The sequence below is a fragment of the Aotus nancymaae genome, unplaced genomic scaffold, assembly GCF_030222135.1.
Source record: "Aotus nancymaae isolate 86718 unplaced genomic scaffold, 86718_ANA_hifiasm-v0.15.2.pri h1tg000010l, whole genome shotgun sequence".
In the NCBI taxonomy this organism is placed as follows: domain Eukaryota; kingdom Metazoa; phylum Chordata; class Mammalia; order Primates; family Aotidae; genus Aotus; species Aotus nancymaae.
Genome location: NW_026988421.1, coordinates 75,380,469 through 75,521,569, shown reverse-complemented (window position 1 = coordinate 75,521,569; position 141,101 = coordinate 75,380,469). Strand labels below are relative to the sequence as shown.

Here is a 141,101-nt window from a genome sequence, read left to right as displayed (position 1 = left end):
ATCAGATATATGATTTGCAAATATCGTCCCCATCCTGCGGGTTGTCTTTTCACTTTTTTGATGGTGTCCTTTGAAGCCCCTGAAAATTTAATTTTGAGGAAATGAGAAAATCCAATTATCATTTTTTTTTCTTTTGTCACTTTTGCATTAGATGTCATATCTAAGAAACCATTGCTTAATTCAAGGCTGGGTGCAGTGACTCATGCCTTTAATCCCAGCACTTTGGGAGGCCGAGGCAGACGGATGGCTTGAGGTCAGAAGTTCGACACCCACCTGGCCAGCATGGTGAAACTCTGTCTCTACTAAAAATACAAAAATTAGCCGAGCATGCTGGCTACTCAGGATGATAGGTGGAGGTTGCAGTGAGCTGAGATCGAGCCACTGCACCACTCCAGCCTGGGCAACAGAGCAAGACTCCGTCTCAAAAAAAAAAAAGAAAAAGAAACCATTGTCTAATTCAGGGTTATGATTTACTCCCATGTTTTTTTAAGAAAGAGTTTTATAGGCTGGGCGCAATGCTCATGCCTGTAATCACAGCACTTTGGGAGCCTGAGGTAGGTGGATTACCTGAGATTGGGAGTTTGAGACCAGCCTGACCAACACGGTGAAACTCTGTCTCTACTAAAAATACAAAAAAAAAAAAAAAAAAAAAAGCTGGGCGTGGTGTTGCATGCTTGTAATCCCAGCTACTCAGGAGGCTGAGGCAGGAGAATTGCTTGAATCCAGGAGGTGAAGGCTGCAGTGAGCCAAGGTCACACCATTGTACTCCAGCCTGGGCAACAAGAGCAAAACTGTGTCTCAAAAAAAAAAAAAGAAAGAAAGAAAGAAAGAAAAAAAGGAAAAGAAAAAAGAGTTTTATAGTTGTAGCAATTACAATTAAGTTTGTGATCCATTTTGAGTTAATTTTTGTTTATGGTTGATGTGAGGGAGGGATCTAAAATGTTACTTTTTCCTCACTGAATTATGTTGGCACCCTTGTAGAAAATCTATTGACTATAAATGTAAGCACTTATTTCTGTGCTCTCAATTCTATTCCATTGAAATACTGTCTTAATCCTCATGCCAATATCACAGTGTTTTGATTATTGTACCAGATATAACCAAATGTAGCAAGTTTTGAAAACAAGAAATGTGAGTTCTCTAACTTTGTTCTTTTTGTTCAAGACTGTTTTGGCTTTTCTGAGTCCCTTGTATTTTCATGTGAATTTTAAGATCAGATCAGCAAAAAAGTAAAAACAAAGTATAAGAATGAAAAAGAAAATCTCATTTCTTTTTAGGACATCAAATCTGTAGATTAATTTGGAGAGTACTGTCATCTAAGAAATATTAAATCTTCCAATTCATAAATATGGGATGCCTTCCCATTTATTTAGATGCTCTCTAATTTCTTCCAGAAATGCTTTGTAGTTTTCAGTGAACAAGTCTTGCAAATCATTTGTTAAATGTTTAATGCTCTTATAAATGGATTTTTTTCTTTTCTTTTTCCTTCCTTCCTTTCTTCCTTCCTTTTTCTTCTTTTCTTCTTTTTTCTTTCTTTTGACAGAGTCTCATTCTGTTGCCCAGGCTGCAGTGCAGTGGTATGATCATAGTAGTCTTGATTTCCTAAGCTCAAGTGATCCTCCCACCTCAGCCTCCTGAATAGCTGGGACAACAGACAGGAACCACCATGTCTGGCTTTTTTTTTTTTTTTTTGGTAGAAACCACAGGGTCTCTCTATGTTACCCAAGCTGGTCTTGAACTCCTGGGCTCAAGTGATCTTCCTGTTTTGGCCTGTCAAAGTGCTAGTATTGCAGGCATAAGCCACTGGCTGGCCTTTAATTTCATTTTCAAATTGTTCATTGAAAGTGTTGACATTCTATGAATTTTTCTTTAATGATATTGTATCCCACAACCTTGTTGAATGCCTGTATTAGCTCTAATAGTTTTCCTATGGATTCCTTAGGATCTCTGTATACAAGATTATGTCATCTGTAGAGAAAGTTTTACTTCTACCTTTGCAATCTGCATGCCTTTTATATTACCTTGGCTAGAAACTCCAGTTTAGTGTTAAATAGAAGTGGTGAAAGCAGACATCTTTGTCTTCTTCCTTATCTTAGTGGGAAAGTATTCAGTCTTTTACTATGTTATGGTGTTAGCTTTGGGTTTTTCACAGATGCCCTTTAGAAGGTTAAATAAATTCTCTTATATTTTTAGTTTGCTGAGTTTCTTTCTTTTTTTTTTTAAACAGAAAAAGGTGTTGTATTTTGTCAGATGCTTTTTTTGGTCTATCAAAGTAATTATGTGGTTTCTCTCTTTTTATTCTATTTTTCTATTTAATATGATGTTTCACAATGATTTATATTTGGTTGTTATGCCAACCTTGAATTCCTGGATAAATCCACTTGCTTATGATATATAATCCTTTTTATATGTGGTTTGATTTGGTTTGCTAGTATTTTTGTGTCTATATTAATATAAGATATTGTCCCTGATGAATATTGATGCAAAATTCCTCAATAAAATACTGGCAAACTGAATCCAGCAGCACATCAAAAAGCTTATCAACCACAATCAAGTTGGCTTCATCCCCTGGATGCAAGACTAGTTTAATATATGCAAATCAATAAACATAATTCATCACATAAGCAAAACTAAAGACAAAAAACACATGATTATCTCAATAGACACAGGAAAGCCTTTGATAAAATTCATCATCCCTTCATGTTAAAAATTATCAATAAATGAAGTATTGATGAGATATACCTCAAAATAATAAGAGCCATTTATGACAAACCCACAGCCAATATCACACTGAATGGGCAAAAGCTGAAAGCATTCCCTTGAAAACTGGCACAAGACAAGGATGCCCTCTCTCACCATTTTCATTCAACATAATGTTGGAAGTTCTGACCAGGGTAATCAGGCAAGATAAAGAAATAAAGGTATTCAAGTAGGAAGAGGGGAAGTCAAACTGTGTCTGTTTGGAGTTGACCTGATCCCATGTCTAGAAAATCCCATTGTCTCAGCCAAAAGCTTCTTAAGCTGATAAGTAACTTTAGCAAAGTCTCAGGATACAAAATAAACATGCAAAAATAACAAGCATTCCTGTACTCCAGCAATAGACAAGCAGAGAGCTAAATCGTGAATGAACTTCCATTCACAATTACTACAAAGAGAATAAAATAGCTAGGAATACAGCTAGCAAGGGAAATGAAGGATCTCTTCAAGGAGAACTACAAACCACTGCTCAGGGAAATCAGAGAGGACACAAATGAATGGAAAAGCACTTCATGCTCATGGATAGTAAGAATCAACATTGTTAAAATGGCATACTGCCCAAAGTAATTTATAGACTCAGTGATATTCCCATTAAACTACCAGTGACAGTCTTCACAGAATTAGAAAAAAAAAACTACTTTAAAATTCATATGGAACCAAAAAAGAGCCCATGTAGCCAAGACAATTCTAAGCAAAAAGAACAAACATCTAGGCATTATACTACCCAATTTCAAACTATACTACAAGGCTATAGTAATCAAAACAGCATGGTACTGGTAAAAAAACAAACACAAAGGCCAATGGAACAGAATAGAGACCTCAGAAACAAGACTGCATATCTACAACCATCTGATATTTGACAAGCCTGGCAAAAACAAGCAATGAGAAAAGGATTCCCTGTTTAATAAATCATTTTGGGAAAACTGGCTAGCCATATGCAGAAAATTGAGACTGGACCCCTTCCTTATACCTTATACAAAAATTAACTTGAGATGGATTAAAGACTTCAGTGTAAAATCCAAAACTATAAAAACCCTAGAAGAAAATCTAGGCCCATTCAGGACACAGATACAGGCAAAGATTTCATGAAGAAAATGTCAAAAGCAATTGCAACAAAAGCAAAAATTGACAAATGGGATCTAAAAGAAAAATGAACTAACAGCAAAAGAAACTATCATCAGAATGAACAGACAACCTACAGAATGGGAGAAAAATTTTGCAATCTATCTATATGGCAAAGGTCCTTCTAGGAACTGGGCTGTGGACTGGTCTGAAGCCTGTTAGGAACTGGGCTGCACAGCAGGAGGTGAGCAGTGGGTGAGTGAGCATTACTGCCTGAAGTCCACCTCCTGTCAGATCAGCAGTGGCATTAGATTCCCATAGAAGTGTGAAGCCTATTGTGAACGGCACGTGCAAGAGATCTAGCTTGCACAGTCCTTATGAAAATCTAATGCCTGATGATCTGAGGTGGAACAGTTTCATTCCGAAACCATCCTCCTCAACCCCTGGTCCATGGAAAAATTGGCTTCCACAAAACCAGTTTCTGGTGCCATAAAGTTGGGTACTGCTGATCTAAATACACCATTAAAAGACAGAGATTTTCAGAGTGGATTAAACAAGAAGAATGAACACCTATTTTTTTTGGTTTTTTTTTTTGCAAGAAATCCTTTAAATATTAAGACTCTGATAAGTTAAAAGCAAAGGAATAGAGAAAATATACCATGCTAACACTAATTGAAAGAAAACTAAAGCAGTTATATTAATTTCAGACAAAGTAGATTTCAGAACAAGGAAACTTATCAGGGATAAATAAGAGCACTATGTAATAATAATTGGCTCAATTCTCTAAGAAGACATAACAATATTAAACTTATATGCACCTAAATAAATATATATGCAAAAATTAATAGAACTTAAAGGAAAAATAGGCACATCCACTAATATAGTTGGAGACTTCAGCACCTGTCTCTCAGTAACTGACTGGTAAAGCAGGTATAAAATAAAGACTGAAGTTAACCTGAATAGCAATATCAGTAAATTTGATCTAATTGACATTTATAGAAGACTCTATCCAACAACAGCAAAATACAGGTTCCCCTCGGGCTTGTGTGGAATAGTCAACAAGATACATCAAATTCTGGTGCCATAAAACACACCTTAACAAATTTAAAATAGTAGATATTATATAAAGTATGTTCTCAGATCACAGTTGAAATAAACTAGAAATCAATAATGGAAAGATAGCTGGAAAATCCCCTAAGTATTTAATATGGAAATTAAACAAGACACTTCTAAATAACACATGAGTCAAACAAGAATTTAAAGAGAAATTTATGCCAGGTGTGGTGACATGCACCTGTAGTCCCAGCACTTTGGGATGCTGAGGAAGGAGAATTGCTTGAGCCCAGAAGGTTAAGGCTTCAGTGAGCTGTGATCACACCACTGCACTCCAGCCTGTAGAGTGACAAAGTAAGACCCTATCTCAAAAAAAAAAAAAAAAAAAAAAAATTAAATATTTTGAATTGAAGGAAAATAAACTAATAAACTATAATTTATTAAAATTTGTGGGATGCAGTGAGAGGAGAGGTAAAGCAGAAAGTTATAGCATTAAATGTGTATATTAGAAATTTAAAGCTGGGCACGGTGGCTCACACCTGTAATTCCAGCACTTTGGGAGGCCAAGGAGGGCAGAGCACTTGAGGTCAGAAGTTTGAGACCAGCCTGGCCAACATGGCAAAACCCTATCTCTACTAAAATTACAAAAGAAATTACCTGGGCATGGTGATACATGCCTGTAGTCACAACTATTAGGGAAGCTGAGACACAGAATTGCTTAAACCCAGGAAGCGGAGGTTGCAGTGAGCTGAGATCGCACCACTGCACTCCAGCCTGGGTGAAAGAGTGAGACTGTCTTGAAAAAAAAAAATTAAAAATGTGTAAAATTAATAACTTAAGATTTTACCTTAGGAAACTAGAATAAAGAGGAACAATTTAAGCCTGAATCAAGAGGGAAAAGTGAAATAATAAAAAGTAAAACATAAATCAATGAAATTGACAAGATGAAAACAACAAAATTGTCTTTTATAGAAAAGACCAATAAAATTTATAGACCACTAGTCAGGTGAGAGAAAAGACACAAATTACCAATATCAGAAATGAAAGAGGGGTTACCACTAGTGATCCCACAGACATTTAAATGATCATAAAGGAATACTATACACATCTCTATGACCACAAATTTGATGACATTATGAAATGAACCAATGCCTTGAAAGACACAAGCAACTAGAGAAGCAGAAATAGATAATCGGAATAGGCCTATATCTGTTTAAGAAATTGAATCAATAGTTAATAACATTCCAAAAATACAAGAACCAGTGAATTCTATCAAACACTTGAGATATGAATAAAAGTAGGACTATTTCCTCACTCATTCTATGAGGTCATCATTACTCTAATTCAAAAAAAAAAAAGAAAATATTATAGGTAAAACACAGGCCAGAAATTCACATGAATATAGATTTAAAAATACTCAACCAAATATTGGTAAATATATCCATTAAAAATAGGTTCTGGTTGGGCATGGTGACTCATGCCTATAATCCCAACACTTACAGAGGCAGAAGTGGGAGTATAACTTGAGTCCAGGAGTTTGAGGCCTGCCTGGGCAATATAGCAAGATCCTGTTCTCCACAAAATGGAAAAAAAAGGTAAAAAAAAATTGATTCTGTGGGACAACAGGTTAGTGGAAAAAAAAGAAAGAAAATGGTAAGTTGGACTTTTTTTTTTAATTAAAAAATTCTGCTTTCCTAAAAGACACTTAAGAAAATGAAATGACAAACCACAGACTGGAAGAAAACCTCTGCAGAACATCTATCAGATAAATTGCCTGCCTACAAAATATGCAAAACAACTCTTAAAACTTAACAATCAAACCCAGTTAAAGAATGGTTAGATGATATTAACAGGCATCTCACTAAAGAAGACACACAGATTATAAAATAGCATATGAAAGGATGTTTACCTTCATATGTCATTACAAAATTGCAAATTAAAACAACAAAGAGATATTAATACACCCCTATTAGAATACCTAAAATCTAAAAAATGAACAATCCTAATGTTGGTGAAAATAGAGAGCAACAGGAGCTCACGTTCACTGAGGTTGAAAATGCAAAGTGGGCCAGTCACTTTGGAAGATAGTTTGGCACTTCTTACAAAGTTCAACACAGGATTACCATACAACCCAGCAACCACACTCCTAGGTATTTACCCAACTGACTGAAAACTTAGGTCCACAAAAAATCTGTGTGAATGTTTATGAAGTTTTATTCACAATTGTCAAAAACTGAAAGCAAACAAGATGACTTTAACAAGAGAATGGATAAACCAACTATGTTATATCCATGCAATAAAATGTTATTCGGCAATAAAAAAAGAACCATCAAGTCATGAAAAGACATGAATGAATCTTTAATAAATGTATGTCATTAGTTTGGACATGTAATTCCAATGATGTATTCTGAAAAACGGCAACACTGTAGAGATGGTAAACAGATTGGCAAGTGCCAGGGGATTGGGAGTGGGGCATTGAACAAGTGAAGCACAGGAGATAGCTTAAGTTAGTGAAACTGTTCTGTATGATTTTGTGAAGTTGAATACAAGATATTAAACAAGATATGTCAAAATATATAGAACTTTGACACAATGCATGTACATTTTTAAAATGTAGGATGTTTGAGATGCCAGGATGGAATGCAGAATCTGACAAAATAATGTAACTGCATTACAAATGTATGAAATAATCTCATTCGAAGAGGGTGGGAGAAACGGTGCTGAGTTAGGTAATTTTGGGAATGAGTGGAGTTTTGTAAGACTACAGACAAAGAATGGCACATAAGCACTGTATTATTTTTGGTAAAGTTGTTCCCGACAGAAGTATGGGTTAACAATTCTGAAACCACTATACATGTGGATCAGACAATTAGGTAAGTGTCTGGTGGATGGTGGGAGCCGGTGTCTCGCTGTTTGAGTGGGAGGTTACAGAGGAAGCAAGGGTGCAGGAAGGGGAGAATGATCCATGCAATAGTGGATTAGAGGGGAAGGCATCATGTGGACTAACATTTAGCATAATACAATATGGAGACAGAGACATAGATATGTGTTATATTAGAGTTCTCCAGGGAAAGCTAATTGTGCGTGTGTGTGTGTGTGTGTGTGTGTTTGTGTGTGTACATGCACATAAAGAGACAGAAAGATTTTAAGGATCTGACTTCTATCGTGATTGTGGGACCTGGTAAATCTGAAATACGTAGAGCAAGCCGGCTGGCTGGAAATTAAGAGAAGAATGGATGTTTCAGTTTTAAGTCTGAAATTTGCAGGCTGGAAACTCAGGTTTCTAGCACCATAGCCTAGCTAAGCTGATATACAAAATTAACCATCACATGGATACACACATGGGTGAGCATCCACGCAGATTTCCTTGCTCTGTCCACTAAGAGGGCCTAGAAGCAAAAATGCCCAGTAGCAATGAGCATCCCCAGCACCCATCCCCAGCTCCCCACTCCCAAAGTGGGGAGTTGTGCTTCATGATTTCCTTCCAAAGAGTGCAGTGTGGAAGAGTAACTATGGCAGAGACATCTGACAAGCACTGCCCCAGCCGGGGGGTCAAGGTCAGCATCCACAGTGATAAGCCACAGTGCCATTCTCAGTAGCAAACGTGGAATCAACTTACGTGCCTATCAATGGTGGATTGCATAAATAAAGTGTGGTTCATATGCACCATGGAATACTATGCAGCCGTAAAAAAAGAGTAAAATCAAGTCTTGGGCAGCAACATGGATACAGCTAGAGGTCATTATCTTAAGTGAATTAATACAGGAACAGAAAGCCAAATACCACATGTTCTCACTTATAAGTGGGAGTTAAGCAATGGGCATACACAGATATAAAGATGGAAAGATGGAAACAATAGACACTGGGGGCTCCAAAAGGGGAGAGAGGGGACAGGAGTTGAAAAACTCCGTGTTGTGTTCTGTGTTCACTATTTGGGTGACGGGTTCAGTAGAAGCCCAAACTTCAGCGTTATGCAGCATATCCACGTAACAAACCTGCACGAGTCTCCCCTGGATCTAAAATTTAAAACAACAGTGACAAATTATGTCAGCAGCAAACACCCTTGATGTGACATGATGAGAGATCTTCCTCTCCAAGACACACTCTCTTCATCTTATCATGAGACAGACATCGGCCAAATCCCAGTTAAAAGGCATTCTACAAAGCACCTGGCCAGCAGTCTTCAGAACTCTCAAGGTCACTGAAAACAAGGAACATCTGAGAAACAGCCACAGCCAACAGGAGCCCAAGAGACATGACGATCAAATGTCATGTGATGTCCTGGAGCTAGAAAAGGACGTTAGGTCAAAACTAAAAGCATCGGAATAAAGCACGCAATTTCGTTAATAGTAACACATCAACATTGTTCATTAGTTGTGACAAATGCACCTTACTAATGTAAGATGTTAGTAACAGGGGAATTGGGGTGGTGTGTGTCAGAGCTCTCTGTGCCATCTTCACAATAGTTCTGTAAATCTAAAGCTCTTCTAAAACAAAAAGCTTATTTTTAAAAAAATGGATTGGAAGCTTTGTGTAGGGAGATGTGATGGATGAGCCAGCATTTTAATTAAAGTTCCCCTTCACTGTCTTTTCTCTGGGTCTCTTCAGTTTCCCTGGAGAAAAGTCCTCCCACTTCTGTCCTGAGGAGCCCAGGTTGGCTGCTGGTATCTGGGCTGGTGCCTCCTGGGGAACCGGAGGGTCTGTGTCTTTGCTTCCCAGGCAAACGTTCAGTCTCCTGCCCCGTTTCAACCAGGTGCCTCCCTTTTCTTGGTATGCACCTGCTGTGCCTGCAGGACCTCTCTGGCTCACCCTCTCTTGGGAGTGAGCCTGCACCTCCCACAGGCTGGGCTTGAGGGTCTGCGTTCCAGCTCTGGGGACTCAGTCACTTTGCTTCTGCTCCAGTTCCCTCTGTAGGATCCGAGGGCCTTTCCTTGAAACCATCTGCCCTCCAGGCCCACAGGGTGTGCTGTCAGTCATTCTACAGCATCTCCTCCAAGGCTTTGACTGATTCATTGTTCATTTGCTTGTGTTTTTCTTCGTAGGTTTTGGAATTCTCTATTTACTAATGATCATTTTGGTAGGATTTTGGGAGAGAGTGAAAATCTATGAAGTGTTTAATCTGCCAAGTTTAGCTGGAAGTTTCACTGAGCCTTCCACCATGCTCAAATGTCTGCAGTAAATCCAGGGCACAGTTTTTCCTGCCCTAACGTCCTGGGGGCTTAGCACGGTCCTGAGGCTCTTGACAGACATAAACTCATCAGAAAATGTGTAGGAAAAACACGAGAGCTGATCAAAGTCAGTCAAAGATCAAAGTCAGAATCCCAGTCTCCTCAGAGCCCTGGATTCCGCTGGAAACCCATGGCCCCATTACCTGGAAGGAGGGATGAGGACACATGGGAGTGGCTCTGAGCATCAATTGGTCCAGGCAGGAGTCGGCTCCCCAACCCCCATGTCTGAACTTTTCAGGGCCTAAGGGAGCCTCATTACCCTTTCACCATTGAGAAGTGGCCAGCGCTCCTCCTGTTCCCATTGCCCCTGATGGACCCCTGGAGCTCTGGGGGAGGCTTGCCAGGGTCACCCAGACAGTCCCTGACCCACTTTATCCTGACATATGAGGCTTCACCCCTAGAAGAAATAGGAAAAGAAAGTCAGTCCCATGGGTTTCTCCTCACACAGAGAAAGCTAAATGCTGTCACTCAGGCTCAGTGTCCTGAACATGGGCTTGGAGCCTTTGAAGAAAAGCTTCCAAAGCCACGATGCCTCCTGGAGTCTTTGCTGCTCAGGGCTCTGTCCTTCCCTGGGGCCTGAAGCACTCTGTGTAGAATTCTGCTGTCTGCTGCTGGTGGGCCATGGCTGCCACTTCACTTTACGCAGAGAGACAACCTGGCCAAGCGAGGCTGGCCTGGGACACACCCACTGTTCAGGAGCCTGTGGGAGGCAGGGTGGCCCCCTGGGGCAGAGCTGGGCACCAGTCTGAAAGGCTTATCTTCCAGCAATGACACCATCTTGTACTGTCAAACATACAGAAAAACAGGGATCCTCTAACAACCTTGCAGCTGGGTAGCTCCGCTGTCTCCTTTAGCCCCATGGGGTCCTGGGAGGTGGGCATGAACCACGCGGCTCTGCACCCTTGCTGGGTGGGGCAGCAGGCACAGATGTGGGCAGACTACCAGGAGGTGCAGGGTACTGATGGCACCACGTAGAGACCCCTGCAGGGCTGGGGTGCCCTGGGCGGTCTCTCCAGGGGCCCAGGGAGCCTGCTCAGGTCCTGACCTGCTCCTGAGAGACCATCAGAGCCTCCGCCTGAGAGGACCCTCTCCATGGAGTCCACTTGCCCTTCAGTGCCCAGCCCTCTGCCGGCCACTCTGTGCCCAAAGCCTGACAGTGACAGCATCAGGGGCTCCAGTGCCCAGGTGGTCCCTCAGTTCATCCAGGGTGGTGTGCTTGGGGAGAGGAGGTGTTCCTGGCTCCTGTTGGATGGTCACCTCCCCTGTGTCAGGTAAGCCACCCCTGCCCCCACTGCCCTGGTGGAGCTGCTGCTGCCACAGCCTCGCTGTTGACCCCTTGGAGCCTGCCTCCCCTGCGGGGCCCCACTACACTCCTGAAGGGCACTGCACATTCCTCCTCTGTCACTGTGTTCCTGCACTGATATCAGCCCTCCGGTGTCGGTAAGGCACTGCCCATTCTGGGAAGGGACATGGAGGTGCTCCTGGAGGGCAGAAGGCCCTGAGTGGCAGGCCTGGGGGCTCCGGAAGGAGGACTGTGAGTCCATGAGAGAAGGTCACAGCTGGGTGTCAGGGCCAGTGGCTGCACCAGCACCAGCTCCCCACTCACCTCCCCACAAAGTCCAGGCCTGGTGCAAGTTGGAGAGGGGTCTCAGAGTGCCCAGCAGCCAGCTCTCTTTAGAAGAGGCTCTGTCTTCTTGGCTTTCTGGTGGCCTCCCTTGTCTTTTGTCAACCTGTGTTATCTGTTTGTCAATAACATTAATGACACAAATCTCAAGCCAGGGGCTGAACTGCAGCATCTGCTAGGAAACCCGTCTTTCTGATGCCTGCCCCTTCAATGAACTCTGTCTAAAAGGAAGGCGTGCAGGAGCCTGAGAACTCAGAGGGCCGTGGCACTGCCTCCTATGGGGTCCTTCTCGTCTGCACCCCCAAGTGGATTGCGGGGATGCCTGGCTGAGAGGGTGCCCCACAGGTGTGCTCACACAAAGGGATCCCTGCTCACAGAGCACTGGAAGGATGAGGGCTCAATGGCTTGGGAGGCCTGGGCTGGCTGAGGGACCCAGGCCCTGATGCCTCCACCAACCCCAAACCAGCCCCCACCGCCCCTGGCTCTGTGGTGCAATCTTGGCTGGCTTGGGGATGTATTGGAGATGTACTGGGCTGGGCAGCCTGGACCCAGACTCCCCCTAGAATCTAGACCAAAGAGGGGTGGGGCACTGAAGTATTGCCCCGTGGAGGGGCTGGGGTGCTCCTAGGTGAGGCCCTGAGGCTATAGAGCCTAGGCAGGGGCTCTCAGGAGAGGGCATGTGGTCAGTCTGAGATGGGCCAGGCCACTGGTCCTGGAATGGATTCTGGGGAGTGCTGCACATGTCTGGGAACCCCGCAGGTGGAGCAAAATCCCAGGCCCTGGGTCTCCCAGGGACTACCCTGCCCTGGACTGTGGTGAGTCCCGCATGTCTCCCGGAGACACCAGCTCCCATCTGGGTGGCCAGGTGTGCTCACAGGCATGGGCCAGCACAGGGTGTGGCAGAGAGGTCAGCGGGGAGAGAATTGGGGACTACAGGTCTTGATGTCTGCTGACCTCCACCCCTCTGAAGGGAGCCTGACTCGGGGCTTCTGGACTCAAAGGAGGGCAGGCAGCACCCCCAGGATGTCCTGGGCCTGTGTGAAAGACCCCCTGGAGCTCCTAGGGGTCACCAGTGTAAGGCTGGTTGCATCACCGGGAGCTCATGCACACCGCACCCCCCTCACCGGGAGCTTGGACGCTCCCCCCTCACGGAGAGCTTGGACACACCCCCCTTCCTCTTGGGAAGCTCAGACGTTCCCCCCTTCCTCGTGGAGAGCTCGGGGACACCTCCTTCCCTCTCGGGAGCTCACACGCTCCCCCCTCCCTGGCGGAGAGCTCGGACACACCTCCTTCCCTTGCCGGGAGCTCGGACACACCCCCGCCCTGCCCGGGAAAAAAGCCCCGCTGGGACCTACCTGATAGCATTTTGTCCCATCCAGGCCCCACTCCCTGCCTACCATTTTATCCTATCTGGGCCCCACTCCCCACCATTTTGTACCATCCGGGCCCCACTCCCCACCATTTTGTCCCACTCACCTTGGGCACAACCAATCAAACACCTCCACTCCCTATAAAACCCCACGTCTGAGAGGAGTCCGCGCGACTTCTCCGGCCCATCCTGTCGGGCCGCAGAAACTCGTCCGGGAGCCTGAATAAATTCCTTCACATCAGATCTTCCTGTGCTGGCCTCAGTTTCTTCACTTTAAACGTGGTGAGAACAGACCTTACAACCAGTGCTCAGCCGGGCGAGTGGCACACTGTGGCAGCTCCAGGGAGAAAGGTGCACTGGACCATGAGGCTAGGCAGCAGTGCTGCGATCAGCAGGAGGGCGGGAGAGCTGAGGGACTCAGAGGTGGACATCCTATGTGGTTTGGCTTGCAGGACCTGGGGACCCCTCTGACACTAGAGGACATGCTGGGGCTGTGGACAAGGATCATGGATTGGGCAGCCCTCTTAGGCGTCTGAGGCATGCTGTTGACATGACCGACATTGGGGGCTGACAGTGCAAAGCAGCCACAGCCCAGCGGCCAGCTCTTGGGCAGCTGTCACAGACAAGCACAGAGGTCCTGGCTGGGGTCCTGAGAAGCTCCCAAGAATGGTTTCTGTGGGTCCTGGCAGCCGGGCTGTGTCTCACAGCACAGATGCAGGCCCTGGATCCCTCCTGGGCGACCCGGGAGAGGCTGGGCACAAGTGGGAACTGCAGAGGCACTAAGGCTTCAAGGCCAGGGTCTCACAGGCTGCATCATCTGTATCCCCAGGGTTCCCACTTTCAAGAGACACGCCTGCTGGGCCAGGAGCCTCTCGGCATGTGGTCCTGGGCTCTGGGCTCTTCAGCTACAGGCCAAGCATGGGGCCAGTTGTCTATGGCCAGGACTGGCACAAATCTGGTCCTTTCGTGGAGGTCAGAGTTCCAGCTGCTCTGCTACCAGGTAATGCTTATCTGGTATGCTGTGTCTGGCACCGTGCTGGGCTCTTTACACCCGAGAGGAGACTGCTCTCACAGCACTGTTTTACTGCGGGGAGACTGAGGCTCACTGAGGGTTTGTGGCATGACCCAGGCTGCAGCACCTTGAGTGTCTGAGTCAGATTTACAACCCACTGGCTGGATCGACAGCTCAGGGGGCCTCTCTCCACAGTGACGTAGACTGCAGGGTCACTCCCTCGGCCCACGGCTGTGGACCTCACGGCCCCCTCAAGTGCTGACTGAGGAAGTATGATCATCCCGTGCCCCCATAAGGGGCCCTGCCTGGAAGCACAGGGAGCACAGGTGCTTCCCGGGTGCAGTGGCCCCGAGTCACGCCACACTCTCAGGCTCTGCATTAGTTAAGGTTTTCTAGAGAAACAGAAGCGATAGGATGCATGTGTATTTATTAAAGGAGATGGATGGTAAGGAATTGCTTCATGAAATAGTGGAGGCTGAGAAGTCCTTAGATCTGCAGCTGGCCAGCTGGAGCCCCAGGAGTGCTGATGGAGTTTGTCCCAGTCTGAAGGCCAGGGGCTTGAGACCCATAAAGGGCCTGTACTTTGGTTCAGGTCTGAAGCCTGGAAAAGACCAAGCTCCCAGCTCAAGGCAGCCAGGCAGAATAAATTATCTCCCACTTGGCCTTTGTGTTCAGTTTAAGTCTGTGATGGATTGGATGGGTCCACCTACTCTGGGGAGGGCCATCTGCTTTGCAGTCCATGAATTCAAGTGTTAACCTCACCCACAGCTGCCCCCACACACACACCCGGCATAATGTCTGGACAAACATCTAGGCCCCCTGTGTGCCAGTCAAGCTGAAACATGAAATTAACCACCGTGGGCTCTGAGATACCAGGCCCGGGAGACCCACATCCTCCAGCTTCTGCTGATGTGCCCTGGGGTCCCTGGGGACAGGCTCTGGTTTGGTGGCTGGAGCTGCAGCCTGAATGGGGATGGGGCCACTCAGCGTTATGTCCCCTGAGCATGTCCTTCACATCCGGAGCCACCCTCCTCCTCTGTAAGTGGGCTGTATTGCCTTAACTGATGACCCCTGTAGTGGCTTGGACAACTGGCCCCATTGGAAGTGACATGAAGACCCCAACCAGGTGTGTCCATGTTATCTATGACCAGATGAGGATGCTGGGGCTGGGCAGGATCAGCTGACTACCCAGGATCCTGTGGCCAGTGAGAGGCACTGCTGGGATCTAAACCCATGTGGTCTGGCTCCAGAGGCCACACTCCTACCCCCAGGCCATCCCACCACTAGCTCCTTATGGCTGTTTCTGAAGGTGGTAGAGGGACCCACCAGCCCAGGTCCCCAGGACAGTCTGGGCTTTGTAGCAGGAAGCTGGGGAACAGCAGGGGCCTCCGGGTGGGAAGAATGACCGTCTCCTAGCAAGACAGAACCCCGTCTCTCACTAGAGCCCAGCTGGGGTTAAGCTTGGGGTAGGGTGCCCAGGACATGCGATCAAAGGAAAGCTGGAAAGCCCTGAAGGGGGAAGGATCCCTACACATGGAGAATCCCTCATACAGAGACCCCAGACTCAGTATAAGATCCCAGACAGAATGGCCTTCACACACACACTGCCTGGCTCCTTCCAAAATCAATACAGGCTCTTAAAATGCTGAAATAGTTCTGGTGCATGTTGAAATTTGTTGGACTGAGTTTAAAATCCTAGGGTGTGTGTGTGTGTGTGTGTGTGTGTGTGTGTGTGTGTGTGTGTGTGTGTTGCTGAGGGTACTGGTGAGCTTGGAGAGGCTCCAGTCTTAAACAGGAGCCTGGCTTGGAGATGCCACCTGACCACCAAGAACAGCCCATGTAATTCTGGAGGGTGGTTTTGGGATTCCTGTTCCCATGCCCCTTAGGGCTCCTGAGGGTTCAGGACTGAGGGGAAGAAGCTGCTGGGATGAAAAAGGTGCATCCCTGGCAGGGAAAGGCCAGGCCTGGGTGGGCTTCTGCTGAGACCAGCTCCACACACAGTTCATACTGCCTGTGCCTCAGGGATGAGCATATCTACCTCCTGTCATCCAGTTGAGGCCTCAGGGCTCCCAGGGAAATGAGCAGGGTCCCCCCAGGCCCGGGACACCAGGACCAGCCAGGCTCTGGCCCCACCCCTCCTTATGCATTTCTGCCCTCCCAGGCTTCCCAGCGGCTTCGTTACCATCTCCTAGAAACCAGCTCACTGTTGACCCAGCCTTGTCCTCAGCAACCATGGCCTGGAAACCATATTGCATGTGCTGGAGTTTTCCCTCTGGACACACAGGCTCTGTAAAGATGGTTTAGGCAGTTCCCAACTTCGCGATCACAGCAGGTCCTGGCAGCCCTCCCTGGACCATCCCTAGCCTGGGTTAGGGGTGGATGCCAGTCTGAAAGACCCCACCCTTGGGAAGGTGGGTCAGAGCTGTCCTCCTGGAGCCAGGCTGGAGTGGGCCCTGCAGCCTCCAGGCAAGTGCCTTTTCCTTTACAAAGCTGGTAATGTGCTCTGGGTCACTCACCCTCGGAGGCTTCTCTGCTTCGTCATCTAGGAGTCGCCGTCTCCAGCAGATTCTCTGTGTCTTTAAGTCTAGTTTGGGGATTGGCCCAGCCACACCAGCTTTCTTCCCATCCGTGTTTACACTCTATGACCTTCCACACCCTCTTGCCTTCTATCTTTCTGCACTTCACTGTGACCTTTGCAAGCAACGTCTGACACAAGATTTTGCTTTTATGTCCAATCTGACAGTCTCTGTTCGGTACATTTATGGTTACCATTTTTACTGGATCTAGAAGAATTTATTTCCAACACTTATTTTTTTTGTCTGGGCTTCTAGATTTCCATTTTCTCTCTCCTTTCCTAACTTTTATTAGAAAGACTCAATTTTCTGTATTCCTTTTCCTCCTCCCAATGGCTCAGAAGTTATGGTAGGCGGATTATGGCTCCTGCAGATACACGCATGTCTAATCTGCAACCTGTATGGCAAAATACGTGGTCAAGTGAGGGACCCTGAGAGGAGGAGCACGTCTTGGGCCATCCAGGGCCCTAAATGCCATGTATCCTATAAAAGAGAAGCAGAGGGAGTTTTGACCCAAACCTGCGCAGGGGCCAAGGCCCTGTGAAGATGGAGCAGGCCTTGGAGAGATGCGACCCAGCCCAGGAATGATGGCAGCTGTCAGAAGCTGGAAGAAGCCAGGAAGGCTCCTCCCCTTGAGCCTCAGAGGGAGCACGAACCTGCCTCCTCCACACCTTGATTTCTGTCTTCTGGCCTCCAGGATTGCAAGAGAATACATTTTTGTTGTTATAAACTACCAGACTTGCGGTAACTTCTTATAGCGGTCACAGGAAGCTAACACAGAGATCACATTTTCTATTTCTTTTACTTTAATAAATTGTCCTAAAGTTTTAACACGTGTGCTAGAACAGGCATGCTCCTTGCGTAGACACAGCCAGCGTCTCCCCCTGCTCCTCACCCAGCACTTGGCATGCTGGGCTTTGCTGTTGGGAGTGTTAGCCTCACCCTGTTTGTATGGCCATGAATTGATTATTACTTGTATTTGAATTGTTAAGACTTTATTGGATCTATCTGCAGATTTACCAACTTTGCTCACCATTGTTTCTTTAAAAAGCTGTTCTTATTTTAGCAAAAGACATACAACACAAAAATGCCATTTTAACCATTTTAAGTGTATAATTCACATTAATTACCTTCACAATGTTGTGCAACCATCACTGATATCTACTTCTGAACATCATCCCAAACAGACAATCTGTACCCATTAAGCAATAACTCCCCATGCTCCACCCCTAACCCTTGGTAACCTATAATCTACTTTGTCTCTGTAAATTTGCCTGTTTTAGGTCTGGAATCCTACATATTTGTCCTTTTGTGTCTGGCTCGTTCTACTCAGCATAATGTTAAGGTTCATCTTTGTTGTGTGTGTCAGAACTTTGTTCCTTTGGATGGATGGATCATATTCCACTGTGTGGCTAGAGCACATTTGATTTATCCGTTCATCTGTTGGTGGACATTTGGGTTGTTTTCATCTTCTGGCTTTTGTAAATGATGCTGCTATAAACTTTGGGACACAAGTGTTTTTTGAGCTCCTGTTTTCAATTCTTTTGAGTATATACCTAGGAATGGAATTATTGGGTCACAATTCCATGGTAACTCTACACTTAGCTTTTTGACGAATGACCACACTACCTTACACAATTATACCGCTTTCCATTTCCATCAGCAATGCACAAGAGGTCTACCTTCTCCACATCCTTGCCAGCAGTTGCTACTTTTCGTTTATCTGATTGTAGCCATGCCAACAGGTGAAGTGATGGTGGCTTTAATTTACATTTCTCTGAAGATTAGTGATGTTGAGCATCTTTTCATGTGCTTATTGGCATTTGTGTATCTTCTTCAGAGAAACATCTATTCAAATCTTTTGCCCATTTTTTAAAAATTTTATTTTTATTTATTTTTTGAGACAGCGTCTCACTCTGTCTCCCAGGCTGGAATGCAGTGGCATGATCTCACTGCAGCCTCTACTTCTTAGCCTTAAGTGATTCTCCAGCCTTAGCCTCTAGAGTAGCTGGGATTACAGGCATGAGCCGCTATGCCTGGCTAATTTTTGTATTTTTTGTAGAGCTGGGGTGTTACTATGTTGCTTAGGCTGGTCTTGAACTCCTGAGCTCGAACGGCTCTGCCTGCCTTGGCATCCCAAAGTGCTGGGATTACAGGCGTAAACTACATGCCCAGCCTGCTTATTTTTAAATGTGGTTGTTCTGTCTTTTTGCTATAGAGCTTTAGAAGTTGCTTATATATTCTGGATATTAAACTGTTATTGGATATATAATTCACAAGTGTTTTCCCCCATTCTGTTGTTGTCTTTTCACTTTCTTGATAACGTTGTTTGATGCACAAAAGTTTTAAATTTGAAGCCTAATTTATCTGTTTCTTGTTGTTGTTGTTACTGTCATTCTTGCTTGTGATTTTGATATAGTATCTAAGAATCCATTGCCATGTCCAAGGTCATGAATATCTACCACTATGCTTTCTTCTAAGAGTTTTATGGCTTTTGTTCTTATGTTTAGGGTATTGATCCAGTTTGAGTTAATTTTTGCCTATGGTGTGACGTAGGGGTCCAGTTTCATCTTTGCATGCAGAAATCGAGTTGTCCCAGCACCATTTGTGGAAAAGACTGTACTTTCCTTATTGAATGGACTTGGCATCCTTGACAAAAATTAACTGACTTTGAATGACTCTGATGTTATACTGTTGATATATATGTCTACCCCTATGTCGGCTCCACCCTGTTTTGACAGTTGAGCTTTGTAGTAAATTTGAAATTAGAAAGTGTGACTCCTCTGACTTCATTCTTCTTTTTGAAGGTTGTTTTTGCTACTTGAGGCCCCTTGCAATTCCGCATTGATCTTATTCACCCACTTGGGTGGCCCGGTTGTGGTTGCCTGCAGTACTGTGTTGAGAGAGATCCTGAGGACGTATCTGAATTTGGAAGGGCAGGGGCTGCCGGTGACTTCCAAGGCCTGTCACAGGTGGAAGGCAGGGTCCTGTGGGGTAAGGACCAGCTTTGCCGTCCACCCCATGTACACAGAGTGGGGAGATGGAGGTGCAGGGAGAAGGACAGGGCCTGCAGGCTCTGCCTCCCAATGCAGGCCACTTCTAGGTAGCAGCAGATTCCGGATTCTGTGGTGGGGGCTCCATCCACCCTGAGAGTATGGGTTAATGTGGTGTTACATATTGCATAAGGCTGCCTGCTGATGAAGCACACTGGCAAATCTTGCTTACAGGCAACCTCCTCTGAACTCAATGCCCAGAGGAGCCCATCAGCTGGGCTCAGCAGGTTGATAGGCACCTGGGAAGGTCTGGGGGCGTTGGCGCAGGCTGAGGCTGCACTGCCACCCTGAAGTCTTTGTGGGAGTTTAGCTCAGAGGCACGGCCTTGTCTGAGACCACCTTGGCCACCTGTTCTGGGAAGCAAAGAACAGCTGTGTCCTGGGCAGCAGTCCAGGGCCAGGCACGGTTGGGGCCTCACAGCCCCCACCGTGCCTGGACCTACATCCCCTCTGGTGTCTCCTGCTAGCCTGGGTCTGGCTGCCCCAATCACCCACTGAGCCTCACCTTGCCTGAGTGAGCTCAGATAACGTGCACAGGACCCTCCTAGGGGTGGCCGACATGCTGACACTTGGGACTGGTCTTACCTGGGTGGGAGGAGAGTTGGATAGGTATGTCAGCCTGCAGGCTTTGTTTCATCCAGAACTAGCCAGATGGGCCTCTGTGACCCCCAGAGCAGCACTAGCTCTCATGCGCCCAGACTGGCCACATTTCCCAGGGTGTAATTGCATTTTTCCTGGACCTGTTTGGCTGAAGGGACAGATGCAGGCTTATTGGGTGGTGCCATGGGCAGTTCTCGGGTCCCTGTCCATCTCGTGTCCCCCAGGCCTGCCCTCTGTCAGCTCCTTGGAGTGGCCCCAAGGTGATGTCCCCAGGGGCACACCCCATACAGGCTGGTGAGATGTCTGCAGGGCGGCAAAACAGACCCATGGTGGGGACGCCCCATCTTCCGCTTGTAGATGCTCCACCATGCACCAGGTCTGGGCTGGCTAGTGTGAGGGGTGACAGGCTGGAGCCTGGCAGACAACATGGCCAGGAATGGGGTCTCCTTCTTCCTCTTGGATTTGTGACTCTAACTCAGGTTCTACTGAGACTTCAGTTTTGGGGTTCATCTATTAGGTGGGGGTCTCTGAGCTGCTAGTGCAGAGGAAGTGAGGTTGGCCTCTGAATCCTGTGAGGCTGGCCCTGGGGCACAGAGCACACAACGTGTGAGCTGGAGATGCAGAGAGAAAGCCTGCAGCTTGGCAAGGCCAGTCTCGTGCTGCGGGTGGCAGGAGGCAGCTCCTCCGAGGGCTGAGTGGCACCCACAGCCTCTGCCCCACAGTTCTGGGCAGCTGCTCCCCGTTACCTAGCATAGCCCCTGCCTTCTCCACCTCTCAGCTTGGTCTGAGCCTTCGTGCAGGGTGCAGCCCACTGCTCTGTCACGGGCCTGTGCCCAACACAGGGGCCTGTGGGCCTCCTGCCTCAGATTGCCTGGAATCACGAGACCCAGCGGCAGCCTCTGCCCTGCCCTGCCCCTCCCTCCCAGCATCATGAAATGAGTGCACATCGGTGGACATAACCATGCAGGCTTTTCTCAGAGGGTGCCCTGGGGCTTCGTGAAAGCAGATACCAGCCCTGGACTGGCCATCACGTTCCCCAGGCTCCAGATAGGATCATAGCCAATAAAAATGTTGCCATATTTCACTAAAATGAATTACAGAGGCCATCTGGCTGGAGGCTGCAAAATGAGACACGAACCTTCCCCATGAGGCCTCCGGCCCTGAGAGTAGAGCCTGGCCTGGTGAGAAGGGGGACCCTGGGACAAAGAACGAGGGCTCCACAGGGCAGATGCCACAGCATGGAATCTGGCTGCAACCCTCATGCCCTGGCTGTGAGGTTGACCTCTGGGGAGGGGCTTGCTCAAGCTGGTGGCAAGGCTGGGGCCAGGCTGAGGACCCGAGTTAGGCCAGCCATCTCTTTGCTGCCTGGCCTGGGATTCACTCCTGGTCGGAGACCTGGTCAGGGTGGCACCTTCATCAGGGATGAGTGTGTGTGTCACAGGGCTGTGAGTGCCTGTAAGCAGGCAGGGAATCTCTCCAGCTCCTTGGGCCTACAGACAGTGGGAGGCGAGGTATAGCTGGTCCCCTGAGGCTGGACTGAACACCCCAGCCCTGCGCAGGCCACGAGAAGACCAGGTTTTATTCTGGAAGCTGCTATTAGCCAGTACTTTGAGGGGCAATGACAATGCTCGGGCCTTAGGAAAGCACTCTGGGCCCTTCCCCACAGCTGTGTGGGCAGCGCTCAGCACAGAGCGGCAGCAAGTCAGGGCTGGTGGGGCTCAGAGAGGACTTCATCCCTCCCCAGTGTGCCCCACATCCCCCCATACAGGAGGGTTCTAAGATTGGTGTCTGGAGTGTAGGCCCACCGCGGAATCCTCCCTAGACCTCCCACCCCTGTCTCCTTCCTCTGGGCCCAGATCTGAGGCTTCCATCTTCCCCTGGCTGCCTCCCCTCCCAGCCCCTGTGCTAATGGGAAAAGCATGCATTAAGGCTGATGACAGGAACCTCTGAGGAGACACCTTTTGATCTCGGGGCAGCAGGAAGCAGAGGGGTAAGGAAAGGGGCAACCTTTTCTGACACTGGCACTGAGGAGCTCCGAGTCTCCCGGCCCGGGGTGGCAGGCAGGGTCAGGCTCCTGGACTTGCATGGGGCTGTCTGCAGGGGAGGGTGCCCCAAGGGTGCTCAGCAGGCCCCAGTATGCCCTGGCCAGTCACAAGGAAAGGTGCCACTCATTTTCCAGAGTCCCCCCCTGGAATTCTTGCTGCCCCTGCAACAGATATGTCTTCGAAAGACCGCCTTGGTGAACAGGCTGCACGAGTTAGAGGCCATAAACTTGGGCTGCCCTGCCTGCGGGATCCCTGCGGGTTCCTCAGAGGCTCCCCGCTCAGCTTCTTTCTCATGAAAGTCGAGGCCCTGCCCCTTGTCTGAGGCCTGCATGCCCTCCTGAGGCAGCTCGTGTTGGAGGTGGCCCTCAAGGTGGCCTGGAGGAGCTTGAGGACCCAGACTCCAGGCTGCAGGGCCCGGAGGCATGGACCCCAAGATCCCAGGGTGTTCCTTTTCCTGAGGGCGCAGTGCCACATGCAAGCCTCCCTCCCTATTCTCTCACCGAGGCTCTGTATGAGTGTGATGACAGCACTTTGCCCCGCTGGACAGCGGCTGGATGGAGGGGGTGGCAGCCTGCAGCCCTCTGATGGTCCCTGTCACTCCTCCACTTACCTGACCTGTCCCAGCCAGTGGCAGCCAGGAGCGGGTTGGAGCAACATGGGGAAGGGATGCTGTGAGGTGGGGCACCCTTGGAGTCCTCTGGTGTCCCTGAAATCATGGCCAGCACAGTGGCTCCCTCCTCCCCACCGCCACCCCCAAGGTGAGGTTCACAGTAGGGTGACCAGGAAGACCTACAGGGCCAGGAGGGACTGCTGTGCACCTGCTCTGAGAGGAGCTTGCCCACAGCCCCGGACTGCCCTCATGCCCATGGAGGAGTGAGTGTTCTCAGGGGAAGCCTTCCCCAAGTTGCCAGGCAGGGCCCAGCACCTGGACCTCCTGAGACCTGGGCATGAGCCTCACCCACCCTGGTCCAGGGAATGCTGGACACGAGTGGTCATGGGGGTGGCCAGACGGACAACCAGAACATCAGGATCAGCAGAGAAAGATAAGAAGATGAAGAGAAAGGGAAAACAGAAGCCAGCAGAGAAGAAACAAAGAAACCGACAGAGAAGGAGGCAAAGACAAGAAGAACAAGGCAGAGAGGAGGAGGTATGAGGCAGGAGCCACGGCGAGAGAGGCACGTGGAGTGAGCCTGCATCCAGTGCAGAGCCGTGGCTGGGTGCAGGGCAGATGACGTGGACTGGTGGGTGGACACTACCATGGCCACTTCCTAGCCTGTCAGAGACCCTGTTCCTGTTAGGCGCTGAGCATTTCTGAGGGGCTGGCATGTGACCTGGGGTCTGTGGTTTGGGATCTCTGACCCTGTTCTGCTGCTAGGCATAAAGCCAGGGCTGTAGGGGCCTCAGAGGCCAAGGCCAGAGCTCATTTCACAAAGGCAGCCATGGTGACTAGTGGGGAAGGGGGTTTGGGACCCTGCCCCAGGCCAGGTGCACAGCCACAGGCTCACAGTGACTGGCAGGTTGGGCCCAGGGTGGATAGGAAATCTCCAAAGGCAAAGCCATCTTGCTGAATGCCAGGGCTGGTGGGTGCTCCGGCTGACCCTGATGACTCCCTGGCCTCCTTGGGTGTCTAGATGAGGCCCCTTTAGGGAGAGTCCACAGAATCTGTAGCAGCGGGTCCAGCTTGCTACATGGTGGGTGATGCTAGCTGCGACACACATATTCGAGGAGGAAAGTGCTCAGCCATCAGCTGGAAGGCTGGCCCCAGCCCCCAGTGTCTGGGTGACCCTGCAAGGTGGAGTGGGAATGCCCATTTGGTAGGGTCTTTGGGAGGGTGAACAAGAGGGTGCGCACCGAGTGCCCCAGCTCCTGCTCCAGGAAAAGCAGAGTGACCAAGGGTCTCTAGGGCGGGCCTGAGCCTGGGGTGCTAGGCCCAGAGTGGCTGCAGAACCCCCGCCAAGAGTATCTGGCTGGTGCACTCCTGAGTCGATACCCTGGACTCCAGGAAAAGGAGGATCAGCAAAACCGGGCAGCTCGGTCCCTGCAGAGAGGCAGAAGCAGCATCCCAGGAGGAAGCACACGGCCATAAACGGAGAGAAGAGAGTCCGGCAAGACCAACTAATGGTCCTTCAGTGGGAGAGGCAGTCAGCTGGAATTCACAGGCCGGCTTCCAGATCGATACTTGTGTGCTGATTTGCTGAAGAGGCTTTTATGAAGTTTAAGCAGAGTTCATTGTTAAATACTCTTATGTACAAAGGATGTGGGCAGCCGTATTAATTCCTTTTCTTTTACAGATCAATAATTACATTGCTGATTTGCTTAAAAGGCTCAGGTTGAGGCAGGGGCGAGGGCAGCCCATCTCACTGCTTCAGGGAGCTGAAGCCTCACATGACAGAGGCTGGGTGACAGGGGACAATGGTTGGCATGTGGCAGGCATGTGGCTGGTCCTCTGTGGCAGCCATGTAGGGTCTCCTCCAGCCCCAGGGCTTGCCTCTGAACTCCGTCCCCTGTCCTTGAAACTCTTCTCTCTGAGCTGAGTAGACACTCACGTGATCTCAGGGAGCTCTCCTGGCCGCCTCTGCTCTTCTCTACATGTCCAGCCTGCAGTTCTGCTCAGAGGAGCTGGGAGAGGAGACCCTGCAGGAGCTCCAAGCAAAAGATCTGCTAGAGGAGAAGGGAGTGGAGAGGTCCAGATGGCTCAAGGCTGGTGCCAATGCTGCTCTCAAGACAAGAACAGAGAAGCTGGGACTCTGTACTCCAAGCAGGTGTCACCATTGGGCCAGTGATCAGCCACCTCACAGGGCCCAAGGCAGCAGTTGTGCACAGCTCTTTTTGGCTGTGGCTGTCAGCCTTGATGCTTCCTCTTTGATGCTGTGACAGGATGGAGCATGACTGGTGTATGGGTGCATGGTGGATCAGGCAGGGCCCCAGGTTTTCCCATGATTGCCTGTGTGTTGCTGCCTGCCAGAAACCCCTGGCTTTGTCCAGCAAAGTGTTTTCATGCCCAGGAGCTTGGGAGGCTGACACAATAGCCCTGCAAGATGGGAGCTTGGCAGGCTTGGGGTGCTCACTCCTGCCTCTGGAGTAGGGTCATAGGCTGTGCCCACTGAAACAGCCTGCAGGATTCTCTGCTTGTCACCTCATATTACCCCTGCTCAGAGGCCACAGTACACATAAAAAAAAAAGAAGAAGAAGAAATGACAGTGTGGCCAGCAGCATCAATTAATACCTTTCATCTGGATGGTCAGGAGGTTCCCTTGCCCCAGCCAGGACATGTATCATGTATGATGGTCGTGGAGGGAGCTGGATCTGAGTTCAGTGGTGAAGAGTGCAGTAATTGATTAATAATGTCTGTCACAGACAGGGCAAGGGCAGTGGTGGCTCATGAGTCATATATTTTCAGCCTCACGTGGACCATAGAGTATGTTTGGCACTAAAAGCCCCATATGGATTGAGATTTGCAGAATCTCTTGGAAAGAAAAGATGCATCCTGGCTGAGTGACTCCTAGGGTCTCTTGCCTGACCCTACACAAGTACACAGGTGCACAGATGCTGCCTGGAGGCCATTATGAATTCTATTTCATCTAATAGCCTGGTCAGGAAATGGAAGGGTATATTACAGATCATTAAGCGGGTGAAGGAATTTGACAACCTTTGATCCAAGTCGGTAAAATAGATGGCATGAATTAATTCCCTGGCTTGTGGAGAGAAGAAAAGTCATTCTTCAATGGTAGTGACAAGCAAGGAGTTCACCCCTTGTGGGACAGATTCTGGGGAAGGCATGCAGTAGACTCCCTGGGAGTGAAGGGCTAGGATCCACGAAGTTGAAGGCAGGTGTCTGAGCCCCAGGCTGCCCCTCCAAGCCCCTGCTCCAGTCAAGGTATCATAAGAGGCACTGATGTATCCCTCACTTCCCCTTGGCCAGGGGACAGCTCTCAGGAAATGTTCACCAAGGCCAGGGAACAGCCCTTGAGGGAAACATAGGCACCAGGTACCCCTGAGGGCCAGGCCTGTGTCCCTAGGACTGACCCCTGGGCTCATGCCTCACTGACCCTGCAAGAGGGCCAGGGACGGGGGTCAGGGCAAGAATGTCAGGTCAGGCTCACAATGTCCAGTTACAAACATGCCCACCTAGACATCCAGCAGGTATTCAAAAGGCACTTGCCCTCATCTCCCTCCACATACACCTGCCCCCACCCCACTCCAGCTGATGGCAGCTCTGTCCTCCAAGTTTCTCAGGCCACAGGTCCTGGCATCTCCCTGGGTACTGGCTTCTCTCATCTCCTGCACCCCATGCACCAGCGGGTTCTGTGGCCCCAGAATCTGACCCCCTTACCTCCTGCCCACCTGCAGCATCTCTGCAGTGGCCCATTCTGCGCTTTTATGTCCACTAGCACTGCAGCCTGTCCTCCTGTCCTCTGCTTGAGACAACGGGATCCTCTTGAGATGTAAGTCAGAACCCGCTGTGCCACCATACTGGCCATGTGCTGCTTTCTTGAGCACCTCACTGATTAGCCAGGGACCTCTAGCCAGGGCCTTGACACTGGTGCCCCCTACGCCTGGCATGCTCTCCCCCAGGTGTCTGCATGGTTCAGAATCACCTTGGCAAGTTCTGTCCTCAGTGAATGTACAGGCCCTCGGGGACAAGGGTTTTGTCTTGTTGTCACTGCTGTGTCCCAGTGCCCACTTTAGGCTGATTATCTGTGCCCCCCATTCACATGTGAAAGCCCAAACCCCAGCGTGCTGGCAGGGAGTGAGAGGACTATGGGAGGGAACAAGGTCGTGAGCCTGGAGACCCCACAAATGGGATTAGTGCACCTATAAGGAGGAATCTGAGGGGGATAATCTCACTCCACCATGGGAAGATGTCATTGTTAAAATGTGCGCTCTGAATGAAGAGACCCCCAAACAGGCTTTGTGTGAACAACATGGCTGTTTATTCATCCGGGTGAGGGTAGGCTGAGTCCAAAAATGGAGTCAGTGAAGGGCGGTAGGTTAGAAGTTGGTTTTATAGGTTGTGGGGAAGGCAGTGGAAAGTTACAGTTAGGGCAGTTTTTTGCAAGCTGGGAGGGGGTTGTAGGGTGTGGAGGCACGAGGTTGGCCAAGCTGGGAGGAGGTTGTAGCATATGGAGTCACAAGATTGGCCAAGCTGGTTACAAAGTCCAATGGCCTAGTCAATTGAGGCTGGAATAAGAAACAACAGAGAATGTCTCAAAGTTAAATAGGCGCCACAGGGGTTGATCATTTCTTCCTCTTTTCATGATCTTCCAGCTACTTCGGGTTTTCTAATTCTGGAAGGCCCTCCAGAGGTGTACGTTCAGGTCATGGGGGTCATCATGCCATCCACAGTGTGGTCAGACCTTACCTTTGTGAGAGGACAGCTGGATGAAAGCCAGGAAGAGAGGCCTCATCAGTGCCGACCCCGCTGGCACCCAGTCCAGGGCTGCTGGCCTCCAGAACTGTTAGAAATGACTGCTTAATCCAGCGTACCCTATCTTGTTATAGCAGCCCGCGACAGGGCCTGACAGGCAGTGGGACCTCAACTGGTATGTGCTGAATGAATGAAGAAGGCTGGGCAGTCCAGGCGGTGTGAGCCCACAGGCTGCCGGAGGCTGTACTCTCTCTGGCCTTAGAGAAGCCCCTTGCTCAGATGAGGAGCACACCCAGGAGCAGGACCTTTCATGGAATGTGGCAGGTGCTATGGCAGGCCCAGACCCAGGGAGTGGCATGACGAGGAAGAGGTTCTTGGGCAGAATCTTCCTGAATGGGTGAGTGATGTCACCTGGATAGGACACAGGGGTGAGGAGGAACCATTCCCCTGGGGGGTGGCACTTGCCAAGGCTAAGTGTGAAGCCCCCGGGCTGGAACAGGATGCTGCAGGGGGTTCACTGTGGCTGGGCCAGGGCTGTCTGCTGAGGGAGGTTGGCCAGGAGATGGGTCCAAAGCAGTGGGGGCTAGTCCTGGCAGCGCGTGCAAATGTGCTGGCATCCCGGAGCCCCACTGTCTCCTGAAGGCCTTGGAAACACAGTGAAGCATTTGTGGGAAGGTGTGGCGTCATCGTTTTTGCATATAAATTGTTTTGCATGCAATAGTTATGTTGGTGGTGGGTGCAGTACCATAAGCAGGCAGGAAGTGGTAAACTGAGTCAGCAGAGGGTGAGCAGAAGTCAGGGAGCATGTGAACAATGTTCTGAGGGTTTCCAGCTCCTCTTCACCAGGTGTGTGGATATGAACATGCTCTGTTTTTCTCTTATTCTCAGTGTCTTCACCTGTAAGGTGGACTGATAATGGGAATGGCTCCAGGTCAGACTGATGTTAGACCAGGTGGGTGTACAGAGCACCTGCTGGAGCCCGAGATTCCCAGGCAGACCCTCTGCTCTGTCCACCTGTGTCCAAAGGAGCCCAGTAAAAGTGCATCTATGAGTCTGTGCCTCGCCTCAAGCTCACGTCCTCAGCCTGCCTGCTAATAGCTCAGTGAGGGCAGAGCCTTGATGGGGAACAAGACCTTTCTCGAAAAACACCCTGTGCTTGGCTGAAATGTGCCCTTAGTATGCAAGGATGCTGGGTCCATTAGCGTCAAGAGTGCACCGTCATACCGCTGGAGCGATTGTTTCTCAAATAGAATTACTTCCTCCAATTATCCTCTAAAGAGACAGGCCCGGGGATATGTGTGTGAGGTGCCAGGAGGCCAGAGCCAAATCCAATCAGTGACCTGGCTCTTGGGAGATGGGTCTGCACTGGGGTTCATGTGGTGTGTAAGTGGGGACCCTTGGGACCCTGAACAAGGCCACTTCTGTTGCTCCCCCAGCCCCCACTCCACAGAGATCCCAAGTCCCAGTCAAGAAAAGGGTGGGCCAGGCAGAGCACAGAGATCTTGAGTGAGGGAAGATGGCAGGCAGACTCTCCGGGAACCTCTGTCTCAGCGCCCTGGATACATTCTGCTCCAAGCAGAGCTGGGTGTCCATGGCCTTACGGCCCTGCGTCATCTGCCCTCCCTGATGGCATCGTCCCAGGCAGATTACACAGCTCCCCATGAGTGGAGTAAAGAACCATCACACCCAGCATGTCCTGAAGACCTGGTGCATCCCACACCTGAGCCCTGGGAATGGGCGCGATGATCCCGTCTTACAGATGAGCAGGCTGAGGCTCAGAGGGCCGTCTGGCTGGCATGGCTGGGCACTGGGCACCTTGGAGGCCCTGCTGTAGGCATGGGGTGTGTAATGGTGGATGAGACCAAGTGGAGCAGCTGGTGTCGGGCGAGGGGAGATGGACCAAGGGCATGTATGCAAGCATGCGAGTCGGCTCAGGGTTAGCGTGTTACAGAGAGGAGCTCTAGGCAGGAGTTGCTGCAGCCAGGCCAGAGGGAGGGCCCCAGGGACAAGATCTGCATGGAGGGAGGAAGGTGACCCATGGGAATGCAGGATAAAGGCTTCCAAATAGAAGGCATAAGGCGTGCAGAGGCCTGCCATCTTCCCTCACTCGCGGTCTCTGTGCTTTGCCTGGTCCACCCCTTTGTTGACTGGGACTGGGGACATGGGGTGAATGTGAGGAACCTGGTGAAGCGGCAAAGGCTGCATGTGGGAAGCGTCTGACAGGTGAGACAGGAGATGAGACTGGAGGGTAAGCAGGGGCCTGCTGGGGTTGTGTAGAGGAGGGAGACAGCAGATTTGGCGTGGCTGCCATGGTGGATACTAGTGAGACCAAGCTGGCAAGCATGGACCCAAAGCACACTCCAGAAAGTTCTGCTGCTGTGGGAAGGGGCAGGGTAGGGTTGGGAGACTTGGGGGAAGTCATCTCCAGAGAACTACGGAGGATGACAGCTGAGGGTATGGTGCCAGGGAGGGAGCCAGGTGAGAAGGTGCCCGGGTGAGGAAGGGTCAGGTGGGGGTGCATCCAGGTGAGGGAAGAATGCAGGTGAGGGTTGCCCAAAGTCTGAAGATGGGCAATAGGGCATCCTTGCATTAGGTGGGGGGTGAAAAAGCAAAGGTAGAGGGTCTCAAATGGTTTTATTTACTTATTTAGAGAAAAGGTCTTGCTTTCTTGCCCATGCTGGAGTGCAGTGGCATGACCTTGGCTCACTGCAGCCTTGACCTCCTGGGCTCAGGCAATCCTCCTGCCTCAGTCTCCCAAACAGCTAGGACTACCATTATGCCTGTCTAATTATTTTTTAGCTTTTATGGAGATGAGGTCTCACTTTGTTGCACAGACTGACCTCAAACTCCTGAGCTCAAGTGATCCTCCCGCCTCAGCCTCCTGAGTAGCTGGGATTATAGGCGTGAGCCACCATGCCTGGCTCATTTTTCAGGGTTTTTTTTGATAGAGATGATGTCTTGCCATATTGCCTCAAGTAGTCTCCACTTTCTGGGCTTAAGCGATCCTCCTACTTTGGCCTCCCGAAGTGCTGGGATTACAGGTGTGAGCCACCACGCCCAGCTCTCAAAGGGTTTTAGACCCAAGCAGCAGGAATGAGCAAGTGTAAACAGGGAGGAGATCTGGGTTTTGTCTTGGAACATTTCTGGCCCCCAGGTACCAGGTGCCACAGGCGTCAAGCAGGCTTGGAGTGTGTCGTTGGTGTGTGGGTTGAGGGTGTCGCTGTCATCGACCCATGGTGGCACTGGCTGTGCAGGGGCAAGATGACAGTACATAAGGGGCACAGGACAGAGTTGGGATGCCCCGACTTTCCTGGTGAGGCAGATGGGAGGCATCTGCAGAGGAGTGGGTGGGAAGGCTCTGGGCTGGGCCGTCTGCAGCAGGCGCTGGTCAGGGCCTGGCTCCCCACAGCTTGGCTGGGCCTGGGGTTTCCTCCAGGCAGCTGCACACACCTCCCTGCCTTTCCCTGCCCAGGGGACTCAAGGACATACGTCCTCTTAGCCTTCTGACCCCACCAGGGAGAGGCCCTGTGCCTGCTGTCAGACCAGAACATTCTGGACTCTGTCTCATTTGTCTCTGGGTCCCCTAGCACTTAGCAAATCATGGGTGCTGGGAGTGACGGTTGCATTAAATTGAATCACCCAGGGCATGTTTTTATCTCGCTCCTGCTCAGAGCAGGCTTGGCTCCTGTCGCATCTGAACCTGTAATTCAGTGAGCCGTGTTCTGTGGGGCTGAGAGGCCCAGCTATCAGATTAGGATCACAGTCAATATCTGTTTTATTGTCCTTCCACACCAGCACCGGCCACATGATCGATCGTCCTCCCCACAGCTGATAAGGAGGCTCTCTGAGGTCAGACGGGCCCTCAGGCGCCCTAGCAGAAGCACCCAGCCTCCTTGCTCCAGAAGCTGCGCCTCCTCCAGCTTGCTGCCTCCAAGCTGCCCAGTGACTCTCAGGAGGGGAGGAGCCGACGTTCCTGCACCCGTGGTGAGTAACGCTGGTGGAGACACTGATCTGGGGGCCTGTATGGGAATGAGGTGGCCCTGGTTACATGGCACAGAACACCAGAGCATGACACTGTCTACTGTCTGCCACCCCCAGGGGCTTCCCAAGCAGAGCTGAGTGAAAGGCATCTGGTGCCTCTTGCTCTCATGTGTCCCTTGTCACCTTTGGGCTCACACCTCAGCACACTGCCCAGAATGGCCCAGCCTCCACCCACAGGTCATCTTTCCTGAGCACTGTGGGGCCAAAACCTGGCTGTCCTGGGGTGCCCCCAAAGGTGTGTCCTGCCCTGGCAGGGTGAGGAAAGGTGGGTGAGCCCAGGGTGAAGGGGTCAGCAGGGTGAGCCATCATGTCCCTGCTGCACATGGCGCTGTGGCTCAAATGACCCGGCCGCAGCATTGGCAACCGGGGGTCACTGCAGCCCACTATGCTGCAGTGCAAGGACACACAAGTGCACCCTGTTCCACATTTCTACTTCACTCGAGTTCGGTTTTCTGCTTCACCCTACACCCAACCCGCTCCTGGCTGGTCAGACCTGCTCTCCTCCCCGGAGCAGGAGCTGCGCCCTCTGCTGTTTGTCCTGCTCTTTCAGAGCCAACACTTGCCCTGTGGCCCCTGTAGCCCTGGGTGCAGGTGGCAGCTGACTGGACAGGGCCCCTGCCCCCCACAGCTCCTCAGGGCATACCACCAGCAGAGCCGCAGAGGACGCTGGACCCGCCACTCGGTTTTCGTTAGTCCTCAGAGTGACTCTGAGAGAAGGACACTTTCATTCCCATTTCACAGATGAGAAAATCAAGACTCAAAATGTCCCGGTCCTTTTCTACAAGGCCTCACCTTGTTCACTCCCACAAAGGGCTAACCTCTTCAGGAGGACCTGGCCCTATGGTCAGAGCAGTGGGTGAATATTGGCTGTGGGGCACCCAGAGCAGGTCCTGTCATCTGCTCTGTCCAGCCTGGGAGCTCTGGAAGGACCCTGTAGCCTGCTCAACTCCCGAGCTAGCTCCTTTCCAGACCAGCATCCTGGCCCCTGGGCATTCCAACAGACATTTAGCACACAAAAGCAGATGACATGCGGGTGTCCCTTTCCTGGCCCCTGTGTGGGAGGGGAGGTGAGGGGCATTTACCTGAAGTTTACCCGAGGCCCGCCTTAGCCTCTGCTTAGCTGCCCTGCTCAGAGGTGAGGCCCCTGCACGCTCCAGGGTGAGTGGCTGCTGAGTCTCACCCTCTGCTTTGTACTGGACCTTTGAATTTGGATGGCACTGGCCATCCTTCACCCAGGCACTTAAAAGACACAACTGGGTTGCCCAGCCAGGGAGTGTGGACTCTTCCAGCCACAGGGATGGCAGCAAAGAGGCAAGACCTCCCTGGAGCTCACAGAGAGGCCTGGCCTTTCCACCTCTCAGCTCCGTCCCCCTGCAGAGGCCCCTCTTCCCACTCCTGTCCCCTCCTCATGCTGCTTCTCACACTGGAACAATCATGTCCATTAGTTGTCATAGCAACTGAGACAGGGCAAAGTCATCCTCTAGAAGGGGCCCTGTGCAAATTATGGCATTACACCAACTTATTGCCAATCTTTTTAATTAAAACATTTTGCTTTCAACTTGGCTAATGGCAGAGATCAGTAAACAGGGGAGATTGAATTACTGATATTGAAGCTCCCCCAGCTCTTAAAAGGCTTAATTACTGGTGGGACCACAGAGAGGCAAGGAGGGGCTGCCAGCGAGTAGGTGGGCCTGACCCACCAGAGCTGCGTGAAGGTGATCAAATGGAGCTCCAACACTGGAAGGAAACACATTAAAATTTTTTAAACTCGAAGGACAGAATGAGCTACTGGAGTTATGGCTACAGTTCTGTTTCCAGAAACTATGATGTCACGTTGCTGGCTGCTGAATTTCTGTTTAATAATTAAATTGCCTGTTTGACACCTGGAGCCAGAACTGAGTGTCCATGGTGTGGCTGACCTATAAGCAGGGACCCCACTTGCCCAGAGACCCAGCCCCTTACCCAGGAGGGGAGGAGGGGAGGGAATGCTGCCCCCACCCAGGCAGTTCACACCCTCCTGACAGGAGCCCAGGATGGCTTCCCCTCAGGGTATCTGGCAGCTTCACAGCAGGAGGTACCCTCTGGTGAGCCCCATTTAGGGAGGAAAACAAAGGCCCCTAAGAGCTGAGTCTCCCTCCGCCAGGGTTACATAGGGACTAGAAACCAGCCCTCGCCAAGGCTCCTTTGAGAATCATGAATTTCGCTAATTACAGTCCTCTTTCCTCTCTTCCAGGTTACCTGATGCTCAGGTAGGAACTGCAGCTATTTTTAAAGTGAGATTTTCTACAAAGTAAAATTGCTTTGAGTATGTGTGAGTGCGTGGATGTGATTGTATGTGTAGTTGAGTGTTTATGGGTGCATATTTGTGTATTCGTGAGTGTATATGTGTGAAAGCATGTTGTGTGTATAAGTATGCATGCATGTGATATATGTCATGTGTATGTGTTCATATGTATGTATATTGTGTGTGTGCATGCATGAGTGTATAAGTGCATGTGCATGAGTGTGCAAGTGTATATGTATGAATGCATGTTGTGTGTATAAATATGTATATGTATGAGTGTGTGAGTGCATGTCATATATGTGTTTTTTGTGTGTATTGTGGTATAAGTGTAATATACGAGTATATATGTGTTTGTGGGTGTGTATATGTGAGTGTGAATGTATATCATTTGTACACATGTGAGTGTGTAAATATATATGTGAGTGTATGTGTAAGAATTGTGTGAGGTGTATATTACATGGACATGAGCATACATACTTCTAGGCTCTTTGTTTCTGAGGATTTGGGACCAGCTAGGGTCCCTGTAACAGAGCAGAATTTGATTTCTCATGAATGAAATTGACATCACAGATGCACCTAAAACCAGATTAATATAGCAAAAGGCAAAGGAATGAAAAACATACCCAGAAAATATGAGACCAAAACATTAGAAAAGTTACAATAGGATTACTAATGATGAACGCAACAGAATGCAAGTCAGGAAGCAGTAACGAGGATGAAGAGGGACCCCGCAGTGCATTCACCAGCAGGACTCACTAACCATGAACTTGTGTGCACTTAACAACATAATCTTGCTGCAAAGAGAAACTGATAAATTTGCCACCTCGGTGTAAGCTTTAAAACATTTTCTTATCAGAAATGGATAGCTCAGGGCCGGGTGTGGTGGCTCATGTCTGTAATCCTAGCACTTTGGGAGGCTGACGCGGGGGGAATCACTTGAAGTCAGGAGTCCAAGACCAGCCTGACCAACATGGTGAAACCCTGTCTCTACCAAAAATACAAAATTAGCCTGGTGTGGTGGCGCGCGCCTATAATCCCAGCTACTTGAGAGGCTGAGGCAGAAGAATCACTTAAACCCGGGAGGCAGAGGTTGCAGTGAGCCAAGATTGCGTCACTGCACTCCAGCCTGGGTGACAAGAGCGAAACGCCATCTGAGGGAAAAAAAAAAAAAAAAGAAATGGATAGTTCAATGAGATAAAAATTAGGAAGTAAAAGGAAAGGAAGTCTCATGAAATTTTAAAAAATGATATCACATAATCCACACTCTCTGACCATGTAACAAATTGAAAATCAACAATTAAGAAGTACTTACATAAAAGTATGCTTGGAAATTTACACATGTCTTTCCAAATGACTGAAATCAAGATGGAAATTTCAAATCCTTCAGCACTGTAGGAAAGGAAATTACAGCAAAACATGTGGAACGTGGCTACAGCAGTATTTAGAGGAAAATGTATCGTCTTTCAACATATACATTAATTGAACAGCAAGAAAGATTTAAGTGTATTTAAATTGAAAAGCAAAAAGCAGGTAAAGAAATACTAAAGAGTAGACATTGATAAAAAATTTTTAAAAGAAACAGGAGCATAAATAAGCCCCAGGCCTATGTCTCTTTTTTTAATGCAAATAAAATAGGTAAGTAAAACAGGACTCTGCTCAGAGAATGGGAACATCCCCATCTCCCTTCCTCGGCTAGACCTGCCTCTGACCATGTGGCCAGGTACTCCCCTCTGGTGCTTATGGCACCTGGATGCTCTCTACAGCCCTTGCAGTTGGGCAGCCTGTGCTCTGTACAACAGTGACAGCAATCCCGCTTGCCTGTGCCCAGCATTCCTCAGGGATACGGGACAAGCAAGGAGAGTGAAGGATGACGAGTGCTTAATCAACCACGAAGCTCTGCCAGATGTACAAGATTCAATACACAGTGGCATGGGAGAAGTTCAGCGAAGTCCGGTGCCAGTGAGCACTTGCTCAGCTGTCTATTCGCTTAGGATGAGTGAGCACCTACCATGTGCTGTGCCAGGAAAGGGAAGAGGAAGATGGAAGCTGGGTTTGGCAGTTCTGCCCTCTCAAATGTGCAGAAGAATCCTCGTGGTGGGAGAGTGTTCTGCCCCACAAGATAAAGGGCTCTGTGAGTGCAGAGGCTCTTTGGACACATGGCTCAAGTGTCCCACTGTGGCCCCCAATCATATCACTCCCTTTCCTGACCCCAGAGCCCACTTGGGTGCTCTGACTCTGGGGATCTGCTCAGCCACCTGCCCTGTGGGGTCTTCTGAGGAGCAGAGCCCAACGCCCGCGGCCACAGCACTCCTTCCCTCAGGCCACCTAAGCACCAGTGCATCCTCTCTGTGCCACCTGCTGCAAGCTCCTCACCACCCTGTTCTCAGGCGTGTGGGTTTTCTCTTCACACACCATCACCCCCGTCTCATGGACAAAGGTGAAGACTCAGAGAGGATAAATAACATAGATGGAGTCAGAGTTTGACCTGGGCATTCTGATGCCAACCTCCACCCCAGGCACCACCCTTGCCTGCCCTGGCTGTCCCCCAACCCAGACAGAAAGGCAGCCCCCTTGGTGGGGGTCAGGCAAGTTTAAATAAAAGGCTTAAGGTCACATAGCCTTAAACAACAGAGAGCGCCTCTGGTCTCAAGTTTCCCTGCAGACTCAGCCCCCTCCTGAAGCCCAGCCTGGCTGAGTGCTGACCTGGTCTTCTCAGCCACACAGGGCTGAGGCCAGAGGAGCCCTTGAGCCCGGGAGTTCGAGACTAGCCTGGGCAAAATAGTGAGATCCTGTCTGTATTTGACAACCAAAAAAAAAGTACAGACCCAGGAGGAAGCTCATATCCATCCCAGTCTCAGCCTCCAGCCATGTCAGGTATTATCAGGCCATTTTACAGACGCAGCAGCTGAGGTCAGGCAAGTTTAAATAAAAGGCTTAAGGTCACACAGCCTTAAACAACAGAGAGCGCCTCTGGTCTCAAGTTTCCCTGCAGACTCAGCCCCCTCCTGAAGCCCAGCCTGGCTGAGTGCTGACCTGGTCTTCTCAGCCACACAGGGCTGTGGGCTGCCTGGAGCAAGCTGACGTTTCCTGTGACAATTTCTTCCCAGGTGAACACCACTCTGCCAGCCAGGACGCTGCTGCTCGGCTGGGGCCCCTATGCCATCCTGTATCTATATGCAGTCATCGCAGACGTGACTTCCATCTCCCCCAAACTGCAGATGGTATAGATACTTCTCGAACCCAGAACTAGACCCCTTCAGGAGGGGGCTGAGTCTGCAGGGAAACTTGAGACCAGAGGCGCTCTCTGTTGTTTAAGGCTATGTGACCTTAAGCCTTTTATTTAAACTTGCCTGACCTCAGCTGCTGCGTCTGTAAAATGGCCTGATAATACCTGACATGGCTGGAGGCTGAGACTGGGATGGATATGAGCTTCCTCCTGGGTCTGTACTTTTTTTTTGGTTGTCAAATACAGACAGGATCTCACTATTTTGCCCAGGCTAGTCTCGAACTCCCGGGCTCAAGGGCTCCTCTGGCCACAGCCCTGTGTGGCTGAGAAGACCAGGTCAGCACTCAGCCAGGCTGGGCTTCAGGAGGGGGCTGAGTCTGCAGGGAAACTTGAGACCAGAGGCGCTCTCTGTTGTTTAAGGCTATGTGACCTTAAGCCTTTTATTTAAACTTGCCTGACCTCAGCTGCTGCGTCTGTAAAATGGCCTGATAATACCTGACATGGCTGGAGGCTGAGACTGGGATGGATATGAGCTTCCTCCTGGGTCTGTACTTTTTTTTTGGTTGTCAAATACAGACAGGATCTCACTATTTTGCCCAGGCTAGTCTCGAACTCCCGGGCTCAAGGGCTCCTCTGGCCTCAGCCTCCCCACTGCTGTGATACACTGAAAGCCCAGACTTCACCAGTAGGCAATCTATCCATGTAACAAAACTGCCCTGTACTCCCTTAAGTTTATTATTATTTTTAAAAAGGAGTGACTTTCCTGAGGCCTCTCAGCCTTGGGTGTACAGGGCTACGACTGACACTCAGGTCCATCTGGCTCTTTCCGTGCAGCCTGGTGTCTTTCTGAATCCTTGTGTCCAGCCTAGGGCCAGGCTCCAGGGGGCCACTGAGGATGGTGGGAGAATGTCTGGGCTTGGCCGTTTAGGCTGCTGGGCAGGACTTCTCGGGCAGCCTCCTGGCCTGGGGCTCAGTCCAGGGTGGCAGCCTCACTTGGCTCGGTCCTTCTCGCTCTTCTGCAGTGAGAGGCACTGCCAGATTCCCCTGCAGACCATCTCATTGCCCAGGGCATAATTGATGGCGTTGATCGTGGGCACCATTTTGGCAATTAGGGCGGGCACCTGTTGTGGCAGAAAAATCCAGGAAAGAAGCTTCAAAGCCACCGCACCTCTCTCTGTTCCCACCTGGTGACCCCAGTCACCCTCCCCCTGCAGCTGCCAATCCTTTGGTTCTGCAGGCTTGGAGCCCTCCCTGACTAGCTGGCGGAGATGCAGGGCTCACGGAGCCCCATGCAGCCACACTCCTGTCCAGGCCCACCTGCTTCCCACCTGGGCACCAATCTCAACCCCTGTTCACAGAGTCTTTATGTGCACCATCTGGCTGGCTGTCCCTGTCATCTCACATGAGATTTGGGCAATGTCAAACAGCAGCCTGGTCTAACTCAGGAACGAGGTGGGGGATTAGGGGGCGAACTAATGCTGTATGTATTGTGAGTATCCAAAGGAAGAAACGGAGAGGAAGAGACTGACACAGAGGCCATAAATCCAGAAAGAGACATGAGGTGAGACAGACACAAAGACGAGGGGGGTCTAGTTCTGGGTTCAAGAAGTATCTATACCATCTGCAGTTTGGGGGAGATGGAAGTCACGTCTGCGATGACTGCATATAGATACAGGATGGCATAGGGGCCCCAGCCGAGCAGCAGCGTCCTGGCTGGCAGAGTGGTGTTCACCTGGGAAGAAATTGTCACAGGAAACGTCAGCTTGCTCCAGGCAGCCCACAGCCCTGTGTGGCTGAGAAGACCAGGTCAGCACTCAGCCAGGCTGGGCTTCAGGAGGGGGCTGAGTCTGCAGGGAAACTTGAGACCAGAGGCACTCTCTGTTGTTTAAGGCTATGTGACCTTAAGCCTTTTATTTAAACTTGCCTGACCTCAGCTGCTGCGTCTGTAAAATGGCCTGATAATACCTGACATGGCTGGAGGCTGAGACTGGGATGGATATGAGCTTCCTCCTGGGTCTGTACTCTTTTTTTGGTTGTCAAATACAGACAGGATCTCACTATTTTGCCCAGGCTAGTCTCGAACTCCCGGGCTCAAGGGGTCCTCTGGCCTCAGCCTCCCCACTGCTGTGATTACAGGCATGAGCCACTGTGCCTGGCCCAGGTCTGTGCTCTTTAAGAGGAATCCTGGGCTCTGTGACTACGTGTATAAGGAGCTCCAGGCTGAGCTGCCCTCAGGCCTCAGTCCTAGAACCAACTTACCATCCGCAGCTACAGCCACCAGGCGAGACCACCCAGTCTCGGCTCCCAACGTGAAATACAACCAGTGGGGAAGGGGCTTGTCCGGAGAGAGGGAGATGCTGAGGTGCCGCCTGGGGCCACGAGGGGGCGAAAGACTCAAGCTTAACTTCGGCGGGAGCTGCCAGGTTCCTGCCCCGCACAGACACGCAGATGTGCAAATTCTGACGCTAAAGTTCGTGGCCGTTTTCTCCCAAAATGACTTTCTTTAACAAAGAGGGTAATTAAGTTGGAAGAGAACATATTTTCTTCTATCTTGGATTTTTAAAATATGTTGACCAAGAGACATTTTTTTTCCCCTAATTGTCCCTTTTTTGGGAAAAAAAAAAAAAAAAAGAGAAAAACAAGGGAGCGCAGCACTGCCAGGCACTCCCGGGGGCTGAGGCCGAGAGACGTGGACTCCCCTGGGGAGGCTGCTCCATCCCGGGAAGCCGGGATGGGGTCCCTGCGGGTGACCTTGTTGATGCCACCAGAGACAATGGTTTAAAGTCAACCCAGAAAAATGAGGAGATCATGGTGGCAGCCATGTTTCCCGCTTGACTGAGCCTCCAATAAATGTGGACTTTGCGCCTCCAGACAGGGCTTTGGGGTGGGCATCGTGGAGGATAGCCTGGAGCCGGCACCTATGCCAGCGACCAGCTGGGAGCCAGGGGAACGGATTCTGGTCCCAGCAAAGCCCTTGCTCTCCTTCTGTGACCTCTGGGTCCAACTAAAATAGATTTGCACAGTCCCTTTCCAATTCACAATAAATAAATAAAGTGGCAGATGCAGTGACTTAAAAAGAGAGTGTTTCTTTTATGTGCTGTGTTTGACTACATGGGTGGTGGAGTCTGAGACCTAGGTTTGAATCCAGGTGTGTGGCTTTTGGTGAGTTGCTTAGTTAACCCCCTTCTCAGCCTTAACTTTTTAGTCTGTGACACAGGGATAAGAAAATCTCCTTTTGGCTGGGTGTGGTGGCTGAAGCCTGTAATCCCAGCACTTTGGGAGCCTGAGGCAGGTGGATCACCTGAAGTCAGGAGTTCAAGACCAGGCTGACCAACATGGTGAAACCCTGTCTCTACTAAAAATACAAAACAAAGCGAGGCGTGGTGCCAGTGCCTGTAATCCCAGCTACTAGGGAGGTTGAGGCAGGAGAATCGCTTGAACCCCGGAGGTGGAGGTTGCAGTGAGGGGAGATCGCACCACTGCACTCCAGCCAGGGACAAAAAAAAAAAAGAAACAAGAAAAGAAAACCTCCTTCATCATAGAGTGGTTGCAAAGGTGAAATAATACTAGTATCTGAATTTTTTCTAATCTTTGTTGCTTGTTATGACTCCTTTGCTAGAGATCATCCAGGTGACCAAGTTAAAATAAAACCTTGGCAAGGGAATAGTAATGCAGAAATTAAAAAATGACCAGAAGGGCTTATTTTAAAGTATTGTATTTCTTGGACAAATGTGCTTGTAGGCTTGATTTTTATCTTGTGGGCACCAGCCTGAGACTGTGAGTAAATTAAACATCTCAAAGTAGTTTAAAAGTCGCATTTAAAAAGCCTGTAATTTTGTGCCAAACCTGAGATCCTCGGGAAGAATTAAGTGGAATAGCATGGATGGTGTCGGGCAGTGAGCCCTGGTTCCAGAGTTACCTGGTCTGGGTGAATCTGAGCAGTCCTGATCCTTGCTCCCCAGACCTTGGCGAGCTGAGCAAAGGGAGAGTGGCTTCCAGTTCTAACATCTTATACTGCGTACAAGCTGGATTGTCTCTTGATCATTGAAAAATGCAGGAAACCCCCGGTTGCTGAATGTCACATTGTTCATACTCCCTGGTGTCCCTGAGAGGAACCGAAAAATTGCTGCTGCTCTTGAGGCAGGAGAATAGCAAAGGGAATTGGAGGTTAAAGGTGGAATGAGTAGAAGCAGAAGCAAGGTGAAGAGGCGGTGAACAAGAAGCAAGACAAGAAACAGAAGTTGAGCAGCCAAAACAAAAATGAGAGTAAAAAGTGAGTAAGAAGCCCCCATGGCCGTCTAGATCCAGACCAAACCTGTTAGAGGCAGCTCCTCAGAAATGGGCATGTGCATTGGAGAGGAAAAGTATCCTTAAAATGACCCTGTATGATAATAAGCTCATTAAAGCTCATGCATATGCACTGCATATCATGCATGTACTTAAGATTATGGGATGGAGGTGACAGGCAAGGGCACAAGGACCAAAGTAACTAAGCAACCCACCTATCAATCAAACGGCAGACTCGCTAGAGATTAGGTAGCTTTGGGAACCTTAAATACACCAAACTGGTGCTGACCTCATTTATCAGAGATCAGTCCACTCTCCCCTCTCCGAGAGTGTAATACTGTGCTGAATAAACTTTTGCTGCCTTGCTTTGCTGCAAAAGCAATAAATGTTAGCTTTGCTATTTGTGTGTGTCACATCCAGTTCTTTGTTCGGGACACCAAAAGCCTGGAGCTGCACAGCACCATCTGATAACACTCCGGGAGGGGGCTTCTTACCTGAAGATGACCACTTTTCCTCAGTTTCTGCTCCATGAGCCGGTAGGATGTGATGGTGATGAAGAGGGGCATGGCAAAGTTGAAGAAGGACATGGTGAAGAGGAAGCTGGTGAAGTTTCTGCAGGCAGAGCGGGTAGAGGATTGGGGTCAGCTCCCAGGGATGGCCAGCTACCCTCAAGGACCCACCAGCTCTGCTCTAGATAATCAGATGTGGGGAAATGCCCCATTCAGACAAGCACTTAGTGTGGTTGCTCCCGGGTCCCAGGTGAACTCCCTTTAGGAGCCAGGGAGCTACGAGTTTCCCCTAGAACTTGCCTTTAGAAGCCAGGGAGCTGCAAGGAGGAAGAGGTCTCTGTCTTGTTCAAGTGCTCAGACCTGCTTTCCTCTTTGTCCCCCAAGCATAAAGAATGGGAAATTTTAGTTTGGGAAACATGTTCACCCAGTGTTGGGGATGTCAGTGGACCAAGAGGAACATTCAAGGAGCGTTCTAGACCCAAGGGTTTTAAAAGGATACTGTGGATAACAAGAAGATTGGATATTATGTCACTGAAGAAACGGTTGAAGGGACCACAGAAGAGCCTGGGGTCCAGATAGTGGTCATGGGGAGGTGAAAGGGCTGACTGGGAATGGTGGGAGTCCCAGGGAGGCAGATTCCCATTTCCTGAGGGAAGACTATGTCACCTTGGAGCTGTCCACCAGGCAGGGGCAGCTGGAAGGACTGGACCCTGTTGGGGAGTGCCATGGAGGGACACTTGGACCAGGCCCAGCATTCTCAAGAGAGCATCACCTGGAAAGCCTGTCATCCAGTGCAGATGCCTCATGATTAAACACCATGGGTAAAGCAGATGAATGCAACATGGCTCTGGTGGAAGCAAGAGGGGCTGGAGCCCATGTGACTACTCCCCAAGGCAGTTCCTAAAGGATCCTCCAAAGCTCTTGTCTCCCTAGAGCAGCCTGATGGGGCAGTACCAGAACACAAGCCCCATGAGGGTGGACACCCTCATGCATTCAGTCCTATCTCTCCAGGGATTGCCTCATAGCATATGCTCAGGCCATTTCCTCCCAATGCAAGGACCTTAATGTTCTTTGAATCTATTGTACCAAGGGATAGCTCCCTCTAGAAATTGATGAGGTCAGAGCCATGATGGCCAACTGTGCTGGGACAGTTGGTGGTGTAACTTGGTGACTGCTTTCACTGACACAAGCCAATGGCTTATTGTATGATGTCTTTTTTTGGGTTCAACTCTGGGCCCTAATTTTCATAACATTCCCATCACCTGGCCAGTTTTCAGAACAGGCTTTTTCGAGTCCCACTGTCCACCTGCAGGTGAGTATCATGACTAAGGAGTTGAGATTTTCTGGCACACGTTGCCATTTTCCCATTTGGATTTTCATCTCTGGCACCCTTGGCATAGGATTTCAAAGCTAAGATTCCCATGGAGTCTCGAAAATGATCCTCCCACCTCACCTGTCCCCCTTGGAGTAGTCCAGGGTGCAGCATGTCCCCAGTGGCTCATAGTCATAGTGGCCCCAACCCAGGAGGGGAAATGCTGCCCAGAAGGTGGAAGACAGCCACACGAAGAGCACCAGAGAGATGGCCGAGTTCCATGCCAGTTGGCTGCCTGCACAGGACAGAGGAGGAAGAGAAGTTTGTAAGGAGCAGATGGCATGGTAGAGTGAGAAAGAATGCACTTCCCAATCTCGAAGAGTGTCCCTGAATCCCAGCCTGATGCTTAATAGCGAAGGGCTTCTCTGAACCTCAGTATTCTCGCCCACAATGGGAATGATAATCCTTGCCTCAGAGGATTGTTACGAAGAATAAAATAGATAATGGATGGTGAAAGTCTCCAGATAGACTAACTATACCATCTTCTTCAGAGGACAGAGAGAAGAAGGGAGTGGCAAAGAACAGATGTGTTTTCAAAGCCAAGGTTCAGAAGGAAGCATGGGCAGAGGTTCGGGTGAGGGTCGTAGAGGATGGAGGCAGAAGTCTGGACTTACCACCACCCTCAGCACTTGCTCAGCATCAGGCCACTGCCCCTGCTTCCAGGACACCCTCTGAGAATGCTTGACTTGGGGGTTGGGGCTCAATCTCCGTGCCAATGTCAGAGGCTGGGTCCCGGCGGCATCTTTTGATGTGAATCAACCATGCTAATCTGACCTCCTCTGGTCCCCGCCCTGAAGCCCTCCTCTCTGTTGCAGTGTCATTGAGTCTTTCCCATCCAGTGGTTCCTCCTGAATCTGGCTTCAGGATGCACTTCTCAGGTGCCCTTCTCTGTCTACTGTTCATTTGTTATACTCTTTTGTATATAAGATCCCAGGGCAGCAGACAAGTCTCCAGGTGGGGTCTGGCTGGGAGAGAAGAGCATATCTACAACCTCCCTCATCTGACACTTTGCTTCTACTGATATTGCCCCAGATGCAATTTACCTGGATGTGCCCTTCTGATATGAACCTAATGTTTGTGTCTCCTCAAACTTGTATGTGAAGCCCTAATCCCCAATGTGATGGCATTTGGAGGTGGGGCCTTTGGGAGATAACTAGGCCAAAAGGGTGGAGCCCCTATGATGCGATTAGTGCCGTTATAAGAAGAGACACAATTAGCTGGGCATGGTGCATATGCCTGTAGTCCCAGCTACTCAGGAGGCTGAGGCAGAGAATCACTTGAACCTGGAAGGCAGAGGTTGCAGTGAACTGAGATTGTGTCACTATATTCTAGCCTGGGCGATAGAGTGAGACTCTGTTTCAAAAAAATAAAGGAAGGAACACAGGACTGACAATATCTCTCTTTTTATGTGAGGACATGGCAAGAAGGTGAACATATAAACCAAGAAGCAAGCCCTCACTGAACCTGACCATGCTGGCACCTTGAACTTGGACTTCCCATCCCACGTAATTGTGAGAAATTTCTGTTGTTCAAACCACTCAGTCCATGGCATTCTATTATAGGAGCCTGGGCAGACTAAGACAACTCCCACCCTAACTGTGGGCAAAATAATCATGTGCATGAATAAGAAGACTCAATATAGTTGAGATGTCAGTTCTTTCTATCTTTTTGTGAAGTTTTTTTGAGACAGTCTCACTCTGTCGCCCAGGCTGGAGTGCAGTGGTGTGATCTTGGCTCACTGCAACCTCTGCCTCCTGGGTTCAAGCAATTCTCCTTTCTCAGCCTCTCAAGTAGCTGGAATTACAGGTTCATGCCACCATGCCTGACTAATTTTGGTATTTTTAGTAGAGATTGGGTTTTCACCATTTTGGTCAGGCTGGTCTTGAACTCCTGACCTCAAGTAATCTGCCTACCTCGGTCTCCCAAAGTGTTGGAATTACAGGCATGAGCCACTGTCCCTGGCTTCTCCCTCTCTCCCTCCCTCCCTCTTTCTTTCTCTTTTTCTTTCTTTCTTTCTTTCTTCCTTCCTTTCTTTCTTTCAGACTCTCATTCTGTTGCCTGGGCTGGAATGCACAGTGGTGCCATCTCAGCTCACTGCATCCTCTGCCTCCCAGGTACAAGTGATTCTCTGTGGGCACAATAATTAATACCTACCTGGACCCTTAGTGCTGCCTCAGACTTTCAGCTTTAGAAACAGATGCCTACAACCACCCAGTGATGGAGTACATGAATTCATACTTCCTTCTTCCCCTTTTCACTCTGCTCTGCCATAACCTCAGTATTGAAAGGGCTTTGATCTAAGGACCCTGGCACAGAGATTAACTGTTCTATATTGAGGCAGAAAAGCCTGTTGCTGTCTGAGAAGGTGGGGTGTGTGTGTGTGTGTGTTTGTGTGTGTGTGTGTGTGTAAGATGGTCCAAAGGAGCATTAGGGGTGGGGACTGGGATAGAAGTAGTGGGAGAAGTGCTCCGAAGTCAGGTGTACAGGAGGGGCTCACCTATCACCATTTTGACTGAAGGCAGCATTTTGGCCTGGAGAGAGGCATATGATAGGAGAGACCCATGAGGGGCAGCGACTTTGCAGAGAAGGGGCTGTACATGTGACTGTGGCAAGGGAAGTTCTATGGATTCCAAAGAGGCCATGCCATAGCTTGAGGCTGTGCTGGCCATAGACCTCACAGCAGCCTCTGTGCTGGGCAAATTCATAGCTCAGGACTTGGAAGTACAAGGTCATGACCAACGGCAGCTCTACCCTTAGTAGCTGTGTGACCCTAGGAAAGCTGCTTAACTTCTCTGTGCCTTTGCTTCCGAGGCTGTGAGCTGAGGGTTTGCTAGGAGGGTGAGCTGAGCCACAGCTCCCCAAAGCATATTTATGTATCCCTGGTGGTGAACAGGGTTCTAGATGGTCTCTGGGTGAGCATGTTTTCATTTTAATGTGTATTAAAATTATAAGTACATTAAACCTGTGATTTCCCAGATATTGTTTAGAATGAGCTTGAAGCAAGTGTTTACATTTTAAAAAGTGAGTCACTTTTAAGAAAAAAAAATCAGGCCAGGCGCAGTGGCTCACACCTGTAATCCCAGCACTTTGGGAGACAGAGGCGGGTAGATCACGAGGCCAGGAGTTCCAGACCAGCCTGACCAACATGGTGAAACACTGTCTCTACTAAAAATACAAAACTGAGTCAGGCGTGGTGGCATGTGTCTGTAATCCCAGCTACTAGGGAGGCTGAGGCAGGAGAATTGCTTGAACTTGGGAGGCAGAGGTTGCAATGAGCTGAGATCGCACCACTGCACTCCAGCCTGAACAACACAGTGAGACTGTCTCAAAAAAAAAAGAAAAGAAAAAAAGTCAAGGAAAAACAGAGCTGTTTGTACACTGATATGGCCAATTATGAAGATGGCAACTGACGATGCAGCTTGACAAATCTAGAGCTGGAACAGTTTTCATGAAGTCTCATGGAAGGGTGAGGTGCCAGGGCACATGCCCAGCTACGCACACATACACACAGCCTCTCTGTGCCTCAGTAGTGCCTGTCTGCAAGGGCATTTTCTGTATCGCTGATCTCATTTGATTTTCAAAATAAAACTGAGGTTGGTTATTAAAATCATCTCGCAGAGGAGGAGACTAAGGTTCAGAGAGGATCCTTGACTTGACCAAGGTTGCAGTCATGGCAAGAGAGCCTCAGCAGGTCTCCTGCACACTCTCCCACCCTCCCTCCTTTCCTGAAATGAGTGCCCACACATGATAGGCATGCATACTCACAGCCACCCACACTTCCCTGTACTGGGAAACACGGAGCAGCAGCTAGTTCTGACTGTCCCTCCCTGCCTCTTATCCTTTCCACACTGCATCGGTGTCCCTCCACTCCAGGAGCCCAGATACATACGGGTGCAGTAGTGGTGATAGCGCCCCCAGGCGATGGCTGCACTGCCGCAGATGCTGGCCAACGCTGTCACAAAGCCCTGGAAGCCGTGAACCTGGCAGCCATCCGAGCCGTAGGGCCAGCGCCTGTGGGAGACACTGGGCACCAGTGACCCCTCCCCTCCGACCCTTTCCACCTCCCACACCTGCCAAGTACAGCTTGGAGTGTGTGTTCCTGAATGTTGCCCTGTATCTCTGAAGAGGCCCTTGATATCGCTGTCTTTGCTATGAGGCCTTAGAGCTTAAGTCACTGGGCTGAAGGGGTGGAGCCCAGTGCGCACTCTCCAGGCTGGGCGACTTTGACTGCACTGTGGTTGGGCCATAGGCTCTCTCTGCGTGATCAGATGCCTCTGTCACAGGAGAGCTCACGCCTGTATTAGATAGGTGGGGAAACTGAGGGTCAAAGAGGCAGATACCGAAGCCAAGGTTACAGAGATGAAGGGAAAGTCAGAGGGGAGACCCTAGGCCTCCCCATTCCCAAAGGCCAAGCAAAGTTGGGAGCTTCTGTTCATTGTGGGAGGAAGAATTCTCACTGATGCAGACCCCCAGACTGGTCAGCCCTGAGCATGTACATCCAGGTGGGCTCCAGCCTCCACCTGTAGTGACCAAAAGCAGAATGAGAATGTCCAGTCTGCTTCAGAAAACAGTCTTATAAACACTTCCTGAAGCTGTGATGGAAGGCCCTGGTTTGTGTATAAGGAGGTATTAGACACTAGCCAAAACCCCGTTTGCTTTCACAAACACTTACTTAGAGTTCCTAGGTGTCAAGCATTATTTTAAGTTATTTACACATAATAGAAATAAATACTTCCAACCACCCATCTGAGTTAGGAAATAATATCCAGTTTATGGAAGAAGCCTGGAACTAGAAATGCTGAAGCCAGAATGCAAACCTAGGTTGCTTGGTTACAGAACCCACACCATTGATGTCTATAGCCTGCCATCTCTTTCATCAGGTTTCAGCAACCCCTGCATTCCAGAAATCAGCTGCCGTTCTTCAGAAATAATCTGGAATTTAGGCCATTTTATCCTTCCCACCCTTAGCCCTTGGCCAATTTTCTGTAAGTACTAAAAATGCCTTTGGCCTGGCTGCCCAGGGTCCAGAGGTCAGGCCCCAGGCAGGATCCCAGAGCCTGTGGATTGGGGAGGGGGCTGGTACCGGAGGAGGCTGGATGTGGCTGCAACGAGGGTATTCAGGCTGATCCCACTGTCTGCAAGAGCCAAGCTCAGCACCAGCAGGTGGCAGGGAGTCCGCAGCTCCGGGGTCTTGCAGAAAGAGAAGATGGTCAGGCTATTGAGGCTGAGACCGGAGAGAGCTGAAAGGAAGGGTGGGGGCTGGTATTGGTGCTGCTGAAGCCCAGCTGGGGTCACAACAGGGTGCGTGGGGTGGATGGAGCATCAGCAACCTCCCGGACAGACAAGACAATCAATATAGCATGTTTCATGCTATAACAATCATAATCACTGACACCTGCAGGGCACTTATCACACACCAGACACCAGGATAAGCACCTTACATGAGTCATTTCGTTCAGTCTTCACTTGGACTCTCTCCTCCATTTATAGCTGGGAAATAGGCTCAGAGACTGTAGCTAACTTGCCCTAAGTACATAGCTAGTAAGTGGTAGAGCTGGAACTTGAATTCCATTATGTCTTTTTGGATTTCAAATTCCTTTTGGATTTCAAAATGCCTACTCTAAGGGCTGTAGAGCAAAGTCAGAGAGCCTCCAAAGGGAAGAGTCGACCTTAGAGCTGAGAGCTGCCCAGGACACCAGGCAGGGAAGTGAACATGAAATGGGTGTTCTCTGGCAGCAGAGAGACCCGACCTTGAATTTTGGCTTGGCCGCCTCACTTGCTGCTCCTGAAGCTCTCTGAACCTCAGCTTACCCCATCTAAAGTGAGGAACAGGAAAAACTCCTGCCTTCAAAACTATAAGAAGCACTTACCGGGCTGGGCGCGGTGGCTCACGCCTATAATCCCAGCACTTTGGGAGGCTGAGACGGGTGGATCATGAGGTCAAGAGATCGAGACCATCCTGGTCAACATGGTGAAACCCTGTCTCTACTAAAAATACAAAAATTAGCTGGGCATGGTGGCGCACACCTGTAGTCCCAGCTACTCGGGAGGCTGAGGCAGGAGAATTGCTTGAACCCAGGAGACGGAGGTTGCGGTGAGCCGAGATCGCGCCATTGCACACTCCAGCCTGGGCAACAAGAGCAAAACTCCGTCTAAAAAAAAAAAAAAAAAAAAAAAGAAGGACTTACCTGCAGGACAGTGCATGGAAAAGTATTCCAGGAGGGAATAGCATATGCAAAGACATAAAATGGTACAATGAGATACCACCTTACTCTTACAAGAATGGTCATCATTAAAAAGTCAAAAAACAATAGATCAATGGCATGGATATGGTAAAAGGGGAATGCTTATACACTGCTAGTGGGAATGTAAATTAGTACAACCTCTATGGAAAACAGTATAAAGATTCCTTAAATAGCTAAAAGTAGATCTGCCATTTAATCCAGCCAAAAAGACACATCCACATCTATGTTTATTTTGGCACAATTCACAATTGCAAATATACAGAATCAGTGTAAGTGCCCACTGACCAATTAGTGGATAAAGAAAATGTGGTATATATACATCATGGAATAATACTCAGCCTTAAAAAGGAATGAAATAATATCTTATGCAGTAACTCGGATGGAGCTGGAGGCCATTATTTTGAGGGAAGTAACTCAGGAATGGAAACCAAATACCGTTTGTTCTCACTTACAAGTGGGAGCTAAACCGTGAGTATGCAAAGGCATACAGAGTGGTGTAATGGACTCTGGAGACTCAGAAGGGAAAGGGTGAAAGAGGGGGTAGAATTTTAAAAACCTACATATTAGGTACAACCTAATATGGGTTGATGGGTGCACTGAAATCTCAGAATTTGCCACGATGTAATTCGTCTATGTAATCAAACATCACTTGTATCCCCGAAGCTATTAAAAATTTAAAAATATTTAAAAAATAAAATAAAGACCAAAGCATTCCATATATCATGATATTTCTAATCATCAAGCATGAAATAAAAATGTAAATTTAAATACCTTCCAAAAAATAAAGTGGTAAACTTTTACGGCATGTTTGAGGACCTGGAGGGATGCTAGATTGTAGGGTCCTCAGGAAAGGGAGACACGGGCTGGGGCCACCAGACAGTTGTGTCTAGGGCCTTCAGGACCAATCCAATGACTGTCACTTCCTCTCCATTGTCAGTTCTCATTAGGTGAGAAAATGTGCTGATGTTTTCTCTGGGTCTGCTTTGAACCAAAGCTGCATTCTCCATCAACCCTGCTTGGGCTGGCCCAGATCAGGATTGACACTGTCTCTAGCTCTGGCCTCAACAAGCATCTTAGGGATTCTGGGTTAGGGTAGGTACCTGGCGGACTCAGGTGGCCTCCAGAGGGGAAGTGCTTAGGCTCATGGGAGTAGACACAGTGAAAATAGTGGTGAGGCTGGAGAGGATGGGAGTGAATGAACTTAAATACCCTGGAGTCTATTTAGGCTAGCACTTTGTGCCCATTATCCCATTTAATCTTCACAATCAACCATTCGGAATGTCAAGGCATTGAGGGCAGAGAGCTGAAGGGACTTGGTTACAGTCACTCAAGAGCAGGTGGCAGAGTTGTCTGTCCTCAGAGCTTTTTGGGGGACTGATCTTATGTGGGATTCTTAGCAGGATTTCCAAGCAGTGGATTAAATTTTCTCCCAGCTGGAGGGACATGAAAAGTCCTAAAGCCTGGCTCTTGATCATCTCCTGGGCAGATGTCCCCTCTTAAAGTCTCTCCCTCCCTGGCCCTTGCCTGGCTTACTCTCTGCTCCCACAGGTTCAGCTGTCAGAACAACCCCTGAGTCCAGGTACAGAGGGGAGGCAGCCAAAGGGACCTGACACCCAGCTGGCTTTGGGGACCTCTCCTCTCCTTGCTAGCTCCACATTGGTGGCCTGGGTCCTCAGTACCCACTGGGGCCCTGCTGTACCCCAGGTTCTGCCTGGCTCACCTTCCACCAGCAGCACCATCCCCACAGCCAGCACCTCGAGCTCCCCGAAGCCAGTGGGCAGGGTACTGGACTCTGCCATTCTTGCTCTCCCTTCGTCAGTGACCCAGCTGTCTCTGACTTCCCACAGCCAGGCCCTCCCTTTTAAAGGGCCATCCCACATGCATGCAGGCACATGCAGGTTATTATACTGAACCTTGGGCTTTTTCTGGATGCCTCCCTTCTGTAAATGGGTCCCCTTGGCACAAGCAGAAGGAACCCATTCACGAGTTGGACAATGCAGCCTTTGTGAAGCCAGAATGGAGCCCTGTCTCATTCATTTCAGCCCCATTGCACAGGATTAAGGTCAGGGAATCCAACTGTTGTATGTGGCTGACAGCCTAATTGGAAAAGAGTTGCATAACCAGGGGAGGGGAGCAAGTGGAGGAATTTGAGCCGCAGCTGTTCCCGACAAGCCCGGTGTCTGTGCGCGTGTGTCCTCAGGCTCACATGCATGTGCTCCATAGCTGTGGGGAAAGGATGAGGTTTGGGAAGTTACCTGCTGTCAGAGGAAGAACCCCAACTGGGACCAGAGAATGGGGTTCTGGTTCCAAATCTGCCACTAAGTAGTTATGTGCCCTGGAGTGGGACCACTGGACTCTTCCGTTTACTTTTCTGCAATGCCAGTGTCTTTTGTCCCTGGCGTCTGTGTAAGTCCTGGTTAGACATCGTGAATATAAACCTCAGGGCTGCACTTCCTGTCTCTCATAGAGCACTTAAGCCCTACAAGCATAAAACATTTCCTAGGACCCTGTCTTAGAACAGAGGGACTGCTATCTTGTCAGTTCCTCCCTGCACCCGCCCCCCTCCCCACTAACAGCTTTGGTTGCTACAAATGACTTCTTGGTACACTGGCTCTTTATGCATTGTTATGCGCTTGCTCGTGGTAAAATTTGTACCAGAAAACACTGATCTAGGGCACCTTAACTCATTTTCAGATTAAGAAACCAAGCCCCAGGGCACTGTCGGCAAAATAGCTAATATTGAATGAGGTCAGGCACTGTGCTAAGGGATCTTCTGATGAGTCCTACAAACAACTCCATGAATTAGATACCATTATCCTTTCCATTTCAGATGAGGAAACTGTGGCTGAAAGCTGTTAAGAATCTTCCTGAGGCCACATAGTAATTTATGGATGGAGCTGAAACAAAAGCTGGATCTCCTATTCCCCAGGCTCAGGCACTTTTCAATGGCATCTTCTGATGCACTCTGGTAGAGCAACCCATTCTGTTCCATCAACATCCACTTCCCAGGCCTTTCCTCTCATGGGTCCTCACTTATCTCCAAGCCAAATCCCTCCTCAGGGCCGAGCTTATGATTGCACCCTCCAGAGCTTCCCTTGTTCTTTCTCAATTTCTACCTTATGATGTTGGTTATTACCTGTGTCCGTCCTTTTTTCATGCCTTCAAGATCACAAAATGCTTCATGAGAAGAGAAAGGAGGGCAAGGCCAAGATTAAAGGGTAAAGTTCATTTAGGAAAAAGATAGAAGAGAAAGAAGCAGAGATGTGGGAGCAGGCAAGCTGGTGGCTGGGTTTGGGGAGGAGAAAGTATAGCTGGGAAGCCCTGAGAAAACCCTGCTGGCTGCATTGGAAAGAAGGACGGAATGAGAAGCCAATATTGTCAAAACAGATCTGGCCCAGAGTTAAGCAGATATGTGTGCACTGGGGCCCCAGATATCTTTGCAGGCCATAACTCACTGGTCTAGGCCTGGCTGGACCCACAGGCCTGAAGGACTGGGGAACCTTCTAGAAAAGCCAAAGAACTTAGGTAGGGCATGTTGGACCAGAGAACAATGCCTTGGGGTCAAATGTGAGGAATGAATGAGTGAGTTGGCTGAGTGTCTACTACTGGGAACCATCCCTGGTCAGTCCTCACTGGCCTATTGAGTAGATATGGTAGGGCGAGATAGGATTAGGAGATAATAGGTAAAAATTGAAATTGAGCTGGGTGCAGTGGCTCAGGCCTGTAATCCCAGCACTTTGGGAGACTGAGGCAGGAGGATCACTTGAGGCCAGGAGTTTGAGACCGGCCTGGGCAACATACCAAGGCCTGGACTGAGAATTTCCAAAGGCTCTTATTAGAGGCTGGAGTTTTGTCTCCAAAATAAAACCTGAAAGTGCCTTCTCTAAGAACTCTTTGAGCTACTCCTTTGGGACCCTTCTTAGAGTATGATCCCTTGAGGAGAGGGGTGCCCTTGTCCCTCATTGTTGAGCCATCCCCAACTTTGGCATTCGTAGCAATTCCCAGAAGGGCTCAGCTGAAATAGCAGTGCTCTGAGTCCCATATCCATGGGGCACTCAAGGCAGGCAGCTTTTTGCCAGGCAGTCTGGGACAGTTTGTGGGCTCATGAGAGACACCTCTGACATCTCCTCAAAATGTCTGAACCTGTCCAGTTCCTATGTAACCAGGGACTTGTAAGTACCAGTGAAATTGGGTACTTATGACTTGTGAGAGAGCTTCCATTCTCACAAGCTGTCAAGGCTTTGGCATTTGAGTTTAATTTTCATAAACACCCTGCATAAAATAACTTTATTTCTCTTTGTCAGATAAGGACACCGAGGCCAAGAGATAATGTAACTCACCCAAGGTCACAGCCCATTAATGGAACAGCTGGGATTTGAACCCAGGAAGCCTCAGTCTGGAGCTTGGGCTCCTTCTAATGCCTTTCACACCGTAAGGAAGAGTTGCTTCATTTCACTGCTCTTTTTGCTATGAGACAACATCACAGGAAAGAATTTCCAGGCCTTATTAGAAACTGGGGTTCTGTCTCCATCTTCACTGGCACTCCAGTGGAGTCTGTGTTGTCTGTGGCCTGGTTGGGAGGGGGTGCTTTGCAGATGACAGTCCCATGGCTGCTTGCCTCTGGGAAGCTGCCTACTTGTCTTGTTTTGCTGTGCCCTGGCCTCTCTGGGCCTGTGACTGTTGCTACAGAAGGGGGTCCCCCACCCCCACCCTCAGGACTGAGTGATTCAGACCGCAATAAGCTGCTGAGTGCTGCGGCTGGGACTCCCCTCCCTAATCCTCAGCCTGTCCGTGTTTATCCGATGGCCTCAGGAGGGGGTGTAAGGGGCTGGCGAGCAAGTGGGCAGCTGCTGGGCTTTCTGGGCTTTTTGGGCTGGTGGGACTGAGCAGTCCAGGGACAGGCCCCTGCCTGGGCCAGAGAGGAGCCAGGAGCCATGAGGGTGGCAGTGGGCATGCTCTGGCTCTTGGCCCTTGGGTGGCCTCCCCAGGCCCAGGGCTCCTGCCCCTCTCAGTGCAGCTGCAGCCTCCACATCCTGGGTGATGGCAGCAAGGCCAGGTATGGTACCGGGTGTGTGGGATGGACAGCCCAGCCTGCACTGCTCTGCCAGCTAGGCTGGGTTGGGAGGAGTTGGAGCCGGGGCCCTGAGACCAAGACTGGGTGAGATCTTCATCTCCCCTAGCCCTTGAGGCCCAGGGATTCTATAGGGAGGTCTGTGCTGCATTATTTTCCAGCAAGCAAGGGGATGACTCTGTCCAAGAGGTACCAGGTACCTTTGCATATGGGCTCAAGGGTGAGGCACAAGTGTGCCAGTTTTAGAAAGTCCTTTCTGAATCCTCCTCCAGGCTCCTGGTGGAGAAGAGCCCTCCTTAAAGGCTCTGGAAGTCTCCTCCCTTACTGCTTTCTTTTTATCTCCTTGCTTTTTTCTATTCCCTCTTCTTTTCTATATTTCCCCAGCTCCTTCTTTCCCAGGCCTCTTGCACTCTCTTGCCTGACCTCTCTACAACGCCCAGTCATATCCCAGGGATTTCCTACAACCCCACCCACGATGGGACCACTTGCCTCTCATTCTTCCTCCTTTGGATCTTGGATCTTCTCTGATCCCAGAGAAGAAGAGATCCCAGAAGCCTCAGCCTCAATTCCTTTTATGGGTATTTCAAAAAGCCAGGAGTACTCATCCCATGAGAAGCATGCTTCCTTCCATCCTCAGACTTTTCTTTGATTTTCCCCACCCTCTGTCTGATCCCTCAGAGCACCTCCATCCTCTCCTTCTCTCCTCCCATGGGACATTTCCATACCATTGCGGCTTGTGGACCCTTGCTCTTCCACTACTGCTCATTTTCTACTTTTCTTTAGCAATCTTTACCCCATCTTTCCTCCAACTTCTTCAGCTTACCCATTAGCGACCACTGAATGGTTTCTGAGCCACTTATGGCTTCTGATCCTGGATGCAATGTTATTGGAGCTACCCTTTTAATAATCTTGGGAATGAATGTCAAGTGGATTGGGGGATGAGAGAAGGCAGAGAAAAGAAGAAGAACCACCGAGAAAAGACACCCTGCATGACTTGAGAAACAGAATGAGCTCCACTGTAGCCCAAGTGTCCAATGCATCAACTCATACGGAGGGTAGGGATCCTCTCCCCAAGAGAAGCCAGGCTGAGCCCTGAACAGGCTGGAAATATCCCATGTCCAAGGACAGTGTCACTGGAGTGACAAAAACCCTCCCCACCACCCATAGAAAGCATAGAGCTGAAATCCATGCAGCATCACTGACGAAACCAGTCCTGGAACCCAGGAATTCCAGTTTAGTTTTTAGAAACTTTATCTGGTGATGCCACTATGGGCAGGGACCAGGGATGAATTACAGGCAGCAGAGCTAGCCTTAAGATGGAAAATGAGTTTCGAGGGCCACTAATGTAAGTCAGTGGGCATTCCCTCTTCTGAAGCCAGAGGTCTTGGTTCTACCTGCCTGACCATCCCATGGCTAATATGCACCAGCCCCTCTGCATGGAGGGTCCTCTGAGGCCATAAAGGCTGTAGCAGGCCCTGAGGTCCCCTGTGGCTCTGGGCACAGACTATGCAGTTAGACCGAAGCTCCTCCTGCATCTCAGAAGCCTTCCTCAGATCCCTCTCTAACCTGGGCCTCTCGGAGAACTTAGCCTTTATGTCTGAGCTGCTGTATCATGAAGTGTGTACCTGTGAGCACTAGGGTTGCCTGGGAGGACCTGGGCTGTGCACCTGAATGGATTTGTGCCCATGCTGTTTGTTCCAGTTTGCCCCTGGTTTTACCCCACCAGGAGTTGTGCTGTAGGTTTGAGCTATGATGTAGGCTTTGGGTTCTTATGGTTTCCTTTTATTCCCCTTTTGACCATTTTCTCCCCGCTCCAAGATAAGTTTTTTTCCAATCACCTGTCTTCTCTCACCTACATCCAGACCTTCCTCCTTGCAATACCCAAACATGTAATTGAGACACAGTCTTGCTCTGTCACCCAGTCTGGAGTGCAGTGGCACAATCATAGCTCAATGCATCTTCCAACTCCTGGGCTCAAGCTACCCTCCCAACTTATTCTTCTGAGTAGCTGGGACTATAGGCATGAGCCATCACACTTGGCCAAACCTATTTTATTATCTGGAAGTATTATTGCTGTAAATGCTTTCTTCCTGAGCTAGATAATACACTGTATGGGGACAGGGGCTATGAGGTTGATTCTCTTCTGAATTGCCTATCACTTAGTAGGAGTTCCATGTGTATTTGCTCAAAAGGAGGAAGAATATCTGTACTGTTTGTGGGCACTGTTTACAAGAAAAAACAAGCCCAGTCCGGCTGCCTTTAAGTGGAGTATATGAGTTACACCAAGGGATGCTGGTGATATGTGTGCACTTCCAGGAAAGACTGATATGACCAGTATGTTAAGCTATTACAAGAGGTTATGCTATTACAACCTCCCTTAGATGGGTCTGTTCCATGGTTGGGGGGCTTAGAATTTTATTTTCAGTTTATGTAGTATAAAACATAGCGCTGAAATGTAGGCTCCTTGAAGGCAAGGACTGCCTCCCGTTTTCTCTCTATCCTCTGCTTTAGTCTCAAACTTAATAGAATAAGGTTTAAGAAGTTGTGGTTTGGGTAGAAGAGCTGATAAGACTGACCCGATCTACTGTCAGTGCTGAGATGCAAACATTTATGACAGTGATCCATATCCTTGAATTAATGCAAGGTGGCAGGCAGCGTGCTGGGCTTCTACATGCATTATCTCATTTAAACCCCATAACCACCTTATGGAGTCTATTTGATGGCAAAACTGAGGAAAATAGAGGTTACGGAATGTACTCAAGGACTCACAGCCGACAAGTTAAGAGCCCAGGTGTGAATCCAGCTGTGGGGCTGCCAAGTCCTGGCTCTTAAACACCTTGATCATTACCTGACCCCCTAGAATTGGGAGAGACTTGAGGCACTTTCATTTTTGATATCCTTGGTATATTTTTTTGTGGAATGATAAACCAAAGCAGTTACAAAAATTGAGGTATAATTTAACAAACAAACACTTCTTTTTTTTTTCGAGACGGAGTCTTGCTCTGTTGCCCAGGTTGGAGTGCAGTGGGATGATCCCGGCTCATGGCAACCTCCACCTCCCGGCTTCAAGCGACCTCCTGCCTGAGATTACAGGCACGTGCCACCACGCCCAGCTAATTTTTGCGTTTTTAGTAGCGAGGAGGTTTCGACATGTTGGCCAGGTTGGTCTCGAACTCCTGGCCTCAAGTGTTCTATCCCCCTGGCCTCCCAAAGTGCTGGGATGACAGGCATGAGCCACCGCGCCCGGTCACACTTTTAACATATATTTGCAAAGCAACAGTGCACAAATTAATACTGTTCATTCTTAGTGCACTGCGGGTGCTGCGGGCTGTTATGGGTCATAAAAGTGTAAGTGTGAAGTCTTGCAGGACAATGAAGACCAGATGACCTTTCTGGGACCCTTGTGAGAAGCCCTGAGAGCAAACCTCTGCAAAGGGAAAAGTGGGGCTGCTTGCTCTGGGCCCCTCTCCAGGTCCTCGCCATAGCTTGGACTCTAGTGTGGGTGTCTTGTGATACAAGCAGAACCAGGAGCCTCATGGAGGGAGGTAGTGGTGGGAGATTCCAGACCCAGCAGGATCCTTGCACACAACTATCCCCTATTTCTGCGACCAGGACGGTGGTGTGCAACGACCCTGACATGACCCTTCCCCCGGCGTCCATCCCCCCGGACACCTCCAGACTGCGCCTGGAGCGGACGGCCATACGCAGGGTGCCTGGCGAGGCCTTCAGGCCCCTGGGCCGCCTGGAGCAGCTGTGGCTGCCTTACAACGCCCTCAGCGAGCTCAGTGCCCTCATGCTGCGGGGCCTGCGACGCCTGCGGGAGCTGCGGCTGCCCGGGAACCGCCTGGCCGCCTTCCCCTGGGCCGCGCTCAGGGACGCCCCCCAGCTGCGGCTGCTGGACCTGCAGGCCAATCGCCTCTCGGCTGTGCCCCCTGAGGCCGCGCGCTTCCTGGAGAACCTCACCTTCCTCGACCTCTCCAGCAACCAGCTGCTGAGGCTCCCGCAGGAGCTGATCGTCTCCTGGGCTCACCTGAAGACCGGTCTCTTCCCTCCCGGCCACCACCCCAGGCTGGTCCTAGGTAAGAGGCGGCATCCTTCACCTGGGGTCTTAGGCAAGTTACGCTTCTCTGAGTTTTAATTCTTTATTTGGAAAATTGAAATGATACCTGCCTTTCAGGTTTAAGCAAAAACAATGAGATCCACAAGAGCGGCGAGTTTATAAGCTCAAGCCCCAAGTCAGACTGTGGCAGTTCAAATCCCAGTCATAAAAGAGGTCTTTCCAGGTCACACAACCAGGAGAAGGCCCCTGAGACTCAATTTCCCAACTCAGAGCTGAATGGGTTAGTACACTACACCAGCTGGACCTGCTATTTCTTCGGTTCCTTCCTGTTCCCAACAAACCAACGGCTTACCATGGGAACTAGATCTCCTTTCCTGCCCAAGGCACCTGCCTGGCCCTCAAAATGACAGAAGGAGCATAATTCATTCTGGAAACTTGATCTGAATTCTACAACTCATACATGAATAAATACAGATGTTTAAAATATCGCAGAAGAGGCTAAAGACCCTTTTGTCCTCTCTCCCTATTCCAACCCCTTCTCAAAAGTAGTTACTATTATCATATTTATATTCAAGCTCCTTATCTGTTCAGATACATTTCATATGCATATGTATATATGTGTATACACATACCTACATGCATGCAGAAAAGTTATGTGTGTGTTCTACATAAAATTTTGTCATATTATACGTACTAACCAACACTAACTTTTTGACCCAACGTTGTATCTTGTAGATATTTCTAAATTATTACAAATGGGTCAAGTTCATTTAAAAAACTACTGCACAATATTCTATAGTATACTATGTCTGCACTATGTTATAAACATAATTATACTATAGTTTATTTAGTCATTCCCCCTTTAATGGACTTTTTAAATTGTTTCTATTATTTTGTTAACACCTATGATGCAACAGAGAACATTCTTGACACATTCTTGTACACATAAATGTTTCTCTAGGATAGGAACTGCGAGGTAGAATTATTAGGTCACAGAGTGTGCATATTAGACATTTAAAAATCAATCTGAGCCAGGTACAGTGGCTCATGTCTGTAATCCCAGCACTTTAGTAGGCCGAGGCAGGTGGATCACTTGAGGTCAAGAGTTCGAGATCAGCCTGGCCAATATGGTGAAACCTTGTCTCTACTAAAAATACAAAAATTACCCAGATGTGGTGGTGGTCACCTGTAATCCCAGTTTCTTGGGAGGCTGAGGCAGGAGAATCGCTTGAACCTAGAAGGTGGAGGTTGCAGTGAGCTGAGATCGCTCACTGCACTCCAGCCTGGGCAATGAGTGAGACTCCGTATTTTTGAATGCCTTCCAATTCTAGGTGCTGGGAATACAGCAGAGAACAAAAGAGATGACAGTCTATTCACTCAAGGAGCTAACAACTAAAATTGCCAAAATGTTTAACTTTTGCCAGTCTGGCAAGTGAAAGTCTCACTGTTGTTTAACTTTGCCTTTTATATTCAGTCTTTCTGGCCCTATTGTGATAAAGCAAAAGCCAGGTAGCTCACCACTGGAGACAGGCATTGATGAATCTTGGATTGCAGATGTATCACTTAGTGCATTTAACCAGCGATGTAAGGCAGCAACCACTGGTGAGATGGGGTGAGGGTGAAGTAGGAAAAGGAACTGGCACCCTTGGGTTCTGCTCAAAGACACCTGAGAGACATGAATATACAGTCACATCTGAATGTACCCACCCTAACCCTTTGACGCCCCCCTTTCCAAATGTATTAAATGTATCTATATGAATGTGTAAGTTGTCATTGATTATTAGATATACTATCAAATAAATCTTTGGGGACTAAAGGGACGTCGTATCAAGTGCATTTATCTTGCATTTCAGTAATTCAACCCTATAAGAAGGAATTGTGCCTTAGAATTGAGGGCACGTGGTACTCCTCATTTATATGCACATGGTACCCCACTATCTCTGTAATGTTCTTTGACACAGTGGGTACAGTGACCTGCTTTCAGCTCTATAAGAATGTTCAGTTTTAGAGTAAAGACAGCAAGGGATAGATCCTGGGATTTGATTTTCTGGCCCTTTCACCCTGCTGTTTATGCCCATTTGAGTCTATGTCAAAGGGACCGTGGATCAGAGCAGACACCTTCATTGCTGGGATGATGCTGAAAATACCATTTTTACTGGGAGAACTGGCATCAAGGATCAGGGGTCAGTGATGCATGTCTAGAAATGGGATTTTGTCATATTGCAATTATTGTGGAAGCACTACCTGGCCAGCGGCCTGAAAGAATCAGTCCAAGAATGGCAAGGGTAATTGCCAGTTTTGTCAGTATGCTATATAACTACCCAGTACTTAATATGATTTATTTTTGTTTATGTTTAAAGCAACCCTGAAAAGAAAGTAATGCTATTATTTAACACAAAGAATCAAATTTCAGGTCATACAACTAGCAAGGCAAGGAGCTGGGCCCAGAGGCCAGTTCTGCTGACTCTGAATGAGGGCCTGCCTGTCCTCCCAAAGGAGAAGGGGTGCTGGGCCTGAGGACCTTGAAAATCTATCTGTATATCTTATCTTCTGTTTTACCCCTGCAGGGCTACAGGACAACCCCTGGGTATGTGACTGCCAACTCTATGACCTGGTCCATCTTTTGGATGGCTGGGCCCCAAACTTGGCCTTCATTGAGACTGAATTGAGATGTGCCAGCCCACGCAGCCTGGCCAGAGTGGCCTTCAACCAGCTTGAACTGAGAAAGTGCCAGGGCCCAGAGCTCCATCCAGGAGTGGCCAGCATCATGTCCCCTTTGGGTGGCACAGCATTGCTACGCTGTGGAGCTACTGGAGTCCCTGGGCCTGAGATGAGCTGGAGGAGGGCCAATGGCAGGCCCCTTAATGGTACAGGTATGTGAGCTACCGGGAGGCTTCACTGAGACCCCAGACTGGGGAGGACAAAGCAGTGCCCCAAATGGGGAGTTGGCAGGGCCAGAGGGCAGTTGTCTAAGCAGGGCTGGGCTTCCATCTGCCTGCATTGAGTTTGACAGGGGCTTCCCAGAGGCAAGTCATGGTGACAATAGATTCAACAATGACAACAGCTCTTGACCTGTCCTATCATATCCCACCAGTCACTCTGTAGAGACTCGGGGCCCACCCTGAGAGAACAAAAAGCTGACTTTTTGGTGGAAGTCTCTCTTTTAGTGTATTATTATTTATAAGTTTCCGAGTTGTAAATATTAAACCAGAATTACCTGGAGTAATTAACGATGTGAGCTACCATCTACTGAGCTCTTCATGTGGGTCTAGTACAATGCTAAGTGTATTATGCACATAATAACATTGAACTTCAAAGAGCATTTCCTTCTTATTTTGCATATAAGAAAACTGAGACTCTGAGAGGCAAAATGCTACATCACACAGCTTGTAAAAGGAAGAGCTGGGGTTCCAGTAAAATCTGTCTGTTTACCTTTGTAAAATTCCATTGCCCTTAAGAACAGGGTGAGTTAACTGGGCATGGTGGCTCATGCCTAAATCTCAGCACTTGGGAGGCTGAGGCAGGAGGATCGCCGGAGTCTAGGAGTTATCAGCCTGGGCACCATAGTGAGATCTTGTGGCAAAAAAAAAAAAAATGCTGGACATCGTGGCACGCTGAGGTGGGAAGATCACTTGAGCCTGGGAGTTACAGGCTGCAGTGAGCCATAATCACACCACTGCACTCCAGCCTGGAGTGACAGAGCAAGACACTATCTGAATAAAGCAGACAAAAAACCCATAGTGTGAACTTGTCAGATTTAGAAGGCATCATTCTTAGGCTCTGCCACAACCTGGGGCTCCAGAGGCTCCCTACATTTGAGCCCAAGGTAATATTGATCCCCTTGGCTAGTCTAAGAAAAGTTGAATGACTGCCAGTGTTCTCAGGACGACACCTGAGTGTATACCACCTAGAAGCTGTGAACTTGCCCTTGAACGGCAGCTTGGGGCAAATGGGTCCATTCATTCTCTCACTTATGCCTGTTTTCCTCCTAGTGCACCAGGAAGTATCCAGTGACGGCACGAGCTGGACTCTGCTGGGCCTGCCTGCAGTGTCCCACCTTGACTCCGGAGACTACATCTGCCAAGCCAAGAACTTTCTGGGAGCCTCTGAGACTGTTATCTCCCTGGTCGTCACTGAGCCGCAGACTTCCACAGAACACAGTGGGAGCCCAGGGGCACTATGGGCAAGGACAGGTGGAGCGGGGGAGGCCGCGGCTTACAACAACAAGCTGGTGGCCAGGCATGTCCCCCAGATTCCCAAACCTGCTGTCCTGGCCACTGGACCCTCTGTGCCCAGCACGAAAGAGGAACTGACCCTCCAGCACTTCCAGATGGATGTCCTGGGAGAGCTCTCTGACGGGCGGGCGGGACCCTCAGAGGCACAAATGGTGAGATCTGTGAAGGTAGTGGGGGACACTTACCACAGTGTGTCCTTGGTGTGGAAGGCACCCCAGGCTAAGAACACAACTGCCTTCAATGTCCTCTATGCAGTCTTTGGGCAGCACAGCATGCGGCGGGTGATTGTGCCGCCTGGGGAGACCAGAGTGACCATCACTGGGCTGTTGCCCAAGACCAAGTACGTGGCGTGTGTCTGCGTGCAGGGCCTGGTGCCCCAGAAGGAACAGTGTGTTATCTTCTCCACCAATGAAGTGGTGGATGCGGAGAACACCCAGCAGCTCATCAATGTGGTGGTGATTAGTGTGGCTGCCGTCATTGCCCTGCCTCTCACACTGCTTGTCTGCTGCGGTGCTCTTCAGAGGCGCTGCCGCAAGTGCCACACCAGGGACTCCACTGAGGCCACAGTTACCTACGTCAACCTGGAGAGACTGGGCCATAGCGAGGATGGCTCAGAGGAGCTGTCCCGGCACAGCCTCAGTGAGGCTGACTGGCTTCTCTCAGCTCGTTCCAGTGTGGACTTTCAGGCCTTTGGAGTCAAAGGGGGCAGGAGAATCAATGAGTACTTCTGCTGAGGGATGTGCCTCCACCACTCACACACCTGCTCCGTCTGCTCTCCTTCTTTAACTCTGACACTTGAGTACATGATCACCCACTCTTACCTGCTTGGGTACCTCCTTACTCAGACAGAACAGCAACAGCAGAAGCTACTGCAACAACTGCTAACACTCGTTAAGCACTTACTACATGCCAGAAAGTGTTCTAAGTGCTAAATTCTTATAACAATCATTTGCAGCAGGCACCACTATTCTCTCCATTTCCCTCAGGTGGGAGGTTAAGAAATTTGCCTGTATCAGTCAGTTTTTGCTGCATAACAAATGAAAGCAAAATCCCAGTGATATACAGCAGTGAACACTTATTTTCACACTCATAGGTCTGTGGGTTGATTAGGGTGGCTCTGCTCTGTGTGTTTCATTTGGAGCCTGGGCTGGAGAATAGCAGTGGGTACCTGGGGCAGGTTTCTCTCATGGTGAGGTTGAATGACAATAGAGGAATGATTTTTCATGCAATGCCTGTTAAGTTCTTAGTTCAGAATCCGCATACTGCCACTTCTGTCCATATTTTATCTGCCAAAGCAAGTCTCATGGCCAAACCCAACTTTAACGGGGCAAATATGGACACTTCTTCCATGGAGGTGATGGTGGAGGAGGAAATATGTGCTGAACAGTGATCCAATCTACATTTCCCAGGATTACCCAGCTAGGCAAATGTAGGTGGCTCTGAGATTGGGACTACACAGTTGGGATCCACAGTTAAAAGTCCTCACCACCCTTGTATACTGTACCTTGATTACATTTTATGTTAATTCATAGGCACTCATACATACCATCTCTCTATGCATTAGCCATCCTGGTAGCTACCCATCCACACTAACACACACACCACACTCATAACCCACTGTGCCCTCACTGAATTCTAATATTTATTCTCCGGGTGCTATTCTGCCTAGAGACAATCATTTGGTTTTTCGATAAATGCTAGAGTTTGAGATGATGCCCAAGAGAACACTGCTCACTTAATTTCAGAATATCAGACTGGAGGGATCCAACAGACCTCATTATACCCTGTGCTGCCTGGCACCTTCACCTCTGCCCCCATACAGCAGCCTTTGTGATTCTTCCCAAAACCTACCTGGGTTCTTGAGGGTGTCTTGGAGACTTCCTGGTTGCTCATCAAGTTATTTCAAAGAAAAATCCCTGCTCACTTTTTCTTAGAGCTGGGAAACCACTGAGGTGTTGTCTCTGTGCACTGGAGGAAGCAAATGTTCCCAGCAGAAGGTTCAAGTGGTTACTTGCTTACAGAGCTGACCTCTGTCATGAGGAGCATCCGGGGTACCTGTGCCAAGTCCTTTGGGTAATAACTGAAGAAATTTTGGGATAGCAAGCTATCAAAAAAAATTGTTTTGCTAGTATTATGCAAAAGACTCCAAGCATTTGCAAGTATTATGTCATGTGATTTACTAGATGAAAGCCAGTGTGACGCAGTGCTTTCTAAAGTCACCATACTCCCCCTCACATTTACAGAAGACCTTACCACATATTTCACCCAGGTTTCTCACATTTGATACTCATGGAAACCCACTATGGAGACTGGGCTGTTTGATTTTACAGATGAGGACCAAAGAGTTGACTGATTTATACAAGGAAGTGATGAATTCTCTTTCAGAATCCAGTTCTTTGACAACTTTCTCATCAGGCTGAGGGTCTTTATTCAGTATTGATCCCTGCAATGTGGTCCACAGCAGGTTCACTGTAGAAATTGACTTCTTAAAATCACTGAAACCTGGGATCAGAACCACGAGAGCACCCATGCACATAAGCATGGAATTTCCTTGGATACCTTCTGCCACCGCCTGGAGGGCGCACCTGACTGTAACTTGTAGACTACAGACATTGGTAAGAGAGGCTGTTTTATTGAAAGATGACAAAGACATCGTGTACATTGGGAGCCAGCAAACTTTTCTCCTGAAAATAAAAGAAGGCAAATAGTAAATACTTTAGGCTCTGTTGCTACTACTCAACTCTGCTGATGAGATTCAAAAGGAGCCATAGACAATATGTAAGTTACACGGATGTCTTCCAATAAGACACTTTTTACAAAAGCAGGTGACAGGCTGGATTTGGCCCTCAGGCCGTAGTTTGTTTACCCCTTATGAATATTTAGAAAGGTATTTCTGGTGAGTTTTTGGAAACCTAAGACTCAATTCTTACTGTTTGATAAATGAGAGTGATAGACACCCCCAAAATTAGGACAAATGTAAACATAGTAGATGAAAGCAGTCATCTGTTGAAGTGATCAAGATGTTGTCTTTAAATAATTATATGAACCAATCATGATGGGACAATTATTGACCTAAAGACAACTAACAGTTAGCCAGTTTTATTGGCTAAATGTCTGGAGAAAAATCAGAAACTTAAAAGCAAGAAATTTGTAGTATTTATCTTATCTTAAGAGAGAGAGAGAGATAGAGAGAGAGAGAGAGAGAATTCAATCTTGCCAATGATCCAATGATTCATTAGGATCTATTTTCATGGTCTAGATGGAAAGGGCTCTGATATGGTTTGACACTGTCCTCACCCAAATCTCTCCTTGAATTGTAATAATTCCGATGAATCAAGGGCAGGGCCAGGTGGAGATCATTGAATCATGGGGGCAGTTTCCCCTATACTGTTCTCGTGGTAATGAATAAGTCTCACTAGATCTGATGGTTTTATAAATTTGAGTACCCCTGCACAAGTCCTTTTGCCTGCCTCCATGTAAGACATGCCTCTGCTCTTCCTTGCCTTCTGCCATGATTATGAGGTCTTCACAGCCATGTGGAACTGAGTCCACTAAACCTCTTTTTCTCTATAAATTACTTAGTCTTGGGTGTGTCTTTATCATCAGTGTGAAAATGGGCTAATACAGCCTCCAAGATAATAAGCCTCCCAACACTCATCTGTTAACCTTCCTTTGTGTATCCTGTCTTCCCAGGTTTGCTCTTGTAGGGAAGAATCATCCTGGATTATGTTCATGAATATTCAAGTCACTGGGAGAAACAAATTCCTATTGTAAAAAATAAAATGATGTCTGGCTTACATTAGTCTTTCAGTATGTGAGTCTGATTAGTTTGAGTTAGTCCCTGAAAATTGAATGCCCTCTGAGTGTCCTGGCAAAAGAATTTCTGGCCTTCCAATGCTGAAGACCAATTTGGGCCATTGTGAGCCTGCAGCATGGCTGGCCCTGGAAGCCTGGTTTGGAGGTTGGTTGGAATTATAGTACCTTCATGATGTCTTTTTATGACTGCAACATGGTTATATTGCTCATGATTAAGCAGAGAATATGTCCAAGGTCACTTGCCCACTGAAGTTGCTGGGTACCAAAAGGCAAATACAGAAATTGTACTCTGGAAAGTGGATGTGGGCTATCAAACCTAGACTATCAATCAAGGGATTCAGTGAGCAGTTTGTCTAGAGGACAAGAGCTGGAAATCTTTGACTTAATTATCATATAATCTAGCAAAAACAAAAGAAAAAGTACCTAAGCATATTTATTTACAAGGGCATTGTAGTTAGGAGAGGTTAGACTTGTGCTAAGGCAATCAGTCCCAAATTTCCATGGTTCAACAGAGAAAAATATATTACTATTTCACAAACTGTACTTAATTCTGCGAAATGTAGATGGAAGGAGGGTTCTTCTTCACTTATTTACTCAGGACACAGCTGGGAAGGCTCCACCAGTTGGAATGTCAGTGGTTGCCATGACAAGGAAAAAGAGAAACGGGAAGATCATGTTAGGGCTTTTCAAACCTCATTTCTTGTAACATTTTATCAGCCAGATCAAGAGTCTCATGGTCCACCTATGCCAAGGAGGCTTGGAAAGGTCATCTTTTGTGTGCCTGCCACAGGCATACCGGAGAGTGTGGGTAGCCGAGGCAGCATCTCAGACATGCTGGCAGCAGAGGATGGGGGGTGGGAAAGAGTCCTAGCTTTAGAGAAAGGGGATATAGAGTGTCTGCCCCCTGATAGAATGTCCAGTTCTCTGTCTGAGGTATCCCAGCGTTTTACTAATATTGGGAAGGTGAGTGGCGTTTTCCAATTGAATAGATAGGACACTCTCTTATTAAGATTCTATTCAGACAGCAGGGCGCAGTGGCTCACGCCTGTAATCCCAGCACTTTGGGAGGCCAAGGTGGGTGGATCATGAGGTCAGGAGTTCGAGACCAGTCTGACCAATATGGTGAAACCTCGTCTCTACTAAAAATACAAAAATTAGATGGGCATGGTGGCACACACCTGTAATCCCAGCTACCCAGGAGGCTGAGGCAGGAGAATTGCCTGAAACTGGGAGGCGGAGGTTGCAGTGAGCCAAGATTGTGCCACTGCACTCCAGCCTGGGCGACAGAGTGAGACTTCATCTAAAAAAAAAAAAAAGATTCTATTCAGACAAGCCAGGGAGCTGCCTCCCCACAATCATTTACATCTAACCATTTCACAGGCACAGAGTAATTCCTCGCTCATGACTCTGTTTCTATAGAGAACTTTAAGAGCCTAGTTCTGAAAAGCATCCTGCAGGAGGTTGTAATATTCCCAGACCCTCTTGCCATTGCTGTTAGGGTCTCTTGAGTTTAGGGACTACACTTAACCACAGGTTGTTTAACATAAATAACATCATCCAAGCTAAATTTAATTGTCCTCGTCTCCTGCCTCAGTTTCCAAGATAGCTACTTCCTGTGCTCATATGCCAAATAAGGAAATCAGAGAGTGAGGGGATCAGGAGAGGAGCGGGGGGCAGTAGAGAAGCGGCCTAGATGATTTTAAAGATAGCATGCCAGTGGGTGTGCTTCACGAGATTTCCAAAAACTTCTGGAAAGTTCAAATTCATTTGAAAAAACTGGCAAGAGATGGACAGAGAGGAAATTGTGGGGAATGGAGGACTCTTAAGATCTTTATCCTTTGGGGTAAGAGGAGAGAAAGGAATCCACTAGTGGCTTGTGATAGCCATGAATTAAATCACATATTTTCATGAAACAAGCCTGATAAAGTCTTAGCAAACCTGGTAGGGGACTCTGGAGTGATAATTGCTCATCAGAGTTGTGTCCTGTCAGGGCAAACTGGCCAGGCTCTCACCACCCTCAGTCACTGGATGTGGGCTGTGGCTGCCTGGGGAAGGACATGACCTCATGCAAGCACTCCTTGCAGCTGAGCATTCACTCATCCTTTGAAGGGGAACCTAGGTAGCACATCACCATATGTACCACAAACTTTGTGCCGATAGCTCTCTCTTTGTTTTGGATTTTTACCTTGAGATAAACTTGAGTGATCCAGCCAGGTTTTAGAGTTAGACTGCCTGGAAACTCCTGAAAATATATCTGGCTTGGATGGAAAGCCTGGAGTGTAATCAGCTTAGCTGGTGACCCATTTCCCCCCTCACTGGTTAGCTAAGCGGATTTTCCTTGCTGAGGCCTTTTGTAGGGTACAATGTATATCATGAGTCTTACAGGACCTCACAGAATTTCAATATTCAACTGGAAGTGCCCCAGTTAATAGGGATGTGGACTTTTCAGATCTTAAAGTTTGTAGGTGGGAGGTGGATTAATGGGCACCAACTGTATGCTAGGTGTTGTATTTAACATAATCTCAAAGTGTTCTAAAAACAGGCCGGAGGCAGTGGCTGTATTGCATCTGTAATCCCAGCTACCTGGGAGGCTGAGAAGTTCGAGACCAGCCTGGGCAACAGTGTGAGACCCCATCTCTGAAAAAATACAAAAATTAGAAAATAATATAAAATAAACTCCTGAAAACACTGTGAGATATTTACTGATATTCTCACTATGCAGAGAAGACTCACAGAGATTAAATGACATTCCAAAGATCTCAAGACTCAGAAATAAAAGCAAGGGAAAACTCCTTGGGATAGAGTTTAAAACAGTTACTCTTGACCCCATTCCTTTCATTAAACAAGAGTATGGCTTAAAGCAAATGACCAATAAATATTTGTGAAATAAATGAAGAGTGAAAGAGCAAGCATGTAAAATTGTATGTATCTCTTTTTAAAACATAGGTTGCTCATTTTGATGATGTGAAATACACAGTATTCAGGAAAGGTTGTGAAGTCCAAGTAAATAATCTTTTGGTTTAATCAGAAAATACCATCTTGTGTTTGAAACTGGCGATCCAAGCTGCAGAGGCAGCTGTCTTGATGCAGTAGGAACATGTCTACACCACCCGTGGTGTTGGAAAGAGAGCAAATGAAAGGAATGAACACAGAATTACTTTATTACTCACCACCTGTTTTCACTTTGAAAACATGATTGGAAATTCTAGGCTTCAGGAATCAATTGTGAATGATGAAGAATTAAATAGATTCTGGCCAAATCCCCTGAACAATGGTGCTGAGAATAGCACTACCTGCTTGTTTCTCAGACTTCTTTCTAAGACACTGAGAACGGTAGAATCCATATGGAATTAGACATCTGACTTGGAGTTTGCTTTTCAGACTCAAGAATCACACAAATGTTGAATTTTATGACCCTGGCTAAGAGACATTGGTCCCCCTTCATGTGTTCTGACTGAACCTGTGGTCTGGGCTCAGACCTGGTAACAGACCTCAGAGCTTCCAGGAGCTTTCCTGCTGCTGTGCAACCTACATCACCATGGATTACCAATAATAGGATTTGCCGCTTGGAAGCTAGGGCTATACTTATTCAAAACTCACAACGTATTTTCTTACAGAGAAATATGGCTTCGGTTTTTCACCACTTCCTGTTAGTTCTGGTCTTTCTGGATACAAATGCAGCGCAGCCTTTCTGTGTGCCAGGATGCACTTGCTCAGAGGAGAGTTTTGGCAGGTGCGCTCTGCTGGCCAGATGCCAGAGGGTTATGGGGAATGGATTTTCTTTGGGGATGATGTGGAGTGAAAACAGGCTTAGAATTGGCAGGAAATCTCTATGAGGCTCATTCTAGTTGGTGCTGAACTTTGCTGAAATGTGCATTTTTACCAAAATTAGTCTAACCCTTTTATTTCAATGAATAATAATATATTTATTCTGATTCACATGTCTAATGCCAGGATCAGCCTGACCCACTTTCCAGTTCCCTGCTGTTTATCTTAAAGCTGTTCTGGTTTCTTGTACAGGACTCTGCAGTGCGTATCTGTCTCCTTGGGAAAGATCCCTGGGAACCTTTCTGAAGAGTTCAAGCAAGTAAGAATTGAAAACTCACCCTTATTTGAGCTGCCCCAAGGGTCTTTCGTCAACATGAGCACCTTGGAATATCTTTGGCTTAACTTTAACAATGTCAGTGTGATCCACCTAGGAGCCCTGGAGCACCTGCCAGAACTGAGGGAGCTGAGACTGGAGGGGAACAAGCTCCACTCAGTACCATGGACAGCGTTCCGGGCCACCCCTCTCCTGAAGGTCTTGGATCTCAAACGCAACAAGATTGATGCACTTCCTGAGCTGGCTCTTCAGTTCTTGGCCAACCTGACCTACCTTGACCTATCCTCCAATAGGCTTATAGTCGTATCCAAGAGTGTCTTCCTGAACTGGCCAGCCTACCAGAAACCCCAGCAGCCTGGCTGTGGAGCCAAGATTATCTCCAGCCTGGTGGTGGCGCTGCATGACAACCCCTGGGTATGTGACTGTCGCCTAAGGGGGCTTGTCCAATTTGTCAAGTCCATTACCCTCCCAGTCATCCTGGTGAATTCCTACCTGATATGCCGGGGCCCTCTCTCCAAAGCAGGGCAGCTTTTTCATGAAACTGAGCTTAGTACTTGCATGAAGCCACAGATCTCAACCCCTAGTGCCAATGTCACCATCCGGGTGGGACAGAATGTGACCCTGCGATGCTTGGCACAGGCCAGCCCCTCACCAACCATTGCATGGACTTATCCCCTGAGTATGTGGAGAGAATTTGATGGTAAGCCACATGTACCCTCTCAGTGTATCTGGAGGGAATGGAGAAGTCTGTAGTAATCCCATCCTCGTTAGAGAAGTTCAAAGCTGGGTCAATCACAAAGGATCGGTGCAAGTAAGATTGGGATAGCCCTGAATTATGCTCACTAGAGCAGAAAATATTCCAAGGTAGTGTTCCACTGTTAGAATTATTTTAAATGTTTGCATACAAATCTCTCTAGAACATACACACACATATAAATACATATTTCAGGGCTGATTTAATGTCTTATGTAAATATTATAAAGTTGTATACAAGCAATAGTCTTTGGGAGTTTTCTAGATGCAAAACTCTGGACTATGTATTTTAGAATTCTAGAAATTTTGACTAGGATTGATTCTAGAGATGATCTATTACTTATTTCCTAAACTTGCCTTAAACAGAATCACCTGGGGTGCTTGTTTGAAATAACATCGACACAAGATTGTTCAGACCTTATTGACTTGAAGTTGTAATACTGGGACCCAGGGAAAAGAAGTGACCTCTATGGGCACTGGGACTGGAATTCAAATCTGCCTCTTCTTTCTTGGAACTCTGTGCTCTGTTTTCATACCTCAGCTGGGATCATCTTTAATGCTACTCTGTAGGGCTGGGCATATCACAAAGCTAGAGATGGTCTCCCTGGGGTTATCTAGAAGCTGAAAAGAAAAATCTTTGTAGATTCCTCATATCCTGTCTTCTGTGCTCTGTCTAGAAGACAACTAGGAATAGCTGGGTAAAATTTGGGAAACATAGTCATTTGTGCAAATATTTGTTATATATGATGACAAACCTCTGGATGGTTTTAAAAATACCCAATTAACTGAATTTTCACATTTTCTATTGTTTTGGTCATATTGGTTTGAAGTTCAATAGTGATGAAAGAAAAATATAGGATTTATTGTTGTAGCCTCTTTGAAAACCAAGAAATGCATTCAGGTGTTGTCTTTTGTGATGCTCTATAATCACTCTTTGGCACCGTGTTATATATCATCTCTCAGTAAAAATATAAACTTAGACTTACTGAACACTTACTTTCAAATTAATGAGGTAGGTGATTGCTTATCATCTCATTTAATTGACAAGAAAATTGATGCCAAGAGAATTTAAGCAACTTGCTGAGGACCACACAGGATAGGAGCTCTATTAGGGATAGGAGCCCAGGCATGTGGCTCCAGGCTCTGAGGCACTGTACATCTGCAAGGTAAGAAGGTGACTCACACCTATAATCCCAGCACTTTGGGAGGCTGAGGCGGGTGGATCACAAGGTCAGGAGATCAAGACCATCCTGGCCAACATGGTGAAACCCCATCTCTACTAAAAAATACAAAAATTAGCTGGGTGTGGCGATGCATACCTGTAGTCCCAGTTACTTGGGAGGCTGAGGTAGAAGAATTGCTTGAATCCGGGAGATAGAGGCCTCAGTGAGCCAAGATCACACCACTGCACTCCAACCTGGGTGACAGAAGGAGACCCTGTCTCAAAAAAAAAAAAAAAAGGCACTTCTTGAAGCTCATAATATCACACAATCACATAGTTGCAGGAACTCTCCTGAAATCCATAGCTCAGCAAGGCCAAGGTGGTTTGGTGGGTGCAGTCAGTGAAGTTGAAAGAGTATGGTCTTCATAGATAGAAGAGCCAGATCCCAGATCAATTGTTGCTCTGAACAACTCTCACTGTGGGAAAGTTGATGAATTGCTCCAAACCTCAACATCCTATGCTGGGAGGCAAACACCTGACACCAGGTACAAGCTTCATAAGAGGTTACCACCATCCTTGAACAAAAAACAACTGGCACTGCTAGACACTTTCTGGCAGTCTATCAGATAAATGCACAGCTGTTTTGCTTTTCTTTCCACCCAGTGCTGACATCTTCTACTGGAGAGGACACTGCATTGTCGGAGCTGGTCATACCTGCTGCCCACCTGGTAGACAGCGGTAATTACACCTGCACGGCCTCCAACTCCATCGGCAAGAGCGCCCTTGTAATCTCTCTCCATGTCCAGCCTGCCCAGACCCTACCTGCACTTGATTCTCTTTCCATCCCCTCAGAGGGCAGTGCCTACATTGACCTGCGGGTTGTCAAGCAGACAGTGCACGGGATTTTGCTGGAGTGGCTTGCAGTGGCTGACACCCCTGAGGAGGAGTGGTTCACCCTCTACGTTGCATCGGATGAAGCCATCAGGAAGGAGGTGGTTCACATTGGCCCCGGAATCAATACTTATGCTGTGGATGACCTCCTTCCTGGCACAAAATATGAGGCCTGCCTCAGCCTAGAGGGCCAGCCTCCACACCAGGGCCAGTGTGTAGTTTTTGTAACAGGCAGAGATGGTATTGGGCTAGAAGCACGTGAGCGCCTCCTGCATGTCACAGTGGTCCTGTGCGTGGTGCTGCTTGCAGTGCCTGTGGGTGCCTATGCCTGGGCAGCCCAGGGCCCCTGCAGCTGCAGCAAGTGGGTCCTGCGCTGCTGTCCTCATCGCAGAAAAGCCCCCAGCTGTCCCCATGCAGCCACACCGTGCAGGGATGGCTCCTTTAGAGAACATCCAGCTGTCTGTGATGATGGTGAAGGGCACAGAGACACTGAGGGGGACAAGGAGAAGGAAGGAATGGAAGACAACAGCTGAACAACGCAGGCCATGGGGTGGAGGTGTAGACTTCAAGCCTCTGAAACCAACCCTCTGCAGCAGTTCATCCATTTATCTACCAAGTATATATTGCACACCCACTGTGTTCAAAGCACTGAACTTGACATGGGGGGGCTCAACAGTAAAAAGGGGAACACAGTCTTTATCTTCATGATAAAGAGGACACAGTCATTCTCTTCATAGAGTTAAGGTCGATGAAGATTTGTCGTATCAAATTAATCATTTTATTATACATGGTGATTAGAAATTACTAAATGTTACTCTTTGCATATACATAGCTTTATAATATTTACATGTTTATACATAACACCTACATATAACATTTTACCTATGTTATCCTGCAAACGAAGGTAGACTTCTACCCACTTTTTGTAGGTGAAGCAACTGCAGCCTGGACAGTTCAATGACACGTCCAGAGTTCACATCTGGCAAGAGGCAGAAGCCCTACTCGAAAGAGCTTCCAATTCCATTGTTTCCTTGAATGTCTGTTTTGCAGTATTCTTGTGTCTTTCATTGTTTAGAAAGTGTGACCCTCTCTCTTCATAACAAACTCCTAATGAGATCACATAAATATGAGGTTCCAAAGAGCTGCCCTTCAGGGTGATGAGAGCTGTTGGGTGATGTGAGTCTCTTTTTGTGGATGTCTGTTCCCCGGTGAGAGGTTCTTGGTGCAACTGGGAAGGCTGGAGCCATCTGCACCGAGGAGGAGCAGAGGATCAGCTGCAGCCCTGGGTCTGGCAGAGAACAGAGTCTGCAGGTCCATACCCAGAAGGAAGAGCATCCATATGTCCACCACTTTCCCTTAGTCAATGTCTCAAGCCCTCCTATGAAACCCCTGACAGGTGGTCATTTCCCCTTAGCTGGACTCATGTGGAATGGAGGGGCCCCAGGAATCCCAGCATCAGCTCATCGTCCCTCTGGACAGCCCTTCTAGGGGAGACCATTCCCAAGATTTAATCCACATCTGTCTTCCTGCAGTTTCCCTCACTGGCCACATGGAAACCTTTCGAAGAGTGTAAACATGAGTAGCTTCGTTGTGACATCTTCACACCTTCCTTACCCCTTCCTAATGATCCTTTTAGACCCCTCTCAAGTGTGGACATTACGTCTTCCACAGAGCCTGCCTTGACTTCACACCTCTGTGGAGAAGAACAGCATGCACAGTGTGTCCATTGGTTGTGAGACCTTTGCAGGCAAAGACTGACCTTCCTCACTGTGGCCACTGCACTCGTCTAATACCTGATTTGTGCTCATAATAAATGTTAGTTACAATAAATTTTTTTAAAATTGAAGACATTTCTCATGTTCAGACCAATTGTCTACTCATTTCTTCAGGTTCTACTCCTTTATTTTCTTCTGGGCATTAGAAAAAAAACCCTCTAAATTAAAAAAAAAAAAAAATTAGGGACAGGGTCTCACTATGTTGCCCAGGCTGGTACCAAACTCCTGACCTCAAGCCATCCTCCCATCTCTGTCTCCCAAGTAGCTTGTATTACACCTGGCAAAAATCATTTTTAAATAAAAATTTTTAGTCTTGCCAAAAGCAGAGAGAATCTCATCCCTCCTCTTCCATCAGCTTCACCAAGTTTTAATCCAGGCTTATTTCACCTTGTCCTTGCCCTCAACATTTTTTTTTAACTGGAGTGTTTTAAAACAAATACAAAGCTTCACCCCAGTTTACCTATAAATGTTTTAGTTTGAGGCCTAACAAATGAAGTTTTAAAAAGCATAACCACAATGTTATTATCACTCATAAGAACATATATTTAAAAATTATGGGGACATATATATTTAGATATGCACATGTGTAAAATACACACATACGTGTACTGTGGCAGATAATTTATTTATGTGGAATTTCCTATGATAAATTTTTTAAGAAAAGTAGTTGGAGCAAGAAAAGAATTTACACTTCTCTTGGCCTCTGTATGCTTCCTTCCATAGCATCAAGGGGGGTCGATATGGTTTGACTGTGTCCCCGCCCAAATCTCATCTCCAATTGTAATTTCCATAATCTCCACATGTCATGGGAGGGATTTGGTAGGAGGTAATTGAATCATGTGGGCAGTTTCTCCCATGCCATCATTCTTATGATAGTGAGTAAGTTCTCACAAGATCTGATGGTTTTATAAGGGGCTTCCCCCTTCACTCGGTTCTCATTCTTCTCTCTCCTGCTGCCATGTAGAGAAGGACATGTTTGCTTCCCCTTCTACCATGATTGTAAGTTTCCTGAGTCTTCCTCAGCCATGCTGAACTGAGTCAATTAAACCTCTTTCCTATGTAAATTATCCAGTCTCAGGTATGTCATTATTAGCAGCATGAGAACGGACTAATACAGTGGTCTATGGAACTTGAGGGTGCAGCCATCATGAAATGGCCTGGGCTACCATGAAGGTGAGAGTGGATGTTCAGGCCTTTATACCAAGCAAAAGAAGCTTGGTGGTGCATGTGAGACAGAGGAGTCAGGACGAGAGAAGGGCTGTGCAAGAGGAGCAAGCAGTGCAGGGGGAGAGCCAGGAACATGTTGGTGGGCAGGGCAGTGTTTAGCTCTTTCTGTAAACATGAAAATTTAGGGAGAAGGAAATGGTCTAGGGAGGATTTCTGAGAATCTGATACTTTTTAAGATGCTTGGGCTGCCCCTTGAAAAACCCTAGAGTAAAGATTCATGTTACTCAGATTGAGTAAGGCAATTTGACAGCGGGGATACAAGAATAGACCCTGGCTGGAATCTGGTTTCTTGGGCTTAAATTTTGGCTTTATTTCTTACTGGCTTTGTTATATCAGGGAAGTTACTCTCTTTTCATGTACCTTAGTCTTCTCCCCTATAAAATAGAGTAGTAACAGTACCTTAGTTTTCTCACCTGTAAAATGGGGATACAGTACCTACCTCATAGGATTATTCTCATGATTATACGAGATTTTTTTTTACATGTGAAATTCTCAGAACAATATCTGGCACGTAGTAAACCCTCAGTAAATGTTACAATAATAAATGTTACCATCATTTCAAGCATCTAAATCAGTTTGTGCTTTCTTTGAATGTGGCTCAGAACATAGGATCATGAGATATTAGATCTTATTAGGGCTACATGTGTGTATATTTGTAAATATATATATGTGATGACATGACATCTAGGCTAATATCCTTCACATGTTCTGTTTAATTCATGTTGAAAAGATGCTACCATTTCAGATTTAGTTGTTATATCCCTGAGAAGCTTATTTATTTAGAGCTTAGACCATGCAAGTTTAAGGCAAATGCCTTTGGTTGAGGAGATATCTAGAAGCAGGGCTACTTGCTTTTAAAATGAAACATCTCTAGTCCCAGGTGATTATCAATTTAAGAGAGGAATTTTGTTCTTCTTATATTTTCTTATTTTCTTCTGTTTTGTTAGAAACTGTACATCTAACACCTAGAAGAGAGCCTGGCACAGATGATATACTCCAAATGTGTCACCCTAACAATGGCTGAGTAAATTATTGAGAGATTATTAAATAACCAAACTTCATTCAGACCTCAAAAGAAGTGCATGTGCACAATTTTTTTTTTTTTGAGATGGAGTCTCGCTCTGTCGCCAGGCTGGAGTGTAGTGGTGTGATGGTGGCTCAATGCAACCTCCGCTTCTCAGGTTCAAGCAATTCTCTTGCCTCAGCCTCTCAAGGAGCTGGGACTACAGGAATGTGCCATCATGCCTAGCTAATTTTTGTATTTTTAATAGGGACGGGGTTTCATCATATCGGCCAAGATAGTCTCGATCTCTTGACCCCATGATCCGCCTGCCTCAGCCTCCCAAAGTGCTGGGATTACAGGCGTGAGCCACCACGCCTGGTCATGTGCACCATTTCGTAACATCAAACTGATGTCTCTAACATCAGCCTGTTTCTACTCTGCTTATGGTAGCCTACCCCATGATCACCTCATTCTGGAAACTAGGCCCTTCAGAGAACCCCTCCCCAGGTTGTATGTGAGTCTCCTAAGGGGTCCTCCATGTGGCACATGCCAGTCTCCTGCCTCATTCCTCATGTGGCATCTTCTCCATTCTTCCTCTCCATATCTTTGGGGCACCTGTCAACAGATGCCAACATGCCTGGCAGGTGGACTGGCCTGGGATTCCTTCAGAGCCTTCAGTCCCTAAAGACAGAATCACCAAAATCCTTAGAGAAGCAGAGCATGGTGACTTCGCTCTAACTCTGAACACACTTTTCCGGCTGGATTCTGAGGGAGAGTTGCTTGAGGACAGAATTCCACAAGTTCTTTGGGACAGCTCATTGTTCCCAAATCCCCTGGAATGTCAATGCCCAAATGCAGGCTGCCAGCTGCACAGGTCACAGATGCTGTGGCATCCACCCTGTCCTCCACTTCCCTCCAGACCCAACCTTCTCTCTTCTCCTAGCATGAAGTAAAAGCTTCTGGATCTATAGGTGGGGTGGAAACACTCTGGGGGTGAAGATGCATGGAGGGGGTCCTCTTTCAGGACATGGTGCTCTAGTATGTGGGCCACAGTTACAGTCTACTGAGCTTGTGTAAGTAGATACAAAGCCGGCACTAGGCACTTTACATATATTAGCTCTGGTCATCCTCTCTGCAACCATATTTTGCACCCTTTATTAATGAGGAAAGTGAGGCCCAGAGAGACGTGATTTCTTGTCCAAAGTCACACTTAGTGGCAGAACCACAATTCAGATCTAGGGCTGTCAAATTGTAAAGCACTTTGTTATTTCATGTGATTAGACGATCTGAGCTCAGCTGCAGGACTCTGGAGTCACATCTACTTATTGTCCATGGGGCTGTAGCTCCATTCTTAGGGCCAGGAATGGGCAAGCCTGCCCAGTGTGCCATTCCTGCCTCCCAGCTTTTTCCCTGGATGCCTATCATGGTGCCAGCTTGAAGCTCCGCCTGTCTCACTGGGACTGAGCAGGCAGCTCCTTGGCCCACCATTCTTAACACAGGGACTTGGCAGGCTCCACCCCAATGGCGGGCTCTCTCCAGCTCTGACCACACTTGCCGGTCCCTTAGGTCTGGCTGCACCCTCCTCCTCTTTCCCAGTGTGGCTCATGCTGGCTACTGGGCACTTCCCCTTCCATGGACAGTTTGCAAGATTGGCTCTGCCTTGGTTCAAGTTCCTGGGCTTGTCCAAGAGCTCACCCTTGGCCCAGGGTCCACTTGCTAGCCTGAGCTTCCAGCTCAGAGGTCTTTATGATACCTCTGAGAGACAACAGTGCTTCCCAAGCTTTCACGTCCACCCTAGGCCTCCCAATTCCTGCCGTTGCTGGGCTGCACTGGTAGGTGGGAGAATGTAATTGATTCTGGCTCCAGGTTCCATTCCTCTCCAAGAAGCCCTGCCTGGGCTTGTCCTGTTTGGGAGAAAATCCAGTAGATAAGGCCTGCAAATGTCCTGCTGTTCGAGGTATATGCATGGCAATTTGGACAAAATTTTTTAGCCTCCTTTAGAGTCAGATCTGGGGGTCAAAGAATGGATCCACCCACTGAAGGAGCCAGGAGGCAAGTTGAACTTGGCTGTGTGTCAGGAAGACTGGTCTCCACAGGTCAGCAAACACAAATGAAAGCAGGGAGCAGGGGATCAGCATGGCCTTTGGGTAACAGATTTTATTAACCGTTTTACGAAAGAGGTTGACTGCATGCAAGCCGTAAGGATGCTATATTCCCTGTAGTGGTCAAGCACGATCCAGTACAGCCCTCTCCTGAAACACAGGCTGGAAAGTACCTGTTTGCTCAGTCTGGGCTCCTGGATAGCTAGAGTCCACCTCTTGCTTAATACTGTTCAAGTCAGGGACTGCAGAAGTCCCAGCAAGGATTCTGCACACTGGCACATCTCAGTAACACCTCCAAACACAGACACAGAAATCAGGAGAGCCACATGTGCATACAATCTCTTTAGATAAAATCACCAATGTATTCTAGAGGGACTGTTAGTGAGTGGAGTCAAATGCCAAGAACCGTTCTACTTTTCTCTCTCTGTGCACACATTTAGATTTCCTGATAGCAGGTTCCTTAAAGCAAGGCACAACCTGTTTGTATTAACCCCAGAGGCCTTGTATAACTTCTCTGCTAGGGAAGGTTGTCACAAGCTGATGTCTGCCCTGGCTAGACCAGATCCTTGCTACCAACCTGCTGTGGCCTCAGGCAAAGCATTCCTGTCTTGGGAACTCATTTCCTTCATCTTGGCAAATTGCAGACTTGGAACTCTGGTTCTCTCTGATGGTAGCTGGCCAGGACCACAGTGGTGATGGGTAAGGGAAGAATGGAAGGAGAGGTGTATGAGTCATGGCAATGCCATCATCCAGTGGTAGCCCCTAAGCCCAGCACAGTGCCTCCTGGGGCGCTTGGCAGAGTAGCTGTGAGGCTCTGAAGACCTTCTGGAAGAGCTGCACCCAGATAACTGGGCTGCAGAAAAATACTTTGCATTCATGATGCTTTGCACTTGGTTAAAGCCCTCATCACCACTATATTCCTCAATCCTCATCCCAAACCTACAAGTGAGGCAGACAGGACTCACTAACAATCCCTCTAGGAGACATTTCTTCATTTACAGATGAGGAAGAGGATGATCAGTTAGTTTAAACAGCTTTCCCAAGGTTATACGATGTGAGCAGAAGAGCTGGATAAAAAAGGAAGTCACCCTGCATCTCAGCCCTGACATTCATCTACTGCCCTGAGTTGTCTCTTCGAGGATGACTGGTGGGGCAGCTCCTCAGAGAGGGGCCCTGATGCTCCTCTGGATGCCTTTAGGGCTACCTCTATAACTCCAGCATTGACGTTTCTGGACTCAGGGCAGTCCTGGATGGAGACATCTGCCCTCAATCTTGGCAGGGTCCATCTTCCACCTCTGTGTCCCTGGTCCCATGTGGGCATACCAGGGCCCACAGTCTTTGCCCAGACAGAATGTTCTATCTTTCCAAATGCATCCCGGCACAGTCCTGAAGTCAGTGTGGTTTCAGTGCATCCCTGCCCTCCCCTTACCTACATTTGCTTTCCTACAGCCCACGAGGTTTGCTGACCTCCAGCCTGAGACAGTGCTGAGCCTCCTTTTCCTGCTCCTGCTCTCAGCTGCAGGCATCAGGATCCAAATTCTAGTCAGCGTTGTTCCATGTGGCCAGGGACCTGCTGCTTGACTAAGGATGATGAGATTCCAGTAGGACCTGGGGACTGTGAGGTCCAGGGTTGGTGAATAGAAGACACATAGAGCTGGCTTCTTGTCAATTCCCAGCCTTGAAGAATGGAGGGCATTGTAGCAGTGCCAAGGATTTGAGTAATGGGGAAGTATTTGCCAACTGCATCCTATAGCCCAAGCAATGTCTTGCCCAAGGCCCTGACCGGAGCCCTGTATATGGGAGTTACAACATTGTACAAAACAGGGGTGACTTTAAGGAAAAGAGGAAGGAGAGCATGGTCAGAGCACCAGGGTGGTCGGGGTCGGGGGGAGGAAAAAGGGCGGACCATAGCGCACACACTAGAAGTAAGCCTTGCTTTGCACACTCTTCTTCTCAAACTTTTGCTTGAGCTCAGAAATCAGAGTTGACTGGACAGGGCTTCCCATAGTTTTGGAGTTTGATGGGGGTTGGGACTGCTGGGGGGTGAGAGAGCCGGAGACAGTAGGCACGGTCCAGTGGGCTGAGCCCGTGCTGGTCACCACGCTGGGAGGTGGAGGGAGAGCTGGAGCTCTTGGGGGCAGGGAGCTTTCTGGGCTGTTGTTGTTGCAGTTCTCATTGGGAGGTTTCTCTTTGAGCACGGACTTGGTAGCGGTTTTGGCGCTCTTGGACTTGAGCCACTCAATGCGGATGGTGCGGGGCACAGGGGTGGACCGCTTGCGGACCACCCGTCGCACTGGCAGGACCTTGTTAGACTTCTTGTTGCGCCAGAAGGTGGCGGTGGAGATGAGGACAGTGATGGCCACGATGGTGGCCATGGTGACAGCCAGCACACCCACCGCCTTCATGGGGTTGTCCTTGGTCTGTATCAGGAAGGCAGCCATGGGGCTCCGGGAGAGGGTCTGAAAGAGAAAACCACCCCCTGTACTCAGCTGTTCCCACCTGGTCATTGAAGTCCAGAGTAGGGCATGTGCTTCCTCAAACCTAATGGTTTTTAAACTTTCTGGAGTCAGGAGTCCCTTTGAGAATCTGATAGGCACCATGCACTTGGGCTTTTGTTCAGGAAAATGCATACAGAGAGAGTGTGATGCATGCAGAGACAGCATGGTGCAGACCACTCTCTAGTACAATGTGCTCAGACAGAACACAATGCAAACAACCTCATTTGGATTCAGAACCCTGGCTTTAGCTGGACTCTGTCCTTGAGAAAGTAGGAGATTACCTGCCTTTGATTGTGGCAAGGAGTAGGGGGTCTGTCTGCCCAGATATATCAGGAACCACCTCTTAAGTGACTACTTTTCTGTTAGACACCGAGCTGAGAGCTACACATAATGATTTCACTCTGCTTTTCAACAGCCATGTGAAGGAAGCATCGTAATTTCCATTTTACAGGAAAGGTAACAGAGGTTTAGCAAAGCCCAAAGTCACACCATTAATAAGTATTGAACTAGAAACTCAACTCCCTTTCCAAAGTTTATGTGTTTGATGGCCCAGGCTGCCTTTGATAACATTGAGTGTCTTTTTTTTTTCTTTTTTTTTTTTTTTAAGATGCGGTTTCATCGTGATGGCCAGGCTGGTCTTGAACTGCTGACCTCAGGTGATCCACCCACCTCAGCCTCCAAAAGTGTTAGGATTACAGGCGTGAGCCACCGCGCCCGGCCAAATATATAATATATACCACCTAATTTTCTTTTCTTTTCTTTTTTTTTTTTGAGACGGAGTCTTGCTCTGTTGCCAGGCTGGAGCACAGTGGCGCAATCTCGGCTCACTGCAACCTCTGCCTCCTGGGTTCAAGTGATTCTTCCGCCTCAGCCTCCCAAGTAGTTGGGACTACAGGCGCGTGCCAAACGCCCGGCTAATTTTTGTATTTTTAGTAGAGACGGTGTTTCACCATGTTGGCCAGGATGGTCTCGATCTCTTGACCTCGTGATCAACCCGCCTCGGCCTCCCAAAGTGCTGGGATTACAGGCGTGAGCCACCACGTCTGGCCCATTGAGTATCTTTTGGAGGAAGCCTGGAGATGGTACTTCTCGCTTTGCCCACGTTGCAGAGAGGCCTGAGCTGGTCCTCTGACCCCTTTTTCCTGACCATGGCTTTGCACTCACCTCAGTGTCTGTGATGTCCATCTTGAGTAAGGCCGTGGTGCTGAAGGATGGGGAGCCCCGGTCCTTGGCCTGCACCTCTAGGGACCATATGCAGTCCCTCCCGGGTGTGATGTTGTGCAGGGCATCCAGGGAGCGGATGGAATTCTTGAGCCAGATCTCCCCGGTGTGGGCATCGATATCAAACACATTGGCCGGCTCTGCATGGGTGATGGAATAGTCCACCAGGTTGTTGGGTTCCTCTGCATCCTCATCTATGGCCTATGCACAGGGAGAGACAAACAGAGCTGGGCTTTCAGGACCCCTTGTGTACACTGGCTAAATCAGCATGTCGTATGGGGCTTGCTGGGTTGATGGGAAATCGTCCTGATCCTATTTTGAGAGGATTGAGTTCGGAAAGGAATAGAATGTGTGCCCTCCTATAAGCCAGGATCTATGTAGGCCTTACACATGTGCTACCTAGTTCCATTCTCAGAAGAAGTCTAGGAAGCAAATATTGGCGAATCCATATTACGGATGCAGAAATGAAAACTTAGATGAGAAGTGGCTTGCCCATGGATATAGAGGTATAAGAAGGACAGCCAGGATTTACAGTCAAGTCTGCCTGGTTTCAGAGTTCATCCTTTTTGCCACATTGGCAAGATGACAAAGTACAGTGAGAAAACCACTCTTTCGAAAGCAGGCAGACCAGCTATGTAAAGGCAAGCCAAACACTTAACCCATCTGGTCTTTTTTTTTTCCTTTGTTAGTAGCACTGTTTTCCTTACTTGTGTTGAGGTGGGGTTGGGGATATATAAAATATCTTAAAGTCCCTCGTCCATCGTGGGAAGCCAATAAATTTTATCTTCAGTGAAATTCGTATGCCCCAGTATCTCTTGCAGCTGCTGGACCCAGGCTTTCAGGGGAGCTCAGCTGCCTCTGAAACTCACCTCAATTTTCACTGGGGTCCCCAGAACCATCGTCTTCTTCTGAACGCTATTTCCAAACTGAGGGCAGTGGTCATTGACATCTGACAGTGTGATAAACACCTCAGCTACGCTGTACTTGCCTTCCATATCCTCTGCCTTCACAAAGAAGTTGTACCTGGCAGTGGCCTCCGCATCCAGGCTAGCCCAGGGCTGGGTGTAGATAAGCCCAGTGGATGGGTGGATCAGGAAGCTGCCAGGCAGAGAGCATAGGTGCAGGTGTGCATGCATACACACACGTGCACACACGCACATGCCTGCAATAATGAGCTGCCTCCCAAATCAACAGTGAGGTATCACGCAGCTCCTCCAAAGTGTCCCACCTGCTCCCTCCTATCCTTGCAGTCTAAGCAAGGTAGATCCACCTGTGGACTCACCCATCTGTCACTATTCAGCTTAACAACTCCAGTTGTAGTCTTTCTCTTTCTCTTCCTATGGCCTGCCCCCTCCCCAGCCGGTCCTGCTTGCCTGGCTCCTGAGGCCGTGGGCTCTGACCTTCTTCACCTTCTGCCTCAGCTTTCCACTTCCTCTTTCTACTCCTCTTCACCCAGGCTCCTGTCCCTCGCAGGTCTCTCGTGCCCCTACCACAGACCCCCTCCACCCTCAGTCTTCCAACCCACTTGCCCAAGGCCCTATCCTGAATTCTGGATCTACTTACAGGTCTGCTCCAGTCCCATAGATGGAATATTTCACTTCGCCCCAGTGTCCTGTGTCTGGATCCACAGCCTGGAAGAGAAAGAGCTCCTTGTGGCATGTGCCTCTTTGTCAGGGTGTGTTGGCAGCTCCCATGCCCTGAGGGTGGCTTTCAACCACAAAGCAAGGGGATTTGGGGTTTGCCCAACTGGGGAGAAGTTGGTGGAGAGACCTGCCCGAGAGCCTTGGTTTTCCTCCAACAAGTTTTAAGTGTCGAAATAGCCAAGAGATTTAGAACTGGAAAACATTCATCTCTCCTTTGTAAATGAGGAAGGAAGAGGGGATGGGTCCCACGCCCTGTGCTTGTTATTTACACATATATCCTCATTACAGTTCTGTGAGGTGTTGTAATCCCCATTGTATGGATGAAGAAACTGAAGCTAAGAGATGGCAAGTATCTTGTCCAAGGACAGCTAATGAGTGTGGGCTTTGCCACTCAAACTGGAATCACCTTCCAGATTTGTCTGGCTTCACAAGGCCCCCTATCCCCCCCCAGTTCCTGGGCCAGTCCCCAACCCACTGTGACAGCCACCACGCTGGAGCCCCCTGGGGCATTTTCAGGAATCCTGGCAACGTAGTAGTGGGAGTTGAACTTGGGGACATTGTCATTGGTGTCCAGGAGCTGGATCACGACATCCGCTGTAGAACTGAATTTCTCCGGGGTGTTCACTTCAACTGCCAGGAGCTGGGAAGGAAGGAAAATGAGGACTTGTCTGGGTAGGCATTCACCCTGAAGAGAGCCTTCCCACCTCATCTCCCCAGGACTGATCCAGCCTCCATCTGCCAAGTCTCCCAATCTTCCTCACAGCTGCCAACCGGCTATTCCTGCCACCATCTGGAAGAACCACCTCTAAGGCCTGGCATCATCCTCTATCCCCTCAATTGGCTTGTAATGCCAGTTTTCTGATCATTCCCATCTATATTGGAGTCAGTTTATTTTGTTCCACTGAGCTGCATATTCCTTTCCAGTTCCAACAGTCTGAACTATTTTTATAAGTTTAATGCCAGAGATAAAAACCAGTTTAATTTTGTCAAAACTTGTTGCCACTTGTCCAAAGGAAATTCTAAGGAAGAGTTAATTAGGGGCAACAACAACAAACGGGCCGGGCACGATGGCTCATGCCTCTAATCCCAACACTCTGGGAGGCCAAGGTGGTCGGATCATCTGACATCAGGAGTTCGAGACCAGCCTGGCCAACATGGTGAAACCCTGTCTCTACTAAAAATACAAAAATTAGCAGCTACTCGGGAGGCTGAGGCAGGAAAATTGCCTGAACCCAGGAGGCGGAGGTTGCGGTGAGCCGAGATCGCGCCATTGCACTCCAGCCTGGGTAACAAGAGTGAAACTCCGTCTCAAAAAAAAAAAAATACAAAAATTAGCTGGGCATTGTGGCATGCGCCTGTAATCCCAGCTACTTGGGAGGCTGAGGCAGGAGAATCACTTGAACTCAGGAAATGGAGGTTGCAGTGAGCTGAGATCGCACCACTGCACTCCAACCTGGGAAAAAGAGCAAGACTCTGTCTCAAAAACAAAAAACAGGGCTGGCGTGGTGGCTCACAGCTGTAATCCTGGCGCTTTGGGAGGTTGAGGTGGGCGGATCACGAGGTCAAGAGATCGAGACCATCCTGGCCAACATGATGAAACCCTGTCTCGACTGAAAATACAAAAATTAGCTGGGCGTGGTGGTGCACGCCTGCAGTCCCAGATACTCGGGAGGCTGAGGCAGGAGAATTGCTTGAACGTGGGAGGCGGAGGTTGCTGTGAGCCGAGATAGTGCCACTGCACTCCAGCCTGGTGCCTGGCAATGAAGCAAGACTCTGTCTCAAAAAAAAAACAACAACAACAACAAAAAACAAGTCCTGGCTCTGTTGCCCAGGCTGGAGGGTAATGGCGCTATCTTGGCTCACTGCAACCTCTGCCTCCCAGGCTGAAGCTAACCTCCCATCTCAGCCTTCCGAGTAGCTGAGACTACAGGCATGTACCATGATGCCTGGCTAATTTTTGTAGTTTTTGCACAGATGGGGTTTTGCCATGTTGTCCAGGCTGGTCTCAAACTCTTGGGCTCAAGCGATCTGTCCCACTCAGCCTCCCAAAGTGCTGGAATTACAGGCATGAACCACACTGCACCCAACCAAATTCTTTATTAACTTAAAGAGAATTCAAACTTTTTAAACAAGGTATACCTTTCATGTCTCTTGCTTTCTTTATGCCTCTTTGTAAAATTCTGCATTTTTCAGCATTTGCATGATGCACATTTCTTCTTATGCTAATTCCTACAAATTTTATGTGTTGGTTGTTATTGTAAAAGAGAATTTTTAGTCTCATATTTTCATATTATTTTCTGTATATAGGAAAACTACTGGATTTTGTGCATTAACTTTGTAATCAGCCATGTTAGCCATTTTGCTGTGTTTCTAAGAGTTTCCTTTTGTCTTTTCTCTTAGATTCTCTAACCAAACAATCATATTATCTGCAAATAATGACTATCTTGTCTCCTCCTTTCTAAAGTTTGAACTTCTTATTTCCTTTCCTTATCCAGGAACAATGTTATTCAGGAATTCTGTTAACTAATAGCGGTGATAGCAGGCATCCATGCTTTGTTCCTAACTTCATGGATTGCTTTTGTAATAGTATTTCACTTTTAAGCAAAATGCAGGCTATAAGAGGACATGTGTATATGTGTAGAATTATAAATAACAATTTTAATCATGTCAATGAAGTATTTCCTTTTCCTATTAACATATTATATATGTTCATATATAATATGCATTTCATAATACCTTTATGATTTTACATAATTATCAATGATAGCACAGAAGTATTTTTTTTCCTCTTCTGCTAAGATTGTTATTAGGAGAGATAACAGATGTCAAGACATATGATAAAACATCTATCTTGATCATCAAATAGTTTTTCTCTCAGTCTATTAACATGGCAAATTATATTGGTAGTTTTCCTTTGATCCCACACCACCACCTGGGGCTGGTTGTGGTGTGTAAGCCAGGGAGCTCAGTGAGGCTGAGGCTGTGAGCAACCTGCAGGAAGAGCAGAGGGCTGGAGGAGAAAAGAGGAGGGCCAGGAAGGCCAGAGAGTGACAAGAGACCCCTCAGGAATGAACCAAGATGCTTGTACGAATTCCTGGGGCCCTTTCATTCAGGGCAGTGAATTCAGGGCACCACCAACCTTGAAAGTTAATACTCTGGACTTTTCAAAGTCAATGGCAGCTGAGTTCTCCACAATGATGGTGACTTGGGCTTCATTCAGGACTGTCTGTGGAACCACTCGGAAGATGCCCCTGGCTCCCACCAGCTGCAAGTTGAATTTGGCATTGGCTCCCTGGAGAATTTGGAGAATGGAAACAGGGAAGATGAATGAGGATAGAAATTTATATTCACACTGCATAGAAGTCTTCACATGCCCTTAACCTGGGAGATATTATTAAGAGACTTTCTGCATCTGACTTTTCCTTCTGAATGGATTGTGAGTGCCTTCAGGCTAAGCAGGTAGTCTTTGATTGGCTACTCTCCCTCCTCTCTCCTTTTATTGTTTCATTCATTTTGTGGCCCACTTGGCCCCATACACAGGGAAGGTTGATGCAGACCCACTTAGCTTTGGGACCTCGGCTCCATGCGGTTTGCGGGAAGGCAGAGTGGAGGGCAGGAGCACGCACCTGGTCAGAGTCATTGACGGTGATCTTGAGGCCCCTCAGGATCTCTCCCTGGGGCGGGTGCTCATTCATGGACAGCTCAAACCTGTTTTGGGGTCCACTCTCTCCGTAGAATGTTGGTGGGTGGTTGTTGAGGTCCACAATCCTGATGGTGACTGGGACTATGGCCTGGGCAGCTGGGCTGCCCACAGGGCTTATCTCGGTCACCTGGGATGGGGAAAAGTGGCTATTGCTGTGTGGCAGATGTACCCTTCAGATGGTCCAGCTCCTACCTCCCTTGTATAATCCCCTCGGTTTGAGGGTGTCCTGGCCTAGCAACTTGCTTCTGAATGATAACATATGGCAAAAATGGCAAGCTATCACTTCATGATTAGATGACAAGAGATTGTAACTTCTGTCTTGTGAACTCTCTCTTTTGCTGGTTTTGATAAAGCAGGTAGCTACAACTGACAGAGACGAATGGTGACCTCTAGCCAATAGCCAGCAAGGAGCTGAAGCTCTTAGTCCAACAGCCCACAAGGAACTGAGTCTTGCCAATAATTGGGAGGGCATGGAAACCAGTACTTCCCTGGTCAAGCCTGCAGATGAGACCCCAGTCCTGGCTGATAATCTGATTGCAACCATGCGAGGGACCTGAAGACCAAGGACCCAGCCAAGCTGAGCCTGGAGTCCTGAACCACAGAAACTATGAGATATGAATGTGTATTGTTTTAAGCTACTAAGTTTGGGGTAATTCATTACACAGCTGATAACTACTACAGCCTACAAAGCCAGGGCCAAGAGCCCACAGGCACCCTGTGAACCATGTGGCAGATATCCTATGAGCTTCTTCAAGAACTCCTTTCCCTTGTTCTGTAATCATGCTCTGGTCTTATGTATCCTAAAATCACCCTCCCTAGACTCCACTCCTTCACACCTTCACTGTTGTCCCTTTTGATTCTCACCCCATCCCTCATTCAGATACTTCACCCTGACTTCCACACTGCATCTGGCACTGCTACTCTTTCTTCTTCCCAAGTGTTCTATTCCCGTGGCAATGTGACTCTGCTCTCTACAGCTTCTCCTCAATCTCTCTAATCCCTCCTGGGTTTCCTTTACCTGCCCCTCTCCTCCTCCTTACTCTCAACTTCTTCACACAGCTCCCGCAGCTGTGTTTGGTCAATTGTTCTCTCTCTTCTTCTCCTCTGGGTGCCTTTATTCCCTCCCACGCCTTCCAGCTACCTGTAGGTTGACATTCTCTCCCACAGTTGCAAACCTGTATGGCCCAGGTTTCGATGTTTGAACTTGCATATCCCTTAGGCATTTGAACTCATCCTTCCTCACCTACTTCACTTGCCCTCTGTCCTGTACTCCTGATGGCACGGTACCACCAGGCTTCATCTATTCCTCTCCCATCCCTTACTCTCAAGGTCAGACAATTTCCTCATTCTGTGCAATCTGCCTCATGCATACTTTTCAATTTGTCCCTTTCTTCCATCCCACCTCTCCTCACCCCCATAGGCTGTCCTCCCCTGTTACTTCTCATCCAGTTTCCTCTGAATCCAAGTTGAGACCAGAGTTCTCAAATTCTGGCTGGGACTGGTGCCAGAATTACCTGGGTGCTTATAATATGCAGACTCCTGGGTTTGCCCCAAACATACTGAATTCTTATGCCCAGGAGTAGATCCTGAAAATCTTGGTTGGCCCAACTCTCCAAATTTGGGAACTCCTCTGGTCTGGTGAGCAGCCAGGTGAACTTTCCTATTGACTGTAATCCTGCTGAAAACCTTCCAATGGCTCCTTATTGCTCTTGGACGGGACCAGCTATATAATTTGCAGGCCCAGTGAAAAATAAAAATATGGGATCTCTTGCTGAAAGAATTCCAAGACAGCAAACTTCAAGCATTAAGCTTAGTGTGGGACCCTCCTAAGTATAAGTCCCTGTGTGACTGCACAAGCCACACATGCAGCTCTAGAGACAAATCCCTTGTATAACCCCCTCGGTTTCAGGGCCTTTGCTCCTCTGGCCCCAGCCTGAGAGTCCACCTTTCCTCCTTCTCCAGGCTGCCCATGGGCCCTCTGCCGTGGCCTCACCTGACTCCTTGTTGTTTCTCCAATACATCACTGCTCTTCCCTCCAGCCTGAGCTTGCTGCACTTTCCTGGCTTGGAATGCTTTGACTCAGCCTCCACCCACCTAATGCCAGCCTCTGGCAGCATGCACCTGCGAGATCCCACCCATGCTCAGGCACTGCTGCTTCAGTCCCACCTCCTCCTGTCTTTTTGTGACTCCCTGTTCATGAGTTCATGTCTGGTGCAGGTGCTCTTTGGAATGACATCTAGCCCCCTCCCCAGACTATGGGCCCTAGGAAAAAGGGCCTGGGTCTCATCACTTTTATAGCCTTCTAGGACCAAAAGTGGGCAGGGAAGACAAAGCTAGGGGGAGGGTACCTGTACATGAAGCTCATACACCTCTCTCTGGAGCTGGGCCGGGCTCTGCGTGAGGGAGATGTCTCCAGACGTCTCGTTAATTTCAAAGGCTCCATCGCTCCCTGTCACAGAGAAGCACCCTGAAATTCTACACAGGGCCACGGGGAGGCGCAGGGGAGTCGTGTCAATGAAAGCTCCTCCTGCATTGCCTAGGAAAGTCTCCATAGAATGGAATCCTGTCATCTGCGTCTTGTCAACATGGAAACAGTCTCAGAGGAGCTAAGTAACTTGTCTAAGGCTACACAGTCAGTGCAGATCTGGGACTTGAACTCACTTCTGTCCAGCTCCCAGGTTCCATACTGTGTCCCTTCTCTTATGCATAATACTAGATGTGCATCTGTGCACGAGTGTGTTTGTGTGTGTGTGTGAAGAAAAGAGAGGAAGCAAGGAGGACATACAGTGAGAGGAGGACATGGACATATGGACGGGGAGCAGGGAAAGGAGGGACAGGAGGGAGGGAATAAAGAGAGGAAAGGGAGGGTGTGGAGTGGGACAGGCAGGAGATGGGGTGGGTGCTCTGGGACTGGGTAAAGCTTTGCAGTGGTGATGGGAGGGAAGGCAGCTGAGGTCCTGTGAAGCTGGGAAAAGGAGGCTGGCAGGTTTGTCCACATGTGAGCTGCTGGAAAGTGAGTATGCGCAGGCGTGTAATAGAGGCAGGCTGGGGCATACAGACACGCACACATCTGGGACCAGGCACCAGATGCGATGCCCTGGCCTAGCCCAGGGACAGCTCAGCTGGCTCAGTTGCTGCCCAGCTATGGGAAGAGCACAGACTGTGGAGCTAGCAGGCTCAGGTTCAAATACAGTGATGGGAGCTTGGGATGCCTATTTAGCTTCTCTGAACTTTGGTTTTCTTGTCCATAAACAGGGCTGCTTTAGGGAGATGCCATATCATCACTGCACTTGATTCATTTAATTCAGCTATATGCTGTGGGATAACAATTAAAAAGAATGAGGAAAATGCATAGCCACTTAAAAAGTGTGAGAAATGTTGCCATACGTTCCCATCAAGGAGCAAATACCCAGGGGGAGAGGAGTGTGGGTCAGCACCTCCGTGTTGCTCTCAGCGCCCTCACCCATGCTCTCCCGGCTCCTGGGTGTCATGACAGGCAGAGGACGAAGCACACAACCCAGAGACTTCCTTGTCTTGGGCCCTGCCCTTCCTCTCCATACATCTTGTACTCCTGGTCCTACAGATGAGGGAGCTGGCATCTAGAGAGGTTGGGGAACTTTGCTCTGGCCACCTAGATAGTCAAAGCTGCAGCCCGCAAAGCCGCTCAGACTCACCGTTCACGAGGCTGTAGAGAATCCGATTGGGTTTGCCCCGGTCTCCATCCATGGCGACCACCTTCAGTACCTCCGAGCCCTTGGGGAAACAGGAGCAGCTGCTGCCTGATGGGCAACATGGGGGCCCTCCCCTCCCTAAACAATGTCCCCATGATAAAAAAATTAGGTGCTACCCCCACCCAGGAAAAGAGCCAGGCCTCTGTGTGGCCGTGCAGCATGACCCTGCTCTCCTGTGCCGAGGGCTAGACGCACTCACTGACCTCCAGAGCTGGAGGGGTAGCCTGAGCCCCCACTGCTTCCTCGCCTGTAGGGGGCAGTACCCAGGCTGCCCGGGGGATTCTCAGGCCTCTTGCACCAACTTCTGGCCCACAGACCACACTCAGCCTTTGCCTCTACTGCTCCCCACTCTAGTTTCACTCTCACTGCCACCTCTATCTTTTGCTTTCATCCCACCTCAGAGGTGCATGAAGGGAGAGGGGAAAGACAGGTGGAAGAGAGACCAGGTCTCATATGTGAGGTCCCAGAATTCAGATTTTATCCTGTGGGCATTTGGTGCTGCTACAAGGGTTTGGGGTAGGGCTGCCCCAGCTGTGTAAGTCTTGCTTGACCTCCGGCTGTTGTCTCCTCTTAAGCCCCCCTACACCAGCCCTTCTCTCTGGTTGACTCCAGGCTACTTCTTAACCTGGAACAGGTGCTGCCTCCTCCCTTGGAGCCTGCCCTGAGCCCTGTCCCTCAGCACCTCCTTCTCCTCTTAGCTCCTGAGTGGAATGGCCTGGGCCTCCCCTGGCCCACCCTGCAGGCCCCACCCAGGGCAGTCCAGCAGCTCTCTCCCTCACTTTGAGCTTGTCTTCAACACTGGGTCCTCAAAAAGTGTTTCCTTTTGCTTTATAAAGTAGAGAATAGACCAGGTGCATTGGCTCACGCCTGTCATCCCAGCACTTTGAGAGATCGAGGTGGGTGAATCACCTGAGGTCTGGAGTTCCAGACCAGCCTGGTCAACGTGGTGAAACCACTTCTCTACTAAAAATACAAAAAATAGGCCGGGCGCGGTGGCTCACGCCTGTAATCCCAGCACCTTGGTAGGCAAGGCGGGTGGATCACGAGGTTGGGAGATCGAGACCATTCTGGCTGCCCAACATGGTGAAACCCCGTCTTTACTAAAAATAGAAAAATTAGCCAGGCGTGGTGGCACGCTGCCTGTAGTCCCAGGTACTCAGGAGGTTGAGGCAGGAGAATTGTTTGAACCCAGGAGGCAGAGGTTGCAGTGAGCCGAGATCGCGCCACTGCACTGTAGCCTGAGCGACAGAGCAAGACTCCATCTCAAAAAACAAAAACAAACAAGCAAACAAAACCAAAAAATAAGCTGGCCATGGTGGTGCGCACCTGTAGTCCCAACTATTCGGGAAGCTGAGGCAGGAGAATCGCTTGAACCTAGGAGGCGGAGGTTGCAGTGAGCTCAGATCGCGCCACTGTACACCAGCCTGGATGACAGAGTAGACTCTGTCTCAAAAAAAAAAAAAAAGTCCAGAATAATCAGACAAGTGCAAATTAAGAATGCAATTCAATTGCGTAGAGTTCTTAAGCTGTGGCCTAGTGAGGCCTGGCTCCAGCCTGGTCTCTGCCCAGTGGAGCTCATGTTCTAGATGGGGGAAAAGGGGCCAGTTCATGGCCTGAGGCTGGGTGAGTCCACAGAGCTGGCCTCTGTGTGAGGAGAGTGACCAGGGCCAGCCCAGTCATCTCCAGCAGGGGGTCCCAAAAATCACAAGGATCAGGGCAGAAGGCATCTGGAGGAGACGCTGGCTGAGGGGCACAGCCACCCACCGGAAGGGTGTCCTCATACACATAGCCATAGTAGGGTGTGCCCACGAAGACAGGGGCCATGTCCTGAACATCCTCCACGTTGACCGTGACCGTGGTGGTGACTGAGAACACCACGTCAGCCCCATGAAGCCTCCCACCGCCATCCTGCGGAAGAATCAGGGGCCACAGAAGGAGAGTGAAGACAAGTTGGGATGTGGAATTGAACAGAACTCATGAGAACCTGGTTCCTGCTGACTTATGGCTGTGAGCCCAACTGTCCTTTCCAAGTTTCGGTTTGCTCCTGTGTCACCTGGAGAGACTTCTCCTCTCACAGGGGTGCTGAGAACATTAAAGTTCTACCATTCCTTTGCAAGTGGGGTTAGTTCTCTCTCCAGAGAAATCATATCAGGTGGGTGGCAGGAGAAAGGCATGCAGAGCTAAGTTCCCCCTGCCAGCCAGGAACCAAGCCTCGGGCACCTCCTGAGGACCTACCTACTCTATGCGTGGCCTGTGCTGAGTGCCAGGGGCCCACAACAGCAAGACTTGGGCCCCGCACTGAGCATCATAGCAGAGATGTGCACCCAGCCCAGCCCGTGCAGCTATGGGCAGGTGAGGCTGACTCGGGCCTCCTGGTACAGGCTGCAGTGGGATGGCCCTTAGCCGGACTGTGACCAGCAAGGGCCTGCCTGCAAAAGAAAGTGCTGGGCCTAGAGGGACAGCTGGGGTTTTGCACTCTTTGCGGGGGAAGAAGCTTCTGTGAATACCTGCTGGCTTCCAGTGTTTCCCACACCATGCATTTCAGAAATATGAGAACCTTAGTTGAGTTTGGGGGTGAGCAGATGAGGAAACTAAGGCTCAGAAGGGTGGCTGGTGACACAGAGAGGAGGAGGTGGGTGAGCAAGCCTGGCCAGTGAGATGGAGGTGCCCGGAGGCCATGCTGTTGAGGATGTGAGAGGATGCCATTCTCTCGGCCATCCCACCTGGTCCTACCTAGGGGATCCTGGCCCGTTAGTTTCCAGGAGGTATATGCCCTCCAAGAGCCCACAGAGCCCAGCCTCCCTGGAGAATATGTCCAAGCAGAAAAGACTCCAAGCAGCTGCGCCCTATCTCCCCACACCCACCATGGCTCCTGCTCTCCAAACTGCTCCCACTCCCCTGTAGAGCCTACTCGGTTCCAACCCAAGGGCTGAGGAGAGACTAGATGCTCCCCTGTCCCGCTGTGTTACCTTGGCAACCACGGTGATGTAGTGGGTCCGGGACCTCTCGTAGTCCAGAGTGGCCCCAGGCTGGAGGCGCAGTACACCGCTGTGGCGGTCCACAGCAAATGGGGAGTGTAGGTTCTATAAGAATTAGGAGGCAGCTGGACCTCAAGAAGAACCCAGGCCAGACCCAGGAATGCCCGCTCTGCTTTCTGAAGGGAGTCCTCACTGCCCCTCATCACAGGACCTTAGGGTTGAGGTTCCTGCTTCAGAGCACTCAGCTTTTCTGGTCCCAGGTTCTCCTTCATAGGACTGGGGGTTTACCCTCCCACAATCTCAGTCAAAAACACAATGTTCCCTTCTGGGCCTTTGCTTTTCTTCCTGCTCAGCTGGAAAACCAGTTTTCTTGGCCTCCGCTTTGGGCTAAGCTCTGGACTGGAGGGTCCAGCCGGTGGCAACATCTACAGAGTAATCTAACCTGGAGGTGGCCAGGGCTTAAAAGTCACAGTGAAGGAGGGAAACGTTGGGACCTTCAAACCCTACAACAAAGTGACTGCGGGCCAGCCCCAGGCAGCCTGGCATCAGGGGAGAGGGTGTACAGCCTGAAGGAGGCTGGCAGGGAGCACTGGCCTCCGGTGGGGTCCCGGGGGCCCTTCTGTCTGGGTAGAGTCGGGCGCTAGTGCCAGGTGCTGTTATTGGGGCTTTACACATATGTAATCTTCACAACAATGCAACAAGGATGTGTTTTTCTCTCTCCCATGTGATACATGAGGAAATTCAGCTGGGAAAGTTAGATAACACACTGAGGGTCATGTGAAGGGTGAGGGGTGTGGTCTCTCCAGCACCCATGCAGTCCAGGGGACTTCTGGGCCTGTGTTGTTAGGGCCATCAGAGCTCTGTTTCTTTTGAGTGTTGCCCCTTCTGCTCTTTTTTCTATTGACCATTCTGGGCTTACACAGGGTTCTCCACCCATGTGGCAGCCCCTGCAGAAAGGGCTGGGGATGTGGAGGGCTGAGGGTCCTGGGACATGGAAAGAGGCAGGGGACAGGCTGACTTAGAGGAAGCCAGGATGGGCCCATCAGGGGAAGAAGGCTTCTGTCCCTCTCACATCCCCTCCTGCCCATTCCAATCCTTCGTGGACTCCTCAGGAATCATAGAGGCACCAACCTAAAGGCCTGGGTGATGGAGGTAGGGGCCACCCAGGTGTCCCCTCTGGCCCAGCCCCAGGTTACATCCTGTATGTCCCACCTTACCTGCAGGAAGTAGGTGACACTTCCTCCAGAGCCTGTGTCTCTGTCCACCGCATGGACCTTAAAGATGCTGCTCCCAGCAGGTATGTCCTGAGGGGATCACAGCCACGGGGGAGGGTCAGATATAGTGACAGTGTTCTCAGGGGGACAGAGGCATATAGTGCGGTCAGGGGAGTGAAGCGCCAAAAAGAGGTGGACAGGTAAGGATAAAGGGTGTGAGCACCCAACAGGAGCAGTGGCTCAGAGCGGGTGCAGGAAAGAGGGAAAGGGAAATTGGAGCAAAAAGACGTAGTGAGGGGCTGGGGGAGGTGCTCGAGGAGAGAGGGAGAAGAAAAAACCAAGCCCCCAAACAGATAAAGGGTCTACCTATGAAACAGCAATCCATAAAGGAGGAAATGACTCATAACCACAGACCTATTTAGGATCACTAGGGACCATACACCTACATTTTAGAGCAAGAATGAGGCATCTTTCTCCTATTGAATTAGCAAACTTTTTTTTTTGAGATGGAGTTTCGCTTTTGTTACCCAGGTTGGAGTGCAATGGCATGATATTACCTAACTGCAACCTCTGCCTCCCGGGTTCAAGTGATTCTCCTACCTCAGCCTCCTGAGTAACTGGGATTACAGATGCCCACCACCATGCCGGTCTAATTTTGTATTTTTAGTAGAAATGGGGTTTTACCATGTTGGTCAGGCTGGTCTCGAACTCCTGACCTCAGGTCATCTGTCCGTCTTGGCCTCCTAAAGTGCTGGGATTACAGGTGTGAGCCACCACACCTGGCCTGAATTAGCAAACATCTTAAACTTTGAAAATCCAGTGCTGTCAAGGGGCAGGGGAGAAAAACCCTCCCATTGTGGGGAGGGAGCACACAGGTGCCTTCTGGAAAAGCAACCTGGCAATGCCCCATGGGCATATGTGCTTTTGATGCAGTAATTTCAAATCCCAAACTGTATCTTAAGGAAAGAATCCTAATTAACAGAAAACAAATGGATGCTCAGAAGATGTGTCTCATGACAGCAAAATTTAAAGCACCTTAAATATCCAAACATCAGGGAATGATTCTGTAAATGATAGACTGTTCACTTGATGAAAGCTATTAAAACGATAGTTACCCAAACTACAATTAATGAGGAAAATGTTTATGTTAAAACTTAAGTGCAAATAGGATACTGAAAGCATATAATCACAACAATGCCAAACAAACAGAAAAAAAAAACTCTATAATGACAAGAAGACTAGAAGGAAATACACCAAAATTTAACAATGTTTCAAGTTGGAGGGAGTGAGGGTGATTTTGAAAACTCCTTTTCCTTACTTTTCAACGTATTTCACAATTCTACACTAAACTTATATTATGACTGCAATGGAAAAAAGCAAATGAACATTCCTTTGGAATAAAAACGAATGTGAGAGGGAGCAGGTGGTGACAGAGAGGCTCTCCACAGGGCCGTGAGCCATGGCGAGCCCACAGGGCAGCCCCAGGGGTAAGCTATGGGCCTGGGTGGAATATTTGGCCCCTCCAGCGGCTCCTCACTCACCTCGGGAACCAGGACGACATAAGGCTCCTGAATGAACATGGGTGCCTCGTCATTGGCATCAGTCACCAGGATCACAACTTTTTCAGCCACCTGAGAAGGGGCAGAGGGATCAAGAGCCAGTGCAATGAGACCTTCTGAGGGATGAATGGATGGCAACCTCTAACACTCCAAGGTACGTGTCTCTCCCCATCCCTCCTCTCTCTCTCCCTCCCTTCCTTCTTTTACTCATTCATTCAACCAACATTAAGCAGCCTCTTAGTGCCAAACACTGTGTTTCATCCTGGTGATAGAAGACAGTCTGATGGTGTGTTATTTTGCAGTAGTGGCTGGGCTATCAGGGCACAGATCAGCATATTTAAAAACACGTTGTAGCCGGGCGCGATGGCTCATGCCTGTAATCCCAGCACTTTGGGAGGCCGAGGCGGGTGGATCACGAGGTCAAGAGATCGAGACTATCCTGGTCAACATGGTGAAACCCCGTCTCTACTAAAAATACAAAAATTAGCTGGGCATGGTGGCACGTGCCTGTAATCCCAGCTACTCAGGAGGCTGAGGCAGGAGAATTGCCTGAACCCAGGAGGCGGAGGTTGCAGTGAGCCAAGATCGCACCATTGCACTCCAGCCTGGGTAACAAGAGCGAAACTCCATCTCAAAAAAAAAACAAAAAAAGAAAAGAAAAAAAAAACACGTTGTATCTCCTCAAGGTGATAGCAGCAGTATGTCAGGCACAGGGGGCGGGGCCCTGCACTGCACCAGCGCACACACATGGCCCGTGTAAATGCATCCGTTAGGGTTGGGAGTGCCTGGGCTGTGGTGATGGAGAGCAGGGAGGCTTCTCAGAGGAGTGAGAATTAATCCCTGAGGGAGGTTTGCCAGGAGGAAAGAGGTAGAAAGGTGTGCCAGGATGAAGAGGCTGCATTGTGCAAAGGCAAAAAGGCGTGACATGCATGGTGAGCTGAGAGGCCGGAAGTAGATTTATGTCTAGATTATGGCCTGGGTGAGGTGGATGTGGGAGAAAAGGCAGCGAGGCAGATGGTGCCCAACGGGGAGGCCTGGAACGCCAGACTGAAGCTTGGTTTTCATCCTGCCAGTGGCGGAGGCCAGCTGTTAGCACTTTCTGAGTCTTAGAGTGGGCAGATCTGACTGGCCCATAGTGACAACTTCAGAGGCAATTGGGGTGGGGGAGCCTGGAGGCCAGTGAGCCCCTGGGGTTTGTTAGGTCATCCAGGTAGTACTGATGAGCGCTTAGAGAAAGTAGTTGCTGTGGTGTGCCCAGGCGTTCAGCTCAGGTGACTGAGCAGGAGGCCAAGATCCAGGTGGGAGAGGCCAATGGGGAGGCAAGTTTCAGGAGATGCTGTGGAATGTGGGTTAGACCCATTAGAAGCTCAGCTCAGACAGCCCGATCTCTCCATTCCTTCTTTCCCTTCCTTCCCCTCTGGACTTGCTGCAGCCCTCTCCTGTGGGCACTTTGGGCAGGTCTTGCTGGGCCCTGGCTTAAACTTACAGAAAAGCCCCATGAAGGCTGGGGGAGGAATCATGCCAGCCTCACCCTTCGCAGTCCCAAATACTGCAGACTGCCAGAGACTGCCTTGGGCATGCACTCACCAGATTCAGGCCGTCAGAAATGCTGATGATGGCTTCAATCTCATCCTCCCTCTGTGAAGCAAAGGGACTGAGTGAGTGAACAGGTGTCTGACACTCCATGGGACCCTCATGGCTGGGTGGCGCTCTCCCTGCCCCACGAACTCATCAGAGGAGGCCTGGGTGTGCCAACAGATCCCTGGAGCAGGGTAAGTGGTGGCGGCAGCATGCCTGGCAGAGTCGAAAGCTGCCTCCCCCCATGCTAGAGACCTTGTTTTGGGACTTTTGTCTCTGGGGTTCTTACAAACCCAGAGACCCAGAGGATCTGTTGGGGCTCCAACAGAAAATACTCTCCTGCCACAGTGATGAAAGATGCCGACCTTAGTGTGCTCAAGGTCCCATGAAGACTTTTCCTCTTTCTTTTCCTTTTTCTCCCCTTCTCTCTCCACACCTCTCCATAATCCAGGGCTCTGCAGAGGCTCATATCCATGGTATCTCAGTGCTCCCCAGGATATGGTGAGACCTCAATGGGGAGGAGTATCAGAGGTCGCCAGATCCCGTGGGTGCCAGGGAATGGGGTACTGGAAGCACAGTCGGGCTCCACTGCTGTGTCCCCCAGCAGTCCCTGAGACCTCCCTTTCCTTTCTCTACCCTGTCCTGCAGCTAGTGGATGCTGTCACCAGAGCTGGCAGCATCTCCACAGCTGAGGTCCAGTTAGCCATACACCAGGTTCATGTGCCATCTGAAAAATCCCATACCTTGTTGCCTGCAAGTTTCCAGGGGGTAGAGCGGAGGAGCCCTACCAAACTCAGACTTACTCCCAACCAGCCTTTCCAGCCCTGACCTGCTCTGAGTTCCCGTGGTTTATAGCACCTTTCCAAGGACAGGCTTGAAAAATCACTTTGTGAGGTTTCTTTCAGAAACCTCAAAGTGCAAACAGATTTTAATGGAACATGCTTAAAAGATGAGCAGGGCTGGCAGGTGCTCATCAAAGGAGCCCACTGTTCTGTCTGTGTGAATGAGGAGCATGAGAGTAAAGCCGGCTCTGCTGATGGCAAGTGGCCCAGAGATCCCACAGAGTGGAGGTGCCCAGGTGTGCCCCTCATCCCCTACTCTGCAGAGAGGTTCTAACCAACGTGCTCTAGGGGAACTTCAGCCCACCGAGGTCTGTCTGCAGGCAGACACCCCTCAGGACTCCCCACACCTCCCCATACCTCTCTGTCCAGTTCTTCAACCAGGGTGATGTTTCCAAAAGTGGGGTCAACAGAAAAGATGCTTCTAGCGCTGGGGTCAAAGCTGATGTGGTAGGAGATGGGGTCTCCCTCAGGGTCTGTCCCATTCAGGGTGTATACGTGAGATCCTGGAAGGAGACACAGTGGAGTGACATAGAATTTGAGACCCAACTTTTCCCAAAAGTGGCAGCTGCTCAGGACCAAGGATTCAGCTGCTTATAAAGTGACTATTCAACTCAGTGCCAAAGGTACCGCCCTGAACTCGGCTCTCACTGCTGGCCTCATCCCTGCTGGCTGCTTCTCACTTTGTATCTTTATTCTTCACAGAGGTTAGATGTGATGATCAGTCACTTCCCAGATTGTAATCTCTAACACCGGTTACAGAGCAGGTGCAGGTCTTCTGTGCCTAACTGTAGTGCCTGTGTTCTGCACTGGCTGGTAATAACTCCTTTCTCAGGATCCAAGATTGTGGGGCTCCTGGGTATAGGGAAGGGGAAATGGGAGCAGCCATTAAGGCAGGAGGGGTGACCCACAGTGCAGCATTGTCCCCGATACCTGGACCGTGTTCTGCAGGGATTTCTGAATCGGATGCCTGTTTTACTCTGCTCCTCCTTTCCCGGAGATCCCAATGCCCACAAAGTGAGGGAAAGAGAGTGTGAAATCTCTCCTTTCTCCTCCCCTTTCTCTGCATATCTCAGCAAGTTGGATGTTCTTAGGCTGTTTTAAAGCCTAGATACCTGGCGCTCAGGGAGGTGAATACATTTGCTCCAGGTCACACAGCCATAACCGGCAGCACCTTACCGCCTGCTTTCTACAGCTGCCTGCCTCAAGGGGCCACCCTGTCTCTGGGCAGGAGCCCTGGTCTCCAGGACTGGCCAGGCTTAAGTCGCCATGGCAGCGATGACCTTCTTTCCTGTCATTCCCTGGGGGAATTCGGAGAGCAAACAGGGAGCCCCCAGGCGCGCCCAGCAACTTGGCGCTGGCCGCGTATACAGGCTCGAGTGAATCACAGGCTTGGTCCCTGAGTCCAGGGGAACGCGAGCCACCCCTCAGGGAGACCTGTAGGGAGCCAGTGCCAGGGCTACTCACCTACAGGGGTGTCCTCTGGGAGGCTGAACAGAGCCATATTTCCGTTGGTGCTGCCGACCCCATTGTCGAAGAAGTGCGGGGCGAAGTTGGCCTGGGCTGGGAGAAGAACACAGAACAGACAGACACCCAGACACAAGGAGGGAGCTTCGCACCAGCGCGGTCCCGAGTCAGGCCCCGCTGCTGGGCAGGAGGGCCCTCGGTCTCCCCAACCCAAGTGCACTGAGGATGGGGCGCCGCCCAGAGGATGCCCCTCACTCCCCAGCCCACCTCCAGTGGGCTCGGGCTTGTCAGGGACACGTAGCAGGTGGGCGCTGAGAACCCAGGTAGCAACCTAACCCTGCCTTCATCAATGGGCAGATTGCACCTGCGCTCAGAGACGGGTAGTGCCCCAGCCAAGGTCACTCCGCGAGCCAGGGCACTATCCCGTGCCCCACGGAGCATCAGAGCTGCCACCAAGCCTCCAGCTCTGCTTCCGAACAAGTGCAGAGCTGCAGGGGTCCGGACGCCAAACCCCGGGGCTCTAGGACGCCAACTCTGGAGAAGTGCCCCGGAGCGCCCCACTCTCCGCTACCCCACTACCCACTACCGAATGTGCCAGGCTGATGGAAGGACTTCCCCGCTCTCGTCCACCAGCCCGAGTCCCACTATGGAAGTGGTCCAGGACCATGTCCCTGTGGCCACCTGGGTGGCGCCGGCGCCCACCCCCTTCGCCGTCCACGCGGCCGGCGGAGCCCTGCGGCCACTCACCCAGACAGAGGCGCAGCAGCCCCAGGGCCAGGGCGGCCCACCAGCAGCGCCTCATGTCTTCGCCGGAGCGGAGCGTCGCCTGCCGCCGCCAAGGCCCGGCTCAGGGGCGTGGAGCATGCCCTGGGCCCGCGGGGAGTGCAGAGACGATAATGGGGGTAGCGGCGGCGGCAGCCGCGGCGGGAGGGGGCGCGGGGCGGGAGCGGCGGGTGGCGCGAGGGCGCTAAGAGGATGACACGGCTTGGATCCGCTCCTGCCCTGACGAGACCAATTAGCTGCGCAGAGCGAAGGGACCAGCTCCCAGCCGCAGGCGGGGGCAGGGGGCGTGACCAGAGGACTCCCCGCCCCACATGCCTCCTTTGCTCGGCGGCCCAGGTCCCCGACAGGACACTGTTGAGGAGTGGCGTGTCTTTCCTCCAAGTGGTCCTGAGCAGGGCCCTGGAAAATTGGGCTTTCCTGGGGTCCCTAAGTCCTGGTGGGGCTCGGCCTTCGCAGGAGTTTTTTTTTCCTCATGAACTTCCTCTGTGACTTTCAGTGGCTTAGCCGTCCTCTCTGAGCTAAGCGTTCCTGAAGAAAAGTTAGCAGAGCGGCCGGGAGGGCCTTGCCTTAGCAGTCTAAGCAGGTTCCATGTGCCGCGTGAGACCAAAAGCTAAGAAAAATGGTGATGGGTGGGCAGCAGATTGTGAGGGGTTATCAGGACTCCCTCTCTGTGATCTCGACCCATTCCTGCCCTGTCCCCGAGGATGGACCAGCTCTCCCAAAGGGTCTGATCTGTGTGGTGGGCAGCAGGGAGGACCCTCAAGTTTCCACCAGGGTGAAAGGCAGTTCTGCTCCCCATCCCCAGTCAGTGCCCACTCTGGAACCATGACGGAGCGGCTGACCCACTTTTCAAACCTTCCAAGGAAGAGAAAAGGGCTTGAAGGCAAAGTTAAGTACCATCTCAGGATAGACTTGCACAGAGCTGGCCAGCATAGACCTGAATCACCGGGGAAGCATGAGCTCTCATCCCTAGAGGATATTTACACAAAGCAAGGCACTGCTGTTGGGGTCCTGGATGCTGGTAACTTGGAGACACAGGTAAACACAAGAACCTTTTGGTTGCTGGTAAAGCTCCCCAGGCCAGACCCTCATTCTCCTTTTCTGACACTGGAGCGTGCTTGGAAATGCAGCCTGTCCTCCTTCTCCTGGTCAGGCTATTTATTGGGGGCACAGGGTGGTCACTTCAAGCCCAAGCCAGGTCACTTCCCAGGATGTCTTTGGGCAGATGTGTTCTCAGATAGAGGATACCCCTCTGTGTACTCCCAGGAGAGGTCCTCACAGCTAAGGTCTCAGGATTTCCCTGCAGCCCATCTCTTTGAGGGAACACAGCATCCCCCAATCCCCTGGTCTAGCCCTCCCTGATCTACTGTGAACAAGGGTCAGGGGTTTGCAGAGAAGATGAATCAGTGGTCTTAGAATGTGCAGCAGTTTTCAGGCCTAACTGGCCAAAACCCTTCTTGTTGAGTTTCCTCGGGTTTGGCTGTTTTGCTGAAAAGACACGCTTTAAATTGCACAGACATTTCTGAACCTCTGCTCCAAAAAATGCTGAGACAAAGCTAAGGCAAGCATTCTGCAAGTACCATATAGGGATGCAGAGACTGAGGCTTGCTGTGGATTTCCCGCGAGCTAGAGGCAGAGCCAAGGTTTCCTGGAGCAGATGTCTTGGTGTGCTGAGAAGAGCCAGCTCTCCCTGGGTCTTGTTAGCCCTGCTCCTCGCCAAGAGGTTCTAGGGCTGTTGATTTCTCTCTCCTCAGTTCCCTCAGTCAACAGCCATGCACTGGAGAGGGAAGGGGAAGGAGCAGCATGCTTGCCATGTGTTGGATGTGAGCCGACACATATTCACCCTTATTATCTTATTTGACCTGCACCTCTCTCCCAGTGTGATTGTCTCTGCTTTACAGAGGAAGGAGATGTCCTCATTGGCTGTGTGAGCCTAAGCAAGTGACTTATCGCCTTTGAGGAGCAGAGCTTGGATTCACATACAGTTTGGGCTGGCTCCAAACAAGGTTCAAACTCTTTTTTTTTTTTTGAGTTGGAGGTTCACTCAGTCACCCAGGCTGGAGTGCAATGATGTGATCTCGGCTCACTGCAACCTCCACCTCCCGGGTTCAAGTGATTATCCTGCCTCAGCCTCCCAAGGTAGCTGGCATTGCAGGTGTGCACCACCATGCTCAGCAAATTTTTGTATTTTTTTTTTTTTAGTAGAGACGGGGTTTCACCATGTTGGCCAGGCTGGTCTCGAACTCCTGACCTCAGGTGATCCACCCACCTCAACCTCCCAAAGTGCTGGGATTACAGGCATGAGCCACCTCACCTGGCCTATTCAAACTCTTTTCATGGCAGAAGTAGATGATCTTGAAGCTACTGAAGCTTCAGCTTCTGGGTCTCTCACACATTACACATTCCTTCCAGAGCCCCAGTTTTGCGTTTTGCTTTGTATTTTCTTCTTTCTTTTTAGAGATGGGGTGTTATTATGTTGCCCAGGCTGGCTCTGAATTCCTGGGATCAAAAGATTCTGCTGCCTCAGCCTCCTGAGTAGCTAGGAATACAGGCAGCACCATTACATCTGACTTCTATTCTTTTTCTGAGAAAGACCCTCCACATCCCCCACTCCAACTCCTGCTACTTCCTTCCATTGTATCGGGTTCAGATCTGCTAATGTGACCAGCTGCCCAAGTTTGCCTGGAACTGAGGAGTTTCCAGGAATGCAGGACTTTCAATGCTAAAACCAGCAAAGCCGTGGGTAATCTGGTATTTGGCAGTCACCCTAGATACAACCCTGTCCTCAAAAATCTCCTAGGGACCTGGGGAAAAAGCAGCTCTTTATGGTGGTTCGCACCATGGACCCTGATCTTGACTTTGCTGTGTGGAGGGTCTTGATTTGTCAAGGCTCGGAAGGGCTCATCTGCCATGAGACATGGGACTTGGCCCTCACCTACAAAGCCTGGGCAGCCTCAGGCCCACCAGTCACCCCGTCCTCCAAATGCCCTTCACCCCTGAAGGGTGGTGAGCTCCCTGCCTCCTGGGGCCTCCCTGCTATGGTACCTGCAGTGCAGTACCACACAGTGTCATCTTAAAGTCAGTTTCTGACAGCTCTTCCTCTGGTGGATTTATGGCAGCTGCTCCAGCTATTGATAAGCAAGAACTCTCGCGTCAGCTGTTAGCCTGGGCATGCATGTGTCTAACTCAGTCTGCCAACACTCTAACTCAGGCTCATGTGCACATCCATATCTTTGCCTTTATCTGATCTACCTGAGTGTGCCAACCCACAGCCCCTTGCCCACATGCATAGACACAAATTCACACAGCTGCCCGCAAACATACACATGTGTTATAGCCCCATTTGTACACGCATACACACATATCCAACGTGTGAATCCACTCACATGTTATCTCCACACGTAGATACACGTCCATACCTGCACTGACAGCAGTTGGGCCAGGTGCCTTCCAGGCTCCATATGGTACTGAGGACGCAGTGAGCAGCAGGTGCCTGCAATTCAGGCTCACTTCCTAACAGTATGAGGAGGGAGCCAGGTCAGGTAGATAGTTGCAACAGGTCCCTAGTGCCCTGCTTCTGCCCCAGCAGTCTGAGACAAGGAAGGTGTGACCGTTTAGCAGACTGACCTCTGTCCTGGCGTGTTGGCATCCTGAGCTGCTCTGTCCAGAGTTTCAACAAAGTGATGCTCATGACAGGAAAGTCCTGGAAAGGCAGAGTCTGGTACTGAGCCTGACGGCATAGGGTCAGGGGATCTGAGTCAGTCTGGATGTGTCCACTGTATACTGGATATACCCTCTCTGGAGACAATTCCGTCAGGTACTGTCCCAGCCCAGGTGAGGTCCTGAAGACTCTCCTCTACAGGTCTGGGCCAGGATGTCCTAACCTGGCTGGAAACTGGGAGTCCTTCCCCGCAGCAGTGGGCTCTGAAGTTAGTAGCTCAGCTGTGAGCTCAGTGTGCCTGGAGAGCCTGGATACCCACCTACTGTGACATGTGTCTTCTCCTGCCCCCTTGCTGTGTCCAGGCCAGGTGTAGAGTGGCTGCCTCAGTTTCCTCTGACATGAGGATGGGGTCCTTCTCCTATCTGCCTGAGGCCTAGCCTATCTCTTTAACTGAGGGACTCTGTGGTGCCACCTGTTTCCTTGTACCCATCTTATAGGTTAGTGGTCCCAGTAACCATTTGCCCACTGGCCCTGACTCCTGGTTTGTATGGGCATTCACACAGGTGGGCAGAGTCTCCTCTAACCCTGACTTTCCCTGTTTCTACCCCACAGTAGTCTCCTTTGCTTTTTCAGCCTGCCACATGGCTGAGCCTGAGTAGAGAAACACATCGAAGGATCTCTCTCTTTCCAGATGATTCTTTTTCCTGGCATACCTCTGCCTCCAGGCAGAACTGCTCCCTACTTGAAACCTCAACAGAGCTTTTAAAAGACTTTAGTAGGTCTGACTCAGTGGCTCATACCTGTAATCCCAACACTTTAGGAGGCTGAGGTGAGAAGATCACTTGAGCCCGGGAGTTTAAGACCAGCCTGAGCAACATGATGAAAACCTGTCTCTACAAAAATAAAAGAAAAATTAGGCTGGGTGTGGTGGCTCACGCCTGTAATCCAAACACTTTGGAGGCCAAGGCAGGCGGATCACCTGAGGTTGGGCGTTTAAGACCAGCCTGACCAACATGGTGAAACCCCGTTTAAAAAAAAAAAAAGACTTTTGTGTAGTCTGCTTGTGTGTCTCCTTTCATTCATAGTTTGCTTTAGCATAGGGCCTGGTATAAAATAGCTTCTCATTCATTCAACAATGAATGGCTGAATGAATAGAGGAATATATATATGTGCCCAGGCAGGAGTGCAGTAGTGTGATCTCTGCTCACTGCAACCTCCGCCTCCTGAGTTCAAGAGATTCTCCTGTTTCAGCCTCCCGAGTAACTGTGCGCTACTATGCCCAGCTAATTTCTTTGTATTTTTAGTAGAGACCGGGTTTCGCCATATTGGCCAGGCTGGTCTGAACTCCTAACCTCAGGTGATCCACCCACCTCAGCCTCCCAAAGTGCTAGGATTATAGGGGTGAGCCACCACACCTAGCCAAATAGAGGAATATTGAGTGAATGAATAAAGAGGCTTCTGACAATGTCAGAAGACTTGGTTCCTGGTTGTGGCCTTTGTCATGCTCCTTATCCGTCCATCCATAAATTGGCAGGGTGGAATAGCCAGGGGTATAAACTGAAAATGTCTGCTGAACCAGGCAGGAAATGGAAATGTGTGAAATGGCTGGGTGAAAGGCAGTAGGGAGTGGTGGAGACTATGGCACATATATAAATGTTTACATTCACAGCATATTGAAACATTGAGTTGAAATTCTTGCATTTAATGTGGAAAGAGACTTCTCAGAGTGGATATCTTATAATTTGACACCCTCCCCCACATTCTGGTTGATACTTAGCATGTCCTGAGGGGCAGTATAGTTTAACTGAGGTTAAAAAGCAGATGAGTGCCAAAGACCTTTTCCTGAGATGAAGCTGTTGATAGCATGCATCTGCTCATTGCTTCTAGAGCTAACTACATGTTACCAGGCTCTTAGTAAATGGGCAAGGTCCAGCCTTGGCTGGGGAGATCAGACTTGAGCCCTGGACACACCCATGCTCCCAAAGCAGGAAAATGCTGCAGAGTCGATAAGGGGAGTCACTGTGTGAGCATTAACCAGCCAGGGTATGGTTCCTGCAGGGTTCCAGAAGGTGGTTTATCATGGGCCGTTTGCCCAGAGATGAGCTTGGAGGTGCGATAGGCAGTCTTAACTTCATTCTACAGATGGGGAACCTGAATCTCTGAGAGGTTATCTGACCTCTGCAATGTCACAAAGTGGGTGTATGACAGAGCCATCATATGAGCCCACATCTGTTTTTGAAGCACATCCTCTATCAATGATGCCGGTGTCCCACCCTTTCAGGGAGTATGGACCCCTTTAGTTGCCACAGAGACTGTACACTTCTTCTATTGATGCTACTGTAATCTGCAACTGGTCTAGATTCTTCAAGAGTCAATTAGGGCAACATAAGAATTCCAGTTTTATTATTTTAAAGTCACTTCCAGATGTTTGGATTTTCTCCCCAAGCTGGAAAAGTGTTATTCTCAAGACTTTCTTTCCCTTTAGTCTCAACCTCCCCTTGAGAGGAAAATTCTTCCACTGATGAGAAAATTTATTTTATTTAATTATTTATTTTTATTTCTTATTATTAGTATTTTTTAAGATGGAGTGTTGCTTTGTCACCCAGGCTGGAGTGCAGTGGTGCAATCTCGGCTCACCGCAACCTCTGCCTCCTGGGTTCAAGTGATTGCTGAGAAAGTTTAAAAGTGCATGTTGCAAGTGTTGAAGGCAGTCAGTGAGAGTGGGTAGGACATTTTTTTGCACTTTTAAGGGAAGCAGCACCTGCTTCCGAGGAGCCACAGGCCTCTAGCTCTACGTGAGCATCTCTGTTGGCCTGGGAACCCGTCTCAGGCTTTCCCTCCCTCCTCAGAAGGACAGATGGGACAGGCTGGGTGGAGCAGGTACAGGGTTCTCTGCTCCTTTTATGTTCTTACCTTTGATCCAGGCTGTTTTGAGGGGCTGGTGTCCCTTAGGGGTTTCTTGGGATCTTGGGGTCACTGCCCATACCGCCCATACAACCCAAGCCAAGCCTCTTCTCAGCACCATTTCGCTATGACCAGCTCACAGCTGTGACCCTGCAATCCTGGCCCTCAGAGAAGGTGCTCCTTCTTTCCCACAGGAAAGCTGTGTCTTCCTTTTATTTGTATGTATCAAATATCTGGTCTTCCTCACCTGCACCCCTCACAGAGGCTGAGGCTTCCAGAACTCATGCTCCCCTTTCCTCTCCATGGTTCCCAAGAGGAGGTGAGCTCAGTGATCAGTGGGGTACATGGCCTTTGATTCTTCCTTTTGGTTGCCTCTCCAGCACACGTGTTTATTTTGTGTGTGGTTTATTTCTTTACCTTTTACGGGGGGTTGGGGTGGAGAAGAATGAAGGAAGAAGAGAAAGACACAGAAATGGCCAGCTCTTGCATTGCTGGTAGGTGATCCACCTTGCCAAAGGAGTTCTTGGTGAGGGTCTGACATAGCACGGAGCAGCCACTGAAGACGTGTTAGCTCCCCAGCTAATACATCTCCAAGGCCTCTCCACTGCTGTTCTGAACGCCCCAACCCTGGCCCTTGGTGCCGCACCTGCCACCCCTGCCTCAGCTCCCTTCTGTCTCTTAACGGCCCTTTCTCATGGCATTCTCTCCTGCTTACTGAATCTCTGGGTCTTCATTGCTCTCAAGATAAACCCCAAACACTGAGGGCTTTCCAGGACTTTCCATAGCCCCCGCTGAACCCTCTGCATCCCTTTTGTCCTGATGCTGCTGTCCAGTTGCTGACTTCTCCTCTAACACTCATGTTTCCTGACTGACCCTTTCTGCATCCTTACTTCACCCCAAAACACACATACACACACACACACACACCCCTCACCACACACTCCGACATGCACACATACAATCACACAGACACCACACACACAAACCACACACCACACAAATGCATCACACATACACCATACACACCACACACATCACACACAGCACACACACAATCGTACACCACACATCACACTCCTCACACCACACACATGTATCATACACACAACACATGACACACCTACACCACAAACACATACAGACCATACATACCACAAACAATATCCACAAACTACACATTCACCCTACACCACACACATCACACACCATGCACACACATACCACATGCCCCAACACACACATGCATCATGCACACCACACATACACAATCAGATACCACACACACAAACCACACACCATACAAATGCATCACACACACACACCACATACCATACACATCATAAACACACACCATACATACGACCACACAGCACATATCATATACAACACACACAACACATTATACACATACACCACACATCACACATGCCACATGTGCACATACCATACATACCACAAACCACACATCCACCACCCACCACACATTCACGCCATACATCACACACACTGTATAAACTACACACACACTACAGACATACATATCGTACACACACCACAAAGTCCATACCCTCACACACACATCACGCACCATACACACATCACACACACATCACAAATACACATGCACAAATCCCACACCCTCACACACACATCACGCACACATTACATACCATACACACACACCATTCACCACATACACCACAAACAGCCCCCACCCCTCCCACACCCTCCACACCCCTCTGCACACCACACACACACACACACACACACACACACCCTGCACCCCTTCTCTGGCTGGCCTCTTCTGCTGAGTTTGAGCAGTCTTTTTATTCCCTCCTCGACTTCCACCCCTCTCCTGTAGCCCCAGCCCTCAGCCCTCTGATCTTGCCTGGGTGCCCACAACTTTGTAGAGAAATGATTGCCTCTCAGACAACAAGGACCATATTTGTTCATGAGCCTCAGAATCCAGCTCAGGGCCTGACAATGGCTACCATGGGATAGATGAACACGGAGATTAGAGGACCTACTCAGAGGGCAAGTAGGCAGGTTTGAAATGCAGAAAAGGGCCTGGAGCTGGGTTCAGGGAGGTCCCCACCTCTCCCGCCCCATTCTGAAGGCATGTTTATGCCCGCGGTGAACACAGCACTGCAGAGCCTGGGAACTGAGCCTGGGAGTGGGACGTATGGAAGGGATGTGAAAAGTCTGGTCTGTGACAATACAAGGACTCTGATTTACCCTGGGTACCACTGTCCCCAGAGCCCTGGGCCAGGGAACCTCTGCCCATCAGCCCAGAGGGGGCTGGGTGTTCTCTTCTGTGGCTGTGGAGGGTGCAGCGATGGGGCTTCTCACCTTGCTGTGAAAATCGGATTAGAGGGAGCTTTGTTAAGAGATAAGCCGCTCAGACCTGAGCCATCTGTGTCCTCTGAGCTTCAGCTGTGTTCACCTGGAGCACAAACACCCCAGGATGGGGAAGCAGAGGTAAGGACTTCCCTGAACCAAGTCCCTCTGTGTGCGAGGCCCTTTGTGGGCACTCCCACACCTGGCTATTTGCCCTCTGAGTAGGTCTTGTCATCTCAGTTTTCTAGAAAAGACACAACATGCCCAGCTCACACGGAACACCCTTAGCAGCCCTAGTGTGCTGGACCCAGGGCCTCTGTCCTTGCTCCTAACATAGTTATACTGTGTTGTGACAAAGAGTGGCCTGCAGGTAGGGCTTTAGGGACAGGTTTCTTCCAGCAGAAAGCTGTGCCTCAGGCTCTATCACCGACCTTGTCAAATAAGGATATGTCTGCATTGAGTTGATTTATTTTATTGATGACTTGTTTGTTTGGATGTTCTTTCCAGCAGACTCATGTCAGGAGGCTAGGAAGGGATTCCTCGGGGACCACTGGACGCTGGTGGTTAAATACCAGGGAGTTGAATGGTTGAATGAACCTGAAGATGGAGCTGACTCTGCAGTCTTGGTCAGCCACCCTTGAGTAGTTGCCACCCTGCAACCAAGCAGGATTGATGGTCTCTGGATTTGTGGCTGTGACCAGTCACGGTGGAACGATTGACTGTTTGCCTTGGAGAGGCTCACATAGTGGACTGAGGCTGTGCAGGCTGAGGTTGGACCATCATAGCGCTAAAAGTTGATGGCACAATTGAGACAAGGATGTGGAGTACCGGAACTTTCTCAGCATCTTTGCTGACTGAGATGAAACCCTCCAACACTGCAGCTTGCTGCTGTGATGTCTGAAAGGGGAGACAGGAGGCTGCTGGGCACCTCAGGTGCCAGGCATGAGGGTCTCTGCTGTCTGGAGTCTTGCTTTGGGAGTGCTACACCTGTGGAAGTGCCCCAGGCACCACCCAAGGGTGGGCCTCTGGCTCAAGCTTGCATGGTTTGCAGCGCCTCACATGTTGTCCTGGGAGGAGCAATGAGTAGACAAGAGGGACAGGACAGGAAGGTGGTGAGGTCAGAGCCAGATTGTGGGGAGAGAGAGGAAAACACAATTAGGACGCGTTTTCTAGTTTTCTTTATTTTTTTTGAGACGGAATTTCGCTCTTGTTACCCAGGCTGGAGTGCAATGGCACGATCTCGGCTCACTGCAACCTCCGCCTCCTGGGTTCAAGCAATTCTCCTGCCTCAACCTCTCGAGTAGCTGAGACTACAGGCGTGCGCCACCATGCCCAGCTAATTTTCGTATTTTTAGTAGAGATGGGGTTTCACCACATTGACCGGGATGGTCTCGATCTCTTGACCTTGTGATCCACCCTCCTCGGCCTCCCAAAGTGCTGGGATTATAGGCGTGAGCCACCGCGCCTGGCCAGGATGCATTTTCAAACACAATTTAAAAAAAAAAAAATCAACTGGGCGCGGTGGCTCACGCCTATAATCCCAGCACTTTGGGAGGCCAAGGCAGGTGGATCATGAGGTCAAGAGATCGAGACTATCCTGGTCAACAAGGTGAAACCCTGTCTCTACTAAAAAATACAAAAATTAGCTGGGCATGGTGGCGCACGCCTGTAGTCCCAGCTACTTGGGAGGCTGAGGCAGGAGAATTGCTTGAACCCAAGAGGCGGAGGTTGCAGTGAGCCGAGATCGCGCCATTGCACTCCAGCCTGGGTAACAAGAGCGAAATTCCATCTCAAAAAAATTTTAAAAACTGGGCCAGATGCAATGGCTCACACCTGTAATCCCAGCACTTTAGCACTTTGGGAGGCCAAGGCAGGGTTGCTGGAGGCCAGGAGTTCGAGACCAACCTGGGCAGCGTAGTAAGACCCTGTGTCTACAAAAAGTTGGCTGAGTGTGATGGCATGCATCTGTAGTCTCAGCTACTGAGGAGGCTGAAGTGGGAAGATCACTTGAGTCCAGGAGTTTGAGGCTGCAGTGAGCTATGATTGCACCACTGCACTCCAGCCTGGGTGACAGAGGAAGATCCTGCTTCTTAAAAAACAACAACAGAAAGGCTTGCTGCTATACAGACTGCTTTAAATTTTCTAAATACTCTTCAAAAAACCTTTTTTTTTTTTTTTGATGGAGTCTCGTTCTGTCGCCAGGCTGGAGTGCAGTGGTGCAATCTCAGCTCACTGCAACCTCTGCCTCCTTGGTTCAAGCAATTCTTCTGCCTCAGCATCTCAAGTAGCTGGGACTACAGGCGCACGCCACCACGCCAGGCTAATTTTTGTATTTTTAGTAGAGATGGGGTTTCACCATGTTGGCCAGGATGGTCTCGATCTCTTGACCTCGTGATCCACCCACCTCAACCTCCCAAAGTGCTGGAATTACAGGCGTCAGCCACCACACCCAGCCCTAAAAAGCCTTTTTAAAGTAAATTGGTAAATGCAATAAATTCAGCAAATCAGCCATTTAGTATGTTAATTTTCAAAGATGGTTTTGTCACACTGACCCAGTGTCCTGGGCCTTCCACATATTGTCATCCCCCTGGGCCTACCACAGTGCTGAGATATAAAGCAGTGCTCAAGAAAGACACCATCAATGAATAGTCAGTATTCAGCAAGTGTGTGTCCTAGCTGGTGTTGCTGGCTCAGGGACATCTTCCAGGCAATCCTAAGTTAATTTGTATTTCCATAGACAGATGCATGGACTCTGTCATACGTCAGTGAACTGGAGCACACAGGGCCAGATTCCTAGCAATCCTGCTGTTGCTTACACAACACCCTGGGAGCCCTGATTCATCTTCTCCCTCCTTGCTGAATCCCAGTATCAGTGCAGAAAACAGAAAGTGGAAACTCCAAGCCCAGACAAGAATATGTAGGCTTTGGTTGTCAGTGTCGGAGCTGCTCGTCTCCTGTGCCCGCAGCCCTCTCTCCATATCAACAGCAGGACATGTTTACGGGGCACTTTGTGGCAGGCTTGATGCCAAGTCCTGTATAGACATGACCCCATTGGTTCCTCATCATGGCCCAGTGAGGTAGATTCTATTATCACTCCGTCTTCACAGAGGGGGAGACTGAGGCTTAGCAGTGCTGGCTGACTTGCTCCCAGAGCACAGAGCCAGCGGGCGGTGGAGTCGAGATCCCAGACCAGATGGCTGTTTCCTTCCGGAAGTCAGCCATCTGGCTTGCGCGCGCATGTCTTCATACACAGGCTGCAGGAAACTTTCTGTCTACGGGGGAGGCAGTTTGTTACAGTGGAAAGAGATGGACAGATCCTGGTTTCTGGCTCTGCATCAGTTTCTTTCTGAGTTTCAGTTCCCAATCTACACAATAGTGACAAGACCTCCCCACGGTGGTCTCAAGGATTTAAATGAGATCATGTGGCAAAGACCCAATAAATATGTTTGTGTTCCTCTTCCTATTCTAAGTTGTTTATAAATTTCTTCTTTTTTTTTAAGACGGGGTTTCACCATGTTGGTCAGGCTGGTCTTGAACTCCCGACCTCAGGTGATCCACTCACCTTGGCCTCCAAAGTGCTTGAATTACAGGTGTGAACCACCATGCCCGGCCTGTTTATAAATTTCTACAATGACATTTTTAAAATATACACACAAAAAGAAACCCAGTCTCAGCACAGGAGACACACACCTAGATTTATTCTCCCGAAGTAACAAAACTAAGAAAACAGATGCACGTATACTTGCACAAGGAATTAATCTGGTCACGTCTCCTATGCACTGTGTGTGCTTGGTTGAATATCTGTCCATCTGTGTGTGTGTGCTGTGTGTAGCATAGGAGTGTAGTGTGTGTAATTGTGTGTCTGTGTGTAGTGTCTGTGTGTGTAGTGTGGCATGTGTCTGTGTGTGCATGTATTTGTGTGTGTGTTTGTATAGTTATGTAGTGTTATGTATTTGTGTGTATGTATTTATGTGTGTTTGTATGTATAGTTGTGTGGTATGTGTTTGGGTGTAGATGTATTTGTGTATGTGTGTGGTATATGTGTGTATGACTGTGGGTATTGTGTATTTGTGTGTAGTGTGTTTGTGTGTATAGTGTGTGTCTATATGTGTAGTTGTGTAGTGTGTATGTGTCCGTGTGTCTGTAGGTATAGTGCACAGTGTATGTGTGTGTAGAGTGCATGTAGCATGTGTCTGTGTATGTAGTTGTGTGTGTTTGTGCTGTGTGCATGTGTCTATGTGTGTATCACTCTGCTGTGTACTGTGCGTATATACTGTGTGTCTGTGTGTAGTTCTGTAGTGTGTATGTGTCTCTGTGTCTGTAGTGCATATTAAGAGTCTGTGTGCATGTATTTGTGGGTGTCTGTGTGTGGTTGTGTGGTGTGTATCTGTTTGTGTGTGTAGGTATTTGTGTTTGTGTGTTTTGGTTTGTTATGTGTGTGTTTGTGGTGGAGACTCACACACTCCCTTAATTTCCTGCCTCTGAGCAGTCTGTGCAGGAGAAGGGAACAGGAGGGGAGGGTGAGAGCACTTCTGGTGCTCCTCCCCCTCTCTCCGGAAGGTTTTCACCTTCTTTCACAGAACCAGGGGCCTGGGGGAGCAGAGCCACAGCCTGTGCTCACCCTGCACCCTGCCTGGCTGGTGCCTTGCACTGGTTCAGTGAGAGGTGGATGAGCGCTGGTTATTTTTATCCCAGCTGGCTGGGTGTGATGCCAGTTTGGAAGGAGGGGTTGTCAGCATCTCCAGGAGAAGGTCTGCAGCCTGTCTTGCTCACTCCCTCTGTCCCTCCCCTGCATCACAGCTAAGCACCCCCTTGGTAGCTGGGAAAGGCATGGAGGCTCTGATGCTGGTCGTGGACTCCATGGGCCATGGCCTCAGAGGAGCAAGTGGGGCTGGGACCTCCTCTGCCTCCTGAGAGAGGGTACTGGGGCTGCAGAGTCCAGGCAGGATCCCCAGGTTGGTGTCAGGCTGTCTGACTCAGTCTCCACAGCCTGGGGCTCTGCCTGCCCTACCCACGCTCCAGCAGCCTGACTCTTCCACCCGGGCTGGGCAACTCCAGTGCATGTCTGCCCTGGGCTGGGAGCCCCTGTGCAGGGAACTGGGTGCCCACAGGTCTCCTGGACCTGGGCCTATCCCCCGCAGGCCTCCCAGTGTACCCAGGCCTCAGGGAGAGGGCAGCCTTGCTCTTTCGGGCCTTCCCCTGGTCATGCAGCCTGGTTGCTGCCTGCCAGCATCTCTGGGGCTGCCTTACCTCTTGCTAACCTGTGGATCTCTGGACTCTCACGCCCACTCCCCTGCTGGTGATCTGCATGCTGATCTGTGCCCTAGGTCCACAGGGTTCACGGGCAGCTTTGGTCCCTACCTTCCGAGAGCATCTCCCAAGCCCTGCAGCCCTCTATCTTCCATGCCACTCTCTTGCCCTTCACTCCTGCTGCCTCCTCTGCCTGCATCCCCCACCTCCACAGTCCTCAGGCAGGCTCCTGGCCTTTCTTCAGGTCTCATAAATGTCACCTCCTCTGATACCTCCCACCTAAGGTAAGAGTGTTCCCCCACACCATTTTCTAATTGTATCCTGCTATTTTCCATGGCAGAATGTATTCAGTGTAAAATGATTAATTTGTTGACTTTTTTGGGGAAGTCAGTTTCTCCCACTAGCCTCTAAGCTCTGTGGGGCTGGGAGGACATCTGCACGTGGACCCCTACAGACCAGTGCCTGATACCCCAGCCATGGGGTGGGGCTGACCAGCATGTGTAGCTGGTTCCATGGCCCCTACAGAGCCTCTCCCCAACAGTCTGGATGAGGTGGGGTTACTTACTTTTCAGGTTTGTCAGGTTGTGTCTAAGGACTCGGTGGCAGCAGAGCCTGGCTCTTCTGCCTGGCCAGACCTTTTCAGGATGCCTTCTCCCTGATGATGGACACAAAAAAGCAGAGACTGTCCTTAGCTGGCTTGCCTGTGAGTGAGTGAGCTTCCCCTTCCAAGGCCCAGGGCTCAGGAATATTTATCCAGAGAAATTCAGGATGAGCCAGGCTACGAGAGGTCCCAGGGAAAGAGTGGGCCTTGTGATTTACTTTCCAGAAATAACAATGTTGGGAGACACAGTGACCCCAAAACATGTCCTTCTCACGTTCCTGTTCAAGCAGTTTCTTTGACACAGTAATTTTCCCCTCGGCAATCTAGTCTAAGAAAATAAGCCTGGCCAGGCGCGGTGGCTCACACCTGTAATCTCAGCACTTTGGGACGCCGAGATGGGTGGATCACTTGAGGCCAGAAGTTCAAGAGCAGTTTGGCCAACATGGTGAAACCCCGTCTCTATTTATTTAAAAAAATAAAATAAAATAAAATAAGCCTGAACTTAGAACATATTTTATGTACACATATATCTTTTACCACATAATTAAAATAGTGCAAAGTAGGCTGGCTGTGGTGGCTCATGCCTGTATTCCTAGCACTTTGGGAGGCTGAGGTGGGAGGATGGCTTGAGTCCAGGAGTTCAAGACCAGCCTGAGCAACATAGAGAGACCTTGTCTCTACAAAAAAATTTAAAAATTAGCAGGGCATTGTGGTGTGCACCTGTTTTCCTAGCTACTGGAAAAGCTGAGGTGGGAAGATCACTTGAGCCCTGGAAGTCAAGGCTGCATTGAGCCATGGTTATGCCACTGCACTCCAACCTGGGCAACAGAGCAAGATCCTGCTTCAAAAAAAGAAAAGCACAAAATTGTGAACAATTTAAGTGTCTAAGCATGTAAATTCATAATAGCACATTCACTTGATAGCAAGTTATACCTGAAAGTATCAGTTGATTAATACTACTTCAAGAATCTGCCACAGGGCCGAGCATGGTGGCTCACACCTGTAATCCAAGCACTTTGGAGGCCGAGGCGGGCGGAACACCTGAGGTTGGGAGTTCAAGACCAGACTAACCAACATGGTGAAACCCCTTCTTAAAAAAAAAAATTTTTTTTAATTAAAAAAAAAAAGATCTGCCACAAAGAGTCCTAAATGGATAGGAAACTCTATGGGGGAAGATATCTATCCTCATTTAATTGTCACTAGGGTATCATCGGCAAGCTCCAACATGTCCAAAAATAGAGATCTGATAAATTGCATGTCATGGACTGTGTTTCTGAGGATTTCTAATCACTGTTTTTCCTCATTATATGTGTGGCACATTTTCATTGCGGAAACTTTGTAAAACAAACACTTGTTATAATCCCACTACTCAGAGATGGCTGCTGCTGACATTGTGTTGTAAATGCTTCCACCAGAATATCTTCAATTATAAGTATTTTGGGTGAGTATAATAATATAGTGATAAATAAAAAAAATATAACCAGGCCGGGCATGGTGGCTCATGCCTGTAATCTCAGCACTTTGGGAGGCCGAGGTGGGCAGATCACTTGAGGTCAGGAGTTCGAGACCAGCCTGGCCAACATGGTGAAACCCCATCTTATAAATAATAATAATAATAATAATAATAAACAAAGATACAGAGAGAGAGATCCAAGATGGCTGATCACTAGCAGCTTGGGCTCGTAGTTCCCACTGAAAGCACAGAGAACGAGAGGACGCCACACTTTCAGACGAATATTTGTTGCTCAGGGACCAAGAGATTCCCAGCGGAGGAGCCCCACGGGTCGCCAGGGCGACTCTTGTGGCCGGCGCGGCGGTTTTGCTGGCGCCTTAGTGTGGCAGTTCTTGGTGCAGAGTCCGGAGATTCCCGGGCAGAAAAGCACCATCAATCTTAACACCGCTGTTTCGGCCGGCGCAGTGGATTGCTCAGATTTCGGTGCTGGGAATCAACAAGTTGGACGTCCGCTCAGAGACCTAGTTAGAAAGTCGGTAATTACAAAGACGACAGAGGGATAAATATATAATGAAGGGAAGAAACCAGCCTAAAAAGGCAGAGAATACTCAAAATCAGAAAGCCTCTCCCTCTACAGGGGATCGCAATTCCTCATCAGTAACGGAACAAGGCTTAATGGAGAACGAGTGTGTTCCAATAACAGAAGCAGGTTTCAAAAGGTGGGTGATAAGAAACTTCTGTGAATTAAAAGAACTTGTTCTAACCCAATGCAAAGAAACTAAGAACCTTGAAAAAAGGTTTGACGAAATGTTAACGAGAATGGACAATTTAGAGAGGAATATAAGTGAATTGATGAAGCTGAAAAACACAGCACGAGAACTTCGCGAAGCATGCACAAGTTTAAACAGTCGAATTGATCAAGCAGAAGAAAGGATATCAGAAGTCGAGGACCAGCTCAGTGAAATGAAACGAGAAGACAAGATTGGAGAAAAAAGGATGAAAAGGAATGAGCAAAGTCTCCAGGAAATATGGGACTATGTGAAAAGACCTAATTTACGTTTGATAGGTGTACCTGAATGTGATGAAGAGAATGAATCCAAGTTGGAAAATACTCTTCAGGATATCATTCAGGAAAACTTTCCCAACCTGGCAAGGCAGGGTAATATTCAACTCCAGGTAATACAGAGAACACCACAAAGATATTCTTCAAGAAGACCAACCCCAAGGCACATAATTGCCAGATTTATTAGGGTTGAAATGAAGGAGAAAATACTAAGGGCAGCCAGAGAGAAAGGTCAGGTTACCCATAAAGGGAAACCTATCAGACTTACAGCAGATCTCTCAGCAGAAACCCTACAAGCCAGAAAAGAGTGGGGACCAATATTTAACATCCTTAAAGAAAAGAACTTTCAACCCAGAATTTCATATCCAGCCAAACTAAGCTTTATAATTGAAGGAAAAATTAAATCTTTTGCGAACAAACAAGTACTTAGAGACTTCATCACCACCAGGCCTGCTTTACAAGAGCTTCTGAAAGAAGCACTATACATATAAAGGAACAACCAATATCAGCCTTTCCAAAAATATATCAAAAAGCAAAGAGCATTAACACAATGAAAATTTTACAGTAACTAATGGGCAAAACAGCCAGCTAGCATCAAATGCCAGTATTAAACTTATATATATTCTAATTGGATAAAAAGTCAAAACCCAGGCCGGGCGCGGTGGCTCAAGCCTGTAATCCCAGCACTTTGGGAGGCCGAGGCGGGTGGATCACGAGGTCGAGAGATCGAGACCATCCTGGTCAACATTGTGAAACCCCGTCTCTACTAATACAAAAAAATTAGCTGGGCACGGTGGCGTGTGCCTGTAGTCCCAGCTACTCAGGAGGCTGAGGCAGGAGAATTGCCTGAACCCAGGAGGCGGAGGTTGCGGTGAGCCGAGATCGCGCCATTGCACTCCAGCCTGGGTAACAAGAGCGAGACTCCGTCTCAAAAAAAAAAAAAAAAAAAAGTCAAAACCCATCAGTATGCTGCATCCAGACCCATCTCACATGCAACAATACACAAAGACTCAAAACAAAGAGAAGGAGGAAGATTTATCAACCAGAGAGTAAAAATAAACAAATAAACAAAAAGCAGGAGATGCAATTCTCGCCTCTGATAAAGTAGACTTTAAAGCAACAAAGAGCAAAGGAAGCAAAGAAGGACATTACATAATGGCAAAAGGATCAATGTAACAAGAAGAGCTAACGATTTTATAGATCAATGAGACAGAAAATTAACAAGGACATCCAGGACTTGAACTCAGACCCGGAACAAGTAAACTTAATAAACATTTATAGAACTCTCCACTTCAAATACACAAAACATACATTACCACCTCACACCTATTCCAAAAGCGACTACATAATTGGAAGTAAATCACTCCTCAGTAATCGCATGGCATTTCATAGGTTTAAATGAAATATTGGTTGGCTCCTTGTTATTTTCTTCCCTTATTCCTTCCTGTCTACATCAAGTATAATTATTGGTATAAAAGAGGTTTTCAATACCCATTACTAAACTGCATTCTAGCCTGGGCAAGAAAGCAATACTCCCATTCTCTCTCTCTCTTTCTCTTCCTTTTTCTTCCTCTTCTTCATTCTTTTTTTTTCTTTCTTTCTTTCTAAATAAAAAAAAAATAAAAAAATAAAAGAAAGCACTCCACTACTCTTAGTTCGTATCTGTTCTCCCTGTGGATATATAAGAGCTAGATCACCTTTGCTGGGAGAGAACACATGTTCCCCCGATGTCTCAAGGTGACTAATAGAGAACAAACTTAGATTTATCTATGCAGCACTCTAATGTCCAATAACCTCTTCTTGCTCCCACTGAACTGAATAGCTTTCAGCTAAACTAGTAATCATATCACACAGAAATATCAGTTGAAATACAATACTAGTTAGGTAGTTATTATAGTTGGTATGCAGGGGACCAAAACAAGATACTTCTAGAGCCAAAAAAAAAAAAAAAAAAAGATACAACCTTGAACATATAGAGGTACATCAATTAAGTTTTTAAAATTCTACATGCGGCCAGGTGTGGTGCCTCACGCCTGTAATCCAAGCACTTTGGAGGCCAAGGCGGGCGGATCACCTGAGGTCAGGAGTTCAAGATCAGCCTAACCAACATGGTGAAACCCTGTCTTTAAAAAAAAAAAAAAAGAGGGCCGGGCACGGTGGCTCACGCCTGTAATCCCAGCACTTTGGGAGGCTCAGGTGGGTAGATCATGAGGTCAAGAGATCGAGACCATCCTGGTCAACATGGTGAAACCCCGTCTCTACTAAAAATACAAAAAATTAGCTGGGCATGGTGGCGTGTGCCTGTAATGCCAGCTACCCAGGAGGCTGAGGCAGGAGAATTGTCTGAACCCAGGAGGCGGAGGTTGCGGTGAGCTGAGATCGTACCATTGCACTCCAGCCTGGGTAACAAGAGCGAAACTCCGTCTCAAAAAAGAAAAAAAAAAAAAGAAACACTCAGCTATCTGAATCAAGAAAGTCAAGAGAGCTAAATATTCATATCTATAGAGGTAAAAAGATGGTGTTCCCTTCTTCTAAACATGCATAAGCATACCCCACCTCCCCACCACACACACCTTCATTCCAGCACACCATGGATATTTTCTGTGCATGAGGTTTTGGGATGTTAGACTTAGATGGCCTACTAATTAATGTATTCATTTGTCCAACACTAATTTACTGTGTTCTAAGCATGATACAAGTACAACAGAGCGGCTCCAGAAATTCTAGATGGCTAGGACTTAAGCACAGTAATCTAGCTGAGAGGTTGTAGGTGTGTTTGCATGGGGAACACACCACCTTACTTAGCCTGGGCATGTGTTAAGGGGCACAGGGGCTGTGGCTAGAGCCCCCAAGCCACCTGCAGACAGTCCTGAACCCTGAACCTATAGGTTCAAGAGCAAAAGCCTGGCTTTTCAGGGCTCAGGACTACCTGCCAAGCCGTGCCCTCCAACAAATCCTGATCACGATCTTCCCAGATGCTGAAATCCTGCTCAGAGACCTGCACCCTGGGGGTTGCCTTACCTTCCGTGGAAAAGACAGAGAAGCAGAGAAGCAGAATGCAGAACAGGCCGGAAAGAACTAGAAGCCTCATGGTGAGAAGGCAGACTCAGGTCCTGGGGAGGGAGCTGTGCTGTAGCGTCCTCCCTTGGGGCCACCTGGGACATTTATAGAGGTGTTTCCCAATGGGCAGGGCCCTAGCAGCCCTGCAATTCTTCTAAAGGGTAAAGTCAGCCCCTCCCAAGAGGAAAACCAGCCTTTCAAGATGCATTTAGTGACCTGTAACACTGAGAGCTATAAATGCCCAGCCCGGAGAGGTTTCAGCCCTGGCTTCAGTGGTGAGAGCAGGAACCAACTGCCCAGGAAGAGTCACTCTCTAGAGTTGAACGTTAACTTTTAGTGTCATAATAATCCCATCAAATGCAGCTCTTCCTGCTCATTCCTCAGCTGTGTCTGGGAAAAGGACCACAAACTTGCAGGTTCTCATCCAAAGATGAGTCTTGAGCAACCAGTGAGATGTAGGGAGCACAGGCCCTGGAGTCAGATGACCTGGGTTCGAATCCTTGCTCTGCCACTTAGCGGTGTGACTTCAAACATGTCCTTGAATGTCCTTGAATCGGCTTCCCATCTGTGAAATGGACACCGGGCTACCTCTCTCACAAGCCTGTATGAGGGATGCATGAGAAGCCATGTGCACCAACATGCTCACACAGCTATTAAAGGAGGTGGGGCCACAGCTGGACTTTGATGTTTAAGACAGTGATGAAATGAGAAGGCACTTCAAGCACAGGGTCATCCTGAACAAGGCCTGGAGGAGAGGAGCCTCTGCCCAGGGAGCCGTGCGCTTGGCCCCAGGGACACAGAAGACACTATGCCCCTCTTCAAGAAGCTTCTGTTGATGGAGGAAGCTGTGCAGACAAGTGACTGTCTGACAGCATTGCAAATACTGTCTATATTGACGGAAGGGCAGGTAGGTTGCTCAGTCAGAAGGTAGGGGAGGGAGGGATGCTTTGCAGAGACTTAGATTGGATCAGGGATGGCCTGGCATGGTAGGCCAGGTCATGGTAGGCTTCCTGGACTAGCAGAGGAATCAGACTGACAAAAGGGAGACGGGGAGGTTCTTTAGCTGGGTAGAGACTGATGAAAGGAGTGCTTTGGGCTCCTTTTCCATCAGAGCGGGTCTGAGTTCCCTTTAATAATGGTGCATGGGTGGCTGAACACTTGCTAGGCTCTGGCCTCAGATGGTATCAGAGGGTCCAGAGCCCCTGGGCCTATGACAGATGGTGGGTAGAAGGAACATTTTTCTGGAGAAATTAGGATGTTTCCCATGCACCCTGATGAGCCTCTGCCTGGGCTGCTCTCCAACCTCCACTCCCAAACCAGCTCTGCCCATCCTTCCAGCCCCAGCTCAAGAATCTCCCTGCGTTGAATGAAGCCTTCCTTGGGCCCTGGTACAGGTAATGCTGATGTGTGCTGTGACCTTTACCTCAGCATGCTGTTCCCCACTGGATGGCGAGCTCCTGGAGACTCAACACCTGAGCCCAGGGTAAATGATGGGCAGGATACCTGTGGTTAGGGGTAGGCCACGTGGGCCCCTTGCACCTTTATGCCTGGTCAGGCCTCTCTGGTCAGCTGTGAGCAGTGCAGAGCTCTGCAATGTCTTGGGTGTGCTGAAGGTTCACTGTGACACCTGCCCACTGGTCCCAGGAAGCTGTCATCCTGGAGGTCAGACTTGGGCAAGAGGAGGCAACCAAGCCCAATGCTTAGAGGATAAAGGAATTGAGGAACATGCAAATGCCATTCCAGCAATGAGAGTGCAAAGATGTATGAGAGGTTGTTTCCATGTTATTGAGCATGGGTTGGGGGTTGTCCCTGGCTGAAGAAAAAAATGCAAATTTTGTGTAGATGGAGAGTGGAAGATGGGCCAGCCCACAGGAGCTCCCTCTGGAAATCAGGAAGTGAAGACGCTCACACGTATCATGCATGTGTGCATATGCACAGAATTGCGTTTGCCCTTGTGCTGTGGTGTCCTCCTGTTCTTTGCCTTAATAACGATGAGCTTTTAACCAAAAAAAAAAAAAAAACAAACCAAAACTGATGCTGGTTCCTAGCTCGAAGGACGTATGGAGAGATTCCAGTCCCTGGTTCAACACTTCAGGATCTTCCTAGTTCCTGGAAGCCAATTCAGACATTGCCCACTGCCAGATACCAGCCAGTGGTACACTTCACTGACCTTCTCTTTTTGTTACAGATTAGAGAAGCGATTTAGACCACGTGCTCAGGCTGCTCAGTGGGCAAATCAATGGTAGGAGAGTGTTAAAATGCGTGCTCTGAATGAAGAGATCCCCAAAGAGGCTTTGTGTGAGCAACATGGCTGTTTATTTACCTGGGTGCAGGCGGGCTGAGGCCGAAAATGGAGTCAGCGGTAGGCAGAGGGCTAAGGGTTGGTTTTATACGTTTGGGGTAAACAGTAGAAAGTTGCATTAGTTACAGTTGGCAGTTTTTTGCAAGCTGGGAGAAGGTCGTAGAGTGTGGAGTCATGAGGTTGGCCAAGGTCGGTTTCAAAGTCCAATGGCCTTGTCAATTGAGGCTGGAATAAGAAACACTAGAAGAACGTCTCAAGTTAGTTAGGTACCACAGGCGTTGATCGTTTCTTCCAGGAGCTCATCTCGGGTGCACGTGCGGGTCACAGAGAGTACCATGCCATTCATGGCGTGGTCAGACCTTACAAAGACATTTTGATATATTTGCAAAGTTTTATATATTCACATAGTTTTATATATTTGCAAAAACTAAAATTAATCTACACTAATAAACTAGTTTCTTTGAACTATACATCCTGCTACGTCAGTCACCTGTCTGGCCCCAGAGAGATTTCTCTTTGCAGGCTGTGCTCTGAGTCCTGATGTCTGTATGAAGCTGACAGCAGCCACAACAGAGGGTGTGGGCAGGAAGACCCCAGGAGTCTACCAGGGACAATTGCAGAGCTGGAGCCCAAGAGAGGCTTGAGGGCAAGGAAGAAATGGGGCTCCTCTTGAGGCTGCATTGCTAGCCCGGACACTGCTCGCTCTTGGAGTGCCTGCTGCGGGTTAATCAACTCAGCAGCATTCCCTAAAGGTGCTTCCTAAGTTTAGAATTACATTCACAGTCCATATCAAAGATCAGCAGCATTATTTCGTTTTTCTCAGGTCTCATTTGAGGGTGTTGTCATGAGTTCTCTGGGCAGCATCACACCTTCAGCTGGCACTCGCCTTTTACCTGTTGTAACAGGTACCTTTTTTGTTGAAATAGTTCCTTGTTGCTTTTGGCAAACCATCATCAGAAGGGAAAAGAACAATCTAGCTGTCAGGGTTCAGGGACTAGGCCAACTCCTAAAGCTGACTGTAATCGCTTAGCGGTGGTGCAGGAATTAGGGGCAGACTCTAGTTAGTGAAGAGAGATTCATCTGGATCCACAGATCAGCTGAACCAGGTCTTTGGTAATTTTCTCAAGATCCCTCCACCCTCAGCCATGGCGTCAGAAATAGACTAGGATCACAACACAGCCCTTCTTCTCACTGTAGAACAGAGACTAAGGGCACTAGTCTCTGCTAAGAGCAGAAGAATTTCCTATCTCAGGGGCTCTCTTCCTCCCCTACTCACACATACAATTCACAGATTTGCAGGTTTTCCTGGGACCATGTTTCTAAGGAAGAAAGATTCAGATGTTCAAATTCTACCTACTTTTAAAACGCTTACAGAAAAATGACTGAAGCAATCTATGTCACATTAATTTAAATAACACAGGGCATAAAGTGGAAGTTCTGCCTCAACTCCACTCCCCAGGGACAATCACTGTTCACAGATTTTCACCTGCTTTTAACATTTCAAAGATAGCTGTCAAATTCTTGCCTTAAAAAAGGAAGAAACACCTCTGGCTCTTTAGAATATTCAAAATCTCATGTTGAGCTGAGAAAGGTGAAAATGAGAGGCATTTTAAGAGGAACAGCTGTTAGTTTTGAGCATATGCAGTTTTGGTAAAAAAAAAAAAAAAACTAAAATTTGAGGCTTTAGATTATTTCTGAAGGTGATTTTGAAAACTTGGCTGCCTTCCTGAGAAAAAGAAGTCTCCAGCGACACACCTAACACACTCGAGAATTTGTAAGGAAAAACTTTTCTTCAATTTAACTTGTAATTTCTTTTCTTTTTTTTTTTTTTTTTTTGAGACGGAGTTTCACTCTTGTTACCCAGGCTGGAGTGCAATGGCGCGATCTCGGCTCACCGCAACCTCCGCCTCCTGGGTTCAGGCAATTCTCCTGCCTCAGCCTCCTGAGTAGCTGGGATTACAGGCACGCGCCACCATGCCCAGCTAATTTTTTGTATTTTTAGTAGAGATGGGGTTTCACCATGTTGACCAGGATGGTCTCGATCTCTTGACCTCGTGATCCACCCACCTCGGCCTCCCAAAGTGCTGGGATTACAGGCTTGAGCCACCGCGCCCGGCCTTAGCTTGTAATTTCTAAGACCAGTTAGGAAATGGCATGGAGCATCCCCACCCTTTACTGGCAAAGCACTTTTGGTCTGAGTCCCACGCTTCACTCCCAGTCACCATACTCTTCTTTCAAAAATGTTTTATAGACCCTAACATTTATCAGAAATGACTCTCATACCTTATTTACTCAGCAAACTGCAACTCAGCTTATAATGAAGGGAGGCACCAGGACTGGGCCCGTCCTTTGCTCGTCTCCTCATTTAATTCTCTCCCCACTTCAGGAAGACAGGCATTTACTTGTTACCTTACTCAACAGGGAAAGGAAAGTTTCCTTTCACTTCATAAAAATGGTTATGGGAATTTCTCAACTGGAACCAGATCTATCTGACTCCAAAGGTTTTTTCCAGAGTTCCATGAGAGCTCATGCACAGTTGAGAATCTCACAGCATTGATGTTCAGTGTACACACACCTGTCACAACCTACAACCTGTACAATAACCCAATAGTTTCCTCTATTTTTTTTTTTTTTTTTTTTTTTGAGATGGAGTTTCGTTCTTGTTACCGAGGCTGGAGTGCAATGGCGCGATCTCGGCTCACCACAACCTCCGCCTCCTGGGTTCAGGCAATTCTCCTGCCTCAGCCTCCTGAGTAGCTGGGATTACAGGCAAGTGCCACCATGCCCAGCTAATTTTTTATATTTTTAGTAGAGACGGGGTTTCACCACGTTGACCAGGATGGTCTCGATCTCTTGACCTCGTGATCCACCCACCTCGGCCTCCCAAAGTGCTGGGATTACAGGCGTGAGCCACCGCTCCCGGCCTAGTTTCCTCTATTTTTATAGTTAGTCCAAACTTCCTTGTTAAGTCTCCAGCCTACTGGGTCATGCTTGCCTCTGGGGATCCTGCTGCTGAGGCCAAGGCTGGTATGTCCATCTGGGATCTGTTCCCTCAACCCCTGATCCTTTTGAGGATACCCTTGGCTCTCGTGGGTGCTATAAATTTCCCTACTGTTTATCAACGAAACGAGTCAAACTCTGTATATTTGAAGAGATTTATTCTGAGCCAAATATGAGTGACCAATGGCCCATGACAGCCCCAGGAACTCCTGAGAATATGTGCCCAAGGTAGTTGGGCTACAGCTTGGTTTTGTACATTTCAGGGAGACTTAGGACAATTGATACATGTAAGATGTCTATTGGGTCTATCAGAGGCGTTTGAACCAGAGCAACTCTATCTTAAATAGCTGCTGGGTAAAATAAGTTTGAGACCTACTAGACTGCATTCCCAGGAGGTCAGGCAATCTTAGTCATAGGATGAGATGAGAGATAGCACAAGGTACAGATCACAAAGATCTTGCTGATAAAACAGAATGCAGTAAAGAAGCGGCTAAATTCCACCAAAACCAAGATGATAATGAGAATGACCTCTGTGTCCTCACGACTTATTATATGCTAATTGTAATACATCAGCATGTCAAAAGACATTCCCACCCTTGCCAGGACAGTTTACAAAAGCCATGGCAATGTCAGGAAGTGACCCTATAAGGCCTAAAAATGGGAGGAACTGTCAGTACTGGGGATTGCCCACCCCTGGAAAACTCATGAATAATCCAACCCTTGTTTAGCTATAATCAAGAAATCACTAAGTATACTCAGCCGAGCAGCTCTTGCTGCTGCTCTACCTATGGAGTAGCCATTCTTTATTCCTTTGTTTTCTTAATAAACTTGCTTTCACTTTATGGACTTGCCTGGAATTCTTTCTTTTTTTTTTTTTTTTGAGACGGAGTTGCGCTCTTGTTACCCAGGCTGGAGTGCAATGGCGCGATCTCGGCTCACTGTAACCTCCGCCTCCTGGGTTCAGGCAATTCTCCTGCCTCAGCCTCCTGAGTAGCTGGGATTACAGGCACACGCCACCATGCCCAGCTAATTTTTTGTATTTTTAGTAGAGACGGGGTTTCACCGTGTTGGCCAGGATGGTCTTGATCTCTTGACCTCATGATCCACCCGCCTCGGCCTCCCAAAGTGCTGGGATTACAGGCATGAGCCACCGCGCCCGGCCCGTTGGAATTCTTTCTTATGTGATGTCTAGGAACCCTCTCTTGGAGTCTGGATTGGGACCCCCTTCCAGTAACAGTTATGTACAGAAAGGGGGGACAATTCGAAGGGGCGGTGGTTACAGGTCATAGGTGGAAACGTGGGATCAATCAAAAGGAATGTCTGGGTTAAGATGAGAGATTGTAGAGAACAAGGTTCTTATTGTGCTATAGCTGGCCTGGAGCCAGAACCTGAGCAATGCCATTTTATAAGACAAAGCTGTGTCTCCAAAATGAGTTGTAATAACTGCCCCATTCTCTTTGCAATAACTGCTGACTTGGTTTCTGTAAATAAGACTGCTAGTCTGCTCTGAATACTGTCCACCAGGTGAAGTTGTTTACCTTTCTCATCAGTAACTGACAGAATTGCTGGCCTTTGCTTATCAGAATGCACAGCCTAAGCTAATCTCATCTTGGCCCCTGTGAACTAAGATCTGTAATTTCCACCGGTACCCAAACCATGTGTAGACTAACATTTGTCTTGACTTTTGTGAATCATTTATGTAGCAATTAAAGTGACAATAAGCCCCCGAGCCCTCGGAATGTCCGGAGGCCCCCACCCCCGTCCCTGCCCAGGAGATGATTTACAGAATCCACCAGCCCTCGGAATGTCTGAAGCCCGTTGATCCCCCTCCCCGCTCCTCAACCCCACTCCCAAGGTGGTCTTTCGGGTATAAAAAGCCTTGACACTCTCCCCTCGGGGCCGCGGGTTTGAGAGACATGAGTCCTCCGTGGTCGCCGGCAATAAAGACCCTGCAATTTGGCATACTTTTGTCTTGGTGAATTATTTTAATCTCGCATCCCAATACTACATATTATGCAGATGAAGTCTCCAGGTAGCTGGCTTCAGAGGTCTTCTCAGACCTAAAGAGGAGCCAGACTCTTAGTTAATTCTCTCCTTGGATCAGGGAAAAGACCTGGAAAGGGTGGGAGATTCTCTGCAGAATATAGATTTTCCCACAAGGTACAGTTTTGCAGGGCCACTTCAAAATATGACAAAGAAATAGATGTTGGGGTAAAATACTTAAATTTCCTTCAGGGTTTGCTCTCTGTCATGTGATATTACACTAGAGTCAGGCTGGAATTTGGTATCTTATTGCTATAAAAAGTCTGTTTTGGCCGGGCATGGTGGCTCACTCCTGTAATCCCAGCACTTTGGGAGGCTGAGGCGGGCGGATCACAAGGTCAAGAGAGAGAGATCATCCTGGCCAACAAGGTGAAACCACAACTCTTAAAAAAAAAAAAAAAAAGTCTGTTTTGTCTTTTCTTTTTTTTCAATGTTTTGTTAATCTTAAGCACTCTTTTTTGTTTGTTTGTTTGTTTGTCTTTTAGAGACGGAGTTTCACCCTGTTAGCCAGGATGGTCTTGATCTGACCTCGTGATTCGCCTGCCTAGGCCTCCCGAAGTGCTGGGATTACAAGTGTGAGCCACCACGCGCGGCCAAGCGCTCTGTTTTAATGTTAATGCTGTTTAGTTGTGCTTGAGTTCCAAAGGCGGAGAGTGTAATAAGGCATGTCCGACCTCTGCTTCCTATCATGACCTGAACTAGTTTTTTAGGTTTACTTTGGCCAAGAAGAATGGAGTCCATCAATCAGTTGAGGGGCTTATAATTTTATTTGGGGTTTACAATATTTCACGTCTCCCTCTACCCTGGCCGATCTGTCCACCCACAGCATTGGCGGTAGGGCTACCCTACCTCACTATGGCAGCAGCTAGCAGGCCTGCAGGCTCCTCCACAGGGAATGTGTCAAAATGTCATTATCTCCCACAAAGGTGACACTAGAAGGCAATGTCTTTCATTCTCCCATGGCCACTCTAGGTTGGTGTTGAAGCATCTGTGAAACCAGTCCCTGGGCCCTTGATGGGCACACCCGCTTCGTGTTTGACTTCACTTTCTCTCTCTGGAGTTTCTGTCTTTTGCCTCTGCCCCTTCACATGAAGCCTAAGTTTCAGCCTAAAGTGGGGGACTCAGGACCCTTGTATTTGGTGTCTTTCTACCTCCCTTACACTTGTTAAAGAAGCCCGAGTTCTGGCCGGGTGTGGTGGCTCACACCTGTAATCCAAGCACTTTGGAGGCCAAGGTGGGTGGATCACCTGAAGTTGGGAGTTCAAGACCAGGCTGACCAACATGGAGAAACCCTGTCTTTAAAAAAAAAAAAAAGAAGAAGAAGAAGCCCAAGCTCTATAGTCACCTGATCCATGCTCTAACCAGCGCTCTCCTATGTTTTAGCTGTGTGACCTGGACGAGTTGCTCAGCTTCTCTGTGCCTCTGTTATTTTCTGTGTAATATAGTAGTTGCAGCTGGAGAGGAACAGATCCACTGGATGAGAATGTAACATTAAAAGTGCCATGCAATATGAAAATAATTTTTTCATTATTTCAGGTGGCTAATTTTCATAGGTGGGGTACATAGCTTTCCCTTCTTTTTCAATTTTTCTCACCCCCCATGTTTATTATGATGATTGAGTATGACAATACTTAAGGATAAAAGGCTTTTACTTTTTTGAGAGAGGGTCTCATCTCACTATGTGGCTCACGCTGTAGTACTGTGCCTATTCACAGGTGCAATCGTAGCCCCCGGCAGCCTCAGACTTAGAAACCAAAAGTAAAATTCTAGGGCCGGGCACGGTGGCTCACGCCTGTAATCCTAACACTTTGGGAGGCCGAGGCGGGTGGATCACGAGGTCAAGAGATCGAGACCATCTGGTCAACATGGTGAAACCCCGTCTCTACTAAAAAATACAAAATATTGGCTGGGCATGATGGTGCTTGCCTGTAATCCCAGCTACTCAGGAGGCTGAGGCAGGAGAATTGCCTGAACCCAGGAGGCAGAGGTTGCAGTGAGCCGAGATCATGCCATTGCACTCCAGCCTGGGTAACAAGAGTGAAACTCCATCTCAAAAAAAAAAGTAAAATTCTAAGCCCCCCCCAAGCAAGTGAGTGAACCCCTCCTTTGGGCCAAGGGCATTCTATTTTCTTTTTTTTTCTTTTTTATTTTATTTATTTTTCTTTTGAGGGGCCAAGGGCATTCTAAAGTAAACCTGAAACACTAGTTCAGTCTTGATGGGAATGGGTGAGAAGACAGGTCTCATTACCCCCTCCTCCCTTTGGAATTCAGGCACAGCTCACCAGCATTAACATTAAAACAGAGACATGAAGACTGACAAAGACTCTTTGTAGTAGTAAAATATCAATGTGACAACTAGCGGGCCCTGAAAGAAATTTTCTTGATCCAGGAGAGAATTAACTAAGAGTCTAGTACTCAGTCTGGTAAGAAGCATTTATAATCTATTCTCTCTGAAGCCAGCTACCTGGAGGCTTCATCTGTATAATAAGAACCTTGGTCTCCACAACCTCTTATCTTAACCCAGACAATCCCTCCAATTAATTAGATAAACTTTCTTTTTTTTTTTTATTTTTTTTATTTTTTATTTTTTATTTATTTATTTTTTTTATTAGGAACTCTTTTTTTTTTTTTTGAAAAGGAGGAAGAAAAAAGAGAAAGAGAGAGAGAAAATGGGGAGGTGGAAAAAGGAAGAGAAAGAGAGAGAGAGAATGGGGAGGAGGAAAAAGGAAAAGAAAGAGGGAGAGAGAATGGGAGTATTGCTTTCTTGCCCAGGCTAGAACGAAATTTAGTAATGGTTATTAAAAACCTCTTTTATAATGATAATTATACTTAATGATGTAATCAGGAAGGAATAAGGGAAGAAGATAACAAACAAACAGCCAACCAATATTTCATTTAAACCTATGAAATGCTATGCGATTACTGAAGAGTGATTTACTTCCAATTATATAGTCACTTTTCTAATGTATGTTTTGTGTATTTGAAGTGGAGAGTTCTATAAATGTTTATTAAGTTTACTTGTTCCGGGTCTGAGTTCAAGTCCTGGATGTCCTTGTTAAGTTACTATCTCGTTGATCTATAGAATCGTTAGCTCTTCTTGTTACATTGATCCTTTTACCATTATGTAATATCCTCTTTGCCTCTTTTGATCTTTGTTGCTTTAAAGTCTACTTTATCAGAGGCGAGAATTGCATCTCCTGCTTTTTGTTTATTAGTTTATTTTTACTCTCTGTTTGGTTGGTAAATCTTCCTCCTTCTCTCTGAGTCTTTGTGTATTGTTGCATGTAAGATGGGTCTGGATGCAGCATACCGATGGGTTTTGGCTTTTTATCCAATTAAAATATATATAAGTTTAATACTGGCGTTTGATGCTAGCTGGCTGTTTTGCCCGTTAGTTGATGTAAATTTTTCATTATGTTAATGTTCTTTGCTTTTTGATGTATTTTTGGAAAGGCTGATATTGGTTGTTCCTTTATATGTATAGTGCTTCTTTCAGAAGCTCTTGTAAAGCAGGCCTGGTGGTGGTGAACTCTCTAAGTACTTGTTTGTTCGCAAAAGATTTAATTTTTCCTTCGCTCATAAAGCTTAGTTTGGCTGGATATGAAATTCTGGGTTGAAAGTTCTTTTCTTTAAGGATGTTAAATATTGATCCCCACTCTTTTCTGGCTTGTAGGGTTTCTGCTGAGAGATCTGCTGTAAGTCTGATAGGTTTCCCTTTATGGGTAACCTGACCTTTCTCTCTGGCTGCCCTTAGTATTTTCTCCTTCATTTCAACCCTAATAAATCTGGCGATTATGTGCCTTGGGGTTGGTCTTCTTGAAGAATATCTTTGTGGTGTTCTCTGTATTACCTGGAGTTGAATATTACCCTGCCTTGCCAGGTTGGGAAAGTTTTCCTGAATGATATCCTGAAGAGTATTTTCCAACTTGGATTCATTCTCTTCGTCACATTCAGGTACACCTATCAAATGTAGATTAGGTCTTTTCACATAGTCCCATATTTCCTGGAGACTTTGCTCGTTCCTTTTCATCCTTTTTTCTGCATTCTTGTCTTCTCGTTTCATTTCACTGAGCTGGTCCTCGACTTCTGATATCGTTTCTTCTGCTTGATCAATTTGACTCTTTAAACTTGTGCATGCTTCGCGAAGTTCTCGTGTTGTGTTTTTCAGCTCCATCAATTCACTTATGTTCTTCTCTATCTTGTCCATTCTCGTTAACATTTCGTCAAACCTTTTTTCAAGGTTCTTAGTTTCTTTGCATTGGGTTAAAACAAGTTCTTTTAATTCACAGAAGTTTCTTATCACCCACGTTTTGAAACCTGCTTCTGTTATTGGAACACACGTGTAATCTATTAAGCCTTGTTCCGTTACTGATGGGGAATTGCGATCCCCTGTAGAGGGAGAGGCATTCTGACTTTGAGTGTTCTCTACCTTTTTACGCTGGTTTCTTCCCTTCATTATATATTTATCCATCTGTCGTCTTTGTAATTGCCGACTTTCTAACTAGGTCTCTGACGTCCAACTTGTTGATTCCCAGCACCGAAATCTGAGCTGTCCACTGTGCCGGCCAAAACAGCGGTGTTAAGATTGATGGTGCTTTTCTGCCCGGAAATCTCCGGACTCTGCACCTAGAATTGGCGCGCTGAGGCACCAGCAAAACCGCCGCGCCAGCCACAAGAGTCGCCCTGGCGACCTGTGGGGCTCCTCCACTGGGAATCTCCTGATCCGTGAGCAACAAATATTCGTCTGAAAGTGTGACGTCCTCTCGTTCTTTGCGCTTTCACTGGGAGGTACGTGCCCGAGCTGCTAGTCATCGGCATCTTGGATCTCTCTCTAGATAAACTTTCAACAAATTGCTATCCAGAAAATCTTTGAATCCACCTATGACCTAGAAGCCCCCAGCCCTTTGAGTTGTCCCACCTTTCTGTAATGAACCAATATACATCCAACCCGCATTCACTGAAGTCTTATATCTCCCTAACATACGCAAAACCAAGCTGTAGCCCAACCACCTTGAGCACATGTTCTCAGGATCTCCTGGGTGCTATGCCATAATGGGCCATATTCATGCATATTTGGCTTAGAATAAATCTCTTCAAATATTTTACAGAGTTTTACTCTTTTCATCAACAAACTCTTGGGCTCAAGTGATCCTTCCACTTCAGCCCCCCAGGCTGTAAGGTCTGTTTTCACCGAAGATGAAACGGAGAAACTGAGACCAGCACAAAAATAATCCAATGCAAGGGAATTTATTCAGGCTCCCGGACGAAGTTCTGCGGTCCGGACAGGAAGGGCCGGAGAAGTCGCGCAGACTCCTCGCAGGCACGGGGTTTTATAGGGAGTGGAGGCATCCGATTGGCTGTGGCCAAGCTGGGTGGGACAAAATGGAGGGGAGTGGGACCCGGATGGAAGGAGGCGTGTCCGAGCTCCCGGCGAGGGGAGGGAGCGTGTCCGAGCTCCCGGCGAGGGGAGGAGGCGTGTCCAAACTCTCCACAACGTGGCCAACCTTACACAGGCAGCTGGTATATGCCCATGCCCGTCATACCTGACTATGGATAAAAGACTTTAAAACACTCAACCAAACAAGGCCAGTCTGACCTTGAAATTCTAGTGAAATTGTACTTACTACTGATCCAAAATGTAATACTATTCCCCAGGATGTTTTTTTTAAATTTCTGGATCTTTTTGGTTTACCTCATAATCACTGGCTTAGATTTCCAGCTTCTGTAGAATTCATATTTAATTTATGATATGATAATGAAGTATGTTGGGTACCAGCACCAAGCCCATATGTAGGTGCCCTTAGTCCTGGTGGTGATGAGGGATTAAGAAAAGGAAATAAAGACAGAGACACAAGAGTAGAATTTACAGCATGGGTCCACTGGACCAACGCAAGCATGGGAACCACGTTGGCCCCAAGCTCTGGGCTCCAAACACTTTTATTATGTGCATAATCTCATTGATCTTACAGTCATGGAAGGGGAGGGTGAGGAGGTAGGTAAGAGAGCTGGGTGGAGAGCACTTGAGTTCCTTCTAAGACATGCTAAACTAGTGCTCTGAGCATTTAACAGCACTTGAGATCCTTCTAAGACATGCTAAACTAGTACTCTGAGTTTATCACTGATTGTTAGGATCGTTATCAGTGTGCGGCTGCATCAGAAGTATAGTGGGTGTGACGACACCCAATGCATCAAGGGGCTTTTATCTCCCGAGCATTGAGGACGTAGAGCAATTAAAATCACTCCGTATTCTGAGAACCTAGGCAGAGCCTGAGGCATTCCGTGATCTCTGCCCCTCAAGGCTTTTCTCCTCCTTGCCAGCTCCCATCTGCAAAGACCCTCCAGGGTCTTGTGAGCAGAGGTCGCCTCCCTTCTCAGAGATCTTTGCTTAAGCCCTCTTTACAAGGCCCTCATACAGTTTCCGTGTTGAGAAGACATTCGTGGGACCAGAGCAGTATTCCCTGCTCTGCAACGACCCCGAGGTGTTACCCGGTGTTACTGCGCTCTTGGATGGTCTTTACCTTAGGCCTCCTCTTGCCGCTTGATTTCTAATTAACTGCACCAATAATGTAGTATAGTTTGATGTATAAACTTCAGTGTACTCAGCATGCTTATAATTATTTAGGTAGAATTAACATAGGTCTCCCCCTGGCCATCTTGACCCACAGAAGTATATATATATACACATACATATATATATATATATAATATATATATACACATACAAATATATATATATTATGTATATACACATACAAATATATATACATATATGTGTGTGTGTGTGTGTGTGTGTGTGTATATATATATATATATATTTTTTTTTTTTTGAGACAGAGTTTTGCTTTTGTTGCCCAGGCTAGAGTTGAATGGCACAATCTCGGCTCACAATCTCCACCTTCCGGGTTCAAGTGATTCTCCTGCCTCCGCCTCCTGAGTAGCTGCGATTATAGGCATGCACCACTACGCTCAGCTACTTTTGTATTTTTAGTAAAGACAGGGTTTCTCCATGTTGGTCAGGCTGGTCTCGAACTCCCAACTTCGGGTGATCTGCCTGCCTTGGCCTCAGGATGGTGCTGGGATTACAGGCATGAGCCACCGCGCCCAACCAGAAGTATATTTTTTAAATTATTTTATTTTTTGATAAATTTATAATCATATATTATTATGGCAGACACAGCGATGTTATACGTACACAGTATGGAATCAGGGAATCAAACTAATTACCATATCCATACACCTCATTTACTCCCCATTCCCCATCACTTACCAGCCCTTGGTAACCACCATCTATTCTCCGCTTCTATGAGTTCAATTTAGATCCCACATGGAAATGAAAACATGAATGTTTTGTCTTTCTGTACCTGGCTTATTTCTCTTAGCATAAGTCCTCCAGGTTCGTCCTTGTTGCTAGTGACAGAAGTTCATTCTTTTAAAGGCTGAGTGGCATTCCATTGTGTATATATAGCACATTTTCCTTATCTATTCATCAGTTAATGAGCAGTTAGCTTGATTCCATATCTTTGCTATCATGAATAGTGCTGCAATAAACACAGGAGTACAAATATCTCTTTGAAATATGAATTTCATTCCCCTAGAATATATAGCTAATAGTGGGATTGCTGATCTTTCTTCCTTTTTCAACAGCTATCTGTCTACAAAACATACCCCACCAAATCTTTTTTCAAGGTTCATTGGCAACAAAAGCCAAAATAGACAAATGGGATCTAATCAAACTCCACAGCTTCTGCACAGCAAAAGAAATAGTCATTAGAGTGAATCAGCAACCAACAGGATGGGAAAAAAATGTTGTGATCTACCCATCTGACAAAGGGCCGATATCCAGAATCTACAAAGAACTCAAACAGATTTACAAGAAAAAAACAAACAAGCCCATTCAAAAGTGGGCAAAGGATATGAACAGATACTTTACAAAAGAAGACATACATGAGGCCAACAAGCATATGAAAAAATGCTAATCATCACTGGTCATTAGAGAACTGCAAATCAAAACTACATTGAGATACCACCTCACGACAGTTAGAATGGCGATCATTAAAAAATCTGGAGACAACAGATGCTGGATAGGATGTGGAGAAATAGGAACACTTTTACACTGTTGGTGGAAGTGTAAATTAGTTCAACCACTGTGGAAGACAGTGTGGTGATTCCTCAAGGACCTAGAAATAGAAATTCCATTTGACCCAGCAATCCCATTACTGGGTATATATCCAAAGGATTATAAATCAGTCTACTATAAGGACACATGCACACGAATGTTCACTGCAGCACAGTTTACAATAGCAAAGACCTGGAACCAACCCAAATGCCCATCGATGATAGACTGGACAGGAAAAATGTGGCACACATACACCATGGAATACTATGCAGACATTAAAAATGATGAGTTCATGTCCTTTGTAGGGACATGGATGAACGTGGAAACCATCATTCTCAGCAAACTGACACAAGAACAGAAAATCAAACACCGCATGTTCTCACTCATAGGCAGGTGTTGAACAATGAGAACACATGGACACGGAGGGGAGCATCACACACTGGGGTCTGTCGGCGGGGGAGATAGGGGAGGGACAGCAGGGGGTGGGAAGTTGGGGAGAGATAGCATGGGGAGAAATGCCAGATATAGGTGATGAGGAGGAAGGCAGCAAATCACACTGCCATGTGTGTACCTATGCAACAATCTTGCATGTTCTTCACATGTACCCCAAAACCTAAAATGCAATAAAAAATAAATAAGGCTGGTCTGAAGGTAGTGAGTTATCTCAACTGATTGTTCACAGTCAGTTACAGAACGAACTCCTTGTTCTACCCTTCCCCGCTTCTCACTACTGCACTTGACTAGTCTTTAAAATAAATAAAATAAATAATAAAATAAAAATAAAAAACATACCCCATCTCCAAAAAATACCCCACCTCCCACTTGTGCTCAAGGATAGCCGATGCTGCTTGAATGGGGAATGACTATTTTTCTTGCCACAATTTGGGCAAAGGAAGCACACACAGTGAAATTTAGGTCCAGATGACTGATCCTAAGCCCATAGCCAAGTGCAGATTTTGATAGAGAAAGGTGAGAGAACAAATAGAGCAAGTGCGAGGAGGAACTTGGGCAGGAGGGAAGTAGATTGTGCAAAAAGGAGGATCAGCAGTGCCAAAGCTTTCCTCTTTTGTCCGTGCTTAGAGATGGAAAACTGCAGGTAGGGCTGGGATGGATCCTGTTTGTCAGCGTCTGTTCTGTACTTTGCAATTTGACTGCAGGCTTCCCAGCAGACATGTGTCACCTTGCCTCCGCATTCTCACCCCCACACCTAGCACCACCAGGAAAGGGCAGGGACATGGGAAGTGCAGCCAGGGCCATGTACTCCTGGGGTAAACTTCAGCCTTACAGAGGGAGCCAAACTGGGAGGACCCTGAAGGCCCTGGGTTCAGTTCTGCAGTGTGGAGAGACTCTGCTTTCCTGGGCCTTTCCACTGGTTCCAAGATCTGGAAAGCTTGTAAACTGCTTCCATAATTTTCATTTTCTCTCCATGTGTACTTTGCTTTTTAAAAAAAATTACTTAAGGGCAGCTATAATATGCTGAAAAAGATACCAAAAGCCCCATTTTCTTATCAAATGCCCATTTTTTTCTGCCACTCAGAATTAACAACAGTGAAAGTCTTGTCATAATTTCTCCAACTTCATTTTAAATAACTGTTCTATTTAAATGAGGAAGGCAATCATGCTTGCATCTTGTGAGAAACAGTGTGGTTAAGGATACCATCATTTGATTGTCACACAGCAGTGCCCTGAAGGACATTTTATAGCGTTTCAAGAATACTCACATTTTTGTCAGGGCATTGCAGGCAGAGAAGGTTGGGTTCTCTGCAAAGGAGGTCAAGAACTCCCCATGATGCTACACATGGGAGCTGAGCCAGACATTCCCCTTTCCACCAGGGTACCAACCCTTCTGGGCTGGTGTATGTGGACTCAAATGTCCCTATGTAGACTCCTCAGATTTGCCCCCTTCCTCTAAACTCCTGTGGCAATTAGTCTGAATAAACCTTTTATAGTTTCTGGATAATGATTTTATAATTAGTTTGAGTCATTGAAGTGTGTGCTGCTATTGGATTTAACTACAGTACTACTTTAGAGTGCCTAGTAAATATGTTTTTTTTTTTTGAGGCGGAGTTTCGGTCTTGTTACCCAGGCTGGAGTGCAATGGTGCGATCTCGGCTCACCACAACCTCCACCTCCTGGGTTCAGGCTATTCTCCTGCCTCAGCCTCCTGAGCAGCTGGGACTACAGGCACGTGCC

The 141,101-nt window shown here is 48.4% G+C and overlaps 5 protein-coding genes across 14 annotated transcripts; 2 read left to right on the top strand and 3 right to left on the bottom strand.

Annotated features, from left to right (window-relative positions):
• Positions 1-30,360: 30,360 nt before the first annotated feature.
• Positions 30,361-51,569, bottom strand: RGR (retinal G protein coupled receptor). Of its 8 annotated transcripts, none has more exons than XM_064374397.1 (9): positions 51,428-51,569; positions 48,546-48,702; positions 47,352-47,485; positions 43,544-43,697; positions 42,076-42,193; positions 38,913-39,026; positions 38,288-38,415; positions 35,381-35,457; positions 30,361-31,762 (listed from the first exon to the last, which is right to left on the bottom strand). In XM_064374397.1, exons 1-9 carry the CDS (start codon positions 51,504-51,506, stop codon positions 31,308-31,310), a joined length of 1,416 nt encoding a protein of 471 aa, XP_064230467.1. In that variant the 5' UTR covers positions 51,507-51,569; the 3' UTR covers positions 30,361-31,307. The 8 variants fall into 8 exon arrangements, with proteins under 8 accessions (XP_064230467.1, XP_064230468.1, XP_064230469.1 ...); XM_064374398.1 differs by having other exon boundaries at positions 47,352-47,473; XM_064374400.1 differs by lacking the exon at positions 30,361-31,762 and adding an exon at positions 31,769-33,521.
• A 2,956-nt stretch (positions 51,570-54,525) lies between these two features.
• Positions 54,526-71,159, top strand: LRIT1 (leucine rich repeat, Ig-like and transmembrane domains 1). Of its 3 annotated transcripts, XR_010341827.1 has the most exons (6): positions 54,583-54,763; positions 58,391-58,857; positions 61,406-61,711; positions 62,831-65,851; positions 70,910-70,976; positions 71,089-71,159. XR_010341827.1 is itself a non-coding variant. In XM_012468528.3 (4 exons), exons 1-4 carry the CDS (start codon positions 54,642-54,644, stop codon positions 63,805-63,807), a joined length of 1,872 nt encoding a protein of 623 aa, XP_012323951.2. In that variant the 5' UTR covers positions 54,526-54,641; the 3' UTR covers positions 63,808-66,870. The 3 variants fall into 3 exon arrangements, 1 of the variants encoding a protein (XP_012323951.2); XR_010341825.1 differs by lacking the exon at positions 71,089-71,159 and having other exon boundaries at positions 70,910-70,995; XM_012468528.3 differs by lacking the exons at positions 70,910-70,976; positions 71,089-71,159 and having other exon boundaries at positions 54,526-54,763; positions 62,831-66,870.
• On the top strand, positions 69,804-75,643 carry LRIT2 (leucine rich repeat, Ig-like and transmembrane domains 2). Its single transcript, XM_012468527.2, has 3 exons — positions 69,804-70,622; positions 70,910-71,691; positions 73,570-75,643. The coding sequence occupies exons 1-3, from the start codon at positions 70,513-70,515 to the stop codon at positions 74,328-74,330; spliced, it is 1,653 nt and encodes a 550-aa protein (XP_012323950.2). The 5' UTR covers positions 69,804-70,512; the 3' UTR covers positions 74,331-75,643.
• A 4,296-nt stretch (positions 75,644-79,939) lies between these two features.
• CDHR1 (cadherin related family member 1) lies at positions 79,940-103,355 on the bottom strand. Its single transcript, XM_012468526.2, has 17 exons — positions 103,083-103,355; positions 102,336-102,431; positions 101,229-101,374; positions 100,039-100,089; positions 98,434-98,523; positions 96,896-96,982; positions 95,670-95,783; positions 94,465-94,608; positions 92,644-92,722; positions 91,318-91,418; positions 88,893-89,096; positions 88,406-88,558; positions 85,742-85,906; positions 85,187-85,254; positions 84,493-84,721; positions 83,567-83,824; positions 79,940-82,363 (listed from the first exon to the last, which is right to left on the bottom strand). Exons 1-17 carry the CDS (start codon positions 103,135-103,137, stop codon positions 81,824-81,826), a joined length of 2,580 nt encoding a protein of 859 aa, XP_012323949.2. The 5' UTR covers positions 103,138-103,355; the 3' UTR covers positions 79,940-81,823.
• A 9,113-nt stretch (positions 103,356-112,468) lies between these two features.
• Positions 112,469-123,538, bottom strand: GPR15LG (G protein-coupled receptor 15 ligand). The gene is made up of 3 exons (XM_012468524.3): positions 123,409-123,538; positions 117,836-117,925; positions 112,469-113,087 (listed from the first exon to the last, which is right to left on the bottom strand). The coding sequence occupies exons 1-3, from the start codon at positions 123,476-123,478 to the stop codon at positions 113,002-113,004; spliced, it is 246 nt and encodes an 81-aa protein (XP_012323947.2). The 5' UTR covers positions 123,479-123,538; the 3' UTR covers positions 112,469-113,001.
• Positions 123,539-141,101: the final 17,563 nt, after the last annotated feature.

Bases quoted from the DNA above. Each gene is read 5' to 3' on its own strand.
- CDHR1 (XM_012468526.2), bottom strand. From the start codon at position 103,137: ATGAGGCGCTGCTGGTGGGCCGCCCTGGCCCTGGGGCTGCTGCGCCTC. The intron at 96,983-98,433 runs GTGAGTGAGGAG...TGATCCCCTCAG, and splicing joins ATGTCGTCCTGGTTCCCGAG to GACATACCTGCTGGGAGCAG. The intron at 82,364-83,566 runs GTGAGTGCAAAG...TTTCTCTTTCAG, and splicing joins TGGACATCACAGACACTGAG to ACCCTCTCCCGGAGCCCCAT.
- LRIT1 (XM_012468528.3), top strand. From the start codon at position 54,642: ATGAGGGTGGCAGTGGGCATGCTCTGGCTCTTGGCCCTTGGGTGGCCT. The intron at 54,764-58,390 runs GTATGGTACCGG...TTCTGCGACCAG, and splicing joins GGTGATGGCAGCAAGGCCAG to GACGGTGGTGTGCAACGACC. The intron at 61,712-62,830 runs GTATGTGAGCTA...TTTTCCTCCTAG, and splicing joins CAGGCCCCTTAATGGTACAG to TGCACCAGGAAGTATCCAGT.
- GPR15LG (XM_012468524.3), bottom strand. From the start codon at position 123,478: ATGAGGCTTCTAGTTCTTTCCGGCCTGTTCTGCATTCTGCTTCTCTGC. The intron at 117,926-123,408 runs GTAAGGCAACCC...GTCCATCATCAG, and splicing joins CTCTGTCTTTTCCACGGAAG to GGAGAAGGCATCCTGAAAAG. The intron at 113,088-117,835 runs GTAAGTAACCCC...TGCTCCTCCCAG, and splicing joins CAACCTGACAAACCTGAAAA to GACAACATGTGAGGCGCTGC.
- RGR (XM_064374397.1), bottom strand. From the start codon at position 51,506: ATGGCAGAGTCCAGTACCCTGCCCACTGGCTTCGGGGAGCTCGAGGTG. The intron at 43,698-47,351 runs GTATGTATCTGG...TGTCCTGTGCAG, and splicing joins CTATCACCACTACTGCACCC to GCAGCCAACTGGCATGGAAC. The intron at 42,194-43,543 runs GTGAGGTGGGAG...CTCTGCCTGCAG, and splicing joins GACTACTCCAAGGGGGACAG to AAACTTCACCAGCTTCCTCT.
- LRIT2 (XM_012468527.2), top strand. From the start codon at position 70,513: ATGGCTTCGGTTTTTCACCACTTCCTGTTAGTTCTGGTCTTTCTGGAT. The intron at 70,623-70,909 runs GTGCGCTCTGCT...TTTCTTGTACAG, and splicing joins TCAGAGGAGAGTTTTGGCAG to GACTCTGCAGTGCGTATCTG. The intron at 71,692-73,569 runs GTAAGCCACATG...CTTTCCACCCAG, and splicing joins TATGTGGAGAGAATTTGATG to TGCTGACATCTTCTACTGGA.